Source organism: Cyanistes caeruleus, chromosome 1 (assembly GCF_971803275.1).
Source record: "Cyanistes caeruleus chromosome 1, bCyaCae1.hap1.1, whole genome shotgun sequence".
Lineage (NCBI taxonomy): Eukaryota > Metazoa > Chordata > Aves > Passeriformes > Paridae > Cyanistes > Cyanistes caeruleus.
The window spans coordinates 23,279,617-23,422,591 of NC_141701.1; the positions used below are offsets into that span (position 1 = coordinate 23,279,617).

General features: G+C 43.4%; 4 protein-coding genes and 2 long non-coding RNA genes across 9 annotated transcripts; 3 read left to right on the plus strand and 3 right to left on the minus strand.

Moving 5' to 3' along the window:
• Positions 1-16,695: 16,695 nt before the first annotated feature.
• Positions 16,696-22,052, minus strand: LOC147655375 (uncharacterized). Its single transcript, XR_015284827.1, has 3 exons — positions 21,659-22,052; positions 20,685-21,496; positions 16,696-20,601 (listed from the first exon to the last, which is right to left on the minus strand). It is a non-coding gene; the product is annotated as an uncharacterized LOC147655375 (long non-coding RNA).
• Positions 22,053-29,104: 7,052 nt separating this feature from the next.
• Positions 29,105-58,736, minus strand: PTDSS1 (phosphatidylserine synthase 1). 2 transcript variants are annotated; one of them, XM_086882047.1, is made up of 13 exons: positions 58,388-58,736; positions 53,139-53,230; positions 52,151-52,195; positions 49,914-50,038; positions 46,718-46,876; positions 43,401-43,552; positions 41,302-41,443; positions 40,222-40,334; positions 38,681-38,746; positions 35,755-35,854; positions 34,538-34,606; positions 33,923-33,992; positions 29,105-32,621 (listed from the first exon to the last, which is right to left on the minus strand). In XM_086882047.1, the coding sequence occupies exons 1-13, from the start codon at positions 58,564-58,566 to the stop codon at positions 32,512-32,514; spliced, it is 1,422 nt and encodes a 473-aa protein (XP_086738173.1). In that variant the 5' UTR covers positions 58,567-58,736; the 3' UTR covers positions 29,105-32,511. The 2 variants fall into 2 exon arrangements, with proteins under 2 accessions (XP_086738173.1, XP_086738163.1); XM_086882037.1 differs by having other exon boundaries at positions 29,105-32,624; positions 58,388-58,726.
• Positions 58,737-58,738: 2 nt separating this feature from the next.
• On the plus strand, positions 58,739-73,299 carry MTERF3 (mitochondrial transcription termination factor 3). Of its 2 annotated transcripts, none has more exons than XM_023918105.2 (8): positions 58,739-58,923; positions 59,344-59,680; positions 62,027-62,179; positions 63,169-63,358; positions 66,394-66,541; positions 67,742-67,813; positions 70,543-70,704; positions 73,043-73,299. In XM_023918105.2, the coding sequence occupies exons 2-8, from the start codon at positions 59,362-59,364 to the stop codon at positions 73,235-73,237; spliced, it is 1,239 nt and encodes a 412-aa protein (XP_023773873.2). In that variant the 5' UTR covers positions 58,739-58,923; positions 59,344-59,361; the 3' UTR covers positions 73,238-73,299. The 2 variants fall into 2 exon arrangements, with proteins under 2 accessions (XP_023773873.2, XP_023773874.2); XM_023918106.2 differs by having other exon boundaries at positions 58,903-59,067.
• Positions 73,300-75,477: 2,178 nt separating this feature from the next.
• Positions 75,478-80,154, plus strand: UQCRB (ubiquinol-cytochrome c reductase binding protein). The gene is made up of 4 exons (XM_086882078.1): positions 75,478-75,559; positions 76,869-76,940; positions 78,595-78,761; positions 79,916-80,154. The coding sequence occupies exons 1-4, from the start codon at positions 75,541-75,543 to the stop codon at positions 79,991-79,993; spliced, it is 336 nt and encodes a 111-aa protein (XP_086738204.1). The 5' UTR covers positions 75,478-75,540; the 3' UTR covers positions 79,994-80,154.
• Positions 80,155-107,314: 27,160 nt separating this feature from the next.
• Positions 107,315-112,554, minus strand: LOC147655377 (uncharacterized). Its single transcript, XR_015284828.1, has 3 exons — positions 112,427-112,554; positions 111,846-111,930; positions 107,315-107,587 (listed from the first exon to the last, which is right to left on the minus strand). It is a non-coding gene; the product is annotated as an uncharacterized LOC147655377 (long non-coding RNA).
• A 272-nt stretch (positions 112,555-112,826) lies between these two features.
• Positions 112,827-123,808, plus strand: GDF6 (growth differentiation factor 6). 2 transcript variants are annotated; one of them, XM_086882105.1, is made up of 2 exons: positions 112,827-113,163; positions 122,895-123,808. In XM_086882105.1, the coding sequence occupies exons 1-2, from the start codon at positions 112,827-112,829 to the stop codon at positions 123,761-123,763; spliced, it is 1,206 nt and encodes a 401-aa protein (XP_086738231.1). In that variant the 3' UTR covers positions 123,764-123,808. The 2 variants fall into 2 exon arrangements, 1 of the variants encoding a protein (XP_086738231.1); XR_015284829.1 differs by lacking the exon at positions 122,895-123,808 and adding an exon at positions 113,587-113,716 and having other exon boundaries at positions 113,126-113,163.
• The last annotated feature ends 19,167 nt before the right edge of the window (positions 123,809-142,975 follow it).

A 142,975-nucleotide genomic window follows, 5' to 3' on the forward strand; every position in this document is an offset into this window, starting at 1 on the left:
CTATAAGCTGTGAGCCCCACATGGAGAAGAAAAGCCTGTAATTCACATCATGCCCAGGCTTTTAGGACTTAAGAGACGATAGCAATTGTATGGCAGAGTGCAGCTTGCAGGGCAACATCCATTTACATGCCACTCGAGCACCTCAGGCTACACAAAGCACTGCAGAGTGCATCATTAAAAAAATAGGATAAAAAGAAGCTGGTTTAGTTACAAGTGAGCTGACATGAAGGCAAATTAATTCATACGGTAAGAGGAAGAAAGAAAGTCCTGGTTCTGTCAGTGTGGCCACATACCCACTGACTCAGGCACATCTGTGACTTCACTTTGTGTTGTTGATTCATCACAACAGATTCATCAGATTTTCTGTCCTTCCCTTGCTATAAAACTGCAGGAAGGGGGTAAAGCATCAGATCATTGTTTCCCAGGCAAATAGAAAGCCAAGCAGAGCCCCATGGTTTGTGTGTACTAGGAAATCAAGGTTATTTGTTAACATTTGTTTTTTCCTCATCCAGCCTGAAGTTAATAATTATTAAGCCTGTTTTGAGAAAGTCGGGGCCAGGGCTTGACCCCTGCTAAGCACGGATGTCACCAGTAATTAGCCAGGGCTGCCCCTGATGTGCTCCCTGGGAACTTGGTGTGGGTGACCAGCTGTGGAAGTGCTGCTGCAGCACCTGAGTGGCTGATCTGCCCCTGCTTTGCGTTGCTGAAGCTCTTTTCCACTTGGAGGAATCTGTCAGTGGTTCCCTGAAAGACCCTCAAATGCCCATGGGTGATTGTGCTCTGAAGTTTGAAGGTGAAGCACTGCTCCTGCTGTCCACGCTCAGGTGCAAGGAGTCAGGCACTCAGGGCTGAGGACACTGAGGCTAGACAGAGTTATAGAATAAAGTAAGTATTTATTAAAGGCCTTCCATAGGTACACCTTGGGCAGTGCAAAAGCCCTGCAGAGACTACACCCAAGATGGACGATGGTCATGAGTTTTTCAGACAGATAGAAGTTTGGTCATTTGCATATCAGGGGTTAATTGTCCAGTTGCAGCTTCAGGTAATGAAGTCATATTCCCCCAGTTTGGTCCCCCAAAGTTCACTTTTGTTTATACTTTTCGGGGCCTTAGGCTGTGAGGGTGACCTTGGTTCTCAGGCCTGGAAGGATTGTTTTGTCTGACCAAAATGTGAAGAGAGCTTCCTAACACTCTATATGGAGCTCAGAGTTACATGCTAATGTAGGACAGGATCTGAAAAATATAAAAGCTAAAAATCTTAAGGCATCACTGATGCTGCTGCTGTGCTAGGGCATGTCCAAGGGTGGCTGGCAGGGTGGCTTCCTCTTGTTTAGTCCTCTCAGGAGCCAGTGGCCTCTGAGGAGTTGAGTGGGAGTCCCATCCCTTTGCTTTTCATGGTATGTCCTGTTTGTCTCTAGTTTTATGGCTACATGATTTGGCCTTGAATTTGTATGCATAAAAATAAGTGTTTATATTCCCACTCTAAGAAAGGGTGGCTTTACTCAGGGCTTGCAAGCAAGGGAGAGAAAGTATAAAAGATGAAGACAGAATGTCACACTTAAATGCAAAGTCAGCACATCTGTCTGAATGCTGCAGTACATTTCCAACCTACTCCTCAACTAAACTGCCAGTGGTGGCTCATGGTGGCCTGTTGCTCTGGGTCTTGACACTCTGGGAGAGACCTCAGACATTGTTCCTCTCCTCCTCCCAGAGCTTACTGGGGAGCTGAGCAAGGCTCTGGTTCACTGCTAAGCTCTCCTTGGCCAAGCCCTGGAACCTGGGCTGCAGATCACCACCACTGGCCAGCACTTACCACTCCTCATCCTCTTTTATGGGTAATGAGCTCTCAAGCGGGCTGTTTGCTTTATGTCAGCTTTGCAATAACTGGTTCAGTCAACACCTTCATCCACTGTGGCTGGCTACAGGTGGAGGGAAGTAACAGGCAAGATTATTAGCCCTCTGTGTGATCTCCAGGCCTGCCTACCTAGTGCTTTCCAGACCAGCATAGGTGTCCTGAACCTGGCTGAGACCTGGCTCTTCCTTCTGTTGGTGGAGCCTTTCTTAGGAAAACAGCCCTCTAGAAGGTGCTTTGTGGTCTCACAGCTTTACCAAATCACTAACTGAGATGGTGTTTATCTCCATAGGTAAAAGAGGTGGTGGCACACTAAAGAGGTGTTGGCCTCAGTGTCCATGCTAATGGTGGGGGGAATTTGGGACGGTCTTGGTGGATTAGTCTGGGAGAAGGATGGGCACCCATGCTTTCTGCTGAGGCTGTTGGAGAACACCCTTACCCTGAAGATAAACTTGAGATTTCCACAGGATTGTATTACTTGGGTCAACCTACACCTTGTTTAAGGATCATTCAGGCAGTCAGCCCGAGGGTGTGCTGTTAAGACATGATGTGATCATAGGGCTGCCTCCCTCAGCTCCTGCTGCCAGCAGGTAACATGGATGTCTCCTGAAGGACTCACCCTCCCAGATGGAACACTGCTACAGAGACAGTGGCTGATGACTCTTTGTGGTGTTAATGCAAAGTGTGGTGGTGTAACTTCATGAGCCTCAACACGCCACTGCGTTAGTGTGTAAAAATGACTATGAGAAAAAGTCACTTCAGGTCTGACAATTCTAATTTCTTTTTTCACTCCTTGCTATAAAGATAAACCCTTCCTCTCCCATCTTTTTTCAATAATCTTTACTGAGAGGACTTGTGTCTTGAAGACATTTGTAATAGGGAGCTGAAAGCCTCCTGTTTAATGTGTGACAGGCAAAGGAAATCACTCAATGCAGAATTAACTTGACAGAGAACAGGCTGACCTGGTCCTGCCACTGGAGCAGGCACCATTAAGGCTCTGCCAGAAAAGAGGCATCAGGCAGAAAATCTGGGGGGCCTGAACTGGGGCTCCACACAGATGCAGCACCAAATAGTACAAGCTGGGAAAAGGCACATTGCCCTACACGGAGCCATGGGAAACAAAAGTGACACTACAGGTTCTCCACCTATAAAGGGTATTGTGAAGAGCATGATGTAAGCCTGGAGGGTGTCTGCCATGTGCCCTTCCAGAGGGCTGCTGCTTTGGAGTAACAGAGAATGATGAAACAGGGTGAACAAACCATCACCTGGAAAGAAGACTAACATCTGTACAGAAAGTGGAGAAAGTGTTTTCAGGCTGTATGAGGATGTCACCTTGGGTGTGCAAAGTTTCAACTTCTCCAGACTGCAGGAGGGGGAAGAAATGCTCCTGAGACGGCTACTCTGCTTGAGAAGGCTCCAGAGGTAGCTGGTGATCTTATGCCTGAGCACATGATGTGATGTGACCTTACAGAACTGAGCTAATGAACTCCTTCCTCGACGACAGCAGGTAAACCTCACAGGTCGTAAGACAGCAGCTGCTGCCTGCTCTTGGACCATGAGCCTAAATCCCATCAGAAATACTGATACTGGGAAGGAGGAGGTGGGAAAGGAGAGGAAGAAACTCTTGAGCCTTCACTGTCATCATGGGCAAATATGGCAAATTACAAGATTTTTTTAATATATGGCTAATTATAACAGCTTCTGTTGTGCTAATAATATACGGGAAGGGCAAGGAAGGGCAAGGAAGAGCTTGGTGACAAGAGGCCCACCAGAGCCAGTCGCTGTCTTGTGCAGCAGCTCATGTTAGCCCTTGTTAAGTGGTTTTCACTCAGACTCAGCAGAAGCACATCTGTGATGATTCTGTTGCTAAAAGAGGTTTATAAGCAGCACATCTATAACCTGCTTATATTTTTATGTGTGTAAAGACATAAGTGCATCACTCCAATTCTGAATAAGCTATGCAAAAGCCACAGGTAGAGTAGCTGTTAGCCCAAGCACTTCAGCAGAGCTGGAAAAGGGATGACAAGAGATGCTGGGGACTCCACTCATTTTGCCTGGGCTCTTAGGAAGCTGGTTGTTGGTGCTGTATGTGAAGTTTATGTCAGTGCCATATTCTCAATACAAGGTAGTCCATTAAATATCAGACCACAAATCAATGCTGTGCAAATGCTGTGTGCCACAGAGAAACTTCTGCTCATTTCCTGTGTAAAACTGTTTATTTATTTCCTTCTAAACCTGTAGATTGAAAATTCAGGTTTCTAAATTGAATGTAATTCATCCATCACAGCAGGATAGGCATCATATTCCCCACAAAACCATCTGTAGTAATAAAAATACAACAGAAAACCCAGGCCTCACAATGAAAAGTCCACTTCATTTTTAAACCTTCTTTGCAATAGTGATACTCTTCATTTCCCTTCATTTTTAAACCTTCTTTGCAATAGTGATACTCTTCATTTCCCTCTTGCTTGCTGGTACTGAGAGCCCAGATGTGTCTGCCACACTGATTTAATATTCTCTTTGGAATATGAAAAATATCTGCTACCAGTGGTACGTTATTATTAACCTGCCAAAGAAGGACTCCTTCCATGCTACCATAGCTGCTGCTTGCTTCTGTCAATCTGAGAAGTTTTTAACTTCTCTGTTTATGATGGACTGGGCACCAGAGGAATAGAATTATTTTGGGGTGCTGCAGAGTAAGATGTTTCAAGGATGTTTGGCTGTAAGAGTGTTGATCTGCTGGAGGGTAGGAAGGCCAAGGCTGGGCTGTGTGAGGCTCCACAGGATGAAGTGATGAGTCCTGCACTTGTGTCACCACCACCCCAGGCAGTGCTACAGCCTTGGGGCAGAGTGGCTGGAAAGTGGGCTGTTGGAAAGGACCTGGGGGCGCTGGTTGACAGTGGCTGGATGTGAGCCACCATGTGCCCAAGCGGCCAAGAATGCCAATGGCATCCTGGCTTGTATCAGAAACAGTGTGGCCAGCAGGAGCAGGCCAGGGATTGTCCCTCTGTATTGACACTGGTGAGGCCACAACTTGAATTCAGTTCAGTGCTCAATTTTGGGCCCCTCACTACACAAAAGACTGCTGTCCAGAAAAGGGTAAGGGAGCTGGTGAGGGTCTGGAGCACAAGTCCTGTGAGGAGCGGCTGAGGGAGCTGGGGGTGCTTAGCCTGGAGAAAAGGAGGCTCAGGGGTGACCTTTTCACTCTCTACAAGTACCTGAAAGGAGTTTGTAGTGAGGAGAGGGTGTCTCCTCTTCCAAGTAATAATCTATATGACGAGAGGAAATGGCTTCAAATTGTGCCAGGGGATGTTTAGATTGGCTATTGGAAAAAACTTCTTCACTAAAAAGGTTGCCATGTGTTGGAACAGGGTGCTCAGTCACCACCCCTAGAGGTATTTAAAAGACATGTAGATGTGGCATTTAGTTTAATGGTGCATTTGGCTGTGCCAGGTTAACAGTTGGACTTTATGATCTTAGAGGTCTTTTCCAACATAAACAATAATTATATAACTAATTGTTTTAAACATTTCTTTCCTTGATCACTCCTCAGCTGCCAGACCACAGGGCAGCATGGAGCAAGGAAGCCCCATATGAGTCCTGTTCCCACTGTGGTCTGCAGAGTAGCACAAATAACCAGTGAGAGCCCTTGCTGTTCATACGCCTGAAACTTCACTCCCTCCTAAGGTCCTGAAGTCAGCTGAGCCATCCTCACACTACAAACTTGAAGCTTCACTGTGTCAATGGAAATTGAGTCTTTCTAGGGGAAGGAAAAGCTTTTGTTTGGGTCCATGAACATCCTCCGAGTCCAGTTCATTAGGTTTCCAGTCGGCAGCTGTGCCTTGGATTTCATCAGGGATTTATCTTGATGCTCTCTGGGTCATTTCCTTGGCTTTACCTGCTGGCGTCAGGACTGTGGCTAGAGGCAAATTGATTCTCTGATGTCCTTGCAAATGAATTAAAAAATCATTTCAAATACAGTTGAGAAAGGTTTTTCAGGTTCCTGTGAACAGTGACCTTTCAATGCTAAATGATTCTGGCTCCAAGTCTTTTCCTTGAAAATACCTTGAAAATTAACACAGTCTCATAAAATCATTTAACTTGAGTAAGACTGAATGCGTAATTGCTGTTAATAATAAATGATTCATCCAATAAAGGAAATTTTAGCATTAGCTCTGTTTTAATTTTCAAAATAGAAATCTATATTAAATAAGAAAATGGAATTTCTTTTCTAACACAGAAATTACAGGGATGGATTTCCTCCTCCTTTACACGGACCTGGAGTCCCTCTAGGTGAGTGTAGTATCTGTAAGGGGAGAGCCTAACTTTCAGGTTCAGGTGTAACCAAACCCAGGCCTGCTGCAGTCAGTAGGATGTTGCCCTTCCCTTTGGGATGTGCAGACTCTGAGTTTTAGATGCACATTCTCCTTTAAAGCATTGCACACCAGTTAATTGTTTGTGTGTGTATGTGTATGTATGTGTGCCAGATGCACAGATTTGCGGACCCCAGAGAATTTCAATGCTTTCAAAGGATGTGATGTAAAATTCTGTACACTAAATTTATTTCTTCCCATGCAACTGTGTACAATCAGTTCTAATAGGAACTAGACACTTCCTGCACGTCTGTTTTTTAATGGAATCTGCTAAGTTTTACAAGGGCCATATTTAGCTGTACATCCTCTCAACTGTTAACTGTATTATCCTTTTAAGGAAGTCATTAGCTGCTCACTAAACACTCTTCTTATAGTGGTTTTACAATGCATGCACACTGAAATGTGGTTCTCTGCAGGCTAAATAGCTCTCTGTAGTAAAAGAGTGCATATGTATGTGACTAGAATAAATGAGGAGAACCTCTGAAATGTATGGCACAATTAACAAATGATTCCTTCCTCTCTGACCTCCAACAGCTCCTAAGACAAACTTTATATACTTAAACAATTCCCTTTTTTTTTTTAACATCTGATCCCAGGACTTCTGCTCATGCCACCCAGACATTATATTTTCTGGTACACTTTTGTTTCGACTTGAAGGAGAGAAGTGATTTTCATATCCGGATTGGTTCAGCATTTGCAGCTGAAACTGTTTTCTTCCATGTGTCATTCTGGACTAGCTTCTACTTTTCATCTCACACCATTCTATTGTGCTTTGCATGTACAAAGGAGAATCATCAACTTTCAGCCTAAAAGGTCTATTTTAATATGAAGGGGTTATAAAATGAGGAAGATCATAAATATAGTCTCCATGAAGAAGTTCACTGCACTTCCTCTTTATGAAAACAAACTGGAGGCTGCCTCTGGCAAATACAAGGTTAGTTTTAATGTAAGTGTACAGGAAAGACCTTACTCCTTGAACCTGCCACAGTCCTGCTCTGTGAAGTCTGCATAAAGTTTACATGAGAGTTACAAATCAGGAAGAGAGAGCACTGAAATAAATTGTCTCTACTTCCTATGGGATAATGATATTGTACTCTGCCAAACTGCAGGTTGGGTTTTTGCTGTACCTCTTATTCCCTTGAATAATCAAATACCAAGACATTAGAATCCACATTTCTTTCATTACTTACCTGCATCCACTTCCTTTACAAAAGCAAAATATAAAGAAAAGACTCCACAAATTCTTACTTTCCAATGTATATGACATAAAGTCTTGGTGGCAGCATGTGCACAGATGGTGTGGGAACAAAAGGGGAAAGAAGAGAAGATATGGGATATTCAGAGCTTTAGAGACAGTCTTTCCAAGCAAGGATGGGGAGATTGTTTCACTCCAAAGCCCCAAGGCTCAGTGAAGAGCCTTGGCCAAAAATTCAAACTCCAGCTTGGTTTCAGAGTCACTGTGCATACCCTGGGCAGTGCAAATACTTTCAGTTACTGTGGATACAGGAAGAATTGTTAATTAGTCAGTTTTCTGAGTAAGCAATGACTACAAGTATTATGATGAAATCTGGGCACAAATTTGCTGGTTTGAATTTCTGTGTCTTAAATAATATTTTAATCCTAAATTCTGTTTTTTTTCCTCAATCTGAGACTTGTGGAAGTATGTGAGAAGGTGTCTAAACAATTTCAAGCATTCCCATATCAGGAAAACTTCCTTTTGGGACTCTGTGGGACTCTGTAGCCCCTGGAGACAGGTCAGTGGTAACAGGAACTGCCCGTGGCCTTGCATAATCCGCCTACTCTGCTGTTCACTTTTGGGGACTTCTCCCACAGCAGTGGTTGATAGCAGACAAAAATAAATGGCATAAAAATGATTCTACCTTATGTTTTTGAGAATTTTGATGTTTGAACTCTTTCCTCCTGTCTGAGCCTGTCATGGGCAGGTCAAGGATGGATGGGGTCACAGTCCCAGTGCAGAAACAAAATGCTGAGGCATGGACACAAAAATAAGGCCTGCTATCCCAGTTGGCTGGAAAGATGTATTTGGAGAAACAATGAGATGGTTGGGGAGGATGAAACCATGACAATATGTGTGCTCAGAACAGGCAAGTAACGAGCCTTGGGCACATCCTAGGATGCTGGTGGCACTGTGATCTCAGCATGACTTCTGTTCTGATGTGCTCTAACCAGCACAGGGGCCGGGGAAGTGGGAAGGGGCTGGTAAGTCTTGTCTTCAGTCTGAAGTGGCAAAAGGACACCTCACTCTCAGCCTGTGTGAAGCCAATAGGCCACACCACGTCATTCTTCCCAAAAAATGAAAATCCCTGGAGTCTGGTAACTGGGTAAATCCAGAGTAAAACATGAAAAAACTTTTTAGAACATTTTTCCTTCATCTGCATTTTCAGGAGGTGTGATCAAACTCTCAAGGTTGTTAGCCTAACATTTGGCATCCATTAAAAGAAATATTTATTTTCATCATCCACATGAACAGGATCTTTCTTTATTTCTCTCCCTTCTGAAAGAAAAAAATACTGGCTGATATGTTCCTAGGAAGCTAACAAGAGCAAGAGTGCATACAAAGCTGGATATGTCCACTTCCCACAAAGCTCTGCTGTATTCTGGTGTTTGTATGACTTGGTCCTTTATGAATGAAGAGAAATGAATTTAATTCAACATGACTTAAAAAAAAGATTCCTGGAGAAACAATGTAAGAACAATGAAACTATTTCAATTTTTACAGAAATTATGGAAAAAAAATACTTTTCAAAAAATCCCCAAGCTTCAAAAAAGGTACTTTTCAAAAAAATCCCCAAGCCTCTTTCCAAAAAATAGTCAGAACCTATTTTTTCAAAAATTCTCCTACATTTTGTTTTGCTAGCTGGAGACTACATCCGTTGATGGAGCAAAGAAAATATCAGGATGGCCATGTGTGTAGCAGACATGATTCCAGTTGCACAGAGGGCTGTCATCTCCATGTTCATCTTCCAGGGAGAACCCAGGGGCCTCATTCACAGCTTGGACCCCCTTCTGCCCCCCAAACTAGGCCCTGCATAAATTCCCTGAGACACACACAGCCAGTTTACTTTTAAGAGCAGAAACAAGTCTTTACTATTATTATTATTATTATTATTATTATTATTATTATTATTATTATTCAACAGGAAATGGATGTGGAGGGTATGGCTTTGATTAAGGAGCAGTTTAACTCTACTACATGAAGGAATAAATGGCTACACAGAGTGGAGCAATGGGGAAAACAGTCTTTCTGATGGAGATCTTCAGCCTAAAAGCCAAAGTTTGTGTTTAGGGTAAAGGCAGAGCCCTGCATCGCAGAGCTGGTGAAGAAACCACTCTACACTGACTCTTGGCAGATGCAAAGAACGAGACCACCTTGCTTCTCCACCAATGACTTCTGACAATACTCCTCACCAGAGCCCTCAGGCAACTGCAGGCTCAGTTACAAAAAAGGAAACAAACCACAAATTTTTTACAATGGAAGAAGGTCACAGACAGACTTCTGCAATTTGTGCTGGGACCTGCTCATCAACAGACTCATCAATGACCTGGACAGAGAGATGGGCAGCAAGATAGGGCATTTTCTGATGATAGTAAGTATAAAGGATAGCAAGGCAGCCTGCATTTTCCAGGGTAGAGTTATAAAGTTTAACCTGATGCATAAAACACATGAGATATAAACTGAATATGCATCGCCTAGTGGCAGTGCTGGTAGGTCTAGACTGCCAGTGGTGTGTCGTATGCATAACTACACTGTAAACAGATTTATTTCAGTTTATCTTTTAATTAAGTTTATGTCTTTAAGCTTCAAAACCCAAATACTTCCTGCAGACTCAGAAGGGCTGTGCCGGACGGGATGACGTTCTTCAGCTTTGAATCAGATCTCGTGGCCAGTGAAAGAGTATGATTAAGGAAGGCTAAAACATCTGGAAAACAGCTGATGATGATGTCCCCCCAGGGGACATCATCAAAATATCCTGAAAGAATATTTTTGTTGCAGAAGCAAGGCCAGTGTTGCACACACAGAAGTAATTTTTCTTGGGAAAATAAAAAACTGTCCTCATCCAGAAGTTTTTTCCCTTCTCTCTATTAAAATTCAGGGAAAAAAATTGAAATAGCAATTCCTCCTTTTTCAGATAATGAAAACAAATGCTTACTAATATCTCCATATTTAGACAGGACAGCATACTTGGGGGATGTAGTCACTCATCTGGTATCAAGGGTTCCTTTGTTTGCAGAAGCAAAAATAGCATTTGAACAACCCTCATGGACACTTGGGCCTTCAAGCATAATGTATCTGTAATACAAATTACAAGTAGTTCAAACCCCCTTTGAAATTTATGTTGAGATTCAGCTCTTTAAAAAGTTGCTGGAGAGGCTGTCTCAGGAGCGGTTTGCAGGGTTTTTGGGTGTCTGTCAGCCAGGTTCCCCCGAGTTCATCCCCAGAGCCGTGCCTCTGGGCCGTGCAGTGCCTCAGGTGATGGCCAGCAGCCTTCCGCAGGACAGCCCTCACTAGCCTTGCTTCTTAATTGGACAGAGATAGCTGGACATCATAACTGCACATCAAAGCTCCTTCCACAAGGGAAGAGTGACCTGCTGCTCTTGTCCTTAAGGCCTGAACTCATTCCCTCCCTGGCAGAGTCAGACTCTTGTTCTGTGACAGAGAGCTCAGCTCTTCTCTCCTTGGCCATGTGCTCAAGGGACAGCACAGAGCCAGCACGTCACCAGCATGTCAGGACAGAAGAAGCACAGCTAGACAGCTCCTTGACCTTGGTCATGAAGAGAATAACACCTCAAAATCCTCCTGAAGAGCATTTCCATCTCTCTGGCTGTCTGGCTGTCCCAGTCTCCTCTTAAAAGACAGGAATCCATGGGGCTGGCTCCTTCAGCTTAACAAAGCGAGACTTTGGCAGCTGCTCTCTGTAAATTCTTACCTGACCATCCAAGGACATGGATCAGCTTCCTAGTCCAGCAGTAGGGACAAAATAAGCTAGTGAGTTTTAAGATAGAGCTTGATCCTTTCAGTAAAGGACTTCAATGAATTGTTGGGCCACTTCTTAGCAAGCAGGGAGACCCAAGTTCCTAGGAAGCTATAGCTCTGTGTTTTTCTATCTGTAAGGTACCAGCTGTGTTCCCAGAGGACGATGGGCAGCATCAAACAGCTGAATCATGGAGTGTTGTACAGTCACAGAAATGCTGGCCAGTACTGTTTTCAGATATTAACCTTTGATGATGGCATTTAGTCAATCATTGCCCACATGGCAGCAAAAGGCTCCTCCTTATTACTCATTATGGGAATTGTCGGTTTCTTTTCTATTTCTAAGGTAGTTTTCTCCACTTCTTCTACATTTCCAAAGAGGAAACCAATGAATCAAATGGTCTTAAACCAACTTTTTTTCAGCATATTTTTCCATTATGTCTTGTGGTCAGCAGCCTCTTGTGCCTGCCTCCACGGGATTCATTTTCCCCTCATGGCAGTATTAAGTTTATACAATCCTGCCATTACCTGCCGTGTTTCCAAGGTGAGTCAGGTAATTTTGGTGGGATCTCAGGGGCAGGCATGATTGACTGCAGCAATTTTTGGCACATGGCAAGTACTACATTCCAACTTGCCAGAAGCAGTTATCTCTTTAATGCAAAGTTAGTCTACATTCAAGGTAAGGGAACTGAGAACATGGCAAGGAAACTGAAGAGCTACAATCCAAAATTTTGTCAGTAGTCAGAGCCATCTGAGATCCCATGCTGCGAAAATTGGACAAGATATCTAAGGCTGCATTACTGCATGCTTCAGTCCCTATTCACATCCTCATGCAGTTCTACAAAAGCCAGGGACAGTGCATGTGGCTTCTACTATTTGGAGTTTCAGGATTTTTGCCTGAGTTTCAAACAGTTACCAGTTGTATGTAATGGGAAATGTGATCACAAGGGGTCCGGACTTGGTAGCTTCCCTATTTAGTTAATAAACCCATTTATTTAAACTTAGCAATTTCCTGTGGTCTGCAGCATATTTCCAGAAAGGAAACTCAAGTGCTGCTGTACAACTGCTGTCTATAAGCAGCACCACAGAAAGACAATACACAAGCCACTTTCATTTATTTCACAATTCGGAAGTAATCACACTCCTTTGTAGTCATGTGTTTTTTGCTCAAAGCTCTCTGTGTACTTCCCCTCAACACAAAGTCACGTTCTGTTGCTAAAATTAATGCTTCCTGAATTGTGATCTCATGCCAGAAGAGCTGGTGACACCACTGACTCAGAGCCACCCGCATACATCACTCCAGCCAGCCAGCACCTTGCCAGAAGAAGTCAACCCACCCTAAGCTACAAGCTGACCCATGCAGAGTCCATTCCCCAGCACCCTACCCAAGGTTCCTAATGATCTGCTTTGTTTCCAGCTCCATTGCACAGCACTTACACTATCTTTCTCCATAAAGAGGTACCCAAAAGATTTGACTCAGCCTGTCCAAGCTGGGTGTAGGACTAATGGCCTCTTGATTTCCAATCATTAAATTCCCACCTGGTACTTCAGTGGTGTTTATTTAAAACAATAGCAAACTCTCAAAACAATGAAGCATCCTGTTGCCCAAAACCAATCCATTTATGAAGAAGAGCATCAACCCTCAAGACCACAAAAATAAATAGAAAAGGATAGCTACTTGGGGTATGTTACAGCTGGTTGCCAGCTCCAGGCAGCTCGTGCTGTGCCGCCGGACCTTCTCAGAGTTCATCCCTATAACACCGATTAGATCAGTTGTCAGTAATCTGGCTAAAGACAGCCTGTGGGAATGAGTTAAAACAGAGGAAAGAAAACTACAGCAATAAAGTGAATATGAGAAATTATGCATAACAGTAAACACCAAGAAACCTGTCTCCTCTTTTCAACACCATAAACGGTTGTGAAAGTTCCGTGTGATCATTATGGGGGGTGGGGAAGGGGAGGGGGCGCACAGGAAGCATCAAATATTTACAATCCAAATTCTTGCAGAAGATTTCAGCTGTTAATGCAGGCACTGATGTGCTGACTTTTCATGTTGCTGGCCCTGGGCAAGCCTACACTCTAAATTACTGGGTAGTTTAGCATGGGGAAGTCTGGGATCAAGAAAACATGTTTGCAAAGATGTTATTTAAGACACAGAAATTCAAACCAGCAAATTTGTGCCCAGATTTCATCATAATACTTGTAGTTATTGCTTAGCCAGAAAACTGACTAATTAACAATTCTTCCTGTATCCACAGTAACTGAAAGTATTTGCACTGCCCAGGCTATGCACAGTGACTCTGAAACCAAGCTGGAGTTTGAATTTCTGGCCAAGGCTCTTCACTGAGACCTTTGCCAGTGGGGGCTTTGGAGTGAAACAATCTCCCCATCCTTGCTTGGAAAGACTGTCTCTAAAGCTCTGAATATCCCATATCTTCTCTTCTTTCCCCTTTTGTTCCCACACCATCTGTGCACGTGCTGCCACCCAGATTTATGGTTGCTTGCCAGTGGCAGCTACTCCTGATGGAGAACTGATGGGAATAAGCAGAGCAGGTCCCAGCTGAAGGGAAAAATATTGCCCAGGGTCATGCACCTGAGGCCAGCCCCAGTCATACCCACACCGTTGGATACAAACAAGACGCCTCCTTCAGGCTGGCTAGCAGTGGGGCAGGAGCAGGTTGGGTACCTGGAGACTTCCACAGGCTGATGTGGAGGGCCCCCAGCCAAGCAGGTCCTGCCTGCACCCATCCCAGCAGCCACAGACAGGGTGTGCTCACCCACAGCAGCTGGAGTTGCTCAGAGCTGTGGGAAAGCAAGCACGCCAGTGGCCTAGAAATTAGAGAAATATTGACACACAGGTGGACTTTAATTTGTGCAGGCAAACTCTAAATATCACTGCATTGAGGGCAATTGCATAGTGTTCCTGCTTTTCCGATTAGTCTGAGGTAATTTCACTGGAAAGCACTTAGATTCTCAGATGGAGGTTTTTGGGGTTTTCTCTGAAGCATGGACTGGGAGGGACTTTTAACTGGGTTAAAACTGGGTTCTCCCAGTGAGCTCCATGGGTAGAGAGTCTGAAAGCTGCAGAGCATCGCTGTGTGGATGCTGTTTTATATACATGTGGTGTTAGCAATGCTATCCCTCCACACACAGCAGAGCAGGCTGTCTTTCATCTGCCTTTCCAAGACATCACAGCATTCTTTTTCTGCTTTTAGCCTTAGAAAAGATTGGAATAATTTATCCAAGAGCAGCTGGGTTATGGATCTAAACCTTAGCTTCATTTCATGTAGAAGTCCAACCAAAAGGAAAGTGGCATTACAGAAAACTTCTTTTCATACAATCATTGCTGTCTCCTTTTCTTCTCAGGCTTAGGATTTGTACTTAGGTTAACTCTACATTTCTAACTGTCTTCTTGATTTAACAGGGTTGGCAGGGAAGGGAAGAACTGTCATAAATTGTTTCACCATCCTTTACTTTTTTATTCTAAATTGAACAAACTTTGGAGGAAACTGTTTTACAAACAAAAAAATAATCTTGAATGAAGCTTGGAGAGCTCTCTTGTCTGAGTTTCAGATTGATTTCTGGAGTAGTCACTCACAAATAAAAATATGAGTGTAAAAGGCTGAAGAAGATCTGGTTCTGGAAAACTCCATCTAATCTATGTCATGAAAAGTATGTTTACATTATGAATGATAAATATATATATATAAGATTTTCAGGCCAATATTAATACCCAGAGTTTTAAAAGGCGGCCCACTGTGTCCATTTCACACAACAGAAAAATTGACAAGTTATTGTTACCACTCTCCTCATGCTTGGGTCTGAAATCAAAAGACCTCCTCTGTTTGCAAATGCTTTGGGAGAGGTTGCTTAAGAAGAGAAGGTGTGAAGTAAAACCCAGCTCGCAAGACATTAACACTTATTGGTTCCAGAAGAGAAACTACAATGACAATTAGATTTGGCCACTGACAATGGAGCAGCTAATCACCAAAGCTAAAATCAGATTACCCAAAATGAAAATCTTGCCTGGCTACAGCTGAGTTTCAGATGTTCTTATTGTAAGTGTACCAAGAGGAATTGCAATCCTGTTATCCAGACAAGGACCAAAAGCCCAAATCAAATGCCAGACAGATTAAACTGTGGCTTCCCAAGTCCCTTCCCTCCTGCTGATCCCAGAGCCAGGCACTGCCCCTCCTTGGACACCTCCTGCCAGGCATTTCCTTCTGCTCTCCACCAGCAGCCTCTGAGCCAGCTCACAACACCCAGCCTGTGGATCCATTAAAAGATGATGTACATGCAAACCGAAAACTTTTTGTCTCGTTGGTCTCTTGAGCTTTTCCACTCCTTGTGTTCACACATTGGCTGCAAGATTGCCCATAAATTCAACAACAAATTTTATCCTCTGCTGGACAGGCATGCTGTGGTCAGAGATGGTGCAATATCATGTTGGCAAACACTTGGGCTCCTTGGTATTTTTGTAAATTTATTAATATTCATCCAAAGTTTGCAGAAGGGTTTAGCTAAAAGGTCAATGAAAGAATATCTGCATATTGTAAATCTAATAATCAGAGAGATGTAATTTGTGTAAATTTGTAAAAAAGCCAAAGTAAACACGTTAAAGAAATTGCTCATATATCTGAGGCTAGAAGTGGGGTAATAAAAATAGAAATTATGTACATAAGGACCTATTGTGGTATAGAAACTTAACCTCAACATATTGATTGAGGCAGTTCTTTTCCCTGAATTAATATATGCCTACAAGTGAGTATTTGTTTAAGGAAAGTTAAATAGAAAGACCATGAATAAATATAAAGGCTGAGATGAAATAGCCATCTGGACTACATTAGCCCAAAATGTGTAATTGAAGCAAAGAGAGCATACATCCTTTGATCCAGTCACGCACAACTGAAATGAAAGTCACTGGGCACTTCCTCTTATCTAATCATCGGAGAAGAGTTTGCAGCACATGTGAGTGAGAAGGACCACTGGAGAGATCCAGCTGGGGCCACCTCTGCAGCAGGAGGACGCCAGGCACACTGCCACAGGTGTCTGGTGCTGCATCAGGGCCAGGACTTTGGTGCAAGCCCTAGCTAGGCTTATGTTTAAACTGCTAAATCCATGTGTCCAGCCTTAGCATCTCTGCAGTTTCCACACAATTAGCAACAGAACCATACGGCAGGGCAAGCTTGAGCTTGGCTCTGTGCAGCTGGAAGAGGTGGGGTGGCTTTGCAGTGCCCATTCAGCCATGGTGGGGACACCCAGTGTCACACAGTGAGCGAGGATGGGCAGCCAAGCAGGGAAACACCTGCCCCTTTTAATCCAGATTGGTTTTGCAAGCACTGGAATGGAGAAGGGGCATGCAGTGTTCTACTGCTGCCTTGGAGTATCCTCCATTTGGTTAAAGTGAGGACATGGGAATGGGATTGCCAAAAAATAAAAATGAGAATGACAGCCTGTACTTTCAGAGCTTGAATTCTGCCTCAGCCTTTGAATCCAGGGCAGGCTGTGGTCTTTGAGGTGCACACATGCATTTAACACTAAGGTGAAGGAGCAGACAGAATGGATGTCTTTGAATAGGATTTGTAACCTGCCCTTGAAATCCCAGCTAACTCCTGAATGAGCTATAAACTAACCAGAAACTGCCTTCAGTAAGCTCTGCTTACCTGAGCACCTCCTTGCCCAGGCCATAAACAGCCCATTATTGAACCAAAGCCTGGAGCAGGTGGTTCTGCCTCCTGCCCCAGTGGTCTCTTGGTCAGAGATGTCCTGTTAGTCAGGGCTGCAAGTACCCCTGGCCCTAGATCAACAGTGTTGTGCTAGCAGAAGTGTAGTGTCTAAGCCATCAGAGCATGAGAAGCTTCTCACTGCTGTAGATGGCTTGAGGGGACCAAACTGGGGGCAGGGAGTGTCAGGGGGCTGGCAGTCAGGGCATAGCAGGGGGCCAGGAGGCAGAGGTGCCTGCTCAAGAGCCAAGCAGGAATGAGATGCCTGTTGTTTTGGTGATGGGCAGCACATTGCCTGAGTGAGGAGACGGCGGTGCTCGGGAAAGCAAAGCTTGCTGAAGGCAGCTTCTGATTAGTTTTTCGCTTACTCAGGAGCTGGCTGGGATTTCAACAGCTGGTTCTACCACATTGAACCAAACTGTCTCCTAGCAGAGCCCTGTCTGGAAAGGGGGAAGAAGAAATTTAGTTGAATCCAAGGAAATAATTTTTCAAGATCCTGTTGTCAACTGCCAGCTTCTTTTTCATTTCTCCTGTGCTCCTCAGTTCTGTGCCTGTGGTTAATGTGATGGGTTTGTAAACAGGCAGAATGTAAAGTCAGCCCTTCTGTGCTGAGAACAACAACTCTGTGGCCCACAGCATAGTATTATCTAATAATCTTTCTTCATTATTTTCTCAGCTCACAGAGCAAGGGAAATGATGTGCAATTGTTCATATATATACACACACCCCTATATATATGCATTTTCTGACATTACAACATGAAATATTCATGTGGAGAATTTTTCCATTATTTCCCAAGCTCAAGCAGAAATTTCTTAGATGGGTTTGTCTGACTGTCATTATGTAGATAAGGTTATAGTTTTTAAAGGATTGAGATGATAATTCCAGAAAAAAAAAAAAAAGCCTGCTGATTTTGAGAGTGGGAAACTTCTAAGAGTTAAATTTTCAAATCCTTGAAAAACACTTCATTGAGTAACTTCCAGACTGAGACAGACCCATTCCAGCTAGCTCTGTTATGCAATGGCAAGATTGCCTGAGTAACTGAGAGATGTGTTTGATATGGTTCTCTTAATGATATCAAAAATTATACAATGAGTCCTGTGACATACTGGTCATGATGGATGTTCTTTGGTAACAACCACCAGTCATGTGAATGTGTGTGCTCTCTTCCAGTTAGTTAGGAAAGTCTGTGTGCCAGGCCATTAGAGCCAGGATACAGACCGAGCAGTACAGAAAGGGCAGCTGAAAAAATACACTACACCTTTGAATAACAGCTCTGAGTCCAGACAGCTCCCTTATTTAAATCCAATCTCCAAGCTGGAAAATAAGAAGAAACAAGTTTTCTGTCAGGGACTGTATCACCCACTATTCTGTCCATCCTCTCACTGGAGAATGTCTTCCCTTTGTCCTCAACAGTGCGGAAGAACACTTTTTTTTGCCATCTGCATTTCACCATATTAAATGAGTAAAACTTGCACAAGAGCTCAGAAGAAAAGAGGATGCCCCATATCCCAGGCAGTCACTCTTTCCCACGCAGCATGGCCACCCTCCTGCACTGTCCATCTGCCAAGTAAAATTCAGCATCTTGGAGACAAATGGCAAGGGGGAAAGATTTTTCATGAGAAATGGTGAATTTTAAGAGCGAACACTATATTCATATTTGTCAGGAACAAAAAGTACCATTTATAGCCACGTGCAGCTGAATATAAATGAGTTTGCACAGCTGAGTTAACTTTAACCCTGCTGGGGAGGAAGAGATTTAGCTTAACTGGAAAACCCCACATCAGATTTCTCCAGCCACAGCCCCATGCACTCCTGTACTGGCCCTTTTGGTCACACAACTGCAACCTGCCAGCAGCAAGAAAGATTTGTAAATTAAATACCATACTCCAGGGGAAAGAAATACAGTTGAAGACTTTTTCCACCCTATTGAATCCAAGCCCAAATGCATTTGCAAACCTACCAGGAAAGCCCTCAGTGCTCTTACTTATCCAGACTATATCGTGGTTCCATGAAATCTGAAAATGTTGTCTGAAAATTAAGTCAGGGTGACCCATCTGAAACAGGAAGGGTGAAGTCAGAGGGCGAGACACACAAACACAATTGCTACCTTTTGTCCCATTTCCAAGTCAGTCTCTCGGGGTCTGTAGTTCCTCATCCAGAGATGGGGCTTCAAGTCCCTGCTCTGACCCAGCTGTTCCCACAGGCATTTCTGATGGAGCTGGCTGTTTTCTTGGCCTGCTTTGGCACTCACAGCACCTCTGCCCTCGCTGAGGTAGCTGGCTCTGTTGCTTGGTCAACAAGACCCTGTTTCATTCCTGCAGCCTCTCACTCAAGCCTGGTTTGGGGCTCTCTGGTAGGACTCCCCATTGCTGATGTGGAGCTGTGTGTGCCAGGCTGGAGAGAGGATGTCTGCATGTGACAGTGGCCGAGTGTGCCACCTGCTGCCTCCGTGCCCTCGTGGGGAAGCCCAGGGGAGATCAGGGGTCTCTCTGATGAGGGTCAAGCTCTGCCACTTTCTTCATCATTTGTCGAGGATCATCTGGAGATACTCAGGACACACTGTGATTAGCACTATCTGTCAAACACGGGCTGCCAGAAGAAAGACTAAGGGATAGAAAGAAAGGGAAAACAATATATCTGGGATTTGTCCTCTTTCCAACCCATGCATGTTGCCTGAGTTGAGTTTCAAGGTTTTGTACATGTGCCTGGCTGCCAGCTGAGAGCAGGAGCAGCAGCTGGGCTGTGACATCCTGCAGTGCTGGGGGTGTGCAAGCTCCAAAGCAGTGCAGGACAGGAAGTCCCAGGCTTTCCAGGCATGGCTCTGGCTGGTCCCACTCAGGAAGACAGCAGCTGCTGGTAGGTCTGATATGCTGGAGCTACTGAGCTGCGATTTCAGCCAAGTGTCACAGGTGCCAGATGACAACCTTGCATTAAGCAACTTCCACACCCCTACCCCTCAGTGAGAAACAGGTTTAAAGGAGAACATCTTCAGGATAGTACACCTTCTAGTTCATCCTTTGAATCAAAGCTAGTCAATTGTGGGTGTAAATAACCTGAGTAACTTGGCCTTAGAATTCACTTGGATGGATGGATGGATGGATGGATGGATGGATGGATGGATGGATGGATGGATCCACCTTTGGTAAAACTCCCCTGGCTTTGGTGGCCTTGTCCTAGATCAGCAGCTGTCCACATCTGTTCCTGCTTGCTGACAGCTGGAAAGGCTGAAACAGGCTGTGATTCACCTAAGAGCTGGAGTGGATGATCCTCGTGGGTCACTTCCAACTCAGAATATTCTATGATTCTGTGATGGAGGAGCTTCTCCAGATTTTTAGTCTGTCCAAGGCCACTTCAACATCAACCAATTTCTTACAGCACATGCAGTCCCTGGAGGGAAGGTGGAGCCCTGGACTCGGCAGGGGAGCTGGCAGGCACATATTTAGTCCTTGATCCCTAAGCAAGAGAGTAAATACAGGAAAGCAAAGCAAAGTTTTCCACAGTAAGAAGAAAAAGGGAGGGGGAAGAGTCAACTTGCACATTTTTATATCGAGATGCACTTGTCAGGAGTCATGAAACCAACACATCACTAAGAAAGCAGAAGCCCTGAAGGGCTCATTTGCTGACAGGCTCAGTCTCCTGTGGCCGTTGAACTCAAGACCTACAGGGAGGTGAAGAACAATCATTTATGTTGTTCAAAAAACCACTGGGCTTTATCATTGCCTGCCACAGGAGTACACACACCTACAGATCTGGGAGTGTAGCTCAGATCAATGGCAAGACTAGAAATGAGGGAAAACTTCCCTGGGGGTATTGAAAGCAAAACAGTCCCCCAATCTTCAAAGGCAGCTTAGCAAGAGAAACAGATCTCACAAGCTGATTTCTGCAGGCACTGCTTATCTTTTCCAGTGCTGGAGGTTTCACACTTTAAAGACTCACTTCCTCTACAGTGCTCGCACAACATCAGTATAATAATATTTCCCCCTCCTCCCTGGTGTCAGTCATTATATTCCAGTCTCCCATATGTCTTACTCAGATCACAAACACTGCTTGTGGGCTCTTCTGCACAGTCACCCCTTCTCACTGACAAACAACAAATAACTGCAAATCATTCCCAAGGTTTGTTTTCACAGTGCTGCCAGATTTTTTCCAGACATTTTATAAAAACCATGCAGAATGACTCATTCCGACCCATGGGCAGCAATGCCTGCAGCTCATGGCAAGAGATTTGTTAACTGCAGCCTACCATTCTCTCCTCTCCCATTCCATCCACCTAGGTCACTGTCTGTCTGTCTGTCCAGCACACAGCCCCTGGCTTTTGGGCAGTCAGGAGTCTGGCAGAGATGGCATGGGAAACCAGACAAAAATCCTGCTCTTCACCCCTTCACATGCATCCACGAAAATGGTACAGATAGCAGTCCCTTGTTTTCAGAATGCTGTCATGGTCTGGGAATGCACAGCTCTGCATCTTTCTAAGTCATCCTTCCTTTAAAGAAAGTGGAAAGCCCGCTGCTTTTCATGTCATGTGCAGAGACTGGCAGAATAGACTGGGTCCTCTGCAGAAGAAAGACAACACAAGAAAATTAGTAACATTTGGGGAGATTTTAGCCAATTTCTATTAAGTTCTACTAAGAATACAGTTCCCAATTTCTATTAAGAACTGTAGTTGTGGCAAAAGATAAACTGCCAGTAACTGAAGATGGCATAAAGCAGAGAACCTGAAATATCCTACACTGGCATGAATGTTGGCTCAGAAAATCATCTAATTTCTGTTTTTCTATCTTTTGTCCCTGCCTATCCACGACACTACTTCATGCAATAGTAAAATGTTTTCTAAATAAAGCTCCAAGCCCAAAGACCTCACTCTGGGTAAATTAACGGAAGTAAACAAGCAAGCAGCTAACTGGAGCTAATTATATATCTGCCAGCAGCCTTGCTTTTAAGCACCTTACAGGTGAACATTTTAATTACTTAATGTGCTCTATTGTTCTTGAATTAGATATAAGAAAAATAACATTGATCCAATCCTTTTTTTATTTTTACACACTGGAGTTGTAAGGCAAGTGGCTTTGTAAGGGGATTATGCATGCGTTAATCCTCTTTAGCTATGATAAAGTTCTCTGCTTCCTAGTGAGGTTGTTTAACCCTCTTCTAACAGCTGAAGGAAGTTGGAGAAGATGAGTTACAGCTTGGGAGAGTTGACAGAAGAAAGAAAAAGAACTTCGTTTCTTATCTTTTGCCATGCTGAATATTGCTTATCACACTAGTAGGAATACAGCCTCAAATTTAGCAGGTCCTGTAAGAAAGCAGGTGAATGTCATTCCAGCAAGGAGCCCTTAGTTTCCTTTTTTATGCTGTAATGGGCTCAGAGTATCAGCAGCATCCCGAAAGCACCACATCGGGAAGGGGGTGATGTGTAATTCCCATCAGGTGGAATTATCTTCATTGCTGAAGTACGGTATTCCTGCATCTGGAAAACAGCATCATGCTGTGAGGACCAATGGGGAAAAGAGATGGATGCCTCAAATCAATGGAGCACCGGGAGCATGTACCTGGACTCATCCCTCCTAATTTGGGTGCTTGCAGGAGATGATGAAATGTGAAGGCTGGTGTAGCTACACGCCTGCTGTCAGCACTGAAGGCTCCTTTGGAGGTCACCTGCAACTCCAGAGAATGATTAAACCATCTACAACCTCCCTTGCTCTTTGAAGGTGCCTATAGAATATTCTTGACTGGCAAGGTCAATGGGGACTCTGCACCTAATTAAGGCTCTTCTGTTAATTGTCTTAAGTGGAGATGAATCCAAGCATCCTATCCTGCTGCTGGGAGTGACTGACTACTGCATGACAGAAAATGACATGGCTGCTGAAGGAGTGAAAAGTCATTGTTAGGTGTGGAGTGCCCCTGCTCAAAGAGGTGGGGATTTGATTTTAGACAGGCAGTGTTAAGGTGAGGGGCATGGCTTTAAGTCCCAGGAAGAGTGGACTCTGCCCCTCTGCCTTGGGGGATGTGTCCTATAAGCCTGGGAAGAGTTACTCCACCCCCAAATCCTTTATAAAGTATTGGCCCAGAATGTTCTACCCTTCTTGTGTTGCTATTTCTTATATTCTGCTGTATTTATTTTAATAGCCCCTCCTATTGTAACCCTATTGGTTTGTGCCCCTGAGACTTCTTTGCTGTGTCCCTGTTGGACCCAGACCCAAAACTCCACCCTTGCTCCACCCCATAAAACCCACCACCCTGCCCTTGTTCTTGGTTGTCTCTGGTTTATGGTGGGTTAAACCCTGTGTTGTTGACACCCCAATAAATGGATTCCCGAGTTTAACCAAACGGAGACTTGTCTCGCTGATTTCCCACGTTGGTCACTGGTGGCTGCACCTCCCTGGATGAAACTCTGTTGCAACATGACACAACAGCTAGGGGAGCAGAACAGGCTGATCCAGACTGTCACCAGGACACATCTGTCACCTGCTCAAAGCTGAAGCCTTGTGGGACTATATTAGGTGGAAGGATAGAGATGAGCCAGGAACCCAGCTCAGAAACAAAGGCTTTATTTCAGTTCCTTTTTCTTTTCACTTTAAAATGGCTGCTATCAAGTTCAAAAATTAATTAGCCCTTAATGAAAGATCTCTGATGTGTCAAGGCAGAAGAGCATGGCTGATGGAAACGAACACCAGGGTCTGACAGGTTGAAGAACAGTATTTAAAAGCAGAAATTGAAACTTTTTAACCTGGTACAAAGACACTTGGGTCATCTTCTCTATAATGCTATAACAAAACAGGGAAAACATCCTGATGAAAAGATCAGCTCACTTAGCAATTACAATAAATACAAAACCAAGATGGCCTTAAGGTCCTGGTGTTAGTGGCAGGCCTTCACCAAATCATCCACTTTTACAAACTAGTTTCTTCATGCAGAAAGGCATTGCATGCCTGGGCAAAAAACCCACAGCAAACAGGTTTCTCCGGAGGTGTCCATCCAAGAGCTGCACACAGCACTGCAGGTGTAGAGGCAGGGCAGAGCAGAGGGGCAGAATCCTCTCCCTGGCCCTGCTGCCCAGACTGCTTTGGATGCAGCCCAGGTCACATTTGGCTTGCTGGGCTGCGAGCACACACTGTTGGGTCACGGCCAGTTTTTCATCCACCAGAATCCCCAAGTCTTCCTCCACAGGGCTGCTGTCAGTGTGTTCTCCCAGTTTGTGTGCAAGAACTTCTACTTTGCCCTACGTGTGTTGATCCATCTTTAGCAAACCTTAACTTTACATCAACAGCCAAGGAATTGGTTCCAGTGAGTGAAAGCTCACTGGAAAAGGTACGTAAATTGAAGTAAGCCAGTGAAACAAAATGAGTATCAGAATATAAGAATGGAGGGTGTATCACCTTGCTGCTCCTGTTCCATCTTACATTTATTTTCATTTTTAAGGACTAAGAGATGTGGATAACATTCTTGGATTTACTACACAAGCTCTTTTTTAGGAAGTCCCATGGTAATTTTCAGGTAACAGCATGGAACCCAAAGGTCTGGGATTTTACTCTTCTCTTTGTCTTCAGCTTCCTGAGGAAATGTAGACAAGTGACTTACCCTTTGTCCCCATTTCTATTCTTTAACGTTAACTTACTGGCCACTCCCCCCACCAAGTTTGCAATGACCTATGCATTGTTCCAAAGAAATTTCTTCAACATGGAAGTGGTACAAGAAAAAAAGCTACAGCATGAAAGATCATTACTGGTAATCATGTTACCATCCCTGTGAGAAGCACTGGGACTGAATGAACAGTGTGTGCTGCCGAAATCCGAAGTCACCAAGTGGAACATTTCACCCTGAGAGATATTTTGGGATGTTTAGACAACATGTCACCAGGAAATTGCAATTCAGCTCTATCTGGTTTCTCCACCCCAACCTCTGTCCTGCTATTCCAGATGCATTTTAAATGTGGGCAAATGGAATGCATAGATGTGGATTTGGGAGCCAAATATGGCAAAGTCAGCAAAAGGGCAGAAATAATAGTATTTAAAAAGTTATAAGCAGCATTTTGCATCACCTACAACCCTTACAGCACATAAATAAGAAAAAACACAACCCTAAATGTCTCAGCTAATGTAATAAAAGGTCTTGGTTTTCTTCCAGGTTATTTATTTGATTAATGGAAAAATATGACTCTTAGCAATATTTTTCACTGTATTCTTTTTCCTCTCCATTAAGTACTGAAGTCAGGCTACAACAAAAAACAATACAGGCTTACTTGTATTAGTGGCTACCCTATGCAGAACCAGATTGAGAAGAGCAAGGACACTGTTTCCTCCTGCCAGGAATGATGGCTGCAATTTCTTCTTCCAGCTGACCATATAAATGACATGATTTTTTTTCTCCAATAGCCATCTTAGCATTAATAGAAGTTGTAGTAATTGGTACAAGTTGGGTGCCTTGTTGAGGGGTTTGTGACCAGAAGGATTTTCCAAATCTTTAGAAAAAATGACATTTAAAGGAGAAATGGGAATTTTTTGCAGATGGTATGAAGTTCTGAATGCTTGCTGATAAATACTCTGAGTCATCCAAAACTCTAAGCCACATAAACACATGAAGCAATAGCATTCTGCACCCAGTGGCTTCCCTGTCCCAAGGAGATTGGCAGGGATGAGGGACAGGCTCATCTGAGCAAGGAAATGCACTCACAACTTCATGGCTACAGCTATAAATTCAAGGGAATGGGCAGCACTGAAGATCAAGTCCTGGTTCAGCTGAGCTCCTGGGAGCAAAAACCAAACCACCTTTTCAAACAGCAGTCACCCTGTCCCTCCCAGTGCCCCACACAAACGCCAGTGGGAATAGGAGGAAAGTCATAAGAACCCTGCCCAGAGCTTCATCCCAAAGATCCTCGGAAGGCAGCAGGGCTCTCTTCAAATCAGGAAGGTACTCAGACAAGAAATTGGTAGTCTGTGTATGGTGGAAACCAGAACAGAAGTCTATTGCTCTTGTTCTCCAAAGACTAGAGCAGTCATTTAATGCTTTAAATAAAAGTCTTCTCGAAGCTACTAATTTGATTTTATTTTGCTTTGGTTATTCTGCAGCAAGTTTGACAACATGGGCACTTTGCAGGACTGTGCACATGGCACTTGTAATTAAAGTCAACTGGAGTTATGAAATCTTTAAAACCGAGCCCAAGTGGCTAAGGCCAGTAGCCCAAAATTAGAAGCAACATTTGAAAATCCAGGTCACATTTTTTGTGTGTGTTACAGCATCACCTAGGGGCTGCAACTGAGATTAAGGCCTACTCCTCCTGGACCTTCCAGGGGTACAGACAGACTTGGATTCTTCCAAATGTTCAGTTGTGCTGTAGTCATTGTCACAGAGACTATACTGAACCAGGCTCTGAGCATTTTGATGAGAAAGTTCATCTGGTAGATTTATATGTACATATACAAATGCACACAACTATTTTATGCATTGTCTTCTGAGCAAGAACCAGTAAAATACTGAACTGGAGGGTACAGCTGTTGTAGAACAGACTTTGGATCACAGCCACAGGAATGCTGCTGCTGTGAATTCCCCTACTCTAAAAACATTAAATAAGCCATCCAGTTATTTCATGATCATCTGAAAACTGAGACCCTCAAAAACGATGAAAATTGAACCCATGTGTATCCTCAGTATACTCTGGCACTCACACTGTTGCTGATTATAGGAATTCAGTGTTTATAATTTACATTCTTTCCCACACTTGCTTTTTTTTTTCAGCATTGAAGTAAAAACTCACTTGGTCTTACCATAATATAATTTATACTGTTGAGGGTAAGACTGCTCCTTTGTAAGAAAAACAATATCCAAGCATGAGAGACCAATTCTTGTCTTTCACTGAGAAATGATGAAAACAGAAGTCCAAATTAAAGACACAGGAAGGAGCTGGAAATAAAAATTATCACCCCAAATTTCCAAAGTCCTTTGAGATAATAATGACTTGGACTCAGAGTACAAAGGAATTTGGTAAGTTTTGCTGAGCAGTTGTCCAAAGTGAAGAGAGAGGTCACAAACATAAGACTTATGCAGGATCTACTCTCTGTGAGGTTCTTCAGATGGATAGCGTAAGTGCAAAAAGCAACAGCAGATCTAGAATCATCCACAACCAAACCAAACCAAAGTACTTTCTCCAGACCCAAACTGGGTTCCTAGAGCCACCCTCATGGTTTATGAATACAGCTCTCACGTACAGGCAGGTTAGTGGTGTCATTGGCACAATATAAAACGTGAGCAAGCCTGAAAGCCTACTTACTATCTTCAGACTGCCAATGGTATGCCCTCTGGCCCCAGCTGTGCTGACGTGACTGAAAGGTGTATCACTTAGTCCAAAAAGAGCTGGAAGTAGCAGAGCCTGACTATCAGCAGGCTAATACAAACAGAAGCAGCACAGGGGAAGGCACCTGAGGTGTACCTGCAGCCACAGCACTGACAGATGACTGAGCAGGCACAGAGATAACAGACCATGTACCCTGCTGGGCATAAGCCAGGAGTCTGGTTGTCCTTGTATTTTTCTGCCCACTGTATGAAGAGCTTATGGTTTTCTAGTCCTACTTTCTTTGAGTAATATGTAAGTGCCCAATTCCTGACCAGCCACGCTAAAGCAAAAGTGAGTAACGTGGGCAGGGTGCTTGTCCAAACCACATTTCCACTCAACTGGGAAACTGCACCTTTAGGGAACTACCTTAATTTGCTGAATTAGGACCAGGGTCTGCCATGGCTCCACAGAACAAAACTGCAGTGTGGATAAGAAGGCAGATCACACCTGCAGACAAAGGGAGCCAGAGTACTGCAGGAGGTATTTTGAGCACACAGTAAGTAAAATCAGCTCAGAAACCTCTGGTTAAACCTAACTGTGTGTTCCTTAGAGTGCTCCAGCCTATACCAGAAAGAACAGGTGGCTCAGGAGAGTAGTGCTTAGGCCCATGCATACAGTAACAGGATGTAGCTAAATGTGAGCACTCAGACACTAAAGTAGGCACACCAACACCTATTTCAATCAAGATGCCAGCTTTTGGCTCCAGCTTCTAGTCTGGGCCAAATCATATGATCTTAATAGTGTACAAGTTGTGCCACAGTTGTGACTGAGCACAAACAAAGGCACTAGGCCCATCTGACACTGCTAATAAAGCTCCACCCTCAACAAGACATAAACCAAGGATTGATCCTTCAAATGTAGCAGAGCTCCCTGCTTATAAAGGAGCACATTTTTGAAGTGTTGCTTCTTACACGAAGTTTCTTCCCTGTTCCAATTTTTCCCCAGCATTTTTAATGCTTCCAAGAATGCATGAAGCATTGAATGAAGAATGAAAATATAAGCACCCTCCCCTTCTCCAATCTAGTAAGCAGTGTCTGAGAGAGGTGGCTCCTATAAATTTTTTAATCAATTATTTTGCCACCCTGCAAAAGAGGTTTTCAAACTGAACACCTGACTTTCAGGAGTTCTTCCCAGACTATGAACAAGCTGAAGTCCTTAAGTTAGGCTATCCTTAACTTTACTACAACCTCAGAATGTATGGCCTCTGTAAAACAGAATTCAAAAAGATAAGTCATGTTGAAGGAAAGCCCTTCCCAGCAAATCAGAAAGTCCCAGTATTCAATGTCTGTATAGAGAAGGAACTGAAGAAGAAATGGAAATCTGTGCTGCTTTACAAACTACACACCTGGCTCTGAAGAGCAATGAACAGCTCACAATAGGGTTTAGGTATAACAGAACCAGGAACTGCTGTTGAGGGAGGTGTCAGCAGTGGAAGCCAAAGCAAAGTGTTGTAGACACTCAGTGGCACCTTTATGCTGGCTGTTTACTTGCTGACAGCCTGTCCTACAGTCCTTGTACAGGAGGCCTCCTTTCTTTGAAGGTCTGTCATGAGACCATCTTGCAACTCAGCTCTCCCATCCAGTAATAAATAAAACCCAAAAAGAACAAGCAAGACAACAACTTATCTGGTACACTAGAAAAACTTCAGAAGGGGTAATGTAACTGTTCTTGTTATCAGATCTGCTGCTCCAAAATAATAAATTACAGCAAAACCTTAGAGTGCACTGTAGGCTGCTTAGGGACCACTGCATTTGTCAAAATTCATTTACAACATAATAGCTTTAAAGGCAGTACATCATCATTTCCTATGCCTTACAGGTACAGACAAACACACTTATGGTGACATAGGTTGATTTACTCAATTATTGCAAAATACAATACTTTGCAATCAATACAGAGCAATTCTATTCAAAAATTATTAAATATGTGGTAACATCTGCGTCTTCTTGTGATAACAAAGTAAAAAAATTAAAGTTTTATCACTTGGAATATCAAGTGATGATCTTCACAGAAGAGTAACAAAAGAACTGGTCGAAACCATGCTCAAAATATTTAATTAGATGTGGTGTATGATCTATGCAGCAACCTTAATACTGGAATTCAGTACTCAACACAAGCTTTGATTCATTGTAAACTTCTATTTTAAAATTCTCCATTTTTATTTAATCTACTACTTAAAGTTCTTGCTACTACCTCCTGCTTACACCATGCTGCCTCAAATTAGCCTCCCTTCAATGACTGACATTGATGGACAGCCTCTGGAGGGCCAATTCCAATCTCTCCACAGCAGCATGAGAGATCACTGGAGGACAGAGAAAGGAAAGAACATCAGAAGCAGGAAAGTAGGAATGAGAGGCTGTGACAGAGCAAGTAGTTAAAAACAGGACAGCGCATCCATGACTGTTACAAAACACTCTTCAAGCAGCAGAATTCACACATGGATGCTTGTTGTTAAACAGCTCAGTGATTTGTCATTATAGGTGTTACACACATACAGAAATTCAGCAACAGCACGGTAATTGATAAAACTGAGATCACTAATTATACAGCAGTGATCAAAAGCACCTTTCCAATGCCTTCCAGTGCAAAGCTCACATCCAAAGTGATGGGCTGAAAATACAGTTGTCAGTCAGTGGAGGACTCATGAGAACACATGCAAATTCCAGCCAGAGCTACTGCTAGAGACAAAGTGCCATTTACCAAACAGCACTCCATCAGTTTACTTAAGTTTCCCTTCTCCCTAGCTATCTCTCTTTTGAAGAAAGGAAAAAACCCAACAAACCCAAGCAAAAAAAACAAACCCAAAACATAAAACCAAACCCTCAAAACAAATAAACAAACAAAAAAACCCCCAAACCAACACCCTCCCAAGCCCCCCAAACCAAACACCACATGACAACAAAAAAAAACCAAAACAACCAAACACAAAAATTTAAAGTAAAAAGACTTAATTGGAAATAATTTAAATGTGTTGTCAAACAACATTTCTACAAGGCCAAGCTGTTGTAATAGTTTACAGAAGTCAGCTTCCAACAAGATGACACTTCAATATTTCTCTTTCCAATATTTTTAGGGTGCAGTTCAGCAATGTGAGCACCAGGTCTGCATTCACAAAATGTGTGCTTGTCCCCACAGGCAGGTAGATGTTGTACTTCAGCATCTGTTTACATATGTAAGCTTTGTATACATAGTTGGTGTGTATACCCCTTCCAAGTACAAAATAGGCTCTCACATTGGAAAACCACAGTACTTAAAATACCTAAACCATTAGATTTCAAATCTCTTGCTTTGGTATTGAATCAATAGAAAATTTACAATGCCATTCTTCAGTCTTAAACAGACTGAGGTTTTTAACCAAGGAAATAAAAGAAGTAACAAGTCTCAGTATCCAACAAAATCTACAAATACATTCATCAATATGTAGTACATTACAAATACAAAGGCAATATATGGAATTGCTATAGTATGAATGAAAACCAAGTAGTTGTAGGAGAGCCTGAAAGTCTTCCTAACATTATTTTTTCATGTCACATTAAATGTCACTGCAGCAATGATGATATAGCAGCTTCTACTACATTACTTTCCAAGTTGTACACTCCATGTCTGATTGAAAAGCAGGGTTGGAAATTAAAGGCCTCTGAGGAGCTCAGCAGCAACACTTAAGTGCATTGAAAACATTGATAATCTGTGGCACATAGGAATTGATGGATTACACAGGATACTTTCTTCTATTTACAGTATCATACACTTGCATAAAGCCTCTGCTGCATTTTTGATTTAGTACCTAGCCTGTGGCAAATCACAGTAACATTAGTCAAAGAAAAAGGAAATCCCATTTTATTATAAAGGCTATGTAACTAATGGGTATTACTTATCCTTGCTTAAGCTAGCTACTCCTCTGAATGCCTTGAATCCCACAATTTAATTGGCACTGAAACATTTTGATAACTTAATACAGAAACTGATTGCTCATGATTGCTTATCTCTTGACTTAATAATTACATTCACTGCTGGAGAATTATCCACTTTGCTAGATGTCACAATGAATACATTAAAAAAATCCAAAAGAACACCCAGACAAAAAATCACACCTGTCAAAAAAACCCCAAAGCTGCAAGGAAGAGTGACTTTGCTGTTGAGTATCTGATGCATGATAGGAAACACCACAGCAATGGGGTCTATCACAGTGACATCATGCTGCCTCTCAGACACCACAGACTACAGCAAGTCTTCAGAAATAATTATGTTCATGGAGATAGTAAGCAACTCGGCTTCAGCAAAAAAACTGCCTTATCACCAAGCTCAGTAGGGCATCTGAGCTTTCAAAGCAGTTTCTGGTATCAGTCTGAAGACAAAAGGATTTCTGGGTCCAGCTAGGATGGAGGCAAACAGAAGGAAGTAGGAAGAAACATTGTACACAATGTGGCACAGATGAAAAAAAGACAAATTTGCACTTGAAAATGCAAAACATACTACAATAGAGGAAGAAAAACAATTACATGACATGACCTCTGTCACTAAGGACAGGAGGCACAGCCTTCTACTATGAAGCAGATTTTTATATATGTATTTTAAAAACTTTGAATGTGTAGGGCTCAAGCAGGAGGACAATGTGGAACTAAAAAAACTCTGCGTTTGAAGATCAATTTCACATCCTTTACAAGAAACCTGGACCCATTTCCTTACTGGTAAAACCCTGACATAAGGCATAAAGAGCGTTTAAACAAAAGTAAGCAATATGAAATTTTTAAATACTTATTAACACTTGCATGGGAAAGATTTGTTGTGAGACTGAGAAAGAAGGGAAGAGTTCCTTTTAGTCAAAGGGTTGCAACACAATAAACCAAACCACAAAATAGTCCAATCAGCTATGCCAACTGACCATCCATTTACTAACCTTTGGGTTTAAGTCCTCGTCTAAGATATTAAAAATGACCTTGCAACACCTGAACACAAAACAGGGAGTACCTGCTATGACAAAACTACATTTTTTTCCAGTATACCCTTTGTGAACTTTTGGTGCCAAATGCTGAAGAAACTAGATTAACATCAGTGAATGGCAAGTGTCATCAGGCAACGATCTGCACTACACTGGTGGTTCCATCTTCATCATCCTTCTCTTCAACACCTCCTTTTCTAAACTTTAATTTAAAAATCAATCTTCCATTTGGTAATTCAGAGCCAGGTCTGATTTTTTTTGTCACTTCTGGTCACACTGTAGGATGTCTTTAGATACCATTCTTATTTCTTGCCAATTCCATTCGATACTTTTGATTTGGAGTGTCGATTCCTCCTCCTAGATGAATGGCTTTCACTATTAACTGAATGTTTTGGTGGACTATTGTCAGGACCTGCTGAGAAATAAATATTTATTTAATACATACACATATAGTTGATGTCAAGCTCCTATCTGATAGGCAGTAAGACTTTTTAGAGCTACAGTTTTTACAGTACAGATTATTGCATACCAATACAAACTGATTGATACTTGTACCCCATCTAGTGGCCTAATTTTTTTCTAAAGCAATTTTTAAGACTTGTAAAATTATTCCCCACTCCCCAAAAAATCAGAAGTTTGTTAGAGCAGAGTACAGTGGTGAAACGTCTTCCATTTTAAATCATATCAATAATTAAACATCCATTTTTCTTAGTGGCAGGTACAACTATCAGAAATTAAGAATTAGGTAAGCAAAGTCTTTTAAGGATCTTTTAAGAGTACTTCTAGATTTCAGTCTGTCAAATGACAGAACATGTTTTATTCTGAGAAAAAACGGGAGGCAGTGGGCACCAAAACAAGAAATCAAGAACAAAATGTGAAAGAAGCTGAAGCCTGTAATTAGTGAAGTAACAAGAAGCTATAGAGAAATGGGTGTTTTTTGTCAGATTTCTCCAGCATGCATAAATGGGAAAAACATTCTGAGTGCAAATAATTTTTCTCCAAAATATCAAAGTCCACAAATTTACTAAACTGAGATTTAACATCCGGAAAAGTAATGTATGAAATATAAAAAAGATCAGCTGTAGGTGCTTTTCAAGCTTATGATATGTAAGAAGCATTTTTAATTTTACAAACACCTGGAACATAAACTCTGACAGATAACTTCCAAGTGTGAATTTTTGATATTTGTTCAGTAAGCAAGACCACACCAAAAAGCCAATGGAGGAGACAGATAACTGACCTCTAGTGTAGGGAAAAGAAGTCAGAAAGAAGCTGCCTTTGCTTAGTGCAGAGAAAGCTGCTTGTGACCATCAGTACTGCACTGACAAGGAAAGTGTCAGTAAGAACACGAGCTCCAGGGCACATTGCTGACTATTTCTTAACCATCAAAAATAAAAGTACAGCAAATGCAATGTTCAGAGAGAAAACCTGTCCACAACAGTTATGAAATGCATAATGCCCTACACCTACAACAATGGCCTGGAGTAACAGCAGAAAAAATCAGTTGACACATTAAAAGAGAAATACATTTCCAAGAATCAGAATCTAAAAAGGAGTAAAGAAAAATAACTTTGCAGGTGATTTATCTGCATTGGTCCTGCAGGGATGTTAAAACAAATCCAGCTGAAACTAGGTAAGTTTCTCAAGCCTCATTTTCTAGTGCTGAGCCTTAATGACATCATTTCAGGAATACAGCTACAGAAGTACCAATACCTCTGCTGAATTTAGAATGAAGCCAGGAAGCATCTGGACTGTATGGACTGTCTTCACTTTCTGATAAGGTCTGCAAAAACAAGGACACACGTCATTGGGATGTTGGCGGTTCTTGTTATCAGTACTCCTCCCATTTTCAACTGGACTTATAAACTGTGGCAGAAGTCCTCATAAAACACTCAGACATTACTTTGGACTTTTCCCTTCCTAGTTAGAAGGCACCACAGAGATGATACAGTAAGAACTCACCACTTGCCACATGATCTGTTGTGTAACCAAGTATTCTTAATATTCCCCTAGCATTCCACCTGTACAATGGGAACATTAGCTAACCATTCATCCTTGAATGCTTTGCTAAAATTACGGCCTCATTTTGAGTAACTAAGAGGACAGCATTCTTTAGAAACCACAGTGTAATTTGGGATCTGTCCAAGGCCTGCTGAATTCAGAGTTCTTTCTATTGACTTCAGTTACACTCCAGACCATCCCCCCTTATCCCCATTTATGCTAACTCTGGTAAAGAATTCCAATATCTAGGAGCTTTGGAGTCTTAACTCTGGTATTAAAAAAAAACCAAAAAAAACAAACAAAACAAGGCTTCTTTTATATAAGTACCTTTTCTCGGTGGCCATAGTACTCTGCGTACCAAACCATACCATATAAACACAGGAAAGTTGTAAAGGCCTAAACAAGGGAGGAGAAAAAGAACAACAACAAAAAAAATAATCTGTAAAACTTTTCCTAAATTCCTTGCTGCTTCAAGGTTTCCAGAGATGTGCATTTAGACTTTAATGCTGTTTTTTCTGCATCTTTTGTCAGGATGAGTAAGACTCATGCATCAATTTCAAGCTACACACAGAGCCTGCCACCATGGGCTATGCAGAACAATTCTCAATAGGAGCAGGAAGATACATCCAGATCACCCACAGGAAACACTGCCAGTAGGATTTCTGTCCACACTCTGTTCAGCCATCACACAAAGGCAGTTGGTAGGCACTTGTAGGTATTTATCAGGAACCATCAGTATTTTTTGGAAGAAAACCAAATTCTTCTCCCTGCCCCATGCTTCAAGCTAAGTTATATGTTTAGTTTTGTGGTACTCTGATCTGAGAAGCAATTCAATACTTTTCTCCTCTGAAGTAATAGGAATAAAATCACCATGCTAAATAAGAGAAAAATTAATTCTGACTCTCCTTCACCTGTTCAAACTGTGTTCCAAATTAGAAGGGAGAAGTATTTATCTGTCAGCCCATTATAAATGCCTTATTTTTCACTGACCATGAAAAATGTGTTTGGCATCAGAGTTACAAGTCTGGCAAGACAAACGTCCATTTACTGTTATAAAACGGGCATTTCATGCTGCATTTGCAGTAATCACACTGAAGTACAGAAAGTTACAGCCTTAGTGAGAATGATTTGCTTGATAAATGAGGGTTGTTTATGCAGTTGTAAGACTTCAGTGTGGCACAACACGCATTGCTTATTAACACTATCCATTAACTCCTGTTCGTTTCCAGCAGGCACTACAGCAAGCTCCACCAAAGCTAAGCTCAATGAAATTGACATCATCTCTCATAAAGATAAAGCATCCTATAACTACTGTTTGTTTCATTGTTAAGCACCAGTAATCTGCCATGTCAAGAAATGAGAAAATAAGTTATTCTAGTCCCTTCAAAGCAAGTTCCAAGCAGTCTACCATTTGTTTCAACTGGGACGTGCATAAAGCTCTTTACCAGAATTGCCCCACAATGATCCCCTGCTGCCAGTGTTCCAGAGAGGAAGCTATTTAGATGCTTTCAATGCTTTTGTCATGCTTTATGTTTCTCACTTACCACACAGAGAAGCCAAAACACAACATACAGTATTTGTGTTTTGGAAAAAAGATCTTGTCCGAACTTTATGCACACAATAGCTTCGAGGAAGGCAATCACCCTGTGGGTAAATGAAAGCAGGGAGGAGAGTGATTAAAAACACTAAGGACTTAACTCACAACTCAGACCCCAGACTGTCAACCCTAAACAAGCATTACCCTCTAGTGAGCACACACCTCCCTGACACCACCATTAACTGAAATTCTTTGACAAATGTCTTTTTCTTTCTATACTTTTCTCAACATAAACAGCACACAAAAAGTGATTGACTGGGAGTTCACTGTTCCATGGGGCTCCAGGGAACAAGGACTATATGCCAACAGCAGAGAATTTTCAGTTGTGCCTATGACTGTGCTTCACCACATATAAATTTCTTTTCAGTGCTGAACACCCAACAGACTCCCTTGATGGATGAACTAGAACTGTGTTTTGTTTATTCCTATACTAGATGTAAATTTACTACAATTCTAAATTGTCTAGTTTGTTTGCTTCACATGTATTTCCCACATTGTCACACATGAGAAAATTCATATGAAACAACATTTCAAATTCTCTAAGAATCCGTGCATTTGCTGTTGGTTTATCTGTAAACTCAGGTCCACATGACAACCTCAGAGGATTTGGGCAGAAACATGAGAGGAAAAAATGCATTTTACTTTCTTCTCTGACATTAAAAGAATCAAAAAAAGTATCTCCATCTCTCTCCTTGTTACCAGATGTTTAGATCTTTTCAGGTTCAAAGCTATGAAGGCTTGTCCAGCACTTGTTTATGAATCCAAAGTTTCTATTGTCTGCCATGAAAAATAAATTTAGTTTGTATAGGTTCTGAAGAGAAAATTACGTATGTTTAACAATACAAGTGTAGAAAAGTGACACTAAAAACCTGCATTAAAAGTGTAGAAAACTGACTCATCTCAATCTGAAGCAAATCATGAAAAACACTATTAAAGTGTAATATTTAGCTTGTTTAATACAGAGACTTTAATGTTGAACATCTGAGCAATGCATGAAAATTCCCCCTCACCTATGTGCAGACACACTCAACATCAGTCAAGTGTTCCAGTCTCTCAAGCTTGACACTGCAGGACACGCTCCCTGCGAGCACTCTCCATAACCAGTTCACAAAAATGGCACTACTGCCTTTCAGAGGAGACTCAGTTTCCCACATGAAAGTGGAAGGAAAGATGTGTGCTTGACTAAACCACTGGTATTGCAGAAATGGTCCTGGTGCAAGCAGTAAATCACAGTTTTCCCTGTACTATTCAATGTGACCTCCAGCATGATGAGTGAGGCCAAAAACCTAAAACTGTGGCAGCAACACCCAACTGACCAATACACAAATCAATGAGATGCATATTAGCAAAAAATGAGAGCAGTATTAGTCTCTTGAGTCACTGTTTTTTTCTTGGTTTAATATTATTCTTACTGATCCAGCTTCAGAGTAAAAAATCTTGAAACCAAACTACAGGAGTGGGAAGAGAAAGACCACCATAAGAAAAAAGCACAGGGTTATGATATACTCAAAGGGATAAACAAAACAATAGACTATTGTCAATAAGGACTCCAAAAAAAATACAGTTGCTTGCCCTGAATTTATACATTCTTTCTGTTATTCCAGTCAAGAATACTTGGGTTAAGAACATTTTACAATAGGTCAGCTATTACAGTTGATGAAGTGGTAAATCAAGAGAAAGAAGGATGCTAACAGTGCAAGTTGTTAGTGTCCTACTGAAGGGTGATGAGAGTACTCCACAGAACTAAATATGGTAAGTCTTCTTTCAAGCAAAATGATCTTGTAACATCCTAACAGATATTGCTTTTTGAAAGGCTTCATCTTAATGGAAATAGTGCAATTTCAGCAGGGCTGCTGCATTGGCCTTGTTCATGTATTACATCTCTTAGTGTATATTTATCAAGTGATGCAATAGTTATGTCAAGTTGAAAAGAAACAGTTTCATACTAATGAAAGACACTACTTTAATTATACCCATAGTTAGGTTGCTTAAAATTCCATTTGTGCCTTGAGAAGTGTCTTGGTTACCACAGGTATGAATTTTCTATATACTTCTTCTAATTACTTCAGAAATTATATTCTAGATAGTTAAATTACTGGAAGATTCCCCCTTTTCTGCAATCAACAAGAACTCCTAGTGATACTCTGTTTTTTCTAGCAGATTACAGAAGTAAGCAGTAGGAAGAATACTTATTCCATACACATTTCCCACAATTAAATCAGACTGTGGGTGAATGTTCTATTGTAGTTCTTGTTAAGCAATCCTACAGACATATTTGGGTATCTATTTATTGACACACAGGATATGAATGTGTTCAGTGAGAGCTTTGGACCAAGGATGATGGGTTCTGTAATCCTTATCAATTTTGCAGAAGCAACCATGCAAACTCTTCATTTAAAGGTACCCTCTAAGAGAAAAAGAGATTGCAACCAAGGTCTCCATGGCTCATAGTACACTCATAAAAATAGTGGATAACCATGGCTTGTTTCACTGCCCTCTGCTGTGATGCTGCTGACAGCAGCAATGCCCACCTTGGCAGCCAGGGAAGCATTACTCTCACAACTTTCAAGCAAAGGCAAGCTGTAGAGGAAAAAGCTTTGTCCTTCTCACCTGACTGAGAACATGGGCAGAAAGGCCAATGGTACTTTGAAGGAGCCTAGCTTTATTCAGCAGCTTTCTAGTTCTTCCTTCTGTTGTCCTTACTCATTCCATCACTTCCCATGTTCTACCTCCAAATTCAGAATTTCCCTTTCCTCTGAACTTGCAAAACCAAAACAAGAGAAGGACTGGCTTCATGGGAACTGCCTGCTTCTGTGCTGGACCTATCCTTAACACTTGTCCAAGTGCTTCAGGAATGCAGAAAGAACACTTACCCGAACACCCAGCACTGAGTTCCCACCCTCTTGCACTGTGTGTCTGTGAGGTAAGCATAGTATTGCCTGAGAAGGGAAGCAAGAAAATTCTTCAGTGAAGCTGAAAGTCCCCAAAATGTTTACATTTAGAAAAAAACTTCGTGTTACAGATGTATCTATAGTGAAAATGAAGTGCTGATGGTTAAATTGACATGCAATCATTCTGGATGTCTACCAGATGGCTTCAATTCTAGTAGGACAGATTATCACATATATCAAATAGCTCGAGACAACACAGAACACAATCGTGAGAGCAAGGACTGGGAAAGTACCCAAACTAGTAGGCTAGCAACATTTGTCTCCTGCCTCTCCACTGAGTTTCCAATTGCCAATATAGGCAAACTGCAACACTTTCAAGAGAATTAGATAATCCCACATTTTTTTTTCCTCACAGTTTGTCTTTTATTTATCAACAACTGCATTTTCTTGAGAAATGCAGGTTTGAATCTTGAAAGAATATGGCTATTCCATATCCTGTTTGAATGCTTTAACCACTGGTGTATTTTCCTCTCAAGAACAGTAGAATTTTTCACTGTTTTTAAAACAGTATGGAGACCATTCTGCTCTGCTCTCTATGCTCCAGAAATTTAAGAGTTTAGAGAGGGGAATTTCAAATAAGTGGAATCAAAGTTTCTGATATCCACTGACAGATGGGGAAGACAAGTGCTACTACTCCAACAATACAAGGACTGCTAAAGAATAAAGACTTCTACAGGTTTGCAAGTGCTACAAAGGAAAAAAAAAAACTTACAAATTCACCTATACAAGAGCTCCCAGGGTGTTTAGAATGATTTAATTAATAGTGTGAATATCACTGCACATAGTTTAAGACAGTATTTGAGGAATAAACCAATTCATGGCTGCCATTTAACTGTCCAAGGTAACATCACTTTGCACAGAGAACAGGAAATTCTCTGTTTCTAACTTCAGATCTGTGTGCATTCTGTCTACCTCCAACTGTGTAATGGGAAAAAAAGAAAATTAGGGGATTTTGCTAACAAGGTGAAATCACACACACAACCAAAAGCAGATTCATGTTCCTATACAGCTGTTAATGCTGCATATATGCTGCTCTGTTCTCACAATGAGCTACTGCTCAATCACAAAAAGGAGCTGTTAGAAAAACCAACAGCTCTGTTTTTCCTCATCTACACTTTTGGGAGCACCTGACTCATTAACTTGAATACTTTCACATGCAGTCCTCAAGGATAACATATGCAGCTAACTCACAAAATAGGGAGATGCTACACAAACATGAGAAGGAAAAGACTGCCTTTGCATCCCTTTGGCAACACAGATGTTTATGTACTTTTTACCTCAGAAGTTTATTTATCAGGAAACACATTTTATTGACAGGAGATGATTGCTTTGCATTTCATAGTGGCAAAAGCATACCTTCTGTGAAATATACCACACTCATTCACAAACTATATGTAGTTCTTAGATGCCTAGAAATTAAGCTACTTTAAACTGGAAAAAAAAACACCAAAGCAAAAAATTACCTTACAGTGGGTGCTGTAATGATTCCTATGAAGAGAATTCTCCCCCAGCTTAAAGGGTGGCTTGCTTGGAACACAAAGATATGTTTCAAAAAGAATGTGTTCAACTCAGTTAGCTAGATTAAAAAAAAAGCTAGTTAATAGTGTTCAACTTATATAACTCCTAGTGAGTTAGTACAGAAAAATGTGCAAAGATTAATATGGAAATTAAAACATATAAAGAAATCTATGTTCTACTATAGCTCTGTTGGTAAGATTGACCATTGAAAGAGGAATTCCTGCTCTGTCTTTTCGTAGGACAGGCAAGTAATATACTACTAAAACAAAGAATTCTCCTCTAGAAAACTCCATGAAAATATTTGCTCTCTTTCCCAAAACTCATTAAGGGACCAGAAACTAATTCACATTATAGAGGTCTTCTGATACCTTCATATCCTAAATCAGGTACAAATGACTGAGGCAATTTTGGGAGAGAAGCAATAGAGATCATATATTTTTTAAAAAAACAAACAAACCTCAAACAAATATATCAAAAATTTATGGTTTTCCTGTAAAACACTGAATTAAGAAATTAAAAAAAAATACACAAAAGTTTTAGTTTTATGTTTTTAAAGCATTTGTGACACATTAAAGAGTCTTGCTGGATCACTGCCAGCATTCTGAGTATCATTGATCCATTCAACGGCCAATGGGAAAGGAAAAAATTCCAAAAAAAGCAAAGCAAAACAAACACCATCCCCCACAAACCAAACAAACCCCCTGCCACATCAACACAACAAAACCAAAATAAATTAGAATTCCACCACCCAAACCCCACTGTCTAGCAGCTTCTAAATATGTGTCAACTGCAAAAAAAACAATATAGCAATCTGTAACATTTAGTTTTTCCCAGATTCTGTAATTACACTCCTGAACAACCACCTAGCTCATGTAAAAATGCCCTGTCCAATTCTGCATTATCAATTCATTTAACTGTGCATTTCAATAACAGACATACATTCCATGAGAATATGTTTTAGTCCAACATAGCCAACAAGTAACTGAGCTGATGGCAGCCTTGATTTCACAGAATTTATTTCTTACCTGCCAAATAATCATGAAAAGGTAGACTCCAGCCACTCTCTGAAATGAAGACTTTGGGTCAAACCAGCGGACATAGGTCCAGCTGGCTGGGGTGAACTGTAATACAGCTCTTTTGATTTTCCCTGTTGTTGTGTGAATGTCCCTGGAAAAAAATAACAGCTGGAGTAAATACAAGGAATATGCCAGAATGAAAAAACAAAAAAGCAACAGCCCAGTTACTGATGTTTCTGAGGAACAATCACGTTTTTTTGAACAACAGCAGCGATCTTCTCACACAACTATGTACCAGGGAAGGGGGAATTAAAAAAAAAAATGACCTATCAAGCATTTCAGTCAAGGTACGTGTTCTGCTATAAAAGTCCACCCTTCTCTATCCTCAGCCAATAACTCAGTAACTAACTACAAAACACATTTATCATTCTCTTCACAAAGAAACAAGGACAGCTATTCTGCAACTTCTTTGGAAAATTTAGAGGTTATTTCTTCCTAGTCTATGTTGCCACTGCTCTTACCCCAAACACTCCTTGTTCTAGAGCTCAGTGACATCAATCCTTAAAGATTCTGTCAGATTCATTATTCATTATTTGTATAAGGGGCTGGCTCCACACGTTTAATAACACTACATGTCCAGCACACAAAAGCCCTGCTGTTCTGATATCAGATGCATGTGGACCTCCTGGAGGGGTGTGATAGCACTGTTAAAAGCTAGAAAGCATTTAAATTCTATTTTGAAAGTGGATTTTAATGAAGGCTCATCTGACTGCATCTGACGTATTACTGATTCTTGCTTTTGATAATAATTCAGATGAGCAACAGCATCCAAAGGACACAGAATCTAAGAAAAAACTCAGAACTTCCTCTTCTAAAGGAAGAATAGCAGGACTAGAAGCTAGTTTTCACCCTATTATTTCTCTGGCCCTTCTGGACAAAAAAACCCCAAACAAACAAATCAAACAAAAAAACCCAAACCACCTCAGATTTGATATTATCAATATTTGTATTTTTCTAGGCTGAAGAGAGCTTAGGTTAGGGAGAATCTTCTAAACTTCAAGATCTGCATTTATTAAATAAAAAAAGAAGAAAAAGAAATGAAAAGGGCAGAAGCAAAAGTTTCTCATTTTTGCAGTATCTCAAGTTAAAGGTCAGAAAAAACTATTCACGCATTTAAAAGAACATGAGGAAAAATCATTCCACAAAGACAGTAAAGAGTAGCTGTGCCATAGATAGTCTGCTGTTTAAACTTTCAGTGAACTCTCTAAAAACAGAAGGACCATCAACTCTGATAGAAATGCAGGAAAACTCAATTCAGACTGAAGGCTGGATGGCTCTTAGAGTAATTAATAAATCTGTGAGTAAAAAAAGAAAGCAGTACAGAAATGCACACAAGGTACAAATTTGGAAGTCAAGATCCGAGTTCCTTTTCCATCTCTCAAGGCAATTCACTGCACTTGACCCTGTTTCATCTACACCATTGGTAATGTGCAGATAACCAGGCTTGCTACCAGCTAGGCAGGGAAGAAGGCAGGAGAGAGGCAAAAAGCTATGGAAGAAACCACACATGGACAGCTAGGAACTGACACTTACTAGGCCATAAGCTGTTGCCCTTTTACACAACAAATGCCTCTTTATTTTACAATTACTCCATTTATTTTAGAAGGTCAGTAATGAGGTAAGGCAATTCACAGCACAGGTACAATCAGCCCCATGTCCCTACTGCAATTACAACTAGTGCTGACAGATTGCCACATTAATGCATCACCAAGGTGAGCTCAAATCTAGTTTAAAAATGTATGATGAGAAAGCCATTGCAATTTGTATTGCTCCCTGACTTCCTCAAAGTTTAATGTATACAACATAAACTGAAAATGCAAATAGCTTTACTATCTAATATTGTCCATTGGCATCAATGCTTGTAACTTAAAATTGCAAAAGGAAATAATATATACAGTCACATTTACAAATAAATGCTGTACAGGAACAGTACTATGACATTGATAGTTAACATTTAAAATAAAATTACAGCACTGTTAGCACAGGCAGATTCCATGCTATTTTTATACATGCAAAACAATGTTTATCAAGCTTTAATTTAGACCTACTTGAAGCTTGCCCAGTGATAGGTCCTCATCTCCAAGAAACGACAAACTACCATGCCCAACCAGATGCCACCCCCGTTACAAAGCAGGATGTCCAAAATGACTTGATCCCACCAGCATTCAGCAAAATTAGGCAGGAGGTGCATGAAGAAGAGCTATAGAATACAGCAAAAAGATTCTGGGTGAGGAACAGCACAGAATTAATACAAATTCACTTTTAAAGTACACATTCAAAAATCAGCTTTTCAATACATGGCATACTTCAAGGGCACAAGCCACAGCCACTGAAATTTGATGGACATCCTTCCATTAACTTCAGAAGGCCTTGAACAGAACCACACAAGACATCAGAAGTTTCCTTCTCACTGTTTCCTGCTGAGGCTATGCTGAATATAAGGATATCATGCAGCTGTTGGCCTCTTAAAGATGATTCAAGACACATTAATAGAAATGTATGAAACAAGCAAAACTATTGTGTTTCTTGGAGGAAATAACATGGTTTGTGCTTTAAAAAAATAAATTTTAGAGAATCTTTGTTTAATTTTTGCTGAACAGTTTTAAGTAGTATGTTTTCTAAACCAGGAACAAGATGCAGCACGTAAAATGGATGCATTTGTAACAGCTGTCAGTAATAAAGCATGGTGGTGTACAAGACATAAGACTTCTCTATTTCAAAACTCTATTTCCAGGAAATTTAGCAACTGTAAAAAAATTAAGAGTTCAACAACATTTTAGACAACATTTCAGCAAGCTTTGTTACTATACTTGATACAGAATGGCTCAAGAAGTAAAGAGGACATTCCACTCTACTGATGCAGTAAGGGGAACATGTGACCAGAGTTAAGGCAAGATTTAAAGATATTTTACTAAAACCTAAAAACAGATTCACTGCCTCACTTTCTCCTTTAAGGAAAAAAAAAATTATTCTCTTATTCTGTGAGAAAAATCACTGCAATGCGAAAAAATAGACTGGAAAAGTAACCTATGGACAGGAAATCAAGAGAGCCATGTGTTAAGCAGTTCCTCTGCAATACTTGAGGAGATAATTTACAAAGCACATAGCAAACTAAAGAATGCACCTCCACAAAAACAGTAGAATTCTTGTCAGTTAATGTACATACACTGTGGCTGTGGAAGATTATTCGTATAATTTTATAACAAAGTATAATTTGTAATAAAGTAATATTTTTGTTAAGAGATATAAGCATAAAGTACTAAAAAAATCAGATTTGAGGAAAGGAACATGAAGAACGTTTTCTGTATATAACAAAAATGAATGCTGGCCCATTTATAGTACATTACAGTGACTAATACTGGTAATGACAATTCCTGTGAAAACTCTTGCAAAAGTGTATCAAAACCACTTGTTTTTCTTTGACAAAGCTATGTGAACTTCAACCTTTTCAAAAAAGAAAATTTGAGTTTCTCTTCAGAACCCAAGTGATACAGAATTGTCCTGCTAAAGTCTCCCTTTCATCCTTTTAATTAATTTAGCCTGAGAGGGGTGATAGCTTACAAATGTCAGTCAGATCCAGGCAAAGATACAAGAAGTTACAGATAAGGAGGCAGCAAAACCCAGAGCACAGGTGTTTGCCAGACAGTCTCTAAGGTTCTCTAGCTGCTTCCTCAGAATGGGAGACCAAGGTCTGCCTGCTTCCCAACTTTAATCCAACAGCATGGAGCATGAGCCAAGTTTCCTATTTCAGAACAAGGAGTTGGCTGAAATCCATTAATGCTAATAGGAGATGCTCAGCTAAATCCCTATGTAACTGCCCTGATAACTTCTGGTTTCTAATTACTCTCCTGAATTATCTAATTCATCAAAAATCCATTTGAGTGGTGATAACATATCTGCGTTTTGAACCTCGTCCAACACATTGTCTGTTCCAATAATCTGCCTTCCAACAAGGGGAATACTAGACACCTGATGCTGTGTCAAATTGAAGACAAGGGTTGTGTAATGAACAATAAGAGTACGAGTGAAACAAAGCCAAATACATTCTTTCCCAGAGGAAAAAAATGAGTACAATAACAAGCTAAGGTGTTTTCTTTGAATGGGTACTTGTGAAATGCCAATCTTAAGCAATTTCAAAATCACTTAGAAAACACAGAACACCACATGAACAAAAACACATTTTGAAGGGGCACTGACGGCACCAGGATTTGCAAACTCAGAAGTTTAATTTCAGATGAACAAATCCTTATCTCTGTTTCTAAACTATAAATGCTCTGTCAGATAAGCCAAGCATTCTCAAGACAGTAAGCTTTACAGAAAACTGATTTTAAAGACCAAGTCCAGGTGTTTACATCAAGAAGTTCCTTCAACTCCATTTCACCTGTACATTACATGTGGCTATACAAAATGTGCAATATTGTATGTGAGGTAAAGGGACCATGAGAGTAGATCACAGATATTGCACGGTGAAAAAGAGGAACAGTTGCTCTGAATCAGAAAATATGTGAAGTAGAAAAGTAGAAATGATCCCCATAACAGCAGAAAATAAATTATGAATGGCACAAATAGACTTAGACTTCCTTTCTATTCAAGCAGTAATACATCACCTACCTAAAACCCAGCTTGCTGTTGGTCTTCTCATTCAGCTGCACAATTACTTAACATATCGTTTATAAGACTTAAAATGTAAGTCTGTACTGAGAACTAGAGAGCCATCCTTCTAGTAACATTCACTCTTCCCCCAAGAACAATTCACATCTCATGTCTATGGAGTGCCCCTGCTCAAAGAGGCGGGGATTTGATTTTAGACAGGCAGTGTTAAGGTGAGAGGCATGGCTTTAAGTCCCAGGAAGAGTGGACTCTGCCTCTCTACCTTGGGGGATGTGCCCTATAAGCCTGGGAAGAGTTACTCCACCCCCAGATCCCTTATAAAGGGATCTAGGTATCAGCCCAGAATGTTCTACCCCTCTTGTGTTGCTGTTCCTTATGTTCTGCTGCATTTATTTTAATATTGTATTAAATATTAAAATTAAATATCCCTCCTATTGTACTCTATTGGTTTATACCCCTGAGACTTCTCCCTTGCTGTATATCCCTGTTGGACCCAGACCCAAAACTCCACCCTTGCTCCACCCCATAAAACCCACCACCCTGCCCTTGTTCTTGGTTCTTTGTCTCTGGTTTATGGTGGGTTAAATCCTGTGTTGTTGACACCCCAATAAATGGATTCCCAAGTTTAACCAGAGACTTGTCTCGCTGATTTCCCACATTGATCACCAGTGGCTGCACCTCCCTGGACATGACTTGGCTGAGGTGTGACACAACACACACCTTTGCTGATAATTAAGATAAAAGAGTGGCCTACCTCAGTGAGCTCCCAGGTGATGCTAATAGTCCAGCACAGCCCATAGCTGCGGATCAGCAAAGCCTTCATAGCCCAGCCCCAGAAATGCCCAAAAGCAAATATATCAAAGTGGCTGAGAATTCTCTCCCAGGTGATAACATGACAGTTCACTGCATACTCCTATTATGAAAAGGAAAAAACCCACAACAAAATTACTCCATCAACACACAATTTCATAATTTCAGAAAAAAGAAACATTTTTCCATCCACTGCAATAAGCCTGGAATTATAAGGGTATTAAAATTAGCATTATTTCATTTTCTTATCCTTATAAACTGTGGCAGAAAATTCCCAGTATTAAGACTTGGTGCCATCACAGTACAGCTCTAATTTAAAGGGAAATAGAACAGACCTTGGTGCCTGAAGAAACATGCATTTCCTAAGTGACAGAGATGCAACAAAATCAATAAAATCAGTAACAATAAAACTAGCAAACAATACCCCAAAAATTTATTTGCCTTTCTTTGGAGTCTTGATTTGAAATAACCACCTTTTCCCATATTCATGCTGTCTGGTATTCAGATGTGGCTCATTAGTGGCTAATCCTCCCCAGTTTCTGATGTAATATTACTCATGTCAATGTTTGCTTGAGTATCTTTTGTGTCTTATTTTCCTCATGAAAGCTATTTCCCAGAACCCATTCATACTGAAGATGTTTAGTCACAGGCTCCGATTGAATAAAAATTTAGGAGAAGATCAAAGGGAACTTGCAAATGTGTTTTTCAAAGATGAGCAGCAGATTCCTTAAGAATACTAATTAATACTCTGGTCACCAATGACAAAGGAACCGGGTTCTCATCACATGTTGTACAGCAAGTGCTAGAAATCACTGTCCAGCAAGAAAAAAAAATTGTTAGCCATCAGGAGGCTGCAACTGTGGGTTCTATCTCATCACTGGGCGCAAAATTAACTATTCCTAACAGAAACACACATTTAAAAAAATCCCAGGCCTTCAATCCTCCTAAAACACACATTGCCACCTGCAGGTGACAACACAGCACTGCTCAGTGCTGTTGAATCAAGAATTCTCTTTCAGGCCAGAACTATTGCTAATCCTGCACAAAAGAACACTGATCAAATTTAAAAGGAGATAGCAGAGAAAGATTTAAATCCTGGCCACCACAAAGAGAAGAATGCACAATTTCATATAAATCCTTTTATCAGCAGGCAGCTAAGTCCCATTATGGGATGACAGGAGTTGTGTAGGCTACTATAAGTAACCTTACTGCTGGTGCTTTCTCATGCATGCCTGTGCTGCTGGTCAGAGAAGGGTGCACCACCTGCAGTAGGGATGGTAAACCTGCAGCTTTAGTGCACCAAGAGAACTGAAACTGGCTCCTCTGCAAGCATGAGAAGCATGGAATACATCACAAAGTGCAGGCTCCTTGCTATACCACAATACCTATGATGAGTGAACACAATGAGGCTACTCCAAAAGTAAGGGTTTTTCCAGAGCTCTTGCTTTTTTGCTTTTATTTTTACTGGGGCTTTCTCCTCTCTAATTTTTCCAGCTGCAGTTCTGCCAGCCATACAGTGAAATGTGTTGAACTTTTTTTTTATACCCAAGCAACTTTGCTAGTCCTGTGCAAGCGACCAAGCTGCAGCCTTCATTACAGCTACATTAATTTACATTTTAATTTATTTAAAAATTTTCTCCCACTTTAAATGACAATATCTGGATTGCAAAGAAGACCTGAGAAAGTTTCCACTGACTGCTACAGACAGGGAATCTGCTGTACTGTGGATCTGTGCCAGTAGTAATAATAGTTCTCCCCTAGTTAGGATCTATTTCTAATTTAAACGACAGGAGAGCCAGGTGAATCTGACAAACCAACAGACTCCTTGTCTCAACACCCTTTTGTTGCTCAGCAACACCACTGCTGCCCGTGCTGGGGCTCCATTTAGCCACGTGTCCTTCCCCCATCCTAAGGACAAGATGCCCTCACCTCTCCACCAGCACAGGTGGTTCCTGCAGAACCCAAAGTCACAGCCCTAGAGTTGCACAGCACGTTCTGCTGACAGGCTGAGTGAGGTGCAATACCTGAAGCATCCAGTTTTCCAGGCAAGGAGCCTGCACGCAGCCCTTGCTATCAATCAACTAACATGAGCTTACTGCAGTGTAAAGATTTCCATTCCCCCATGTGCTACAGGGCAAGAGTTTGCAGCCACTGCTGATGAGGTGGTTTGCATAAGCAGTAAATTGCCACATGTGAAAAGACAACCAGTCAACTTCCCTACTCATGAGGCATGACCCTATAGAAGTGCCTAGTATACAACAGGTGACCATGGCAGAAAGATGCACAAACCCAAGGTCAAGGGAGTATGTTGGTCAGGTAGTGAGGAGTAATTTGAAGTGATAGTGAGGAGAAGATTGGCAACTCTTGCCTCCTCATGCAGCCTCCTCTTCTGCTTGGTACCCACTTCTCATGCTGTGCTCTGCGTGCCACCCTGCGTAACTCACACCCTTCTCCCAGGCCTCCTTTCACAACCTCAGCTCTCTGTGTTCATGTCCCCACCTGAAGGGGAATGGAAAACTCTTTGCAAGCTGTTCAGTAAACAGAAGAAGAAGCCTGGCTTTCTATGCCACTCCAGATTATGGTCTATGGAAATAATTTCCCAATGGTAACAGCATCAGTGCTCAGTTGCTGACTGACTGGAAGGGAGCCGAGTCCTGCAGTTGCCATACAAACATGCACTCCACAAGCTCCGTAGAGTCACAATAATGTACTAAGCTCATGAGCAACAAGATGAGACAAAAGTTCTTTGAGTGCAGCACTGTGGCATGAAAAACCTTGATCTGGCACACATACCACACAGGCTTCATTCAGATACTACCTTGCTAAGTTTATTTTCGGTATCCATGCTCATATCTATTACCAAAATAAATCCAAAGCCACCCCACTGCAAACATGTATCATATTCCAATTTGCACACTCATCCAAACATCCACATTAGAAAAAATAAAATACTGAGAAGACTGTTTTTCACACCAGCTGATTTCAACATAAATAAATTGTTGTTGACACAAAGGACTTGTTGACTCTGTCAAGTATAAGCACAAACATGCACTGCTCATGCCAGCAAATTCAGATTTATCCATTCCCACTCATATAAAACATGCCTGAAGTATGTACAATGAAGTGCCATGGATACATACCATAATATCTGCTTCCCTTGTGGCATATCGAAGATTAGGGTCCAGCCAATACATCACTGCTTTTACCTGCTCAAAGTTAAGGAAGAGCACGAACACCAGGAACAGAAAATAGAGCACACTGAGACCTGCAAAAAGATTCAGTTTTAAAGTCATGTTCACTCACAAAACTGCTAGGAACACAGAGTCCAAAAAACTACTTTCAAACAGCTGTTCTACAAAAGAATTTCTATATGCATGCAGAAAAGCTGAAGAGACACCAGTCAGATGGCAGTGTCTGAGCACTCAGCCCTTCACATCCCCTCCTGTGATAAATAAATGCTCACCTGTGTGAACACAATCAAAGCAAAATCAGTCTAATCAATTTAGGCATGTGTAGTACAAGGCTGTGATCAGGAAGCTCCTTAGCAAGAGATACATTAGGATCCAGGATTGCATTAGCTCTGTCCCTTTGCTTTAAGTATTCTTGGTCTCATTAATGCAAGTCCCTAAGCCTTTACACAGGTTTCAACATAAAAATCCATTTAATAATACCACCTGGCAATTCTGAGCTGTGCTGGCAATAAAGAGTAATTATAAATATGAACTAATGCATGTCTGAGTTACTTTTGAGAGCTGGAAAATTTGTTGCTTGAACCTTTTAAAGATAAAAATAATTATTATTTATTTTCACACCACTATAAATTAAGAAACACAATTGTGTTTGGAGTACCATTTCTCTCCTTCAGTCTGAATAAGATTTTTTTTTAATAAAAGAAAAACTTACTAGAAGCTGAGTCCTAGGTATAGTTCTGTGGGTAGCTGAGGCTTTTATTGGGACTGTATCTTTACATTATTTACAAGCTCACAGATATCTAAGACCACATTTAGAGGAGGCATATAAACCCTATTTCCACAGCCTCAAATGTACTTGTATCCTACAGCAGTGTCATGGAAAGAAGAAAGATTAATGTGAATAAACTTAGGATCTGCCATTCAAAATAAACAATTCTAAAAAAGCCTTTTAAACTATAACCAGGACTCACATGTTGATAGCCCCCTGTGTAGACCAGAAAGCAACTTTTATTCAGAGACACACACATGCACAGGAAGTATCTATATGGTCCTGTGCAGTCCCTTGCAGAAACACGAGGGGAACAGATGTCACCCTGCCAAAGGAAGCACAGCCTGCAGGCCAGGGTGCATCTGGAAATGTTGAGGATTCACCAGTCCTGCCCTTCATCTGCCAAAGGGGTGTGAGAGCTGAAGCACAGCTAAATGAACCATGCCAGAAGAAGCAGAATCACACAGGGAAAAATGTTGCTCTTGATTTTGCATGTATGTACTTTTCCCAAAAGTACAGGGGTCAAGCTCTGGCAGTATCAGCACTGAGAATGACCTTTTAGTCTATATGTGGTGAAACTGGAAGTGAGCAGTAGGACCTGTGTTTCCCAAACTTCCAAGAAGCAGGTTTGTGTAACAAATACTGTCTAATCAGCAGTATTCTCTCAATGTCAACAGATGAGAGCTACTCATCTGCTACTTTGGGAAGCTACCTATTTTTAGATATAAGGCGGCAGGAGAGAGGAACATTCAGTTTGCCTAAAAATAATCAAATATGTTGTCTAGCATATGTTCTGCAAACCCTGAATTATTTGAAAATAAAATTCCTCATGATTTTGCTGTGTAATTCAGATGTTTAAGGAGCAGGATTTCACTTGTTAGTTTTGAAGCCAACAGAATAATTTTTCAAACTATGAATGTAACTGATATTTACAGGTATTTTTAATGAAATAAGTACATGAATATGTACATGACAAGACTATTAAAAATATTAACCTATGCAATGATACAATTTAATAAACATATAAAGTAATAGGGTATTTTGCAATAATGAAAAGAAACCACCTGCTCAACTGGATTTAGAAGTCAGTATATGCAGTAGCTGGGGTTGGAAGAGCTGAGAGTAGGAAAGGTGTGGGGGAAGGAGATTGGGAAGCACAAAACAGAATTAAAACAGAGTATCAGAATGAATGATCCCTTTTTGGTGATTTCATTTACACCATCCTGACACAGAATAACTACAGCAATATTGCCAAACATAACTAAGAATAGATTATAAGCAACTGCTCAGCAGTGGGAGGAAAGTAACATCCACACAAGTTTGATGCACAATTATGTTTCATGACAATTCCATTCATCAGAAAGTTAAAAAGGCAGGTCCTGGTAAATCAGTGCAAAAGTCAGAAACACAAACTTACCAAAAACCATCCTCCACAGAGCAGGGTGAGGACGTGTAAAGGGTCCTATAGACAGTAAACAAAAAGCTTATTTGGAGACAGTAAGAACTACAAAATTTATTTTTGAGTATATCACATATGATAAATAGTAAGAAGTGGCTCAGCAAATATTTTCAGCACATACTGCAGAAAACTCACCACTGTACGCATAAATCTCATTTTTCTCTGGCACTCAGTTTTTCAGAACTTTGTGAAAAGCATGCATATAGGATTTTGAACACATGGGAAAAACACATCCCAACTCTGCAGTACAAAGCTGCCTTGAACAAAATCACTGTTTTTTCCTGAACACTTCCAATTGTGAGACAGTTTAGACTTGACCCAAGAATCAGGATTTTGCTGACAGCAGTAAGTAAAAATTAAAAAACCAAAACAGACAGACCAGGTAGAAGTATTTCTTCCACAGAATTAAGTGACACACACAAATTTTCTTACATTTTTATACTTTCTGCTCCTCACACAACTACCAAAACTTTTGTCCAACTTTAACTTTTACCAAGCAACTGTGGTTTTACATTGTAAATGCAACTTAAGCCATTTTTATCACTATCTTCTAGTAAGGTGTTGTGTCTGAGCATTTTTAGAATTACACTTCTGTTGAAACACACTGAGGCAAAGTCCTCCTAAACATTATTTAAGGGTCTGTTGGCATCATTACTTAACGATCTGAACTACAACTGCACATCTGCAAATAGGACACTGATTTTGAGAACTTGACTTCCTTGTTAAATACAGACTATAAATAACAAGCTATAAATAACACTTATCTCTGCTCAGTATGACTACAACCTATTTTTAGACTGTTCCTTAATTTAAAATAATTCAAATGAGTGAAGAAAAAATACACTGAGAATTGGTATGTAAATAAAAGTCAAAGTAAATATAGTGGCAATAAAGAGAAATTCACATTTAAAAAACATGAAGTATAAGCAGTATAAACCTTACTCACCATTAGGAAAAGCTAGAACACTGATGATTAGAAAGAAGAAAATCACAGAGAGGATACCCCTCCAAATATTATCCTCTGGTACAGAATCATCCCTAAAGAGACAGACAACACAGTATTAAAGTACATTACAAGGATGAAGTCAAAAGGCTCTCAAGATACATTATTTAAATAAAGAATACATGGAAATTAAATATAAGAAATATGCATGCTCATTATGTAACAAGTTAAGATAGTAATTGCACTGATTGATTTTCACACTATACTTCTGGGCATCCCTTTCTTACAAGAAGGTTAAATATTTAGTAAACACGTGCAAGCCATTAGTATTGTTAGAAGTGAGTGTAGAAGCAATGACCAAACATAAGGTGAAAAAAAAATCTTCCTGCTTTAATGTTTACAGAAACATCATCAAATTACTTTTACACAGCAACTTTTATGCCTAAACTAAAACCTCTGGAAACCTGGATGAAATTCCTAGGTTTCCTTCTGCTGTTTTGGTGCTACTTTCAATACCCTTCACTTCCCTTTGCCTGCAACAAGGGCAGAAATAATGACTACAATCAGCCTTTAAAAATAATGAATATGCAGCTTGAATCTGTAACAGAGACACAGCACAACTTAAAAGACCCAAGGAAAAATATCAGTTTGCTTTTAGATCTATTAAGCCAAAGCTCTGATTATGGTATCATGCATTATTTGTGCTACCGTTACATTATAGACAGAAGAGAGACCTAAGAATTCAGGTTGGAATGCCAAGGCAAACTTGACAGAGCTCTTTCTTTTCAGGCAGGTAGAATATGGTAGCAAGATTAACAAAATAACTGTCACCAAACTTTTCTATCCAGCAGACAGCTTCTGGGATACTTCAGTAATACAAACAAATAAACTTCAGACTATCATAGTATAAGCAGCAAATATTTTATAATGTATCACTCAATACAACTGAAGTCAAAATTCTGCTATCTGGGTAGTTTTCTTGTACTTAGGATCAGTTTATTCATTTAAGTACATTTCTTTATTTATTCACAACATGGTAACAAAAGAATTGCCGGCAAACTTTAAATGTATAAAGCTCTTTCTGGCAGAGCATCTGTCACATTTCTGGATGGTTCAGTAAAGAATCTATGAGCGCATAAATGCTCTCCACAACTTGCTGCAGTTACAAAATATTTCTCACTTAGCCAAATTATTATCCTTTTCCTCAAAACTGAACCTTAACAGCTCCACAGCAGGCTTTCATCACTTTGGGGCATTTAAGCACTGTGTTAGTTTAAATGTATGGAAGAAGAAAGTGCATTAAACACTAATGGTTTCTCTGCAGGCCTCAGGGATTCCCCACAGCATTTTTTTAAAACCAGCTGAGTTCAGCTTTACCAATCATTTTCCAGCAGCCATGCTGCACAGGCTGACACTTTATACCAGCTGTAAACCCCAAGTCCCAGAGCTTAACGCTGGCTCCCTTCTTGGCTCTCACTTCCTAGCCAGAGCCTCCGGCTCTGATGGCTCTGACAGCAAAACCATATCTCTCTTTTAACACATGCAATTAACGAGGATGAACTTTTTTTTTTTTTTTTTTTTTTAGATAGAACAAATAACTACAGTTGCATCACATCAATTCATCACAGCCAACAAAGAAGTGAAAGACATTGTGATCAATGAAATCACTTAATTGCTGTGCCAGGTGGGATGAAAGTCCTCACCTTTGCATATCAGGATTCTGAGTACTACTCAGCTTCAGGAAAGCTGTCTTAGTCATGTTGGCACCACTTCCCCCCAAAATCAACAAAGATGTATACAGTGTTAAACTGTATCTCATCCCATGTGAGTGGCAAGGCATTTTATTTTGGCTTGCAGATACCTTTCACAAGGGATAGACACCAAATCTTCTTGCCAGAAGCAGTTAAGAACAGGTGGGGGTAAGAAACTTGCTGCCACACACTAGCTGGCATAAGAATTATAGTGTTTACCTGGAAAAACTATTTTGGGGAATGCCAAAGGGAAAGATGCAATCACAACAAGCTGCAGTTGGGAAAATGTGCTGAATCATCTCCTCATTTAGCCCCAGAAACGTTGACTCTGATTTTGAAATACAAGCATTCATGCAGCAAAACCAAGGTTTTTAATGCTTATGTGGGAGGACAGATGAAAATTCTCTAAATTTTAACCCACTTTATAAGGGCATTTTTCACTACTGTGGCTTTTTAGAGAAGAAATAAAAAAAAAAACAACAAAGTGCATAATAACTGCATAATCTTTATCCCTCTTCTGGTTCTTCTCCAGAGCACTAGATTACAAAAATGTCAACTAGTGAGTTATTACATCATAAAAAGAAAGGATACTCAATTGAGGAAAAAATAGCTAGGACACTAAATTTGGAATGTGGGAGAGGGAGAAAAAAAAATCTTCCATAAACTCAACCAAACCTAAATACACAATAATCCAATTTAATCAAGCCCATTAATCAAGGGACATGGAAAACAAAAGCCCTACATTCTCACAAGTCTTAGTCCTGCTTCCACAAACCCCTGCAGTTTCATACCAGAAGCCAATAGTCTGTCACCTTCCTCAGTCCTATTGTTGTAACACAAAATATCCCCTCCAGGATTCATTCCTGCTAGCTACCTCTGGGCTCAGAGAGGGCCACACACCTCTGTCTAGGGTGGAAGAGGACAGGGAAAGCTAGAGCCACTCCACACCTCCGCCCCAAGGTGCAGGATGGAGGCAGAGGAGCTTGTGTCTGGCTCATTCAGCAAGAAACAACCAAGGAAGCTGCAGCCATTGTCAGAAGCACTAGAACGATGTGCTTTAAAGAACAGAATATCCTCTATTCCCCACTTTAACATAAAAAAGTTAACCACGCATTTATTTTTCTGGATTATTATTATTATAAACATACCTGAAGATTACTGCTATCTGAAGTTCAGTTCCACCCTTATCTGTCAGCTCAGAGACAGTAGCAACTGCTCTCAGTGATTCTAAGGACTTCATTCTATGTATGGCTTGCTACACACAAGGGAAAGGCATTTTCTAAGTTTCTCAGAACCCTCCACATAGTTCTGACACAAAACAATTATAGAAGAGACAAGAAAGACTTTAAGGAACACAGAATTTCCTCTGTTGACGGTGAAGTTCCTGAAAAAATAAATTTTACTTCACAACACTAACATGAATTATCACAGAAAATCCCCCACTCAACAAACTGACCAGGACAGCAACGGAACAACTGACAGCACAGGGGAAGCAAAGAATCACTTGTGACACCTTACAGGGAAGTCTACAGCACCTTGTGCCCAGGAAGTGGGAAAATGAACTTAAATGAACTTTAACATCACCTTATTGCATGAGTCATTGTAGACTCAATGCAATAAGCTGATGGAACGGAGCACAGACTGTAAAAGCATGTGGGAAAGTATCATCTCTTCCCCAGTTTCCCAAAGAGTGTATATGGCTTGAAGAGTGTTCCAAATGAGGCCCAGAGGCAGCGCTCTGATATCACTCTGGAGATCTGTGAAACTCCTACAATAGTTGAAAATAGCAGAAAGAGAGGGGAGAAAGTAAAATCAGAGTATCTTCCACAACCTGAGGAGAAATACAGAAGAGTTAAAGAGAAGTCAGCTGGTGTTTAAATACAGGAAGTGAGGCAGAGAAAGACAGAGGGAAGAAAATATAACTGAAGTCAGTTAGAAAGACAGCAAAACAAATGGAAAGACAAAGCAGCAATCCTCTTGGAAAAAATGCAAACAAACATCCCAGAAGCAAAGCAATTTTATTTGGGCCTAGAAGACTCCAAAGTGCTGAAATTGCTTCATCCTCTGCTTGAAAGAATTAATGGCAAAAATCCTTCCCCAAAGGTGAGCAGTCAGTTCTATTAATCTTTCAGAATGACATTATTAAAGTCTCTTAGTGACTCAGAAGTTTGACCTAAATTAGCCCTTCAGGGAGAAAAGTGATCAGGCAAAGGAATGAGGAGCACTTGTAGCAAAGACCTGTAATTAAACGTTGTAGCAGAGCACAGAATTATGTCTCTCCAAGATTTCGGAGTTAAGAAGGGATCCAAGTAGAACAAGGGATGTGTTCACCAAAAGTATCTTCCTTGGGGCCACACACATGTTGAAACAAGAAAAGGCACAAGTCAGACCATTTGCAGTTACACTATTTTACTTTTCCTTATGCTCCTGTCTCAACTCAAGCCAGGTTTGGCCATTATTTCACAGCTGATAAAACATAGACTTTTGGATTCTTAAAATAAAACGTAAGATTACACATTGAACTGTGTATCAGAATAAGTGATAAATAATGAGTTTCTTACATCAAATGGAGAGCTGTCAGGAATGAATGTTTCATGGCCACTTAAGAGGGAGATTCACCAGCATAAGAGTTTAAGACCACAGAAATCTGTGACAGTGTACACAAAATGCCACTAAAGTTTAAATGAGCCTAAAACCACACTGCACTACCTAGCCAAAACCTCTCAGATCATAGTGATCACAGTGCCTACAGACTACGCAATTTCGTCTAAAGGATTATGCAATCACCTTCACATCCAGTAGGAGGCAATAAAAAGTATGCACAACTTCAAAAAACATGAAAGATAACCATCAGACTGCACTGCTATACCCTTTGTTTTCAAGTAAGGCTCCCGAAAGCCTGTCTATTCCTAGCAGTATCGCCGTGAATGACTGCAGGGGTGATGCCCACAGAGCCCTTCCTGTGGTGCGCAAAGGATGTGGCCAAGCCCATCCGTGCCAGGGCCCGAGCCAAGCTGAGGCTGCCGCAGGCAGTGCGGGGTACAGCAGCGATGCCACCGAACGCTCACTCCCGTCCACTGCCCGCTTGGGAAACCAGCTACATGGCTGGTGTCACTGCGGGGCTGCTCCATAGCCTAATAAAGCCCATTTTTGGCAACTCCTTGAACCACGTTTTACTAGAGACTGTAGCAGAGATCCGCAAAAGGATTACCAAGTTCCCAGGAAAGGCAGTGGGGATGATAAGCGCTCTGGAAGGGAGGGGAGGATGCCCGCTCTCCAGCACGGGCCTGCCGAGCAGGGACGCGGGCACCCGGCGGTGCAGCACCCGCCCGGGGAGGGCACCGCAGCCCCGGCCCGGCCCGGCCCGGCGGGAGCCGCGCTGCCCCTGCCCGTCCCGGGGCCGGGCACCGACCCTCCCCATTCCCCGCCCGGGAAGCCCCTGCGCCCGGGGGCTGCCGGCACCCAGGGGCGGGGCTGCGGCTCCCCGCGGCGGCCGCGCACCTGGTGAAGGCGAAGGCCATGAGGCTGAGGATGGTGAAGCTGAGGAGGGTGATGGTGTGCGGGCGGTAGAAGAACTCCAGCGTGATGTCCTCCACCTGCTGCTCGTTGATCATGCGGAAGTGCAAGCGGTAGTTTACGTCGTCCTTGCTCAGGGTCCGGCTCCCCACGCACGACACCATCTCGCCCTTTCTCTCCTCTCGTCGCAGGACAGCTGTGGTTGCGCGGGGCGGCGCGGCCCGAAGCGGCGCGGCCCGAACCAGCCCGGCCGCCCGCCCGCCGAGCGCAGCCGAGCGGGCCGAGCGGGGCAGCGCCGCGCCCGCCGCGCCGAGGGGCGGAGCTCGCCCTGCCGCGCCCACGAGGCCAGGGAGGGAGCAACGGAGCGAGGGAAGGGGGGGAGGCGGGGCCACATCGCCGCTTTAGAGCACCGGAGAGAAGGGTGCTGCTGCCTGTTTCCCCCCTCTGTTTCTTCCCGGGTGGTCTCGCCCGGGGCGGGCCGGGGAGCGGGGCGCACACGTGGGTCGGGCCGTGCGGCGCAGGTGAGGGGCTGGTGGGTGCTGGTCCTGGGCCGGGCGGCCCTGCCCCTTCTCCCGCAGGCCGCATCCAGCGGCTGCCGGCGTGGGGAGCCCTGTGAGGGGAGGGCGGCGAGCGCGGCCCAACCCAGCCTCACCGCCCTGTAGCCGGTGTGTGGTGGTAGCTATACACGGAGGCCCCCGTCCCCCTGAGAGGGCTTAGGTCCTGGCTGGGCTTCCCCCGTGCTCCCCAGGGAATGGCTGTCGTACAGGGCGGCGGGCGGAGGCTTTCAGACCCGGCTCCCCCGTTTGTTGTACGTTTAAAGCCTTAAGGCAGCTACGTGGTGCTTCGTAGTGAGGGATCGCTGTAACGCCCGGTGGATTCACGCTCCCGACTCTACAGCGAGGCAGGCAGCGCCTGTGTCACTCCGCACTGTATTTCTCTAGGATGCTGTGCTGAGGTGGATGATGGCTGTGTGGGTTCGGCACGTCTCCCGCTGGTGTTGCCTGCTGAGCACGGCCCGTGCTGTTGAGTTTCCCGGGAGGCTGAGGAGGAGTCGCGGTTGCCGTGAGTTTGCCCCTGTGGCTGTGCTGCCTGCTGGAAGGGAGCTCGTTCCGTGCAGACTGCAGGCGTGCAGGCAGCTGTCTGTAGGAAGCTCTTCCCCGCCCGACAGCGCCAAGGATGTATCCTTCTCTTCTCCCGAAAGTAACTTACCTTCAGTACAACAGGAACAAACAAAACCAGAAATATTACCTGATCTGAATGCAGAAATACTGGACGAAGGTAAGAGGCTTTAAGGGACACCATTTCTCCCGAATCTTCAAATTATGTTTTCAGTACGCTGTGATTTAACCCCAGCTGGGTTCTCCTTTTTTTGTCCTGTTTGCCTAAAATATGTATCTGGAGTTTCTGACTTTCACTTCTGATTAGCTCTGTAGTTAATTCCAATATTTATGGTCAACGTAGAATGCAAAGAATACTTTTAAAGTGAGATAAAGGTATAATGTTTTGGGTAGAAATGTAGGTCTGGAGCTGCTGTGTGAAGGAGTTTTCATAACCTTACCTGCGTCTGCTGAGCATTTGCTTTTCCCTCACAAATGAAAGGGTTTTGGTTTGGGGTTTTTTTGGGTGTTTAGTTTTGGTGGTTTTGTTTTGGTTTTTGTGTGTGGATTTTTGGTTGTCTGTTGGTTTTGTTTATTTTTTTTTTTTTTGGTTGGTTGGTTTTTTGTTGTTTTGTTGGTGGTGGTTGGTTGGGGGGGGGTGTTGGTGTTTGTTATTTATTTTTTTAATTTTGAGCGAGGCTAGGAGATTCCACGCATGAAGCAGCTCACAGTGCACAGCCGTTTGAGGGAACAAGGATGACCAACGGGAGGCACTAGTGTGAAGCCTCCTTAAGCACTGCCCTGATGAGAAATGCTCTCCCGACTGTCTTCTGAGGAAAAGAGATGAGAGAAAGACAACTGTGCCTTAGTATTGTTGCCCTGAGGAAATTTACTCACTTTTTTCCCACATACTTTTATATCCAAGCAAGGATTATAGCATTTCCATCCTTTCAAATTACTTGGGGTATGCTGTGGAAACTTACTCTGAATTACTAAATAGCCTTGTATGTTCAGATTTTTCTTTGAGCCCCGTCAGCCTGGATTGTATAGAGTTTATTATTTGGGGTTTTGGATTACTTGGATTGTTGTAGCTCAGAGCCACAACAGAGATCTGTGTGTGTAGTTGGTTGCTGCACCAAAATGATGGGTCAGCCAGCTGGTATGTGGCTGCACCTGTGATGCAGTTTATCCACATGCTAGATTTTTATCTGCCAGCAGACTGACTGGAGACTGTGTGTGTGTGTAGCATTTTTCCCAGCTGACAGTCTATAAATGGAATATAAACATAATTGATAATTTTGGGGGGGGGGGGGGGTTTGGTAACTTGAAGTATGATTCCAAATAGGAAGTATAAAGACCTTAAAGTGGCAGTACAAGACATGCATGCATCTGGAATGGACTTTATTGTATATCGGTTTGGTCCTCAACAAGTTGAAAAAAACCACTTGATATTCTTATAGATTCCTAGAGAGTTCCTGTTCAGTGTGTAAATGTTGCTGAAAACATTTTACTGTGCTTTTGTTTCTGAGTCTGTGAGAAAAAGACAAGACCTTCAACAGCTATCAAGCTAGTCTGTGCAACTCTTCCTGGAACATTAGGCACATCCTAATTACTTTGCAATCTGCCCTAGTAGAGTTCTGGTGTGCCTTTGTATCTTGACATGGAAGAGTCTGGTCATGGTCTCTAGGAAGCAATTATACAAAGGTATAGGGCACAGAAAGTCCCCTTCCTGCAGAGTTTATAATTGGGGCATCTGATCAGTAATCAAACTGATGATTGTTGTGGATGCTAGCAGCTAGCCTGCAAACAGTGATCTTAATCTTGCTGCTGTGAGCTCCTGTCAATGGAATAATAGATCTGTCAAGAGATTTTTTTTATTTTTTTTTTAAAGGCACTGAATTCTGTGACTTGGAACACTTAAGGGAAAAAAAGTATAATGATGTTCCATTTAAACCTTAGTGAGTAGGAAATTATTCCTTTTGCTCTTAGAGATAGTGGCAGTCAGCTGCCTTTCTGTAATGGATAAGACATAATAACTTGTCTGGAGCTGGCTGTGAAATATGTTAAAAGTTAAAACAGCTGCATTTCAGGCATCACATTCAGGAGAGCCACAAAGTAGTGGGCTTGTCAGGTTATGAAAAATAATTTTTGCAGTAGCCTTTTATCTAGCTGTGATCAGGCAGGAATGCATTTGTGAAGACATGAAAGACGATCCTTTTCCAGAGGGTGATGTGATCTGTTGTCTGCAGCGGTCTAGGCAGCAGACTGAGGGCAGGCTTGCTGGGTACTACTCTCATATTTGGCCATACAAGTAAAAGTTGATGGGCAGTGACCAGGAGATGGAACAGAGGCAAAAACTGGGAGCAATGTCTATGTTTTTATGTTTTCAAATAATGGGTTGGCTGTTTACCACATGGCACAGTGTTCCTGCATTTTGAAAAGGATTTTAAGAGCTCTGTATAACATTTGGTGAGAGCAGCTTTATCTTTCACAAAATGTATTTGGGTCTTCTATATTTGTTTCTTAGACTGGGATGACATCCCACCTTCATCTGCTTTGCAAGTGATTTCTGAGGAAGAAGCTGTACAGATCATTGCAGAACCTCTTCTCCCCATTCAGTCTTCCACACTCCGAGATTACGTTGATCACTCAGAAACCCTTGCAAAACTTGTCCACCTAGGTATGTGTGATTTTGTTTGTGTGGTCTGCCTATGGCAGGAGCTTTAAAGATCCTGTAATTTGTTTTTTGCTCTTACTGGTTATCTTGTAAACTTGAAAATGGGAACAGTGACCAATGGTAAAAAGCTGCAGAATGTTATCCAGGGTAAATGGACAAAAAGAGGGGACTGTGTCACTAGCAATGCCATACTACTGGGGAGCAAAACTGGCTGATGTTAGTACCTTAGTGCTGTGGGTGTTAGAAGGAGGCATTTCCCACAGCTTCAGGAGGTGGGGAATCGCTGTGTTACTTAACTGGTCTTTCTTCTTTTGGGCTGGTTAAGGATACTTTCATTTGCGGCAAAATACTTTGTAGCTCTCCATCCTTGGAAGGAGGGAAAAAGATTGGTTGCTATGCATAATCTTAGGAGTGAGGTGCAGCACACTGGAGAGGCAAGAGGGAAGGGATTGATGAGAATCTTCCTTCTCATCAAAAAACACTTGGGCTACAGAGATACCCGAGTTCAAACTTCCTGACCATCTTGTTGCCCAAACGTGCAAGGAAGATTAGAAAGAGGTTAGAGAAATGAATATTTGAGAGGGGGAATCTGTCCCCATGTAGTAAGAAATTGCCATGTGTAAGTCAGTATACAAAGTCACTTCACTGCAAAATTGTCCTCTTCCCTTTTATAACAGATTTGGAAATTCCACGCACGTGTACCTCTGTGCATCAAGAGCAGGTCTCTAAATGTGGCACATGCAGGATTCACTGCACATGTCTTCCATCAAAAAATAAACTCAGCAAAAGCTTCTAAAATGACTGCTTATTTTATCTGGATTCTTTCCACAATATACAAGGTGTTGCAGCCTTGCTGTGTTGAGTAATTAAAGTATGCAAAATCAGTGCAAAAAATTGAGTAGTCCTATAAATTCCAACATGCCTTTGTGAAACATTTACAGAAAGCAGGGTCTGTGTTTAATTAAAACACTTTCTAATTTTGTTTGTTGTAGGAGTTGACTTATCCCAAGTGGAGAAACGTCAAAAGGCAGGTCAGCTCTTACTGACCTTGGACTTTGAAAAAGATGTAAAAAAAATACTTCTATTTCTTAAGGATGTGGGTGTAGAAGACAATCAACTGGGACCATTCCTGACCAAAAATCCATACATCCTTGGTGAAGATCTGGAAGCTTTAGAAACCAGGTAAGCCTTTCAAGCAGTAGCAGGGTGTTAAGCCCCCTGGTTTTTGGTTTCCCAGTTGGTTTAATCTTGCCTGAAGGAACCTGTGCTGCCTTCTTTCTTACTCAGTCCCTGGCTCCATGTTCTTGTGTCTCCCCATCTGTTGACACTAACCTGTGATGGTATCATAAGTCAACACGTTCGTCCATATTAAAACTGTTAACAAATTTTACTGCCCATTCCTGTCTCTCTGCCACAGAGGAAGCAGCTTGCCATCCTAGGCCACTTGCTTTACTCATGTCAGCTTTCTTTCCAAAATGACATCTCTGAGGCTTTACATAACTTTGTAAGACTATATTAAACTCTTCAGGCACAATTTGAAACCTCATGAATTCTGCAATCAAAGAAGCAGACCCGATCTCTTCTGTGTTGACATCTAATACCAGCAGGAGATTTTGGTGACATTTTTTTCCTGTTGTCCAGCTGAAACTCAACACAACACTACAATGAGCTAACGTGTGTCTTTGTTCACACTTATATGGCCCTAAACTGTTCTTCAGTCCTTAAAATTAATTTTATTTATAATATTATTCCTAATTGAATAGGTTTTTTTTCAGAACAACTCATGTGTATGTATATGCATGTTTAATGAACTCAAAACTTCCCAGTACTCCAGAGAAGAAAGTGTTGTTCTGGCTCTTGCATGTAGTAGCATTTCTCTCCGAAACACACATATGAAAATACAGATATATAGAAACAGGTGCATGAGTAGATTATTGTATAAAATAGACCTAACTTCTTTCCCCTCTGTTTTTCTAATCTTGTATTCAATAAGGGGCCTTTCAGAAACAATATCCAAAAAAAATGGATATTGTTTCTGAAAAAAACAAAAAAATACCCTGTGTCATTTTCCAGCACTAGTTTTGAGCCTAGATATCAGAACATTTTGCTTAAGCTCTTCTGAAGAGAGGTTTGATGGTTTTTTTTGTGATAAATATCCTAACTCTTCCAGGAAGTCAGATTTTATTTTTAGTGACACTCTTGTGGCACTGGCTGGTGAGTGAAGTAGGGGCTAAACAGAGCAATCCAATTTCTTCTTAATTTTCTCCAGTGTGATTCTTCTGTAAGTTTAACACTTGTGAATGATTTCCTGCAGGCTTTAAAGTAAGTAAGTGTGCTGTAAAGGCTGTGAAGTGAGTGTGTCTCATATAGCTGTCTTTTGAGAGCTGAGTATCACCTTTGCATAAACAGTTCGGTGCAGATGGACGTGGTATTGATTACATCACTCTGGAATGTTTTATTGCTATGGATTCCATGTTGCCAGGAAACAAAACACAAATTTCAATAGGTTTGGCATTTGACTTCAGATAAACACTGTAAAAGTCAAAACATTCCATAATTCCTAACGATTTTGACAGTTGCAAATCAGTGTCTGTACTGCAGCTGCACCAGATGCTTTGTTTTATGCTGGTGTTAATGATGACTTAAAACTGTTAACATGCTACATAGAACTGCTGAGCCCTGTAGCAGAACGAGGGCTAACCTTGGTGCCAGCACTCACAGATGTATCTCAAACTTTGGCCAGGTTGCATAGTTGTATTCCTTTGATATACTAGTTTCTAGAGTCAGGTTACTACAATCTTGCCATCCCTCTTTTAAATCTCTTGCCTTTCCAGGAAGAAATGTTTCAGGTGTGAATCTTAATGACTTGTTAACAGAAAACAAGTGGAGTCAGGACAGCCAAAAGATTTTTAATCTGCTGTCCTGGGGTGACTTTGCCCTAAACCAGGACTTAGCTGTTTCTGGGATGCTTGGAAGCTGTGCCAGCTCCACTGACATTGTCTAGAGCCTAGGGTGCTACCTTCTGTGTTGGGGTGCCTGCTCAGTTAGGAATTGGTCCTCTATAGAGCTCGTTCTTATATCTTCCATCTGGAAGTTTTTGGCTTGTGATAACTTAATTTCTGAGGATTTGTGGAAAGAGGGAAGTTGTAGTGACTAGGAGGAAATTTTATTTTTTTTCTCTACACAAGATATGGTTTAACAGAGCCCATTTTTTGCTGAATATCTGCTTCTGCAGAATATTCATTTAATACATAAATACTCATTTAGTATCTTAATTACTACCAGATAAACCAATTCTTGAATGCTCTAAGTTGATCTGACTGCAAATACTTCTCATATTGCAATTGCTCTCATTATAACCAGAGGAAGCCTCTCCAAATTGTCTTTTAGTACACGGTAGTACGTGGATTGTATCTCTTTGTGTGCTGTATTTCCCCTCTTACGCCTTTTTTTCTGTGAGCTATGGTAATCGTCTACTGCAAGTGGTATTCAAAATAAGATTTCACTTTCACTGAAATCAACGAAGTTTGGAAAAAGTTTTGACTTGGAAAGAAAGCAAGCAAGCTCTGTTAAATATCAAAACTTTAGTCAACTCCTCTTGCTTTCTGAGGACCAGATGTTTGTTACTCACTTGTTAGACCACTTGTTAGTGACTGAAAGTAAGGACCTATTTGTGGCAAATGTAACTTCAGCTGATGTAGAAATGTCTTTTTCAACACTATCTCTACACACAACATCATTGTATGATATTCCTACTCCAATGATATCGGCAAAGCAGGAATGTATGAGGTATAGTACTCTGCTCTTTCAGCAGTAGAAATGGAATTCATTAAAATAGCAAAAGGCTGTATATGTTTTCTTGTCCATACCCTATGATGATCTATTACTGTGTTTGCAATCTAGGAGACAGGCTGGTAGTTAAATGTAAGTTAACACAGTTATCTGCTTAAGTACAGCTGGAAGGAATTAAAATCTGTCTTTAGTATTGGCATTCTGCTCTGAAGTTTATTTTACTTCTAATTAATTGGAAGGGAGGGTATTTTGCTTTTACAATAAATGCAGATTTCACCCTAATTATTTTTGGCAGGGTTGCATGTTAATGCTAGAACATCTGTCCATTTATAAGATATCACTGAGGAATTTAAGTGATCACTGAATAAATGGGGGCAGTAAAATTTTCATCACTGGATTTTATTTTGTTTTTGTTCTCTTTCTAGAGTGGCTTACCTAAAATCAAAAAAATTTGGTAAGTCAGAAATTGCTCAGATGGTCTCAAGAGCTCCATATTTGCTGTTGTTTTCAGTGGAAAGACTGGATAACAGACTGGGTTTCTTCAAAAATGAACTTGGTCTCAGTGTAAAAAAGGTAAAGACTGAAGTCTTCAGGTATTTTGTTAGTGACAGTTGTAAGGTCTTGCGATATGAATACTCCTGAGTGTTTGGAGGTTATCAACAAACATTGTGTTATCATCAGTCATATCACTAGAGGGTTACAGGAGGGTAACACGGTTTTAACTGTCTGTGGAAGTGATACCTAACATTCAGAGGACATGAAGTACAGGTTCTGAAGATGACCTGCTACACGTTATTATCAAATAAGCATGTGTATGTCCAGTTTTATTATTTGAGGTGGGTCTGATTCAGAGTACTGAATTAATTTCTGAAACAGCAAGCAGTTCTTTTAACTTCTGCAAAATTATTTGTTGCTCTTCATCTCTTTAAGATACTGTAACATACTTAAGTAATCATTTAAAAAGTAATCTAATCTGTATCATATCAAGATAAATGCCAAATCATATGCTCAGGTCACCAAGAGTGACCTCTGGGTTTGCTCATGAGTGCATACCACATTACCTGCTTAGTGGGTATTCAGCCCTGTGCTTCAGGGATCTTCAGTAGCTGGACTTGCCTGGAATAAGTTAGTTGTGTCCTGCAGTAGGTGGGGATCGCAATGAATGCCAAATTCCAAGTACAATCTAGGGTTCTTCTATTAGCTGAACAGTCATAGCTGCTGCAGTGCCCTGTTGCTGGCCTTTTCATGTTTGAGATGAGAGATCTCCTCAGAAAAGGGTTTAGTCTCTACCTTGTACTCAGGGGTGGATTACAAATAATCAGAAACCTTAGGGAATGTGGAGTAATTTCTTGTAGTGCTGTTACACTGGACTAACCAGATTCTGAAGTTAGCACCACTGCTGCTGAAAAATCCTTTTATAGCCTCCATTGGGTAGTGTGTTATTTTTTTTTAAAAAGATGGGAAAAAACAACTTGAGGGCTGAGAGAAATTGGGCACTTGAGCATACTTTCTCCTTTTGATGCATGCTTTTACCCTCTTCCTGTTTGCTTTACAATTGTATTATTTTTTTTGTTTTCCAAAAGAACGTATTTGAGTAATGTTTTGCATCTTAATATACTGCTGCTTCATGCAAATTCACCTTTGGTGTAGAGAGAAAATGAACTACAAAATTAAATACAAAAAAAAGTATATATAGGATCTTTCTTTCACAGTTAAATTTACCAAGAAGCCTTCAGTAAAACTCTTTAATTTATGTGTTTTTCCTGATTGTAGACAAAGGATCTGGTAATTCGTCTTCCAAGGCTACTGACTGGCAAATTAGAGCCTGTAAAAGAAAATCTTCAGGTGAGCTTATGAATAGATATTAAGAATATATTGTATATCCATATAGTTTGAGTTATCAGAATATAAAATTCCTGTAGGGGATTGTGTACAGAAAGAATTCAATGAAATAATTTTAGTGATGATCTAAAATAACTATTAAACAATGTATTTTCCTCTATAGCGTGCAAGCTTACCCAATACATAGAGTGTTACATTAATCTGCCTTCTACTCTGATGTAGTGCCTTCCTGCCAAAAGTTGCTATGTGATGACATAAATGGTTAAAATAGTTTTTAATGAGTAGAAAAAATACTCAGTCTTTTTCCCCTCCTCTTTAATTATTATGTTTTTTTGCTAACTTAGATTGTCCGTAAGTATTTAGGAGCAAGAAATGTGCAGCTGATTATTTTTCTCCTGGCAGGTAACTAGCCTGCCAAAATGTGCATTTGACACCTATTGTCTGATAGCAGATGGTCGTTATTAACAACTGTTGGGTAAATAACTTCAAACCCACAGGGATTCCTTTCCCTTTTGAAAATGTAACTGTGTATTGGTTTAATTACTGTGCTGTAAAGCCATCGAGGCCAAACAGCATGATGTAGTGTAACAATTTGTGGAATTCCATTATCCTATAACAAGTAACTGTGAATCAAAATATATAATTTTCAGATAGACTCACTTCTCTGAAACTATTAAAGACTAGAAATCTTGCAATCTGAAATGTGTGTGTGGTAAGGGAGGAGACTGGAAAGTAGCAGACTGTTCTAATTAATAGTGCTTTCTTTTTAACACACATTGTTTCCACAGGCTAGGGAGCCATTATTATAATGAATGTGTTTTTAAGTTCTTCAGTTCCATGTGACTATCTTGTTTATCTACCAAGAAATACAGCCTAGCACCTCTATTTTTAAAATGTGTGAGAGAGGGAAAGAAAGGAAGGATTTTTAGGTCCTTGTTGCTGGAATCTACTAATTCTTAAAAGCTCAAGCTTTTCAGGAGGTTGGATTCAGAATCTGTGTTCAGATCTGTATGTCCTAAACTGGTGGTGGGAGGACAGTACTTGGAAAGTGAAATCATGTACCAATGGTTCAGAAGTGATCAGGCTGTATCCCTCATTCTGAATTGACTGTTATTTAGAAACAAGTACAGTAGCTGATAATTGGTTGTCATAAGATACCAGTCATGGACTAAATGTGCTGAAGGATGGCTTAGTCCATCCTCTGAGGGTTTCATCAAGCACAATTAGAGATGGTAAAACCTGAAAGCTTGCATTACTACTGCCTATTGTGGGAAAAATACATACTTTGTTGAGTATTGCTGAGGTTTATCCTAATAAGGATATTAGCATGTGTGGCCTAGAGAGTTCTTGAATATTAAATATGTTTACTGTCAAACTGAGTGCAGTCAAAGCAACTTACACTTCAGCTCACAGATCATGTCAAGGGAGCTGTTCCACAGTAGAAGAGCTCAAGATTCTTGCCACAATTACCTCTACAGTGGGCCTAGGTTTATATCTGCAGTGATTTAACACAGTGTCTTAATTCTGGTTGTGCATCTTGATGCAGGAAGTTACCCCTGTCAGCTCAGGTCCATGGAGGATACCACTCATGTACAAACACTTATTTTCATACTTGAATGCTGTCTTAGTTGATTAGTATTTTGTGTGGTGCACAAATATTTCTAAAGCAGAAAGTTAAAATGAGGATTTGAAAGACCTGATTATAGTTGCCTCTAGAAACAGTTCCCTGTAAGGATTTGGAAGTCCTAAGGTAAATTCAAAACCCAGATCCTAAGCCCTTCCCTTCATTTGACAAGAAGTTCTGGAAAAGAGCTGTATTCTTGGTACATCAAACTGAGCAAACAAAAACACCACCACCTTCTTGCCAATTGAAGTACCTTAGTTTGATATGAAAGTCTGGTTATATTAACTGGCAAGCACACCTACTTCACAACTGAAAACAAGCTGCTTCTAAGTGTCACTGGAGATAGAAGAAATTACTGAGTTAACAGACACTCTTGTATGCTGAATTCTTTCTCAACAACTCAATTAATTGGTTGCCATTCTGTACTTTGGGAGGAGTGCTCATGATTTTATTGAAAAAATGTGTTCTGTTTTCCTTTGGGGAAATCATAATTGAAGTCAAGGCAGTCTCTGAAAAAGATGTCTTACTTTAGACATTATTGAACTGTAGAATAAATTAAATAGACCGCATATTCCACACATCTCTTTTAGATTTAACAATCTGAAGACTATAGAAATTATACTCCCTATTATACAAATATAACTTGGATACATGAGAGGTAACACATTAGCAAAAGTAGGTGCTAGCTATTTGAGTGCTGTGCTTTATGGAGCTCATCAGCTCCATGAGAAGAAAGTCTCTTGACAGCTTGGTGTTGAAAATGATAAAGGACTCTTAGGGGAGAATTTTTATGCTTGTAACTACCATACATATGGAGACATGGGGTTTTTGTTCATATCTCAGATAAGCTGAAAAATACATAACATTCACAGAAGTCATCTTTATTTTGGGGGTATTTTATAAACAAATTACACTTTCATCCAGAACGATAAAAAATTTGCATCGTCTGACTTGAGAAGAACTGAAGTGGCAGATATTTTTGTGGTTTGCATGCGTGTTGCTGTATAAAGGATAAAAGAATTTTGCATAAATTTATTTTAGTGGCACATTAAAATAAGCTAAGTTTGCTGTAGCTGACTTGTGAAGATAAAATTATGCTCTTTTTCAGGTTTGTCAAATTGAACTTGGTTTTCAACGTAATGAAATTCAACAGATAGTGTATAAAACTCCCAAGATTTTAACTGCAAGTAAAAAGAGACTCAAACAGACATTTGACTACTTACACAACATAATGGGCATTCCCCACCACATGCTTACTCGCTTTCCTCAGGTGAGTTGTTAATCTGGGAATAAATTGTAGGTGCTCTTGTCACAGGCACTTCACTAATGTGCTGAAGGTGGAGCCTTGCTCTATGCAGAACAGAAGTGAATTCTTCAGCTAGCCTGTGGCTATCACTCTAATTGGGATAACTTTTATTAGCAATCCAAAAACTATTGAGGATTTTAGTGTGGAACTGCTGCTTTTTTTCCCCTTAGCATGTGTGACATCACTACCCACAGTCTTGAGAATTTTCTACAGAGGTAGTCATGCTCATATCTTCTGTATTCATGCAAGTGAGATTAGTGCCTGCTTAGGGATTTGCTTGTCCTGAAATCTTGCCTAAGAGACACAAGAGAAGACAGATTATGCAGAAGATCTGTTCATTAGATAACACTATATGTATATATATATACACACAGATATATATATATATGTATAGATATTATATAAACATTCCTTTCAGGTTTGTCTGCTTAAAAAATAAGCTTTAGAAAATTTAGGATCTGAAAATAGTGTCAAGGTGTAAGATAAGCTCTGCCAATTAGGCAATCATTCTCATTGGTCTTATTCCTGCAGCAATTGCTAAAATACCATGAGATTAAAAATAGATTAGCTTCCTGATTACTATTTTGGGGGTTTCTTCTACCTTCTCATTACTGCTATTTCCTCACAAATTAAAAGCTGAAAGTGTTAGTCACTTCATTCAATGCTGACATGCAGTTGCACTGCACTGTCTTCTTACAACGTGAAAATGAAAACACAAGTTACAGCTTTGAATGGCAGTCATTTTCTTTCTAAAGCAAGTCTAGTAGAGAATCTAAGTGGCTAGAAAGCTAAAATTATATGAGGGAATAAAACTGCTCCCCAGAGTTTTGATTATCTTGCTATTTAATATATCTTTACTTAACAAGGATGCTTGCTCTAACACTCATCTGTGTCACTTTGGCCTCCTTGATCAGTAAGCGACCACAAGTTTTGCTTACTTCTCAGTTGTCTTATTGTTTGCTTTCTGGTGCTTCACCTCATCATTTTCTTCTTTTTGTTTGGAAGGGTAAGTGGAGAGTTTCCTCTGTTTCTTGTTCTTGGCCCAGACTCTCCTTTTCTTTCCTGTTCTTCCCTTTCACCCTCCAAAACTCTTGAGTTCCAGGATACAGGTAGTGCACAACAATCTACATATGGTTGGGTCTTTAACTTGTGCATTCACAAATGTGTATTTATCTCCATCTGTACTCACTTCTATCCTGAGTGACAGTAATGTTGAAAATAGGGAGTATACAGGAATTTTTTAGGGGTCAAATTCTCTGATGTTACAGCTCCTCTTGTAGCCATTCTTTCTGTCAGCTATCTCCATAAATAGTAGTTAAGTGTTTTGGTTTTTTTTATCCTGTATTCTGACTTTCTCTTAAAATTCAAGAAATGTAGAGGAGGAGCAGTCGTTTTGGTTTTCCCTCTTTGTTCAAATTAGTTTGCATCCTCATGGAATTCTTCTTCCATCAATGCAGTAGTCTCTGACCTCTTTTTTAGTAAAATCTCTGCTTCCTGTAGCATTCACATTTTCATTATTGTCTCCTCCATAGCATCTCTCTCTGTTCAGTGGTACTGCTCAGGAATGAACATAAAGCTTTGCTTTTATGACTTCACTGTGCATCTCATCTTCCCCACTTCACTCTCTTTTTAAATGTCCTGCTGATTTCTTTTGTGTTTCCCCTACCACTGTTCTCATCTTTGACAAAGTTTTTTTTTTTTTTTGGATCAGGTATCTTCAAAGTAGGCATTGCTGTGCAGCAGAAGACAAATGGTTGTTTTGAACCACCATACGGTGCCTTTTGGCCATATTATGATGGCAGAAGTTACATCCACTCACCTTTGCCCTTGATACTGTGCCACTTTATTGTTTGCATTATGCCACCTAATGTGATCACCTCTTCATTTCTTCCTTGTAACAGTGGTCATTTGGATCTGTCTGATCCAAATGACAGGGAAACTACAAATCCAAACTACACGGAAAGTGCTCCTTGCTACTGGATATCTCCACTCTCTTGGCTGCGATTACACAAAAATAATATAGTCGTTATATAGAAACAACTCCCAAGCACATCAGGTTTTTTGTTTCCCTGTTTTCTGTTGTGTGTCTCTCAGCATATTGTATTGAAGTATTTATTTAGAGTTTAGATAATTTATATATAAATGTAACCTACCTGGTGTTTGACATAAATTATAGGAAAATAAGTGTATTATTTGTTTGCTTCCTAGATACTCAGTTTGTCTAAAAAAGGCTCTTATTTTCAATGCCTCAGGGTCTGAAATTTAGAGAACCTAAAACAATCTTCCCTTTTTTCTTTTTTAGGTTTTCAACTCAAAACTATTACGAATCAGAGAAAGGCATATGTTTCTTGCATTCTTGGGAAGAGCCCAGTATGACCCAGCACAACCCAGCTACATCTCTCTGGATCAGCTGGTTTCCTTGCCCGATGAGGTGTTTTGTACAGAGATTGCCAAAGCGTCCATGCAGGACTTTGAAAATTTCTTAAAAACACTTTAATTAGTAACACATGTAAAAATTTATAGAATTAAGTTACAAAATAAACATACTTTATAAAACTACTTCCCTTTAAGGCGTCTTAACTTTTTAATTACTGGTTAAAAAGTCACTGTGCGAAGCATGTAGGATTTAAAGGCTCACAGTAATAGTAATTTAAAAATGTATTTCAGAGGGATTGAGCCAATGTGTTGATTGCTACTAATGCAAGCCTTGCAATTAATTCAGAGTGGATGATGCAGCACATTAACAGAAAGGTAAATTCAAATTCTTTTTTCTTTTGATAACAGCAGAATTTTTGGAGATTGGAAAACTGGCTAGTGACTTATTCCCTGTCTTGCCCTCTGTTGTCTTCTCCTTTCACCCTCTCCTCCAAAAGCTAGAATAGCAAGATAGTGTGGTAATGAAGTAGTGTTGTGTTTACCTGCTTGAAATAATAATGTTATTATTTTCCTGGTAAGGTAGAAAGAATCACACCATTAATATGTGAAGCTCCTCATACAGAAAGGCATTTTTTCAATAGGTTACAATGGTGTTTCCTAGTGAGGTGGGCTGCTGAAATTAGTATCCTAAAAGCTGGTTATAAATGTCAAAAAAACCCAAAAAACCAGCAAACTTAATTTAGGCAAATTATAAAAAGAAAATAAAGCTGGTTTTGTCCCTGAAATCTAAAAGGACTTTTAGTTACTTTTCTCTTCCCCTTGTTCAGTTCTGCCCCCTCATACCAATGAGATTTGTGTGGTTTTATTATAGAAGTAACTATATTAAAAGAGGCTATAGTATATATTAAGGTGATAGAATTAGTCAGTTGTAAAAGCTGAAGTAAATGCTGACATTGTGCATCATGGGAGTATTGGAAATACTTAATCTTATCATTAAACAAAGCACATTAATATGGAATTACCAAATGCGTCACAGTGTATTTGGGAAAAATGAAAAAGCTGCCTAAATCCACATGCAAACTTCCTGATACTGTTTAGAAGTTTCCATTCAATCATTAAAAACAGTTCAGGAAATCTGAAATCACAATGTTTTAATTTGGATTTGAGCTTATTTATTGAAAAAGCCCCAGTGTTTTAAAACATCATTGTTGAAGCTAAAAATAGCAATTTTTATGAACACAGCAGAATAAAATTCAAAAGGTTAAATTCTGATAATAGGTGGGAAATAAAGTAAGGCTGAAGAGATTTAAAGAATGAGAATAGTAGTGATCTTGGGGTTATGACTTTGGACAAATTCTTATTTATCCAAGTTAAGAATTTGAAAAATAATTTCTTTGAAACACATTGAAAAACCCCAGTCATTGTCTGCAATATAGCTGAGATGATCTATTTTGTCCTTTTTCTCATGTTTCCTGTTCCATTGGCCTGGAATGATTGCTTGAAATACTCTATTAAATAGATTGTTCTTGGTGGAGATGCATAACAAATTTCATGGTGACTGAAATGTGATGAATAAGCACTTTCCCTCATTTCCTCCTGTTAAATAAAAGTATTCAAGTCCAATATGCTTACTTGGATTCTGACTGTATTAAATGCTAATAACAAACGGCAGTCTTCAGTCTCGTAAAAAAATGTTTATAGTAAAAATGTTAATAGAAAGTTTGTGGGTTCATATTGTTTGAGTTAACTTTCGCAGATTTGCTGCACTAGCCTTATTACTATGTCTTACATTGTAACAGAAGTTATATTATACACTGTGTATATTTTGAATTTCTCAAACTTTGAGCTTTAACTTTCCTTAGTATTTTTAAATGTCGAAATGATTGCTGCCAGAGCTAAACCAGTTTCTTTGAAATGTTAAATACACAAGCTTCTGCCGAAATAGCTTCCCCAAACTACGATGAAGAATGGTAGCAAAACATTTAATGGGAGTCCTAAAATGGAAGGGGAGAGAGGCTCGAAGACCTTTTTGAGGATCATGACAAGAACGTTGTGGCTTTACGATTAAAAAACACACCGCAAACTTCTGACTGAAGTATTTCTGGTCTCCCCTTTCTCCGCACTTTGTTTCTTTCGGACGCTGTGGTCCCTTCCTGAGGGAATGGCCGGGCAGATGCAGCGATCTGTGCCTCAGAACGCAGAGCCGCTCACCTGACGCTACCTGAGCAGAGAAAGGTTTCTGCTTCTTGGCGTGACCGATCGATGCTTTGTTTATCCTGCTTTACGAAGCTCATTTCTGTTTTTATCATTTTCAGCCCTCACCTATGCCAGCCCTCCCGCCGGGGCGCATGCGCCTGGCGGCACTGCCGGCCCCGCCCCGCCCCGCGCGTCACCCAGGAGGCCGCGCGCCGCTCCGAGGTCAAGATGGCGGCGAAGGCGTCTGGTGAGGCGCTGGGGGCCTTGGGGGGGCGGCGGGGCCGGGACCGTCCCTGTCCCCCACCCGCCTGCGGCGCTGGGCTCACCCCGGCCCGTGCTGGGCAGCGAGGCGGGCCCTGGCGGGGAGAGGGGGAGCCGGGGAGCCGCTGTGCACCGTGTGCCCTTGACGGGGACAGCGAGTGCCGGTTCCACAGTGGCGGGCGAGTCTCCTCGGCGGCCCTCCCGTGGCAGCGCAGGGAGCCTGGCTGTCATGCCTGAGCTTTCTGGGCGTAGAGAGTGCTCGGGAGCACTAGAGGAAGCCTTGGGCTTCTCATGAGGGGCCTCGGGGATTGCTGTCCTGCGCCGATACCGACTCGAGGCACAGTTGGTCTAAGGTTATTCCTTGTCTGGCCCTAAAGGACGAAGGAGTAACTAAGTAACCTGCTGAGGTTGTGCTCTAATGACCGCTAATGTTTGGGGGGGACACGTGGTAACACCGGTGTCTTAAAAGTCACATCAAACAGCTCGCCCGCACTGCATTGCCCGTGTTGTGCCGTTCGTGGCCTTCTCGATCCCTTGTTGAGATACCTAATTATGTGTAAAGGCACCTCTGCCGTCCCAAACCACATCTGAAGGAAGGTGAACGTGCTATATGTGGTGTGGAGGTTTATTTTTTTGTCTTATTGATTTTTTTGCTTGGTTGGTTTTTTTTGAGGTTTTAGTGTGGATTTCGTGGTTGTCTTTGGCAGCTCTTTGAAAAAGGAATAGCAGTCAAGTATCTGGAGAGGAGACTAGAAGTATAATATGTATATTATCTATATATATAAAATATGTATATTGTATGTTATATAATATATATAATATAATATGTATATAATGCGTATAATATGTATGTATTATAGTATAATAATATGTTGGGCTTGAAGTCACATAGCAAAAGCCAAGGAACTTAGATGAATTGTTGGAAAAGCCTGGTGGTTTTGCTGTGTGTAGACATTATGGGTTTTGGTTCATGTGCGTGTTACAGAGTCTTAAGAGTTTTGTTGCTGTCTTTGATTAGGAATTGGTAGAATTTTTCCAAATCTAAAAGCAGCCCAATATTCAAATTTAGTGAAACAGTTTAAACTCTTGTATGTAATGAGCAGTCTTTCTGTCTATTCAGTGTCAGTTACAGGATACTGAGACGTAGAAGGCAAGTCACACATGGTTAAATTCAAACTTGATGAAATGTTACATTACTGCATATGTTGGAGGCCAGCAAACACTTGTGTACTGTCACAGCAATGTTTAAATGTTGAATTTTACCTTGCTGTGCAACTGATGATGGTCACATTCAGTTGCAGGAGGTGGTCGCCTGTTAGACAGGATTCGCAAGTGGTATTACAATGCAGCTGGGTTCAACAAACTTGGTAAGTGTTTCATTGAGTTTTAAAAACTGCAAATGTAACAGTTCTCAAACTAGTTATGATTCATAGCTGGTATATGAACATGCATGTTGGCATAAGTCTTTTTGATCAAAATTAGCTACTACTTCTGTGGTGAGAAAAGTCAGTAACAGCTTCAACTATTTCTGTTATTTTTGTGTTTGTTTATGTTCCAGTAAATTAACTTATAACAGCTAAGGCCAGTCTGGGGCAGTTGAAAACACTTTGACAAAGCAGTCCTGCAAACTCAATTATTTATATTTCCCCACCAAGTCACTTTCATTGGCCAGTGTATTCTAACCCAGAGACTGCCCTTGAAGCTGGAGAAGTTCCCACAGATAGTAGTCAGCCTATCTGCAGTACTTACGCAAAGTATCCAAAGTGCAAAAAAGGTTATAGTTATTCTGCCCTTTGTGTCAGCATAACTTCAGCTGGTATCACTCTGGCTTGCACAGTGGTGGAATAGGTGTCAAAACAGGGCTTCCTTAGGGAGAAGAGGGTCCCTTAATGGTATTGTCTTCATTTTATTCAGAGTTGGTACCAAATTTGTTTCAAACATTTAGATGGCAGAACGGCTCTTGGATGACAAGAATCTCAATATTTAGATGCAATTTATTGCTCACCACAATACAAGCAAATCTCTTAAAGGAAGTTAACATACCTGCCCAGGAAAAGTTAGAAAAAAATTACAAAATCACCTGTAAACAAGCCTTCCTCCAAAGATGCAGTACTTAATTCCTCTTTGATAATGCCTGTCTGCTGAAATTCTTACTTCTGCTGCTTCTCTGGAAATGCAAGTAGAAAATTAGAGAAGCACCAAACTTAATATAGTGATTAAACTACCAGCAGTGCTCCCGGTGCCTTTGAAATAAATTGCAAAACCAAAAGCCTCAAAAGAAATTTTTATTTTATTGATACACAATTGCCAAGTCAGTCACATGAGATTAAAACCTTTAACCACAAGTCAGTAGGTTTGTTGTAGTAATCATCTTTCATGATAATATTTCATCTCTGAATGCTACAGAAGTAATATTTTGTTAATACTGAATCTTACAGAAGGGTTGGTTGAGCTTCAAGAATCCTTTGTGTCACAGAAGTTGTGGAAATGTTTTTAGTTTTGAGAAGACTGGGTGTTTCTCCCTGATTTAACTTGTAATTTGGAACTCATGCACCAACATTGAGCTGCAGGTTTCTATAGCTTCATGTAGTCAGCAGAGATCTGGTCATGGCAGTTTAGAGAAAAAGTCTTCAGTACTGAAGGAGTCTCATCTGTGGCTGATTCTAAGCTCTCAAAAACCCTTTGCCTGGACAGTCATCTTAAAGAGAGATATAAAATTAGATGCACATAAGTTCACTCCTTAGATCCAGAGTTGTTTTTGTTCTGTATATGTATATTCTCATGAAACACATTGAGCTAAATACCTATTTTCCTTATTCCTCTTTAAGAAAAGGAGCAGAAAAAGTAAATAGTCTTTGAAAGTCAATGTTTAGGATTGTCTGTGAGCAATTAGTGTCTCTCCTGGATTGGTTTTTCTTCATAATTTTATACTGGAAGTGTTTTGCCCATGGTACATGTGCCAATCCTAAATCTTACTGAAGAACATTTATTCAGTGATACTGTATATTCTTCTTGGTACAGGGCTATTGCGAGATGATACATTGCATGAAGATGATGATGTAAAAGAAGCATTAAAGAGACTTCCAGAACATCTGTACAATGAAAGAGTATTTCGCATAAAGCGAGCGCTGGACTTAAGCTTGAAACATCAGATCCTTCCAAAAGACCAGTGGGTGAAGTATGAAGAGGTACGTGCATGGAGTGTTTCCAAGGTGCACGTCTTAAATGGCTCTGCTAGGGCTGCTGGTTGGGAGTTTCATTTTCTGAGGGGACACATGTTTACATGTTCTTTACAGTGAGTAAATGAGCCGGGATCTCATGGGATACCTCTGGAAAACACTTGATTGCAGTTCTAAAATGTTTTTCAGTACAAATTACTAAATTTTTCTCAAAATGACAGGAGCTTAAGCTGCAGCTCAGAATCACAACACACTGTGTTTAGACAAAATATTTCTTCTAATAAGCTGACAGATAGAGATACTGTGTAAATAGCTTTAGAATTCTTAAAGAAGGTCCCCTGCTTTTCTGATTAATTTCTTAATCTTGCAAAAAATCTCGAGCCAAAGCTTTTATTGATGAAGGTGCCAAGGAAGAATAATTTGAAGGGAAATCATTCATTAAAATAAGTGTCGTCTTGTAATTTAAAAAACAAGCTGCACTTTCCTCATAAGATGTAACTAAATTTTATTTTTTGGTAGTGAATTGATTCACAGACTTTGCGTCACTGTCCACCACAGTTTTCTCCAGATTACCTGACAGAGAGGGATTTTATTGTTAAACTTTTGACCATAGGAGAGTATGCAGGTATTAATGCATCTCTGAGTAAGCAGAGGCTGTTTCATGTGGTCTCATACTTAGGTAACTGCTGCATTGAATAATGCATGGTCACTTATTTCCTCAAGCAGCAGTTTGGTTTGTAAGTGTTAAATGTGGTCAGGGTGTTCTATCAAATACAAGTTTACTGTGTTGGTTAGAAGTTAAGCTCAAAAAGAGATTTTCTGGAGTATTATTGTTGGACTTCAAACTAATTAAAGTGGATCTTGTACATTTGGGTATCTGCCAAAAAACCCACTGTTTCTAAAGGCATAGCTGGAAGAATCATTTTGCCTGATGAGGCATTAGGCATTATAATGAGGCATTAGGAATTAGTGCTTGCTTCAGGAAAGAACTTGTCATTGCAGACCTGTCAAAAGTTTACCTTTTCAGGGTAAGTAAGGCTGGATTTTATTTTTTTTTTGTTTTTTTCTTTATAGGTTGGTGTTTAGTCAAACCTGAGGAGGAATGAGAAACAAATAGTTTGTAGGAATTGCTGTAAATTTGAATATATTCTCTTCTCTTTCAGGATCACCCTTATCTTGAACCATACCTAAAAGAAGTAATCCGTGAAAGACACGAAAGGGAGGCATGGAACAAGAAGTAACTGTTGAGCTACTTCATGCAAATATCCAGATATTTCTGATATTTTTAAACATTTGGTTGTAGAAGTCCACAGGGAGGCAATTGAGAGGCTGAGGAGTACTGTTTCAGCTTGTTCATTGAGTCTGATCATCCAACTAAAATAAACATGTCAAACTATAAAAATCTTGGAAGAGTTCTTTCTAAATGTTAAACCTAAAGCTAATGTTCAGATCTTTCCTGTGAGCATATATTTTACACATTAGCTTAGTGGTATGCAGTCTTCATTCCAGCTTTTGATTCTTACTCTTTTCATCATACAGCTGTTTTCAGCAGTAGTAGAATTAGGTAAGAAGTGTTCAAGGCTTTTGGTGCTAGTTGCTCTCTAAGTTGAAAACGATTTGGTATTTATTCATCACTTGTCACTGTAGACAACAATACTGAACCAGTGTTACAATGGTATTGTGAGATAGCAGAATGTAATGTTCTGTGTACCCAAGCAGATACATACTTTAAAAATAGAAAATATAGATGATTCCTTAATCATAAAAATAGGAAGTGTTTCACTAACTTTATACCATATACATTGTTGAGCCTTAAAAACTATTTCCATGTAAACCATAATGACTGTCTCCATATTTTTAAGACTTTTTATTTCAAAGAGTAAAAGTGGTATTCTGATGTGCTTTAAAGAACACAGCACTTAACATAGTTAACTTGTCGTGTTTTTTTCATCACCTAAAGCATGCTCCAGTTTTTAGTGATCGCTATCCAGAAAATACTGGCCCTTACTGGCTGAAGAACTGGAGTTTAGTCTTCTATAGTTTAATGGTAGTGTGAATTTGAGACACATACTGGTATAAAGCATGAAGTTCAGAGCCTGTTGTATAACCTGGCTGAAGTACAGAATCTTGCATGATGGCCTCAAGGTTTACTTTTTTCCCTTTTGTTGTGCATGCTTGTCTGCCAGCTGCAACATTCGCTTTACCAAAAGAAAAAGGAGCAAACCACATCTGCAGTTTTGAATAGGTACCACCAAATAAATAAAATACTGGATTAGAAGCTTTTAGCTTTGCTCATCACTCTGTTACTAACCTTCACCTGCTTGCTTATGTCCCTTGCATCTGTAGGATGGATACAGTGATCCCTCAAAACTTGACAGCCTGATGTTGCAAAACAAAATTCTGCAAAAGCATCTGCATTGCCAATATTCCTTTAAAGTCTTTTAAAGTGGAGATTATATTGAAACTTTGAGGTTTAGTTTTTCTTCCGTAGCAAAAATCTAATGATTGAATCATTAGATTCAATAATTTGAATACATAATTTGATGTATTTTTGGGAACTTTATGATTTTTTTCCAAGAGACAAATAAGGCATGAAGTATCATGCTTCTCTTTATAGAATTATTAGTGTATAGTTTTCAAATGAAATTAGAACTATTTCATTATCTCGCAGAATTATATTAGAAGGCCTAATTGCATAGTGAAAGTAGTACTTTAAAAGCATAGCTGGTCACATTTCTGCAAAAGCTAGAATTCTGTGGACAGACTGTCTGCTTATTTTACCACAAGTTTGGATCAAGAAAAAAGTCACTTGAAAATTACTTGGTTTGGACAAAAGGGTTTTGTTGGCGTAAGGCACTTAAAAATAGGCTGATCTTTGAGTGAAGTGCAAAGCAGCCATGCCCCAGTTGGCCTAAAGCATCTGAAATCACTGACCCCTTTACTCTCAAATGTAACATCTTAGAGTCATAGGTGAGTAGTAGAAGTTAATAAAAGAGTCTTCCCAAGTGATCTTTTGGGCAGCTCAAGGGAGAGAGGAAAAAGGAAACCATGTTAAGAGCTTGCCTGTTTGCTGAGGCTTCATTTAAATGAGTTTTCAGGTGCTTCAGACTTGGATTGATAATCTTTAAATTTCCATAATGTGCAGTGTTTTGAAGTATTTTGAAATATTTACTATTGTCTACTTTTATCTTGGAAGGCTATTAGTAAGGAAAATGTTATTTGCCATTTTTTGGCAGAGATGGAAATGTATGTAAAAATGGTGAGGAATAGGGAGGAAGGAGGGTGGTGTAAGAGTGGCATGTGTTGCCTGGGAACCAGGAGCTATAGCAGCTTTGTGTTAGAGACCAAATTCTTTAGGATATGTAATGTGAGATTTGTACACTTCTGCTACTGGCTAGTGAGTGAGTAGCTTGGGAGACATTTCATATTTCACCCTCTGGTGTTCCCCTCTGTGCACACGGAGTTGACGAGCATTAATCTTCGCCAAGAGACATGGGAGTTGTCTTGTATGTAAGTTTTGAATCCTGCTGGTGACAAGTTGGAGGGTCAGCATGATTCCCAATTTTGAAGGGTTGCAGTTACATTTAAAAATATCTGGGATGGGAAGGAATGCAGTTGCAAAAATGGGGTTTCAGACCTGCAATTTCATGATTCCATCCCACCTGTCTTTCTGTGGGATCCTGCCCTCTGAATCATCCTGGCCTATGCAGCCTTTAGTTTGCTACCTGCAAAGTTGCCTCATTTTAAAGTTTAAACAGTAAAGGGGATTAAATGGTTAGAGGTGAAAATAAGTCTGGTGAGGAAGGAAAGAGCATTCACCTTGGAGAACTGGGATTTCTTCTGCTGTCACAAGGTTCTTCTGTAATACTAAGCCACTTGGTTCACAGAAGCTCCATAAGAATTTTGCTAAGTGCTTGATATCCCCCTGCTTGGAGCTACATCTGCAGAAGTGCAGAGTAATCACATTTATGTCTAGGTTCAGTTCGTAATATATTATGAAAATGCTAGGTGCAATTGTTGGTATTTATCCATACACACAATGGTTACTACAGGTGGTGGTAGCAGGAGCAAATTTCACAGGGATTCTCACAATTCATATCCCTCTGGTGGTAAATGCAAAAATACTTACATAGAAGATGATATATATTTGGCCTGTACCTGGTACTTTCAGAAAGGATGAGTTGTGCACTGAAGAGGATTGAAAAGACTTTCTGAATGAGAAGTGTTGCCTACTGGGTGAAATATGAACCTCAATTAAGGTCATACCATCATGTACAATGCAACAGCGAATCTGGCATCTCCTTATTCCTGATTTTAAAACTTTCATCTTGGTTAATGTAGTTTTTTGGATATGAATTTTATAGGGATTCCATAAATTACTGAGGTATTTTTGTAGTTTTTAGTTCACTACATCTGAATGATATGTGTAAAATTAAGAGTCTGAGCTGACATTGCTAGTCCTGCAGTTTGATGATGGCTTTGGCTTACATTATTCATCATTTTGAGGAAACATGTGCTTCACTTGAAGTTCTCTTTATTAAATACATAATGAAATATAAGAATACATTTTGATTGCTGAAGATCATGTTTGCTATGTCAGTCTGATTTCTTTCAATTTTGAATTGGTCAACCCCAAAACAATGGATTTTTTTCAGCACGGTAACAAGAAACATATGCTTGTTTTACATCCAATTTCCATCTGAAGGAGAGCTACAGCAGATACAAATCCCATAAGAATTTTTATGAAACATCGTGCTTGTCATTTTGATGGAAGCATTTTAGCGTTAGTATGATAAATGCTTTCTGACTTGAGGCATTTTCTCTCTAGATAGCAAAGGTCAAAGATGACCTTCAGGATTTCTCCACAGTGTTGGCGGTCAGTTTTCATGGACTGAAATTGTGGCCAGGACAAGGGCTGCTTCTGGGCAGCAGAACAGGCAGAGGCAACCCCTCCAGGGTGATACCATGGTGACTTCACTTCTCATAGCCTCTCTTAGTTGGTCTACAACCCAAAGGGGTAACATCTTGAAAAATTGTAGGCCATGAACTTTGTTAATAGTTTGTGTTACCATCTAAATATCACTGAATGGGGCCTGATCCTGAAAAAAAACCTATTTCCTCAAACTCCCCTGCAGACCATGTGGAGCTGTTAGCTTCCTTAAGTGTCAAGGAGTTCCTGACTCACCCAGAACCTCTGCTGGTGTTGCTGGGATGAGGTGACAGGCAAGTGTGCTGTCCCAAGGTGACACAAAGCATCTGCACCTCTGCCTTCTGGGCAAGGTGCTTGTTAAGATATGTCTGGAGAAGGAGCCCTCAAAGCCTTCTGCTCACTGGTGATTTAATGCTAGCTTATGATGGCAGCCCGCCAGCTCAATTCCTTTTCCTTCACAAAAGGTGTGGATTCACAGTTCCCTTCTCTGTGAATGCTTACATACTTTTTACATAATATTTACATATTTACTGGAGTGCAAGTGGGATTATTAGTCCTTTTGGCTATCTCGCTTCTGCTATGAAAGATCTGATAAACTGTACCAGGAGACATGAGGATTGGTTAGAATTTTTTTCTAGGATGGTTTATGATGTGCTTCAAAATAAGGGCAGAGCCTGACTCCACCTACCTAGAGGCACTTGCCTGCTGGGGCAATTAACTTCTGCCCTGCTCTCTCCTGAGCCCTGGCGCTGGATTGGGGAGATAGGCCAAGGGCCAAGTGAGGAATGCAGAGTGGGTGAGGGGTTGAGGTGGATGCAGGATAAGAAAATATGAAGGAAGTCTAAGGAAAATAAATTTACCTCAATCCCTTTTGCGTGCTTTGGAGGTGCACAGTGAGGATAAGGTGGAGTTGATGCATTTATGTGCAATTGTGGTTTAATGCATTTTGGGAAATGGGACCACTGAGTATGAGTATGTGGAGAGAGATATGAGGTGGTTTGACAAAGGCAAGGGTGCTTTTCAGACCGCTGCAGAGGTGACACCAGTGTGTCTTAACTTTGGGAATACCAAGTTCATGGTATTCACTGAGGCTTAAGTCTTCCCTAAAGAATATTTAAAGATCGTCCACTGAACCTTATTGTGAGTGGAATCCAAGCTGTCCTTGCCCTGCCTCCAGGGTGCCCCAATATGGCGTAAGCATCCATCTCCTGTGGCCCAGCCTCATCTGTTTCTTTCACAAAAACCAGAATATCTTCAAGAAGATGGCCCCACAGTTACAAGGTAGGTCAGAGTTTTGAGCGCTCACATCTCTCTACTGCATAAGAGAAGCACTGGATCTTTCTTTTCCAAAGCCTAAGCAAGTGCTGGAATTGCTGTTTTATGAGTGCGCTGTTTTGGTTCCTGTGCTGGGAAAGGATCTGGAGCCTGAAACCCGATCAGAAGGAGGTAACTCAGCACAGCTGGGCTGTGCTCTCCTCAGCCCTTCCTAAAGCGGTTCCCCACTGGCCTGCATGGATCTGGTTCTTTGTGTCTAAATCTTCTGGATTGCAAGGGGAGGTTGCATAGTGAGACATGGAGTTAAGCACTGCTGCACTCAGTATTCCAACACCTAAGCCCTTTTATGAAGCCTCATACTCCCACTGTGGCCTAGCAGATTGAAATGATTGTTTATAAGCAGCAAAGTTCAGAGTCCAAAGCTCAGATCTCTTCAAGGCACTTCAGAGGGTTTTCTGTCTGCAAGTTGCGTTCCCCAGTGGAGTATTAGTTTAAAAAGATACTATTATGAAACAGTCATAAAAGCAGCTTGATCTGTTTGGTTTGTTTCAATTAACTAAAAATTCTCCAAGTTCTCTGTGTGTCTCGGCTGCAGTGTCTCGTCCTGAAGAAGGTGGATGAAAACTCCATCGATGTGCAAGCGGGCCTCCAGCAATGCTCGGCACTCAGCCGGCCTGCTGGAGCGCACCACACTGTCGTGGCAGTGTAGAGGTGGCTCTGATAAAAAGCAAGATGCATCCTGCTGCCAGGTGAGGCTTGGCTCAGCTCTGTTCTGTGCACTGCAAAAGCCAAGGTACCAGAGGAGGGGTGAGATCATCATTTTGGAGCTCTATGGAGGCAGTTATCCCTGCTTAGGAGCGCTTAGGCTCCTAGGGCAGGGCAAAGTCAGGACATGGGGCTGCACTGACAGCAACTAGACATGCCTTATTTATATGTTTTACAAAGTGACAACACCAAAAAAAAAATCTTGAGAAAAATAATGAAAGTAACAGACCATGTTTCCTTTCAGAAGTGCAGCTTTGTTTTTATCTGGTCACAGACTTTTGCTCTTTCTTGTGGAAAGGAAGGGTGTAGTCACCTTCACCTCTGGAGTTCTGGGGGATCTCTTTCATGAATTTCCATCCTTAGCTTTTCATAAGTATATCAAACCCAGTGGTGTGTCTGAATGTGTCCAAAACAGCCATTAAAGCCTTATTCAACAAGCTACTTCAAAAAGAACAAGAGGAGGTATGATTTGAAAGGAGACTTCTCCTCCAGCTGCTTCCACCCAGCATTTTAAAAACACGTAAGACACAATAAAGCACGTGTTGACATAAGTGAGCCTCGAAAAATCCATTGGATTATTTTGAAGGAGCATAATCATAAGCGGGTAGAGTTATCATCCTTCACCCAGCAAAACAATTACATCAGTGCAGCTTGGACTGGGATCTGCCTTAAGATCTCCCAGATGTTGCAAATGGTGTAGTTGCTGATCAGTTGCTCTGGGTAATTATAAACTGTGAGATGGAGGAGAGGAGGTTGGCTCTCATAATGAAGCAACATAAAAGCTTTTTGGGGAATTAGAGAGAGGAAATCCACTGTTCACAAATAACACCAAGAGCCATAACAGTCTCTGCTTATGCCTGACTTTGTCAGACCAATATTATGGACATGTCTCAGAGCCTGTCTTGGACCTGAGCTATGGCATGCTTCATAGAGATGAGCCCTGCAGCAAGGGGTTTGCTGTGGACTGATCCTAGCTCGTTCTGATTCCTGCTCAGAAATTCTTTTAGCAGAATCTCCTAGCCTGGAATGAGGGGCCTGCTTCCCACCTCACTAGCAGAAGCCCATCTGATCCTGAGGCAGCAGATACCAGCCCTGACATTCAAATGGAAAGAAGCAATCTGGGTAAAAACTGCCACCTTGCAGGCCCTGGGGGAAAACAACTTTCCCAGCCACAGGGCTGGTCCCCTGTTCAGACCTGACCTGAGCAGCTGGAGGACAGAGCCCCTGAGGAGGTGTTGGTGCTGTGCTGCAGCACAAGAGTTCAAGACTCTGGGAGCTGCAAGAAGATGGGGAGCAGGTCCCTGATACTGTAGCTGGGTGGCTCAAACACTTACCAGAGCCTGTCTCCAGCTCAAAAGTTAATTTTTGTGCAGTTTCTCTGAAACATTTGTTGTTTGTAGCACAAAGAAGCTGTGGGCATGGTGAGCTTATGCCAGAAATAAGCCTTGGTTCCTGTCCTCATTATGTATGACTGCTACCTCCCTTGAGCACACCAACAGGTCACTGGGCTCGTGGAGCATGCTCAGGTCATCAGTGAACCTCTGATCAGCTCTTTGAAGGATTTGGGAAGGCACCAGCATCCTGAATAGCCTTTGGGAATCAGCTGGGAGATGCTTCAGCCTTAGAAAGAGAGGGGATTTTGGAACTCCCCCATGCTGGTGTTTCCATGGGTGAACTGCCACTCCAAGGTCCCTTCTGAAAGCCCCAGATCACAGTCCCACTGGGCTCCAGCCATGCCATCTGTCCAAGTGGCAAGTACCTGGGGTGTCCATCCAGCTCCCTGCAGCCCAGGGAGCCACATTTGCCAGGTTGCAGAAGTGCATCAGGCTGTGAGCAATGGCATGTGAAAGCATGGTTCACGTGCTCCCAGCCCATGGCTGTGGCCCTTACTACCAGCATGTTTCTGCTTCACCACCACCTGCTCAGTGGGGCTCCTGAACCCCGGCGCAGACTGGGGCGCACTCAGGGAGGGTGTGCTCAGCCACCACCCTTGCCAGGGATGCAGATGAGCACACAAGGGTGACAAGCTCAGCAGCAGGTCAGCTGCACAAAAACAAACCCCTGGCAATGCCAGTGCCCCAGGTGGAGGGGTGACTTTGTCCTGGACATGATAACAGTGGGGAAAAACGCATCACCCATCTCCAGCATCACCCATCAAGGCCACCTCACCCTGACACAAGGTGGGGCTGTGCTGTAACTACAAGCACCACCACAATGTCCTGGCATTGTCTTCTTCGCTTTTTTAATTTCATTTTTCAGGATGACAACACTTTAGAGGTTTATGACCAACAGGAGAATTTACTACTAAGTCATATACTGATGTAATGAAATCTAATATATGCTGTGTAATGAGTTATGAGATGTTATTTAGTTTCAGGGTTTTATTACTTCAATCAGTTATGACTATATTTCCTTTTATATGATTGCTCACCCTTTAAACATACCAGATGACTGTACAAAGAACACCTAATAAAGTCTGGAGATGTTAAAATATAAATGTTTTAATTTTTGCCATAAATTTGTTTCAATTCTACCAATGGTGGCCTTTGCACTGGAAGTGGTGCACTGTTAGCAGTGCAGACCCTGGTAGTGTTGACTTGTTCCTTTGTAGGAAGAAGCTGGACAACTGTGCTTCATTACAAAGCACAGTTAGTCACCAACGCTCACCCTTGGCGATTATACACAGAAATGGAAAGGTTTTTAGAACATAAGCAAATGAAAGGCAACACTGATCTGTGATAGAAGTCATTATCTTAATTAACCTCTCATATCTACCCCTGCAATAGCAACATACATGTGCCCTGGTTTCTACCAGTCTTCAAGAAGGAAGAATCAGGCTTATGATTTCAGCATCAAGATTAAATCCAGGGATGTTTTTCCCATGCACCATTTGACAATCCTCCTAATTTTTACACATTTATGCATTGTATTCTAAAATCTTTCAGGATAACGTCAAAACAGTGGAATTGTATAGCTGTGAAACAAGATTAGGATAAAGTCTTCAATAAATCAATGTTTTTGCAAGCAAAGGACAATTGCAGGAGTAGAGTCTCAGTTGTGATGTGTTCACAGTGAGTGTGGAGTTCTCAGAAATTATTGTAGAATGTATTTTATGATGATGACAGTCTGCAGTAAGGGTTTGTGTCCAAGTGGATACCGACTGCTGTAAGACTGTAGCATACAGCCACCACTCGTGGGAATGCAGAGATCTCCAGCGCTGCTGGCTGGGGTCCTGCACGGGTGTCACCTGCCTGGAGATGACACCTACATATTACAGATGTAATTACAACCTTCTAATTTCCTCCCCACCTCTGTCACAGGCAGCACTCGTGTGGTTTGCTGAACCTGGTGGAAGTCCCCTCTGCAGGGGTCCAGGGCAGGGGAAACGGGGCAGTGCTGTGCTGGCCCTGAGGCTGTGCTGCTGCTGAGCTGGGAGGAAAGAGCCTGGTAAACCTGGGCCACTGTACAGGTTTTCTTGGCCATCTTCAAGGGAGAGAAAACTGCCTCTTAGTTACATCTTAATTCAGAGTTTGCAGCAACCAGAAATATTTTCTTCATGTTTAAACTGCTGTAACTGTGACTGCCACATATATCATGGCCCAAGGATATCTTTGTAGGGATGATCCCTGCTGTTCTATTGCCTGCAGCAGAAAGGTACCAGAGGCCAAATTTGACAGAAGTTCCATGCTCATCTCCATCCCAGCCTCCAAGTCCTATCTGTGACCAGCCTGTGCCTTGGTTTAGCTGTGGGTATTGCTGCCATATATATTCCCTTCTTTCCAATTCTGCAAGGCAGGGTGTCATCTCAGAAGAGTCTTTCTGGACAGCTATCAATTCAATGTTTTTTAGTTGTATGTACATCAATATGTTTTACTTCTCCCAGTATTTATTCAATTATTGATAGAGATACTAACTGAAGGGAAAAACTTCTAAATGATCCATCTTACTTCGCCATTCTATTAATATCTCTATCGCTAATTGCATAAATTTTATGAGAACTACAGCAAGAAATTAAATAAAGACTTTACTATTCACAGTTCCAGGCTAATAATTCAGCCAAAGAGAATCATACATCAAATAAGTGGCCAAGTGTACTTAAAATGTGTCTTTGTACAGTAACAAGGAACAATTTAATCCCATTAAGAAAATGTTGGCAGTGGCTCAGTGTTTGGGAATATGCCACTGAACTGTCCTGCTGTAACCTTGGATGCAGGGAAAGTTGAGACAAAGCAGCATACTCAGTTTGACACATCTTTGCCCTTTAGGTCCTTAATGATGCAGTGATTTACTGAAACATTTAATATTGTTTAGCTGCAGAAATTGTCTCATACATGGAAACTAACCAATAACATGCTTGCTGAATGTGCCCTATCTGCTCCTTCCTAAGCAGAGTTTACTTGCAACTCCATAAAACACAGATTTCTGAGCTATCTCAAAACCGCAAGTCCACATATTAATTTATAAGAAACAAAATATTTGTTCCATATATTTTATTTAAGGTATAAAAAGACAGGTAGGTTAGTTTCTCACTAACCAAGGATTTAAGAAAAACACTTTTTTTCCCCCTCAGGTTTTAGTTTTCCTCTGGGTTACTCTGCTTTTTCTTTGCCCCCATTATTCTCAGAAGGATCCGGAGTACTTCTCTTTCTCAAGGTACTTTGTGTGTGGGACTCTGCTGCCAAAACAACTGACTTCTTTCTAATTAAGAAGGATTTAATATTTACCATTTACCAAAAAACACTACAGCTAGATGCATTTCTCATGACCACATATTGGATCCTTGCAGTTTTAGATATGGATCCTGGGAAAAATACTGTGTAAATTAGTGAAAGCATTAGATTTTCAAGATGAATTCACTCATTCAGTATACCTTACCTCCAGCAGCCTGCTGGGGGCTCAGCACGATGAGGACCTGCTGTTTTGGAGTGTTCCCCACACTGCTTCTGCTCCTCCCCATGCACACAGCTTTCTTCCCTTCTGCTGGTGTGGCACTTCCCTGATTCTCTAAGCATGGGAGGAAAATGGGTGCTTTGAGTGGTGTTAAAATGCACAAATGCTGTGAGTAGGAAGTAGCAATATTCAGTGCCTTCCAGTGGTCCTCTATGAAAGTCTTGCTCCTAAAGTATCATCTGTGTGGTTTTCCTCCACTGTTACTTGCAATATCACGTTGTGGTGTGGAATGAATCACTTGACAGAGCTTTGTGACTCTTTGTACTGTAACAGCTTCTAGAAAAATTGAAACTGGCAGTTTCTGTAATAAGGCTTGAGGAAATATATTTGAATAGTGCGTGTGTTTTATAGTGTAAGGTCAGGGAGTACACATACATTACAGGCTACAATGGGGAATAAGAGGGTAACTACAGATATATGTATAACACACAAATATGAGTGATTTTTTTTAGTTCTCATCCTCTGGCATTTGTTGTCAAACCAAAGGGGAAAAAAATGCTTTCTGTGTGACTGCAGGAATGACTTCACAGAATACAGCTTGGAAACCACAGGAAGCAAATAGTGTGGCCCGTAGAGATGGGGTGGCCCCATTTTTCTTGCACCAGTGCTAAGGATCTGGCACAGATGCTCAAAGAGGTTGTGCTCCTGTGCTGGCAGCCCATGGTCATGGCCAGAATGGGGTAACCATGCTGCTTCCAGCAGATTTACTTCAAGGAGCGGAGGGGCACAGCATGGTGGGGTGCTGTACCCTATCAGAGCTCAGCACCAGCACTGGCTCCTAAGTGGCTCTTTGCTGCTGACAACCTGGTGTTGATGTTTCAAGGGCAGCTTGCTGTCAGTGGAAGTAATATGACAAAAATTAGGTAGGCAAGAGGGATTAAAACATGTACAATATTGCAGAACTTGTTAGGCTCAATTACACGAGTCAGGAACTAGTGGAGTGTTTGAAGACCTGGAAATAATTCCAATTTGTCATACCAGGAGACTCCTTCCCAGAAACCGGCTGTGTAAGCAGAGGCAAGTCCACCATATGGAGAACAGATGTCTCAAGGGAGCTGAAAAGAAGATACTTTGCTAGTACTAAAAACATTCAGTATGAGGAGGTGATAACAAGTGCTTCTAAAGAAGAAGCAATTATTTATCATTGAGTAGGCAATTTTTACTGTTTCCTAGAACATAAACCTATATGCTTAAATAATCTCAGACTGCCAGAGTGAGGAGGCACTGATTCACAGCTTGGGGTATAAGCTGTAATAATAAGCAGATTGCTCATCTTGTTTAACCATCTGATTTTTGAATCATATTTTATCACGGTTTGTATCACTGGGGAAAAAAGAAAAAAGGAAGTCAGAAGACAATGAGTTATTGCTGTACAGTTGTTTTAATGTACAAAGCAGCATGATTGCAGTTTAGATGTTTTACTCTTTTCCCTTTAATTAGGAATGCTCATAGAGGTTGACACAGTTTATACTCAGCCTTGTTAGAATGGTGTCTGTGAGATCTGCCTCCAAGGACCAAATCTGCTAAAACGTCAGGAATGAGACTTGAGAGAAGCACTTCATCGCTGCCTTTGTGTGCCTCAGGAGATGTGCTAAGGGAAGATCCAGCTGAGCAAAGAAGCCCAAGGGCTGCTTGAATTCAAGTGGGGCTCTGCAATGACTAGCTCTATAAGCAAAAGCATGCAGCTGTGGCTGCTGCCTGTGTAAGTACCAGCCATGGTGCCCAGACATGACCCAGGCAGACGGCTGGGTTTTCCTCCTGACAGAGCTGTTCTGCTTCCTGAGCAGCGAAACAAGAACTATTGGCACAGCTCCTTCAGCTCCTGCAGAACTCCAGCAAATTACTGCAGAGAAAGGTAAAGCAGTACCAGCAAGGTAGGGCCCTGGGGCTTATTCTCTGGTGCTGAAGTGAGAAGAACTGTAATAGGCTGTCTGCAACAGCCATTCATCTAATCTGTTATTAAAAACCTCTAATGACTGCACTCCCCCAGCCCACAAAGGCAGCCTGCTCCTGAGCTTATATTTGATTATAGCTGGGTAGTTTGTCCTACTATCTAAGCTAAATCTCCCTTGCATCCTGTTAAATCTATTACTCCTTATGTCCACTCTCAGTGGATATAAAGATAGCAGATTTTCATCCTCTTTACAGAAAAAAATTTGAAGACTGTTATCACACTCCCTTTGGACCTATCTATCTTCTCTTCACTAGACTAAACAACTCCAAAACCTTTCAATCTCTCCTCACAGGTCAGATTTTACAAACCTTGTAATACCCTTGATGGTCTCTCAGGACTTTCTTATTTCCTTTATGTCTTTTCTAAAAGGTGATGTCCAGTTGCTAGATGCAAAACTTGAGGAGAGAGGTTTCTAACGCCATGAAGTTTCCACCCAGCCCTTATCCTCACATCCTCACGTGTCCCCTTGTGGGTGTCACTGTGCTCAGGTGGGGTGTGTTTACCTCCAGGTCTCTTCTGCTGCCTGGCTGGTCACACCTTGTTTCAATATGAGCCCTTCTGACCTCCTAGTACCTCTCTTTGTATTTGTATCTCTCTTTGGTTCCATTTGTTGATTCTGGAAAACCTCTCCAATTTTTCATAGCTATTTTGAATTTTAATCCTGGGCCCCACTATGTTCACAATCCTCCTGGCTTAGTGTGATGGGCCGATTTTATAAGCATACTTTATTCCATTATCCGAGTTACTAATGAAAATATCAAACTGAAACAGGCCCCAAACAGACCCTGGGTGACCCTATTAAAAATGGATTTTCAGTTTGATAACAAACCATGATAAGTTCAGCATGTTTTCTAACCACTTGTGCACCCACTGATTAATGATTTCATCTACCTTAGCTGTCTGCATGAGAAAGTCATGCGGGACACATTCATATGCCACACTCAGCTGGGCAATTGCTACTTTAAAACTCTAAAAAACAATTATTAAATACATTGTCTTTTTCTGCTGATCAGTGCTGGAGTCTGCAGTGATCATGAGTCTGTAATGCACCAAGCACCCAAGGAAAGAGCTAAGAAGGGAAGGACGAGAGCAAGGCAGCATCCTCTGCAGAGAACAGCCTGTACTGAGGCTCCTTCCTTCTCATCCTGCATCTGCACATGGGTGCTCCAAACCAAAACCCAACATCTCTGGTAGCCAACAGTGAGAGCAGCAGCATCCACAGCCCCAGAAATGTGAAGGGATTATTGCCAATTCAAGGTGAGAAACACTCTCCTTATTTTGAGAAAGGATTAGCATTTCAACGCAGCCCTCACATACATGGAGAAATCCTCCAGTGGAGGATCTGTCAGAGGGAAAAGAAATATCCTCCTGGGAGAGCACAGGAGAAGGTTGTGCTTTTCAGACTCAGGTTTGAAGAGGACACTGCAGGAGTGACAGAACTTTACTGCTAGGGAAGAGACAAATAGTTTTTAGTACACATTTTGGTTGCATGGGGCTGAGTGTATACTGGGTGCCACGGTGGCTTCTGCAGCCACAGGATTCAGGACAGAGCCTTTTCTGCTGGTAGCTCTGGGCTATGTATATTACACCTTTACATTCAGTTTGATACTGCCTTTAGCCTGCTGGCCCCCTGCCAGTGCAGCTGCAGAGAAGTTGGGGAAATTTGCCATAATTTGCTTGGGAATTCTTGTGGAAAGAGAGTTTCACCTACTGCAGTGGAAGGGATAGGTTTAAGGGGTTTGGGTTTCTTTTCGTCCTGAAATGCTCATCCTCACTTAGAAGTAAGGTGGAGTTTAACATTAAAATATTCCATCTTAAGCATACAGGAGAACTAGAAATCAGTAATGAAGACTGTTCAGAAAATACACTGAACTCATGCCCCAGATTCAAACAAGGCAAAAGTTACTTTAATCAAGATCCTATAGATGTTGCTAATACTAGTGAAGAAGAAGATACTCTCAACCCAGATTTTGGTGAGCGCCTTTAAAAAGCACCGTGATGGGTGTCCTTGGCTGCTTGAGCCAGCAGCACAAGCTCAGCCCGAGTCAGGCTTAAGGCAGCCTTGCCCACATGCTGCCTGGCCAGCAGCCAGTCTTCCCCTGCCTTCAAGGAGTGAAATCCTGGCACTAAAACCTCTGCCAAGAGCCCCAACAGCTACACCTTTCAACTGCAATAGGAGTCTACCAAGCCTAGAGGAAGAGGACCACAAGGGTATGGACAATTAGAGACACAGCGGACTTTTATGTGTTTCCTATCAGGAAAAGTGTAAGTGATGTTTTAGGTTTTCAAGAATACCCTAACTCAGCGTTTTTCTGCAGCAGGGTGGTCACTGGGCTTTGGACTGCAGCCCAGCCAAACAGAAAGGAGCTTTTCGTCAGTTAAAGTCCAAGAAGGGAATAATGATCTCAGAGTTTTGTATTTATCATTAGACTTGGCCTCCTGACCCTCCTAAAGAAAGGCAATGACTTGAAAAAGTTTTCACAAAGCCAAGACATAAATGGTTGCAGTAAAAATTAATTTTATCCTGATCTCTTCTATTTTTTTTTTCCCCAGATACACAACTTTTATTATGTTTGGATAAATCTTGCCCCCCTGGTTCCCTCAGAATGGTCAATGAAGTTCTCCACATTGGAAAGCTATGCTGGCCCAAAGATGTCACTGTCTTGGCAATGGCTCACACAGCCCCAAACAGGGCTGTGTGGAGTTATGTGGAGTTTTGTATGATTCAGCAGCAACAAGTGTGAAAAGGCTGAGACTCCTAGTGCTTGCCCTTCTCAACCTTTTCATATTCCTGGCACTCCCTGTGAGCATTGCTGGCTGCAGATATTTAAAGAGCAGAAAGAGTGAGTACTGAAGTTAGCTTTTTTTTTTTCCTACACTTAACATTTTTCCTTCCTCTTTTTTAATTTAAGCAGATATTTATGCTTTAATGGACATGAAAATCTTCCCTTGGTTTATCAGCACCGGCATGGAACATCTTTCTCTCCCAGCAAGCACTGTGCAGTGATGAGCAATACCCCTTGTCCCAGCAGCCTTTCTCCTCATGGCAGGCACTTTTTCCCCTCACCCAAGAAAACATGCAGGGTTTGTGTGGTGAAAGCACAGGGGTTTTTCTGTCACACAGTGGGTGCACGTTCAGCATGGTGAAAAGCACAAGCACTGGCTAAAGCGATGAGGTACCTTGTATGTTCCCACTGACAGGCTGCACCATACCAAGAGGTCTTTGCATTTTTGTCAGAGGGCTGGACATTACTGCTCTTTGAAAAACTAAAGACCTCAACATAAAAAAAAAAACCAAAACCACAACATAAAAAATCTCTGAAAAAAGGCTAAGGGATTTCTATGCACCTATGGAAAAATGGAGACAAAATCTTTCCATGCTACACCTACATGAAAAGCCATGCTACAAGATTCCTTTATGCCTGCCACAGCTCAAAGCACCATGTTTCATCCTTCTAATATAATTCTTCTGGTATGAAATAGGGGCAAGGTCTACACAACTAAATTGGGACTTCAGACTCAAAAATCCACCTGATCCTAGGCTGTGATTTAGTCTCCGTGGTTGTATTCTCCAAAGAGGTACTTAGATTAACTGGGTACTTCCCAGGCCACTGGCACCTAACTTCTGACATCCATGTATCCCTCAGGTATAATGGGAATTGTTTATCAATGTTAAATTAATTTGGTGGTGGCTGGAGGTTTTGAGGAGGGGAGTTCAGAGAGCCAAAACCACTTGACAGGCAGGATTTCTCTCCACCTGCACTGGCTGCCTCGGCAAGAGGTGCCAGTGATTAAACGGACAGAGCCTCATCTCTCAGCCAAAGATGCCTTTGCAGGTGCCCAGTGAGCAGCACTGCTTGCTGCTGGATGCAGAGCTGAATTCACTTTCAGATGAAAGCAAATTCACCTACAGTCCTGACATTGAAAGCAATCACATGCTTAGAGACCAGACATGTATATTTGGTTTTATTCCCCTTTTCCACAACATACATGATTGCTGGAAATTCTTTCCTGTGCACAATCTTTCCATTTTCTATTTATTTGTCCTTATGCAAAGCTAACAGCTGGTTTTACCTATGAGAACCAGCTCACAGATGCACTTCAGGATATAAAGCACATTTATGATAAGACACCTGATAAATCCCTGCATGTTCCATATCTTTCCTGTAAAGCTGGCAGGGGCGAGTGGAGAAGGAGAAAAGACCTACTTTAGGATGATGTCATGGCTGTCGGGCACATCTGCCCCAAATTAAATTACCATCTAAAAGGCTTATTTCTCAAACATATTTCTTTTCAGCTTGGAAGGAGACATAAAGCAGTGTATCCCTTCAGTTTGCATTTGGGGAGTCTGAAAATTTGGGATCACCCTCCACAGCATGCCAGCAAGATTTACTAGTGCTGAGCCTCTCAGGTGATGATGCTGTACAAGTTGCACGAAAATGAATCTTTCTTGGTTCCTTGATTAAGTTGTGACTCCTAATAAATCTTCCAGAGACATCAAGCCTGTCTTGCTAAAAGCATGAGGGACTTTTGCAAAGACCTCTAAGAAGGTGTGAGAAAGAGGTCTCATCTGTGAGAAGAAAGCTTTAAAAAGTGAACCAGTTTCAATTTAAAAATATTCATTCTTAGTCTTTCACAGTAAACTCTATTTTCATGTCAGAATTAGAAGACAAAAATGCAGAATGCATATGAATAAACAACAGTGTTTAAACACACCAAGAATGAAATATTTGCAAATAGGCTGCTTTGTCTGCTGCTGTACCATCCCTACCCACCCCCCACCTCCAGAAAAAAAAAAGACAACAGGAAAAAGGAAGAGGGGAAATCAAGGGCAACTATTATTTTTAATACTTTCTGTGTGATCTTTTCCTATGAAGGCAATCAGCCTCTATGGTTTGTGGGTGAACAATAGGAGGCAAATGCTGGACCAGACAAAATCCTCATGCTCTTGCTGCCAGCAGCAGCTGTCCCCAAAATATTCATGGTGGCAAAGCCTTGTGTAACAAGGGAACCATTTTTTTTCTCCTGAGCAGACCCCCAGACAGAGCTGTGCATGTGTGTGGCATCTGCTGCATTGGAGGAAAAGATGCAGCACATGCCACACACATGCACAGCCTTGTAACTGCCTGGGCAACCTGTGCTGCCTCTTTCAAAGCCCCAGACAAACAGCATCAAAACACAGCAGCCCATCTAGAAACCGTGGCCCTGGTTTTCCAGCACTACAGTTGGTGGAGTTACACTCATTTACACCAGCTGAGGAACTGTTCCTACATTTTCACCTGGTTCCTGAAGATTTATATACTAATTCTCTGCAAAGTGTTACAATGGGGGAAAAAAAATTCTCTGACTGGGTCCACAAGCCCTATTTCATCAGTGAGTTATCTCAGCCTTGCTGGGTCAGATCTTACTGAGAGGACGATACATCCAGGGCTGTCATGTAAATCATTTCCTTTTGAATACTTATGTCTAATCAACTTCAGACCTTGTTTTGGACACATTTTATGTTTCATAAGCTGAAGAACTCTCTCTGATGAAATCCTTGCCTCCTGACCCCAAAATACATCTGAACAAAATTGTCCCATCAGGAGTTCAGATAATTGCTTGGCCTTTCCTGTCAGTCATAAACCAGACAGATGCAACTTTTTTGGACACTTCCCCACACTTGACTGCACTTTTCAAACATATTCCAAACAGCGTAAGAGAATAGGAATGGTTGCTTTTATAAATGTGTGGTAGTTCATATGCTTAAGCAAGGAAAACAGACACTCTCTTTGCTGGTGCCATATGTATTATTGTGTGATAAAAATTTACCAGCATGTAGTTCTGCAATTACTGTTCTTACAGCTCCATTAGTCTTAAATCTTATTTATTACCGTGGACTTTTTTCTTTCACTGGGAATCCCAGGCTCCCTTTTCTTGCACCAAAGCTTACCAAGTAGTCCAGGCACAATTTGAAGAGTCCATCTTTCTCACACCCAAAGAGATTGTGTTTAGGAGTGTTTTTTCTGTTCCCACACACCAGCCCCCTCTGGACCTGCAGCCGTGCAGTTCTGTGGATGCAGTGGAGATGGCCAGTGCTGACCCAGCAGGACACGGGCACTGAGTGAGGTTCACACAGCCCACCTGGCCACGGCAGCATCCACCTCACAGGGCTGCAGCTCCCAACAGGGACAGCCCAAAGCCCTGCCTGAGGGCTGAGCTGGGACACTGCCCAAGCACTGCTGGCGTCAGCAGGGAAGGCACAGCATGGACTCTGAAAAAGCAGGTGAAAAGTTTTCTGTTGACTTCTGAGGGGACCACAGTTTTCTTCTCCTCGTTGTCCTTGACAGCCTGCTGGTGTACACAGGAGAGCTTGGAGAGGTGAGGAGAAAATTGCCGGAGGAAACCTGGAACATATCTGCTGGTGAATGGCAAGTCACCCCATGCACTTGGATGGAGCTAAATCCTGAACAATGAGAAGTATTACAAATATTCAGACATCACAGACAAGGGTTTACAGAGATCACAGTCTTGAGTTGAAAGCCTGGGAATTCCTCAAGGAGAAGGTGTGGTCTGGGGCAGTGCATATGAGCCAAGAACTTTCCAAGTGCCTCTGCAGCTCTCAAAATCTGATGAGAAAATTAAGTTCATGGGCAAAACACATTGTGAAAATGGAAAGCAGGCTGCTACACTCATCAGTAAGTTGAAAGAACAGAATGTATGTGAATGTTAGAAAAGAAAAATCATTAAAAGTTCATTCTACACCAAGAAGAAAGCTTTCCAAGGAGCAGACAACAAGGACTTGCAGGGCTCGGGTGCCATGGAAGAACCTAATTCCTGCACCTGAGTCCTGGCTGCACAAGCAGAGCTGCAGAGCCATATGCATCATCCCACAGACCGTTTGGAAGCTAAGCATCTGTATGTGGTTCCTGCAGACAGACAGGCTCTGTTAGACATTACTGTGCCTGTTTGTGTTGCCAGCCTCTTGGTGGTTTGACAAAAGTCATTGCTGTCCAGCAGAGGTGACAAAACTGCACATGACTCTTCCCACTGTTGTGGTCTAGCGCTTTACACCTGCAGCAAAGAGAAATCTGGAAACAAAACTGGTGTTTCTGACACTGCTGAGTGACACATGGGGCAGGGTTTGGCTCCAGGACAGCCTCATATATGTGCCCAGGTCTGTATGAGTTACAGAACCGCTCCTGAAGCTGATGCTGGCTTCATCATTTTGCAGGGTACCTTTGTGAGCCTGTAGTCTCGGGCAGAGCTTACACAAGGTTTACAAAGCTGTCCTGTGAGGACATGGGAAAAATGCACGAATCTTTGGAAAAATTGTATTCTCTGCAGGAACACCTGCAGCAAGGGCCACAGGAGTCCCCTGGGTAGCTGCTGCACAATTCAGGTTGCCAGAACCCATGGACCAGCACATACTGAGCTGCTTCTCTCCAAACTGTCCACCCTTTCCAGACTTAAGCTAAGTGTAGGAAAATAACTTTCAATTTTTCATATCTCTGCATTTCTCCTCTTCACTATTGTGAGAAAAGCCCTTATCTCACAATCCTGCTGTGCTGTGTGATTTAGGTTGGATGCCCACTGTTTCAGCCTCTACCTTGTTTTCTCGGCTCAGATGTTCTCTGTAGCTGATCCATGCCTGTGCTGTCGTTCCTGCTGGATCCTCGCAGCGTGCCAGGCAAGTGTCATATGGGAAAATCCGTCTGTGGGCTCCTGCTTCGAACGAGCACGTGGAACAAACGAACACAAAAGGGAGGGCAGAAATTTATGGCACTCCAGCAGAACAATCCCATGGGCAGCGCCGCCGCAGGGAATGGAGACAAAATTAAGGGAACCGTCCTCGAAAAGGCCGGTGTGACCGCCACAGCGGCGCTCAGGGACACTCCGAGCGGGGGATCCCAAGCGGAGCAGAGGCCGGACCGGGAGAGCCCAGCGGAGCGGGTGGGGGAGGGGCTCCCCGGGGCCGGCCGCGCCCTCGCTCCGGCCGCCAGGGGGCGCTGTCGGCCCGGGCACGGCCGCGGTACCGGGAACGGGAGAGGGAGAGGGGAGAGGGAGAGGGAGAGGGAAGGGGAGAGGGAACGGGAGAGGGAGAGGGAAGGGGAGAGGGAACGGGAGAGGGAGAGGGAGAGGGAAGGGGAGAGGGAACGGGAGAGGGAAGGGGAGAGGGAGAGGGAAGGGGAGAGGGAACGGGAGAGGGAGAGGGAGAGGGAAGGGGAGAGGGAACGGGAGAGGGAACGGGAGAGGGAAGGGGAGAGGGAAGGGGAGAGGGAACGGGAGAGGGAGAGGGAACGGGAGAGGGAGAGGGAGAGGGAAGGGGAGAGGGAGAGGGAGAGGGAACGGGAGAGGGAAGGGGAGAGGGAGAGGGAACGGGAGAGGGAACGGGAGAGGGAGAGGGAACGGGAGAGGGAGAGGGAAGGGGAGAGGGAACGGGAGAGGGAGAGGGAGAGGGAGAGGGAACGGGAGAGGGAACGGGAGAGGGAAGGGGAGAGGGAGAGGGAAGGGGAGAGGGAACGGGAGAGGGAGAGGGAAGGGGAGAGGGAAGGGGAGAGGGAACGGGAGAGGGAACGGGAGAGGGAGAGGGAAGGGGAGAGGGAACGGGAGAGGGAACGGGAGAGGGAACGGGAGAGGGAACGGGAGAGGGAACGATACCGGGAGAGGGAACGGTACCGGGAGAGGGAATGGGAGAGGGAACGGGAACGGTAACGGGAGAGGGAACGGAGCGGCACCGGGAGAGGTACCGGGAGCGATACTGGGAGCGGAAATGGAGCGGCACCGGGAGAGGGGAGGGAGCGGAGCGGCACCGGGGCCCCATCGTGGCGGCACCGGAGCGGGGATGCTGTCCCGGGAACTGCGGGGAAGGGGCCGCCCTTGCTCTCCTCCCGCCGCTTTCCCGGGCGGGGGTCGGAGCACGCCGGGCTCTCGGGGCCGTCTGCAGCTGGAGGTGCGAGGAGGAGCTCAGGGAACGGGAGCAGAGCCCTTACGCCGTGTGCCCCAGCAAAGCCCGTGCCCTCCTCAGATGTGCCCGCCAGGGGGAAAAGTCTGCTCGGAGCCCAAGTGCCAGTCCCGCAGAGCGCAGTTCGTGTCACCCCATGGTGACACCCATCAGCTGCCAGTACGATGCCGATTGTCACTCAAACATCTCCCCCCGAGGCTGTTCATTCACGGACTGCCCGGGTTTTCACGTGGATGCCGCTAGTTCATTTGGAGCGGTACATGAAGATGACTCAGTGATCCTCCCTAGGACCCCCTGAGCAGCAATTTCTCTTGGAAAAAAAAGCCTTATCCCCACACAGTGCCTTGTACCAGCCTATGAAATACATCATGTAGTGCAAGCACGGTGGTATGGTCGCACTTTTAACTGGCTCTCCATAGAAAAGCATGTTATTGTCTCTTTGCTCTGATCATTTAACCTGTGCTGGTGGCTCTGAGTTCACATCTCTGCTCAAAGCACATGCAGCAGCTTTGTTTGGTGAGGGTTCACTTCAGTTAGAGACATTTGGGACTGAAGCAAGCCCACCACTCAGAAGTCCTTCACAGTCCAGACACGGTCCCCCAAAATTGGAGACCAGGTCCGTGTCCCAGGTCTTTGCAGTCACCAAGCCCAGGCAGCATTTCATTGCCCACCAGTTTTCTCCACAGTTCACTGGTATGGGCACTGCCAGGCGATGTACCCCGCTCCCTTCCCAGGCACCTCATCAAAGGGCAGCCCCAGCCATTTCCAAACACCAGCTGCTAGTGTTTATTTTGGCCCTTCTACAGGTGTTTCCAAATTATTCTGTGGGAGAACATGGAAAGCGTAATTTAGGGCAACCCACTGCAGGAGCTGGGAGACTGAAGGTGAAAACTCCCCAGATGATATCTGCTCTTTGTGCAGCCTCACTGCTCCATCCTGCCTTGCTCTGACCCTCAGTACGAATGTGTAGTGCCGAGTCCCTCGGGAGAGGCAAAGCCCATCCACAGCCCTCAAAACAAGGGCTTAGGAGTTTATGCAGAATGCAACCTCTGCTCTGGAAAACCTGTGACTTTGGAGACAAGTGGGATTTGGGGAGGCTGAAAATGCAAAATGAGAAGCAATTTTCTTCAGATGTGTGGATGCTGTTACAGGCTTCATGAGCCATCAGTAAATGAAAAGCGAAGTTATTTTAGTAAACAAAAATGCACATGTAATCATTGAAAGGTGAAGTCAGAAGTTTGGAGTCAGTTTGCATTTTAACAGACACAGAAATAACAATGAACTGAGGAAACATGCTTGTTTATAAGGCTGCCTAAACAAAGCCATACAAGTCAGACAGAGAGCCATCAAACTCAGTTATGCTGAATAATATCCAATTACTCCCTGGACAAATAAGCCAATCCTCACTGGAGCTATCAAGGAATACCATTCCATAAATTATATACAATTCTGAACTTGTTTTTTAAACATATGCTTTTTCTGGGGGTGGGAAATCTGTTCCATTATTTTCGGTAACGTCCTCTGTTTCTGTAGGTCTGATAAAATCTGTGAGATGTTTCTTCAGCTACCTCAAGGCAAGTGCTGACACTACCAGGAAGCAAGCAGTGCTAAAGAAAGAAATGTATATAAGTGAAAGCCTGGGCTGAGACTCTATGTGATGAAATGGAAGATGCCCAGACAAACATTAAAGTGTTTCTGCTGACTTACTGTGGAACTTTGTCCTTTTGCAGAAGAACTACTGTGGGATTTCAGGCACAGTTGAGTCTTGATGAATTGTGAGGTAAAATTTGATTTTGATTAATTATTTGTTAAGTTCTGAAAATTGCATACACTCAGAGGAAGTCTCCCTATAACATTCCTTGTCGTGCTGCTGTTGGGGATATTGAACACCTCCAGCTGTGGAATCCCTGCCCCGGGAAAAGGACGATGTCAACTAAGCACAGGCAGCGCTGAGATTTATAGAGAAGTAAAGACAGCTTCTGATATTAAGCAAAGAAAGCTGAGCTGGATAAAAAGCTTGCTTGAGTAAAATGAAGCTTTTATTTTTCTTTTTTTTCTTCTTCCTCTTCTTCATTCTTAAGCTTAACAAAAAAAAGAAAAATAGAAAATCCCCACTGATTGCATCCAGCTGTTAAAATTTTATGATGCTGAGATTCCCAGTTGTCATGACCACTTCATGTAGTTTAATATGCAGTCGTATTCTTTTCAGTTTCATTTTCTTCCCCAACTCTAGTTAATAAAACACCTTTCAGACAGCCTGTTCTTAGCAGTTATAGAGTGCCTGGTCTTCTTTTATAAAGAGGAGAACTGTGTGCGGCTATACCTTGGCACATGAGAAAGTTAAACTGCAACCATAATTCCCATTACTGTCAGTGAGAGCAACGCTGATGAAAAGGCGCTGCAGGCTGAACAGCAGCAGGTTTCTTCTGATGACCATAGACCAGCCCTGCAATAAAAAGGTCAGCTCTCTGCCCCAGCCAGCTCCCCTTGCTGCGGATGGCTTTGGGTCCATGCCCAAAGTGAGCAAATCTCTCCAAACTTCAGACATTCAGAGGCAAACCAGCACCTCCCAAACTATTGCACATTTTATTCTGTTTGATCCACAGCGAGCATGAGGATTGTTATCTACACTCTTTGCACTGTTTCATCTTGCCTTTTATAAAGGACTTTTTTTGCTGCTTGACTGGCACAGATAAAATACCCAGGATAAAGGCCATGCTCATAATTCTATTTGTAAATACACTAATATTCTGCCATCACTCCCAGGTTCCTCCTGACTCACTGCTGTCTGCTCACACCAGTAGCCAGGCACGAATAGGAGGTGTGGAAGTGATTTCCCCATGCCAGGGCAGCGTTGGCATCAAGGGGGAAGAAGAATACTCCAACAAACACTTCTGCTTTAGAGCTCTTTGTTTGGCACAGCACACTGGCATTGCTCTGGCTTGCTGCCACTGCTCCTGTATATTGAAAAAACCCCACCATACATTAGGAAAGAATAAATGTACACATCAGAAGCTCAAGGATCAGACCAGCTGATTTAATTAATCCAAAAACAAGCATTTTAAATAAGGGAATTTGGAATTACGATTAAGCTGCAAAGGAAACAAAATATGCTACAGGCAATAGGGTTTTGCTGTGTTCTAGCTGGTGAATTTTCTTTTTGAGCCTTGGTATTCTTTTGTGTAAATCTTTTTCCTTTGTGGTGTTGAAATGGTTTGAGGAATCTATTTAATGATGCAATTTTATATAATAGGTAGCCACATTACTGCATTAAATATAAAGCAGTCAGAGGAACTGAAAATGAACTTGTTGACTTCCTAAGAGGTAGTACTGATAAATACTTTGGTCAACCAATACATTTTATGGACAATGTTAAAGGAAATATTATCTTCTGACATGCTTAGCTTAAAGAAGCTTTATTCTTCCTACGCCAGTATTTATAGTCATAGTTTAATAGGAAGCCTCTAATGATAACATCTTGCAGCTTCTTTAATCATCTTTTACTGAACAAAAGTTAATCCAGAGTTAATCCAGGACCTATAAAGGATGGGCACCCTATGGCTGGTATAGGATATGGATATGGTATAGGATATAGGATATGGTATATGGATAGGAGCATGGAGGCTCCTGGTGGCTGCTGGCAGGATTGGGACTGTGCCCCTTGGAGAAATACTTCAGCTGTCTCTCAGGGGCAAGTAATCAGCTTCCATTTGCTGTGCCTGGATCTCTTGTGACAGGGATAAGTGACTTCTCACAATTGCAGAGATTTAAAATAGAAATAAAAAAAATAATAAAAAATAATAATAAAAAAGAAACGTAAAGGGAAAAGAACACTTGAAGCATGTGGGTATGTTTTCTGAGATGGAGTAGAATTCACATCAAGTCCCTTTATTTATTGGGGAAGATCCAGCTGATAGCTAATGTTTTGACATAAAAACACTATCACCCCTCCCCTCTATGCCTTTCACTCCCTCCTCAGTAAACCAATCAGAAAGGAAAGGGAAAACAGTGGAATTACCATGACATGTGTCATCATCAGTTCAGCCTGTGCCTCTCCTTCCCCTGCCACCATCCTCAGGTACACCTTCTCTGGACAAGGGAATATCCCCAGCCTGAGGAGTACTACAGCCCATATCCTTCCAATATCAAAGCATTGCCAAGGATTAAAATGAATTTTATACTTGCCAGGAGTTTGTTCTGTTTGCCAGAGCCTATTCCATTGGCACCTCCCTGGTTTGGATCCGTATGCAGTGACCCTCCTGGATTGCACCTGAGGGGTTTCTCTAGGGCAAATGGCTCTAGGTTGTGGTCTGGGAAGGCAGTAAGCAACACCAAGCGGGCTCAGCACTGGTGGATTGCTTTGAACTACTGTAAGGAAAAATTAAACTTTCCCTACCAAGAAAATAATTAAATAACAGGGGCATGGTGGGGAGCAAATTCTGTCCTGGAGAGTTTGTAGCTGAAACAAGGAATGAGGCAGAAACAACAGTAAGGAGAGAGATGGTGGCACTCCTGGGGTGGCATGAGTAGGGATGAGATTGGTACCCACATCTTTGAGGTGTCAGATAAGTGCTCATTTTCTCCCCAGAACTGGTAACAGAGTGGCAACCAAGACATCTTGAAGTCATCTCAGGTTCTGTGAGAAAACCCAGCTGCCATGCTCCAAGTGGCCACCCAGTGCTGAAGTGACAAGAGGGAAGTGAAGGAAAAAGAGATGGGTGAGAAAGGAATCATAAAATAAAAGGATGCAAATAAATTTCTTTGTGCTATTAGGCCAGACTGCAGTGATGCAACACTTTGTACAGACTCCCTCATCTTCTTTTGAAAGGAATTTGCTCTGTGTCCCTATCCCTCTCCAGTCAAAATGTGTGGTTGTGATCATTCATAACATCAAGCATCATTTAATAGCATCAGCCTGGGTGAAGCCAAAGATGGAAGTCTGAGCTGAGGTATTCACCCCCCAAAAACCCCAAATGCACAGTTAAATCTAGCTTATCAGAACTGCAAGTATTCTTACATAGAAGGAAAAGTGCAAAAAAATCTGCAAATTATTTCACCTTCTTTTCTAAAATGTAAAGTTACTCTGCATATATGAGCTCCCACACCTCCCGAAGCAAAGAACAGCCCTAGACATAAGGCCACTCATTATTAAGGACAAAAAATAGTGTTATTCAGACTACAAATTGAGGGCTGAATCCTGCTGGATCTGAGTTCCTTTTATGTCCTATAAAATTAAGAATTGTGGATATCAAAGAAAAAATGTTGAGTATCCTCCAGGGCTGGTTCATAGCCTTGCAGAAAGTCAGACTAAAAAGAAAACAACAAATTAAAATCCCACAAAATTCCTCAGAACAAAGAAACTGCATCGAAGCAACAGCTTTCACTTTTATCCCCTCAAGAGCTGAAATAAGCAGGCACTGAGGTGGTAAGCAGTTCTCATCCTGCCACCAGCAGCAGGATATACATTCTTTAGTAATGACAGAAATTGTCTGATTTAGCAGAATAGCTGAAAAAATTAGAAATGATGGTGTGAGTGGGGGTTTGGTTTATATAGCTGGAGTGCCAAGACAGAAATACAGATTATGACAGGTTAATGGAGACTGTGACATTCCATATACATGTAAATAAACACTGAATTTGAGAACCTCTGTTTTCCCCAAGCACTAGTAAATAAAAGTATAACAGAGCCTTCGTGTAAAGTAACCATATGCTTATAATTATACAAACATTGTGGATCCCCTGTGTGAAATTTCACATCTTTATTGCGTCTATTTTAATGTTTACAAAGTTAGCAGTAATTTTTCAAAATCAAATCTATCATAAACAGGAAAAACTATTTCCTACATAGTTTTAATTTTCTACACCAGAGCAAATGAAAGCAGAATCACTGTTGCAAACTTCTTCCCTTCCTCCTGATCTACACGCTGCAATTTGTTTTTCTGATGTCAGGATGTGTTTTGATGCACCAAGAATGCAGGAGTGGATTCACTCTTCACGTCCATATATTAAGTTTTTAACTGTGAGTGAGAGACAATGTGGTTCTAATCTGAGACAGTGACAAAAATGCAGAGAGCTTGCAGAGAAGCAAAGTTGCCACTGGTTTGTGGCAAAATAAAACACTGCAAAAAGCAACAGTGATGCGTAGGGTTAGCCCTGCTCCTTCTCCCGACTTTTCTTGTGAAAAGACTAACTGCCAAAAGCAGGAGCAAAAGGAAGAGAAATGGGAAAGCCTGTCCCTGTGCTGTGGGGCTGCACAAGCCTCCACTGAGCTGGATCACGGGGGACTCATATGGAAGAGCTCTGTGGGCTGTGGGGTGCGGGGAGAGGTGCAGATCCTTGTGGGATGCTTGGAAAGTGAAACAGAACTTTCCTTAGAGGACCACAATGCAGGAGGTACTTCAGACTCTCCTAAAGCAACCCCATTTATTTGGGTATGCTCCTTTTTCTTCTCTTAATTCATACACCATGGTTTTGGAAGTTAAAAATCTTGATCTGCTTAGACTTTTGAGGTTTATGTTGACAGTTTGGAGATGGGGCATGCTGAAATAAATACATTTAGGAAAAAAAAGATGGTTTTCTGTGTTAAGGAAAAAAAAAAATTGGCTAATTTTGTGGTCCAGAATGCAGGCAGCAGAGAAGGAGCTTGGTGCTTCATCTCAGAAGATACTCTCAGACAAAAGCAGAGCAGACCGGGCAGGAGGGAGGCAGGGAGAGGAGCTGGCCCATTACCCATAAGGAAGGATCCTTTGGGGGAAGGGGAAACCACTCCTGGGCCAAAACATAGCTGCTGAAAAATAAATATTCCTACCAGTGTGAAACACTGAAAACCAACATTTTCAGGAGCACTGCAGAAAAAAATCAGAGGTGCTAAAAATGCTGACACTAAAAGGATAAGAATGTAATGCCTCAGAACCAGGGCCTTTGAGAAAAAAAAAAATAAAAAAAATTCCCATTTTTCAAAGCCACAGCTCGTGGAGACTGGTGTTTTGCTGGAAACCAGCACATATGGACCAGACAGGCATTTTGGAAAATGTACTAACTGCTGTGCTGGTAGGAGTCCCTGCCCCCTGATTATGTGGTGCAACCACGGCTTTTTTGGAGCCTATTGTGCTAAAGTGGGGAAAAGCCCATAGTTTGAGGGGGTACATTTTCTAGTCATCCTAATAAAGAATTATTTTGGTTCACAGAAATAAAAATCCTACAACAGATCGTTCATGTTAAGACAAGCATCAACCTAGATTCAAAAGGAAGAAAGTACTAAGGAGGAATATCTACAAACTGATCAACTCTGTATTCAAATCCCTTAGGCACCACAGTAACTCTTACAAATGACCACAAACCAGAGGTGAAACGAGTGATGCTTACATCTTGGCTTGACCACTTTGCAGGAATGAATTTTAACCTCCGACATTCCTCCTCAATATGACTGCTTGTGTTATGATTATAGAAATAGAAATTTCCATTAACCTTCTAGATGAAAGAAATCACATTTGATTTGGACTTCTTCCTGACTTTCAAATTTTCCTCCATTCATTTATACTTTTCCCCAGAATAGTAAATTCACAGAAAGAAAAAATGTGGAAGATGTGAAAAGTATGTGCACTAGTGCAAGGAAATTAATAAAACTAGTTTTAAAACTGCATTTTTGCAGTCTCCAAATTGTTTTAGTTCTGAGAAACATCCTTGAAATTAAAAAAAATGTTACAAAATATGTATAATGCAATTATAAACTGAAATCTGGCCAACTTTTATTGTTGAGAAAACCGGAAAGGAAACAAGTTTTTAAAACACTATTCTTCTTTTCTGGTGGCTGCTATTATTTTACTCTTTTTATTGTTGCTGCCATTATTTCACTCTTTGCCATGCACTGAAGCAGGGATCCCAAGTGTCTCACAGGCGCTGATTCATTCTCATGCTGCCCCACAAAGTGCCCACTCCTGCCTGCAGTTCCCAGGTCCAGCTCCACAGAGTTTTCTCTGGGACAATCAAAACCAAAACTTGTTAAGATGGGTCAATGTATTCAGCTTTGCTAGTTATGGCCAGATCCCTCTCAGTGACCTGACTGTGTTGCTCCATGAGGTGCCACAAGTGTTACATCCCCACAGTTCCTTACTCTGTCATTCCCTTAAACGATTGTCTTGGCAATTAGCTGTATTGAACAATGGCATTGTCTTCCAAATTGGCACAGGGACAACCCTGAGCAACCTAAAACTTTGAGAAACAGGCTGGAAAGCAACACTGACTATTTATTTATGGCTGTTACTGCTACCTGTGTGCACTCTCACCTGCTAAGCAACAGTCTTGGGGTGCAACCGGGGGGCATCTGCCTACACCCTGCCTGAAAGGTCACAAGAGCCAGAGGAAAGGCCCTGTAGCTGCAGAGGGCTTCAAGTCAGGCCCCTGATAAAGACGTGACAGTGCAAAGCAGCCATCCAAGTCAATTTTAGAGAATGCGTTAAAACATGCAAAAGCAGCAGGTAGAAATTAAATCAGGCTGATGGAAGTTGCTCTTGAGACCTTGCGGCTTTGCATTAGTACAAAACCACCTCCCCTTGGGAAAGGAGGAGGCCAAGGGAGGAAAAAGCAGAGAACAAAGAGGGAAGAAGAGAGACAGACCAAGAGACAAAGGCAGGAAGGGAACAGACACTCTGTGAGCACCAGAGGGGACCCTGGAAACCAGCGGAGTGAGAGTGGGAAAGGGCAGCCGCGCAGCAGCAGCATTTGGGACCACAAGGAGGGGATGTGGGAAATGGGAACAATATCAGAAAAGAAAAACAGGACAATGAAATACAGCAGGAAAGAAAAGAAAGAGCCTGGGGGGGTTAGGGTTGGGCAGAAGTTGACGGAGAAGAAACTGGAACTGGGCAGCTGATTGGAGATAGCCGGCAGGAGCATGGAATAAGTGAATAGGACACAAAAGGGGCAGAAGGAAACAAAAAAGTGATGATAAGGCTCCGGAAGGAACTGGGTCATGGCAAGAAAAAAATAGCCAAAAATGCTAAGTACAGAGCAGAAAGAATGGGAGCGGCAAAGGGGAGCAGAAGCAACAAAAGTGAGGCATCAGAAAAGAGAAGCCAAAGGGACAGGAGGAGGGGGGACCCTCCCAGTGCAGAAAGCAGCTGATGAAAAGGGTGGGTAGTGGTCAGGAGGGTGTCTGAAGCCAGAGGATAGACAGGAGAAGTGAAAGCACAATAAATAAAAGGGGGTGAAGAAATGGGACGGAATGAAGTGGGAATTGGTTTTGCAGAACACTTGCCTCATTTCTGCACTGTCACTGATACTTTTTGCAGCCCTGTCTCTTCACAGTTCATCTGCCAGCACCTCGCAGTACATCTATCCTGCTAAAAAGAAGCCAAGGCAATGACGGGCCCCATTCTCTAATCCCAGCTGTATGATGTGTCCCACATCCACATGGGCACATCCAAATGGCCATCTTGGGACAGCCCCTGGCACAAGACATAACTTCTAACAGGCCTGGGTATTGGCTGAGAAAGTGCTAGTTGGCATGGGCCAAAACCACACCAGGGAGCTCTCTAAGCCATGTACAGAGGGCTGCAGGATAGTGTGAGCTCCTGTCTTGGAATTATCTTTTTTTCTAGTAGAGATGCAGCCTGGTTCACTTGGAACTTGAGTCCGTCCCTTGCTTTGAATGTTCCCCTTGTGTTCCTCATAGTCTCTAGCATCTCTCCGTGGGAGATGGGGAACACAGTGGGACTAAGCACCCTACAGGCAAACTGGGATGTGCCAGGCTAGAAGCCTGCATCATATGCCTTGTCAGGGTCTGCCTCATCTCACTGGTCCTGTGCTGCGCTGGGAGTGGTGCCAAAAGCCCAGGCAGGAGCTACTCTCTCTTGGTGGAAAATTAGAACAGGGAAGAAAAAGACAAGTCCCCGAGTCTAGTGTATGACTGCATGAGGAATGGCAGCTGATGGAGGAGCATGTTCAGAGATCTCAGGTCCAATGTGGGATGGATTCCCTTTATTTACTGTGGACCTGGATTTCACAGCTAAACAGACATGACCTCTTACTGGAATGAAAGGAAAATCCACCAGAGCAGAGCTGGGGCAGATAGGAGAGGTAGGAAGAAGTGGACAATGGGACAGGAAAGGAGGAACGCTCAGCACAGGGCAGAGAAAAGCCACATGGAGAAGTGGAAGAGGGTGGTTTGTGGCTGCCTGCAGCAGAAGGGCCATGGTTCAGGCAGGAGGATGAGAAGGTGAAGGAGAAGCAAGTAGTGATCAGGACAGGTAGAATAGCACAAGCATGTTACCATACTTTGTCCGTGGCTGTGAACCCTAGACAGGTGGTCGGGTGAAACCATTGGAGGACTGACACCAGTTCTATGCTGAAGGATGCACCTCTGAAAAGCCAAATGAAAAGGGGTGGGTGAATTTCTTAATCCTTGTGCTTCTGCTCCACTGCTGTCTCTTGCATGACCTGGGCAAGGCGAATGGGCACCCTGCTTTGAGGAATCTTTCCTGCCTGCCCCAGGATACCCTGATTATCTTGACAGTGCTGCCTGCCCAGTGGTGCTCAGTGGTGCCTTCTGCCAGGCCCCAGCCTGGTGCTGTGCTAGGTCCCCTCTTGATGCCTGATTTGCAGATTTTGAGATGAGGAGAATGGTCTCTGGCTCGTCCTGTGCTTTCCCTTCCTTCTCTAATGGGTGCCAGGGTGTGCCTCAAGGCTGCTAGCTAGATGGGCCCCGGCACATCCGAAGGTCACACCCTCACTTGCCACCAAATTCTCCTTCTTGTGAGAACCCTGCTTTGTGCCAAGTTTTCGGGCACACGGCCACCGGAATACAGAGACTCTCAAGTAAAATCATTAGCATCGCACGAGTCTGCCCACACTCAAACCTGGAGAACCTGCGAGGCGCCTGAGCAGAGGACAGCACCGGTGGCCCGACGAGAAGCGGTACCCGAGAGGTGGCAGCAAGACGCGCGGCATCTCCCTCGGGCCCTCGTGTCCGCTCCCCGCGTGGAGTAAGCAGCGAGGAGGGAGCGCAGGGTCCCCCAAGCGGCGGGGTGTCCCGCCCCATGGCGGACCGCCCCGCGGGGCGGGCTGGGTGCCCCCACGGGGCGGTGCGCGGCGGGGCGGTACCCACGGGGCGGGGCGGGCGGCTGCGGGCCGAGCCCGCCCGGGTGCAGTCGCCGCTCCGCTCCGCGCCGCCGCGCAGTCCCCGCGCCGCTCCGTGGGCCGCCGGAGCCGCACGTCGGGCCGCCCTCCTCTTCCTCCCCACCGCCGCCGCCTCTCGCTATGAATGCGCGCCGGGCCCTGCTCTCCGCCGCCTTGCTCGCCAGCCTCCTCTGGGATTTACCTTGCTGCCTCCCGGCTTCCCTCCCTGCCTCCTCGGAGCTCGCCGCCTCTTCCAAAGGTGGTCGCAGCCGCAGAGCGCCGCGGTCCCCGCGGGAGAGCCGCCCGCGGCAAGGGGGACACGCCATGGACCGGGCGCTGCCACGGGCGGAACCCCACGAGTACATGCTGTCTCTGTTCAGGACTTACTCCATCGCGGAGAAACTGGGCATCAACGCCAGCTTTTTTCAGTCGTCCAAATCCGCCAATACCATCACTAGTTTTGTAGACAGGGGACGAGGTAAGTTCTGCCCCCCTCCGCCCCTCACGGTCCCCCCGGGGCTGCGGGTGCCCCTTCCCGCTGCGCTCCGCGGTTCGAGGCTGCCGTCCTGCGGAGCCTGGTGCCGGGGCGCTGGGGAGAGCGCTGCAGTGGTCACCGCTGCTGTTCCCCACCCCGCTCTTGCAGAAAGCGCAAATCTCTCCGTAAAGTGGGAGTCGCGCTGTTTTATTTTCAAGCAAACGGCCTCGCGGCACTGAACCCGAGCCGAGGCAGCCCTAAGTGTTCCTCCCCGAAACACGAGTGTTCCTCCCCGAATCGTCATGGGGTGGTGGAAAACACGCCCCAGCTTTGCAGGCGGAATTTGGGTGTAAATTCAACCTTGCAAAAAAAAGAAAATTAAATTAAATATCGCTCTTCTGGTTTCTTTCCACCCGCCGGAGAAAGGGTGGCTCTTACAGACGCGGCTGCACGGCAGAAAGAAAGTTTAAACTGACCGGGGGCAAACATCGTCTGCCTGAGGCTGCTCTCGCTTCGGGTCGCGTTATCGGGGTTACCTGGAAGAGCCCCGGCCCCGTCCGAGCGCGCTGGGACCCTCCGGCTCCGCTTGCGGGGCGCAGCGCAGCCCAGGTACCGCCCGGTACCAGGACTCAGCGAGGGGTGGCCGGACTTGACGTCTGCTCCGGGCTCGCATCCTTTGGACTGTATGCGGGGTTAGTCCTCGCTCACCCCCGGGCCGGGATTGGCAGCGGGGCCCGCTACCCCGGGCCGCAGAGCTTCCCGGGCAGCATCGGTGCCGCGGGGCTCCCGGGCCCCCTCCGTGAGCTGCAGCCCCGGCCAGGGCCCTCCTGTGCTTTTCTCTCATCGTGGTATCGCTCTTCACCGGATCCGCGGGTGCACATTTCTCGTAGACCCAGAGTAAATTTTGTCTTCCGTAAAAATGCCTCCCTGCCCCTTTTATCCCACCCACCCCCCTTTTTTTCGTTATCCTGGTTGTAAGCCATTAAGAACAGACTAATTAACAGGTTCTTAATGAAGGTCGCGCTTTCGTTCCTCCCCCTCTCCCCCATCTGAGGACCCTCCCCTCCGTCCGCGCCTCCTCGGGCACGGCAGGACCTGGCGGGGGCTGGCAGCGCCCGGAGCTGCAGAAGCCGGTAGCCCCAAACCAAATGGAACCGGACCCAAAGCGACCCCCTTCACCGCCTCCCCGAGCAGGAAGCCTCTCCCCGCCCACGGCACCCAAGGCTCAGCCCCTTGCCCCATCGCTACCCCTGGCTCGGGGTTTTTTTTCCTGGGAGGGAGCTCGGCGGGGCTCTTCGCCTCCCTCCTCGGTGCCCGGCGCGCCTCTCTGGGCTGGGGAGGATGCGTGGAAGCGCCCACAGAATGTGCCCCTCGCTGTCGGAAGCCCGCAGATGTTTTCGAGGGGAAAGGGGACAAGGGGTTTTTCTCGCCGCCTTCGCCTTATGGGGGTTGTTTTCTTCGTCGCTGTTAAAAGCGGGGTGGGGAGAAGAGGACTCGCTTTCTAGAAACACGGTTTTGAAAATTCAGCCGTCAGAAAGGAGCTGGACCGCTCCCCCTGACGGAGAGGAAACGGGGTGCTAATTCTGCGAGCCACGGGAAATGGAGCGCTCGATATCATCTTATTCTTGATAAGCAGAAGAAAGACAGTTAATTTGACAAATTTAGCTCATCTCGCTGCATGTGAGATTCTACTCCGGGGGAAGTGATTTGCTAACGGGAGTCCTGGTTTGATTAAGGAAAAGCCTCACTTTTCCCCATTGATTTTGATTTGATGTGTCACAGGCTGTGACCTTCTGCTGGACCTTCTGAGGGTTGCTTAGCATCAAGCCACTGATTGGAGTATTTCAACTCAGTGATCTAATTGAGTGTTCATGTCATAACATATCAAATATTGTCTAGTCTCCCATAATGAAGTGGACCAGCCGATGGCACATCACCAAAAAACTTCAAGAGAGCTTCCGTTCCTCTGAAGTGGTAGCTATTTTACTGCCCACCTCCCCGTGGGCTCCTAGCCCAGTTAATTGGCGAGCTGGAGTTGTGCTGATGATGAACAGTCTTTGCTCAGGGAAAGCGGGGAAGGAAGGGGGGGGCGGTTTTCTGTCAATTCATTTGCAGACAATATAGCCGCCCAAATTGACCCAATTAGATGGGCTGCTCTTTACCTAAGCGGCAGCTCCGGGGGGGGATATGACGGTGGCCGTCCCACCTGCCGCACGCCATCCTGCATGGCAGCATTTCGGGGGAACAGCAACCCGCAGAGGAGCGCGAAGCAGCTTTTAGTTCTGCAGTGAAATACCTTTCCTGCTGTGCCTGCGTGTCCGCGGGAGCGCCCGGCGGGGCTGCTCGGTGCCCGGCTCGGACGGCAGCAGCTCCCGGCTCCCAAGCCTGCCCGTCCCAGCCCTCCGAGGCTGCGGGGCAGACACCGACAGCCGCTTCCCTTTGCTTCTCTTCGTCCGTTCCCGCTTGAAGCTAATAAGATCGTTTTCAGGGTAGCTCGAGAGGAAGTGAAGCCACGCTACTGCTTAATACATATATAATTTTTTCCCCGTTGGTAGAAAAAGAGAGGAGAAAGGGGGAAAGGGTTTGCGATTTCCCCTTCTCCACCCCCTCCCGCCCCCCACTCGCTCCCCCTTGTTACGGTCGCAAGATCAGACAGGACCTAGCTGAATGCAGGAAAATTACTGTTGGCACATGAAGTAACTCATTAAAACGCAGATGGTGCTCTCACTGGCCTCAGGACCCCCAGCATTGGAGCTCCACAGCAAGGCAGGACAATTAGGAGCTGCAAGGACTCCACCAGGCAGGGGGAAAAAAAAAGAAAAAAAAAAAAAAAAAAAAGAGAGAGCGGGAGGGAGCTGGAGAAGGGAGTTATAAACAAGCAATCCCACAGCTAGCAAGAACCGCGGCATGACTGGGAGCAAATCGAAAAGAAAAAAGAAATAGCCGGAGTGCGAGGGAGCAGGGTTTTCGGAAGGATCTCCGTGGGAAGGGATTGCCACGAGAGCCGGCTGCTGCGAGTGCCCCTCGCCTCACCCTTTTGTGTCCGCGGAGCTGCCCGCAGCACCGGCACCACGGCGCGGCTCCCGCATACGAAATGCTGCGGGCCGCGCCTCAGGGACGGGGAAATCGAAATAGATCCAAATGGTCTCCTTTTTCCCTCCCCGTTTTCTTTGTGCAGTTTCGCGTTCCAGTTGGGAGGCAGCTGATTCGGATGGGCAGGGATCCGAACATCGTTGTTTTACTCTTGCCGTGAGGGTGGTGATTAGAGGGCTAGGACGAAAGGGGGATCCCGTGTGCAGAAACGGAAAATGGCCCGGCTGTGCATGCGGCAGAAGAAAGAGTGTAAATCCCACTTGAAGTTCATCTAGTACCATATATTTATGCAAAACCACCGGGTTTCTGGGTGGACCGAAAGCTGCAGTGTAGTGTAATCTGTGCAGCGCCTTTGCCCAAGCAGTGTTGTCGTTGGCAGAAGGAAAATGAAATATAAACAGGGAAGTATTTTAATGGGAAAGGAGGGAATTCACAACTGTTAATTATTTGGTGACCTTGTATTCGATTTGTTTGAGCCCCTTATAAAAACACTAATGCAGACCAGACGGCCGGAGAGCGGCAGCGAGCTGCGCTCCTCATCCCCGCCGTGCGCCCGGGAAGGAGCGAGCGGCGCGGCCCGGCCCGGCACGGCCCGGCCCGGCACGGCCCGGCACGGCCCGGCACGGCACGGCACGGCACGGCACGGCACGGCCCGGCGGGGGCTCCGCGCTGCCTGTGCCGGGAGCTGTCTCGGGCTTTGCTGTCTCACCCCGGAGCTGCGGGAGCGCAGTGTCCGCTCGGCAGCTGCGGCCGCACCTCTCTCCTCTTCCCAGTGAAAATGGGGCTGGCGGCGGGGGTTATTTTTCAGTTTATCTTTCGTTTGTTTGTTGTCCCTGGAGAAGGCGCGGGCGCTCAGAGCCGCGGGACGGGAGGGCGCTCGGGGGAAGCGGCGCCGGGAGCTCCGTACATCAGGCAGCTCTGAGCTTCTGCGGAGCAGCACTGCTAACAGGACGAGTAATTAACGCCTAGCAAACCATTCCGGAGGCTCATTTCGGACCTTCTCCTGATTTTTTTTTTGTTGTTGTTGTTTGTTTTTTTGTTTTCTGCTTGTTTGGTTTTTTTGGTTCATGTGGGTTTTTTTTTGGTGGCGGTGGTTTTGTGTGTGTTTTTTGTATTTTTTTGTAGGTTGTTTTGTTGTTGGGTTTTTTGTTTGTTTGGTGTTTTTTGTTTTTTTTTGTTTTTTTGTTTGTTTGGTTTTTTTTTTAATCTAGAAACCCTCCTGCGGGGCTTGCTAAGAGGCTACATCTGATTTTTTTTCTTTTGGGGGGCGGCGGGGGAGACGCGAGGGGGACGGAGGTCCGAGCTCTCCGCCTCGGAGCGATGGAGTTTCCGCCGCCCGCGGGGAGATGCTGTGCCGCAGCTGGGCTGGCCACAACCGGCAGCCGAATGGCCCGCGGGCTCCAGAAAACCTGCCGCAGGCCGGGGCCACTCGGTGCTGGGCACGGCAGCCTCACCCTCCACATCTACCTCCTCCCTTCATAGAAGGAAAAAAAATCCGAAACGCTCGATCGGAGAAAACCTTCCTTTCCTTGCGATTTCAGGGCAGGCTAAAATTGAGGGTAGGAGTCCTCTCGTGCCTGAAGTCTGATTTATGAGCGAAAGGGGATGTTTTAACCTTTGCTAGTTATGGCCAGGTCTGCATGCTCTGTTGCTGTATCCTAACGCTTCCACATTTATCGCTTAGAAATATATTCGCTTCATTTCTTAGCTCCAAGCGCTGGGAATATTCAGGCCGATTTTCTCAACACGAATAACTTCGGAGGAATTACTTCTTCTCCGTCCAAGTACTTAGGGTAGCATAAGCACCGCAAATGGGGAAAGGGAAAGATACCGGGTTAAGTTCTGTTACAGCAGGTAGAAACCCCACAGGGAAGCTCCTGGGAGGATGCCGACAGCCGAGGGCCCGGAGCCTTGCGGGACCTCCCGCGGATGATGCGGGGATCCCTCTCGGGGAGTCACTCGTGGGAAGGGGGAGGTGGCGGCGGGCGGGGAATGGGGCAAGGGCAGGCAGCCTTCCCGGAGCAGGTACGGTACAGCGGTGATCAAAGGTGCATCACAGCCAGGTGCCTCCCCGCTCGGAGGAGGGAAAGAGGAAAAAAATTAAAAGGAAACAGCCCTCCAACAACTCGTTAGTGTTTTTGGCAGGGTTGGGAATTCGTCCGAGGAAGGTGTGGTCTTTCTCGGTTACTCGATAGCGAAGCGAACGATACATTTAAATCTAATCACTCGGTGTAATAAAAAACCGCGGCGAGGCAGGCGCTGGGAGATGTGGAATTGAAACCCGGAGAAATACCACACATGGAGAGTCAGCCCCTTGTTTCCACAGCTTGGGCAATGCTCCGAAAGAAATACCTGTCAGCCTTGCGAGTCTGCAGACAACGTGTGGGCAGACCTTCGCAATTAGGGACAATATATGTTTTAATTTCCAGATTATTGTTGTGCGAGTGTCTGCAAAGTGTCTTTAAACTGAAAATGTGCTTTTGGTTTGCGAGTTTAAATACGGCTTGAAAGAGAATTTGGAAATGGGAAAATTCTTCTTGAATGTGGTTTGGGTATAATTTGCAGTGATGTAAAGTTAAGATCTGAGCCCTGATGAATTGGCTGGAAGCCCAGTACCTGATCTGCCATGAAAAGGGAAACTTTGTGTAGCCTTCTTTAACCCCCGTCTCTCCTCAAAGCCCAGGCTGCGGCTAGAAAGCAACCCGGGAAACGGGAGAGGCTTCCCACGGGGAATTCAGGGAAACATCCCAAGTCATTCATTCATATAGCTTGGGAGATGCTGGAACCGCAGCCACCGCAGCGCGGAGGGAAGCGTGGGGGGCCCGGCGCAGCCCCCGGCCCGGCCCTGCCCGGGAGCACCGGGCTCGCAGCGCCTCGCGAGGGACAGAACGGAGGAGGGCTGCTCTCTCCCATCCGCCGCTGACACATCCATAAACTTCTGATAGACCTACTCCCTCCTTCTGTCCCTCCTTCCCGCTCCTAATATTTTACTTTAGTCCGAAAAAAAGAATAAACTACGGAGAGTCGAAATAGAACTAATACTAACTGCGGAACTAACATTCATCTACATTAACGCTACAATTAAAAACGCACCTCCCCGGTGCATTTTCTGCCATGTGGCTTTGCCCAGCCCAGCTGGGATGACTTTGCTTGGATGACCAAGTATTTCGGTAACGGGAATATCAGTAAGGACAGCTTCATCTGGCCTGAGAAAAAGGCAGATCTCGAGCTGGCTGCTAGAACCCCCGGGTTTCACCCCAGTCGCTTCTTGGGTGTAAGGGAAAACTAAAGAGGACGAGCCCCTATGCGTTGTGCACTGCTCACAGGGAGAAAAAGGGACAATCAGGGTGTCTCCACGCCGTCTCTGCTGCTGCTCTTTGTGTGCTGGGAAGGCAGCAGCTTCCCTGGAACAAAGGGTCCCCAACTTAGACCCGTCTCTCCCCATTTTGTGGAGGTTCCAGAGGTCGCGCTTTCCCTCCCGCCCTCCGCTGCTTTTCCCACCTTCTCGACTGCGCTGGGAGCGAGCCAGTACTGCTTGAGGATTATGTATTCATCTGGAATTATTAGGTTACAAGAGTGAATAAATAGCGTTTATCTGATCGGATTCAAAGCTGCTTATTTGAAACAACCGGCAGCCCTGCCCCTTTCCCTGCCCTCCCGAGAGAGGCACGGGAGCCGGCAGCTGCGTGAGCCAGTGGGACTCTTCCAGCACGGTTTCGGTGCTGCTGAAACCCGTCTCAGAGATCCGCTTGACCGGGGGCACATTTCTCTGCAAATCGGCCGTGTTCCCAGCGTGCCATGCCACCGAGCAACGCGGAGCAGCCGTGCAACGCCCCAAGCCCTCGCCAAACAGGAGTCTCAAAAGATGCTGCTGGGGGAGCATCCCTGAGCAAGCCTTCTGGCACCCGCAGTGCTGGTTTTCCCCCGCACCGCCGGGTGACAAGGCTCTGCAGACCCTGTGAAGCCCATTTTCAGCAGCGGGGACATGCGGGGAATTCAGCCTCTCGCTGTTTCCCTCCCGTCTAAGCTGCATGCCTGGATGTTACCCCCAAATGGGATTGTTTCCTGCGCCGCGACAGGCCACCTGCGTGACTGTTCCTCGGGAAGGGGAGAGGCGCTGTCACCTTCGTGTCCCCTCATCCCTCGGGAAAGGGCTGCCCTTTCCCTGAATTCTAAATTGCCGGGCAGTGCTGCCTTATTCCTGCACCCCGGCAGAGATATGGGGGACCCCAGGACCGTGGCGCTGGCCGAGAACAGGACAAGGAGGAGTGTGTGTGGAGGTTGTCTGCTCCGGAGGGACAGCGACCTGGAGGCAGCACTCTCCTCACCCCCACCCCATGGCGACTGGGAGTATAAAAGAGAACGAGCATCTCTCTCTGAAACCAAGCGTGACGCCCGTCTCTCCATCCCCTAAGCAACGAGAGCGATTAAAAGCGAATCCGTGCCCAGCCCCGGCTCTGCCCACATCCCGCAGCTGGGGATAGCGGCAGGGGAAGATGCTGGTCTAATTTCCTCGACGGTCGCTGGAGCCCTTGAACGGAGGTCTGAGGCATCTCGGCAGGGCCAGGAGATCCGTCTGCGCCCTGCTGGATGCCCGAGTATCTGACAGATGCTGGATGCAGAAGAAAACCGCAAGACGAGAGGAATAGGAGAAGGAGGAGGAGGACCTGCGTTTTCTTACCTGAGGGATGCTCAACCCCTTTTGTCTGAAGTTCCCAGGACCCCCTTGAAGGAGGAGGCAATGACACCAGAGATCTCCTAAGCTTTTGGACCCTCCTCCCGTGCACCTCAGCCCCTGGCCCCCACGGCCCGCGCCTGTGAAGGGCAGAACTATCCCCAAGCGCTCCCAAAACCCACAGGAGACTCATGGACCGAATCCTGGACTGTTCTTACAGTGCTGATGAAACTGTCCAGCACTCTAGGCAGCTCCCGATGGGTTTCACTTTTATTTTCACAGCTCGATAAAGCAGCTGTTGTCGTCACCTGGACTGTGACGACATTTTTCGGGCTCTGCTCGTGTTTTTTTCAGTCTCCTCCCGCACTCCCCGAGCAGGGTGCACGACCAGGCTGCCTCTCGCCCTTCGCTGGGAAGGAGCAGCCCCACCGCGAAGAAACAGACAAGCCTCAAGTCGGGGGCGGAGGCAGGGATGCGAAAGGCCTGGGTTCAAATTCTCTGTGATGCCTGAAGGGCCTGACCGATTCCGCATCGCTCCCGCCGGCGCGCAGCCCCGGGGTGGCGGGGAGGCTCCGGCTCGGGAACTCCCTCTCCTTGCTGACTCCTTGTGCCGGGCCGGGCGAGGCGGGGATCTCGGCCGTGCTCCTGCCGCCGGGCTCCGGGGGCAGGGCGGTGTGCGGGGGGCTCCGGGGGCAGGGCAGTGTGCGGGGGGCTCCGGGGGCAGGGCAGTGTGCGGGGGGCTCCGGGGGCAGTGTGCGGGGGGCTCCGGGGGCAGTGTGCGGGGCTCCGGGGGCAGGGCAGTGTGCGGGGGCTCCGGGGGCAGGGCAGTGTGCGGGGGGCTCCGGGGGCAGGGCAGTGTGCGGGGGCTCCGGGGGCAGGGCAGTGTGCGGGGGCTCCGGGGGCAGGGCAGTGTGCGGGACCGGGGCCGTGCCGTGCTCCGCAGCCTGGGATGCCGCGTGGGTGCGCGGTGCGGGCGGCGGGGCCTCCCACGGCCGGTCCCTGCGGGGCGAGGGGGACGCGCTCGGCAGGCAGCCAGGCTCCGCCGTAGGATCCCGTGGCCTGGCTGCGGGGCAGGTCTTTTTCCCAGCAATTCCCGCTGTCCCCGCTGCACTCCACGCTCCATCTCCCCGCTGACGTCTCGGGGAACACGCGGCGACGCAGGGCGACTGTCGAGCGTGCTAATCCGCACTGATTAACTGCACGTTAATCCGCATTGATTTTTACATCGCCGTAGCTCGTCTGAAGGTTTTGGTTTGCATAAATCATCCCCTTGTCTCTCCCGCCCGCAGGAGGTTCCCAGAGACCTGTCAGGTAGAGGCGAGGTTGTGAAACACACTGATTAGGAATCGCAATGACCTTTGATATCGGTAAATAACGGGCGGCTGTGTATTTCTTTAGTCTCTGTTTCTACCCCTGGGGCGAGCTGATTTTGGAAAAGCGGCGAGGAGCTGCTGAACAGAGGCTCCAGTGACACTTTTACTATAGAAATCTCTACAAGCTTTACTAGCTTCTGGGGAAACGCAGGGCCTTTGGGAATTTTTGTATTTGCTGGGTTGTAAACATTTTATTGGAAAGCAGCTCAGGGGAATCTGGTTTGCTCTCTGCGCTGCACTTTGTACACCGATGTGTCAAAAAAGAAGTGCAGGTTTTCCTCAGAGGAGGACAGATACATCTGTATGGGGCTGATGGGCAGAGGATGTGCGTGGAGCAAGGTCTGCCTCTAAGCGCTAAGAGCTGTCTCCGGCCTGGTGCGGGTTCTTCCATAGTTCCTTTCCTTTCCATATTCTTCCCTTCTCCTTCTTTCTCCTCTCCCTACCCTCCCCTGGCCCCGATCCGGCTGGGGGTGGGGGGTAAGGCAGGCGGGAGCGGCCCCGGCCGGGCCGTGCTTCCCTCCCTTTCCCGTCTCAGAGACCTCTCGGCAGATCCCCCCGAGCGCCAACTGACTGTAATTATTTTTATCTCGCAGACGATCTCTCGCCCGCTCCCTTGAGGCGGCAGCAGTATGTGTTTGATGTGTCGACCCTCTCGGAGACGGAGGAGCTCGTGGGGGCCGAGCTGCGGCTGTTCCGCCGGGTTCCCCGCGGCCGCCCGCCGCCCGCCGCCCCTGCGCACCTTCAGCTCTCCGCCTGCCTCTCGCCGCGGCCGCTGCACTCCCGCACCCTGGACCCGCCAGCGGCCCCGTCCGCCCGATGGGAGGTGTTCGACGTGCGCCAGGGCCTGCGGGAGCAGCGGCCCTGGAAGCGGCTGTGCCTGGAGCTGCGGGCCTCGGCGGACCGCGGGTCGCGGCGCTGGCTCGACCTGCGGGGCCTGGGCTTCGCTCGCCGGCCGCGGCCGCCGCAGGAGCGGGCGCTGCTGGTGGTCTTCACCCGCGCCCGGCGGCGGAGCCTCCTCGGGGAGCTGCGAGCCGAGCTGGGCGCTCCCCCGCCGCCGCCGCCCGCTGCCCGCCGCCCGCCGGCCCGGCGCCAGCGCCGCACCGCCTTCGCCAGCCGGCACGGCAAGCGGCACGGCAAGAAGTCCCGGCTGCGCTGCAGCAAGAAGCCGCTGCACGTCAACTTCAAGGAGCTGGGCTGGGACGACTGGATCATCGCCCCGCTGGAATACGAGGCCCACCACTGCGAGGGGGTCTGCGACTTCCCGCTGCGCTCCCACCTGGAGCCCACAAACCACGCCATCATCCAGACCCTCATGAACTCCATGGACCCCGGCTCTACGCCGCCCAGCTGCTGCGTCCCCACCAAACTGACCCCCATCAGCATCCTCTACATCGACGCGGGCAACAACGTGGTGTACAAGCAGTACGAGGACATGGTGGTGGAGTCCTGCGGCTGCAGGTAGCGGGCGGCAGCCGGGTGTGCGTCTGGCGGAGCTGCGGCGGCAGCGGCGAGCGGGGCCCCCGTGCCGTGGCCGGCGGAGGGGAGCGGCCGCCCGGCGCCGGCGCTGCCCGCGGTGGCGGCGGGGCTGCGGCAGCCTCGGCCCGCGGCTGCCGGCGGGGAAGGGCGAGCGGGACGGGCAGGCGGCGAGGCCCCCTCCCGGTCCCTTCCCCGCTCCCCTCTCCTCCCTCGGGTTTATCTGGCGATCTGTCCTCCTCCCTCCAAAGGTGAAGGCAATTTACCAAGTACAGAAAGAGTCGGGGGAGGGAGAGGGAGCAGACTGATCCCTCTCTCTGAAGTTGCTCTGAAGAGGGCTGTTTCATTTCTGCCCTCTCTCTTTCACATTCCTGCAAGCTTACCAGCCAGAAATAGCCTATGCCCCCCTCCCCTTTCCCCCCCAAGGGGAAAAAAAAGAGAAAAGGAGGAAAAAAAAAAACAAACCAGCCGAGAGTTGCTTAAGTGTAATTATCAGCTAGATTTTATTTTAAGACAGCAGAGAAGAACTGTGAAGAGCGAAGTGTTACTGAAAGCACAACGGGGGTGGATTGGAAAGGAAACTCCTTCGGGTCTCACCAAGAGCGCAAGGATGCCAATGCCAGGTCTCTGGGTAGCTGTGTCTCGGCAGCCCTCGCAACTTGCAGCAGTATTATATGCAAATGTTGTGCTGGAAAAGGCGTTTTATCTAAGATTTCTGTTTCTTTCCCACCTTTGGTCTCAGCTGTGGCTTCACCTGAGGAAAGTGCACTTCGAAGCTATGCCTAGCCATTTCTTAATGTAATTAATATGCTCGTAGTTTCAGGCTTTTCCCCACCGATTTCTAGAATTGTTGGCTTATCTGGTATTGCAGAGCTACAAACTTGTGGAAAAAAAATAAAAAAGAGAAGAGAATAATAATATAAAATGCTAATAAAAAGACTCGAACAGGAGCATTAATTTAAAATGCACATTTTGCTTCGGATGCACTGTTGTTCATATAAAAGTTGTAAATATTTGTTTATTTAAACAGACTGAAAAGTGCAAAATGGAGATGAACAACATGCATTTCTTTTTTTAATGTACAAAACATGATATGCACTCGAAATGTTATAATTTCTAATATTTTTAAAAGTTTATATTTGAGTTGTACAGAATTAAGCATTAATCAAATATTTCATCCTTACTTAACATTATCATTTTCTTAAGATATTATTACAAGATTTAAATTCTGTGCTAATAATGGAGAAAAGATTTTTTTTTTTTTTTACTGTCTACCTCAATATAATGCAAGTATTTACAACTCTAAAGTTATCTGAGGTAAATTAATATTCAGAACATTTTTACAATACACCTTTACTGGACGATACTACAACTATTATTGTATTATTAAACATTTTTTTTTCCAAAAAAGTCAGCTTGCTTTTATATGTTCTATTATTTGATTAAGTAATTCTGAGTTCTCAAGTAAATATTGGCTCTGATTCTAAAATGCTGCAGAGTTGAGTTGGATCAAGTGCCACTTGAAGGCGCACCTAAAGCCATTCCTCCTGTCTGAAGATTTTTTTGTACTCTCACAAGATCTTTAGTTTCATCTTTGGTATATGCCAGTGGCATAAAGCTGCATTGTGTTTTTATGCATTTTATGCAATGATTATTGTAAGTGGGAGAATGCATTAAGGGGAAAAATTCAGGCAAACGTTTGTAAATCTCATCTGTACTGGGGTCATTAATATACACTGTATGATGATGATGAGCAAAAGACAATGAATGTTTTATAAATGATATTTATTTTGATGCAATGGGTAATATATTTATTAAATATTTCCTGGCTATCTCTTAGATAATGAAGAACTATTCAATGAGTAGCTGTTTCAGTAAGAGAAGGATCCTCTCTCAGTGATGCGTGCAGAGGTGGTACAGGCAGCTTGGGGGCTGTGAGCCCCGCTCTCAGGGAAAAAAATAAAAGCCTCATCTTATATGCAGAAGGGCTGAAAGAGCTGCTCACCTTGTGGAATGTGTTTGAAAACAAGGTTCCTTTCATGGAAAGTGGATTTTTTTTTTTTGCCATATCACAAGATCTGATCCTACACGTTTTTCTCTGACCAGCTTTCACTCCCTTGGACTGGTGCTTGAACAAAGGAGTGCAGAATCGGGCCCGAGTGTTTGAATAGCAGCAGCTAAGAGACCTGTAGAAGACTCCAGCCTTAGAGCTGGTACAACTGCCAGAGGAATATTGCTTCCTCGTACTTAGTATTGTTTCAAGTTTGTTACTAATAGTGGATTTAGAAATTATAGCTTAAAAGGGGCTTTGGTTTTAAAGCCAGGTTCACCATGTGCAGTTCTGACTGGTGTGAACTTTGGTTGCTGTTCTGATCACACCAGTTCAGTCTTCTGCTATGGATCAAGACTCTGCTCTCCTTATGAGGGAAAGAATAGGAAAATGATGTCCAACAAGCTGCAATATACTCTCTGAGGAAAGGTAATTGAGATATGTAAGACATTGTCAACTGGAAATGAACATGATGTAAAATCTGAAATTTTACAAAATTGTCAGCTAGAGAAGGCTGAATGAATCATCTCTTTATTTTGCTGTCTATTGAGCAAATGAATTATTGTGTGTACAGACAATGCTTTGGCTAAAACCATACACTGGGAGTTTCAATGCAATTTCCTTTCCATGTAAAAACCAATATCGCTTCTGTTGCAAGCCCATTCATCACACGCGTGGTGGCAAGCTGTGCTGTCACTGAGTTGTCCTTTCTGCTCCGCCTCAGACATGGCTTTGGGGAGCTTCATCAGACAAAGTCCAACTGTGGGAGGCCTCAGGAAACTTCCATCAAAGGAAATTGTTAAAGAGGCAATGCTTTTCTGTCCTGAGTTCACAGTGTAATGCAGTTCATACCTTCTTCTACATTAGCTGAGTTTTTGGTGACGTCTTTAATGGCCAAAAAATGTTTGAAAGCCCTTTGTCCCAAATGTCTGTGGTTGGTAACCTTCAAGGGGAGTGGAGAACCAGACAAAAGGCAAAACTAGTTAGAAACTGCAGTATCTGCTTTGGAGGCACACCTTTTGGATATTGCTTAATGAAGCAGAGAAAATACTGGCCTTTTTGAGCATGTGCTCTGCATGCTGTAGCTAATATAACATTATCTGAAGCCATTTTGGCAAGTCTGATATTCCTAAAGATGGGATCTCTGCTCACTTCCTTTTTTAGGTCTGCAGTATTCTTTCGCACAAATCTGAAAAGGAGCAATATTGTGCTGAGAGGGAGAAGTGAATAGATACAGCAAAGCTGATTGATGGTCTTTCTTTCCTTGCACTTCCCATCTTCTCTCCTACCCTCCCCCCAAGAGATACCAAATTAATTGAAAATGTAACAAAAAATACCTGTAATTATTTTTTTAACCTTCTTTTTTACTGCGAATACCTCAAGTCTTTGTTACAGAGAAATCCAAATATGGAAATGCAGTGGATACACAGCTCAGATCTCTATGTCCTGCCAAAGTAATATGAAGTTTCTTTTCCATTTCTCAACTCCCCATGCTCAAAATCAAATTTTAAAAGGGGGAATTATTTCTTTTATTATGTTGCTGGCCAGAAGAGGGAGCAGAATCTATGGAATAGTGGGAATAGACAACGAGGGACAGAAGACAGCTGAAGTTGGTCTGGCTGATGGTGTGATACTTATCAGCAGACGTTACACAATTCATCCATCATACTGGCTGTGCTCCTCAAGCACAAGAAAATCACTGGCTCATCTTTGAAGTGTAGATGTGCATTGGAACAAATTCTGAGTACATGAGTGAAAAAACCAGCATGGGACTTAAGCCCTTACTTTTATAAGTAAGCTCCTTTTTGGACCACAGACTCCCTCTTACATTTATTTGTCAGAGGAGTGTGTTTTTGTAAATGTCTTTTTGTGGGGAAAAAAATCTGGAAATTCACCATGAAGAGCAGATCCAGTCCTCCTCCTTGTTATCTCCATGTAGATGAGAGGCTGGTCTGTTTACTGCATTTATAAAAAAAGCATGTTGTTTTTCAACACCTCAGTGTTTAACCTCAAATATGATTTGAGCGGATCACATTGTATGAAACACCTTCCTTCATAAACTCTTATCTTTGCTTCAAGAAGCACATCTGAAGCTTTGAGGAAGTCGAGTGACTGAGCTTGACTCTTGTCAATCATTCAGAGGCTGGGCAGCAGGACAGGAGATATCAATAGCATGTAATTTGTTCTCTCACATAGCAGCCATGTGCTATAAAGTAGTATATTCCCCTAGAGCAGGGTTCTCTTGTCAGCATTCAGCTATATTATGTGATTAGATTTCCAAATATTTGTTCTTGTTTCTTTGCAGTGTCAGACCCATTGTAAACTGAGGATGTTCCAGCTGTTCATAATTGTGAGGGAGGAGAATCAACATATTGTCCCAGCTACACTCATCATATGCCTATTGCTTGATGACTGCAGCCTTGAAAATACCACTGTCTTAGTTAATATACATTACTGTTGAGTGTATTATGCTGTTGGGAATTAGAAATGATTCTCCCAAGGTTTTACCCAGACCTAATTTTGCACAACATCAGCCTGATGCAGAGTATGGGACTTTATATTTGCTCATGTGCTAGCATTTTGACAAAACTAGCATTTGTTTAAACTATGAATGCCATTAACCCCCCCTCTGGAACTGAGAAATCTGAAACTGGACTGTGGACCTTTATCTGATAAGACTGCTTTCCTACTGGCAACTTTCTGCACCACTTTTTAGGAAGACCTTAGGGAGAATCTCCATCCTATGGAGCATGCTTAGATCAGTGAAAAGAAACCACTGCTTTCCAGAATGTGAGAGTTTTATTGCTAGAGAAAAATGAGTGAAAATGCTCCTAGGACAGCCAGGTTTGAGTGAGTGGGCAGGAGAGACCTCAGGTGAGTAAGAAAAGTGGAGGTCTGGTTGACGAGTCATTGCTTTGGTGGAAGTGGGAAATTGCAGGAGGGCCATAGAAGAACGAAAGGGATAATGTAAGGGCAACCTGCCAAACATCTGAGATGTTTTCACTCTAATGGTAAGAGTATGGAGAATAAACAGGAAGAACAAGAAGTCTTGGGACACAACAAAGGCTACAGTTTAATCAGCATCACACAGGCTCAGTGAAATAAATTGTGGCACTTCAATATTAGCAGAGAGAGTGTAATAATAATCTGTGTAAGAAGTAGAGGCAGTAAAAAAGGGAAGAGTATTATGTGGTATATTAGGAATGTATAGAAGGCCAGAGAGAGGGGAAAGACAGAGTGGTTGGAGATGAAACAGAGGAACAGTAAAACACTGCTAAGGATTACCGAATAAGGAGGAGGTTTTGAGCAACTTCTGGGAGTGTCCTGAGGATATGAGGTAGTAGTAATCAAGGACTTTATCTAACCAGGTTATCTGCTGTCAGAAATTTTAAAAACCAAAAAACCAAAACCCAACAGCACAACATAGCACAGCACAGCACAAAAAGTTCCTCAGGCTTTTGGAATGTGCTTGGACAATTCTTTGTTTCAAAGTATTAAGGCTGTTATGGGAGACATGGCCAGATAAGAAAGGATAGATATGATTAATAAAGATAAATTTGCTAGAAAGCAATTTGAGCTCATCTGTCTGTGGAGGATGAGAGCAAGACCAAATGACTCCTGTATGGCAGATTTTCTCGCTTTGGGCAATTGATAGGGAAAGTTCAGAAGGGAGGAGCCAAAAGGAGAAAGAATCCTAGGAAAACAAGCAGTTTGGAAGAAATCCTTAGTTAAAGGTCTCATGGGAACCTATCCTGCTGGCAGGGAGGACAGCATTGGAGAAAATCAGGGGGTCTGTGTCAGAAGTTGTGTGGTTATCTATTGACAAAAACCCATCATACAGAAAGTGAGCAAAGACACTACTAGGATAAGTAAAAGAGAAGGACTGAAGTATAAAGAATGCAAAAGGGATCAGAAAAAGACATTAGGGAAAAGGTAAAATGATTATCTATTCATGGGGATGTTAAACAAAGGACAAATGACAGAGTGGACTGAAGTGTGAAACGCCACCTCTGCAAGTAGGAGACACTTGATATGAGAGGCTGAACACACTTAGAACTAGCAAGGGAATTGAAATGCAGCCCACAGAAGAGAAGTGGAGGAACCTTTGAATAAAGGGCATATACTCAGAGCAGGAAGTCCTGGGGAAATATAGTCTGGTATAATTAAAGAACTAACCACAGGAATTTCTGAAATATTAACAAGTGTATTTAGGAACACAGAGAAGATTTAAAAGGTACCAAGAATTACAGACCAGACAACCTGTCTCAGATACCTCCAATACTTTGAGAATTACTGCAAAAAATTCAAGTGCTTCATAAAATAGCAACTGCAGAATTATAATGTGATAAAAATATCCAGTGTGAATTTATCCAGAACAAATCATATCTAATTAGTCTCTCAGAGTGACATGCAATTCAAGCACAAAAGCTTCCAAAATTATTTGGCTAAATGAAAGGGATAGTTTGATATACGTACAGTGAAATGTAGTAACAACAATATGCACTTAAGTGCTTTATGCAAAATATTACACTTAAGAAAGGACAACATCAAGCAAAATATAAAAAACCCTAGCTATTAGTGCTTATATAAGAGAATCTGAACTATATAAATAAATTAATTCTGAATACAAGGTAGTGAATGAATCATTCAGTTTCCCAGGCTATTTCAGAGAATAATAGCTGGGATATTAGGTGTCAGAAATATTCCGACATCTAGACTAATGAAGGCTCAGGTAAAGCACTGTGCCCAGTTTTAGGGATCATGATCTAAGAGATCAGTTTCTGGCATCTTCTGGATCATTGGTCATCTGCTGACCACAGACTAACCTGGGACATCAGTATATCTGGGCACAACAGATACCCATGCAAGATTCATTCAGGGCCAGCCCTTTCTCTCTGTTGTTCTGAAAAATATTTTCAGGTATGTCTGCCAGGATGGGCCTTGCTCAGACCTTTGCCATCAAAAGAGGAGGGAGTAGAGCCCTCAGGGTGCTGTTGCATGGAGAACTCTGCAGTGCCACAGTGCCTGAGATCTTTTCATCATAAACTGCCTGAGGCTGAGGAGAACTAAAAACTGTTACGTGCTCATCTGCAATTATCTCCCTTGAGACATACAGATCTGAATTTTCCTCTTGAAATGGGAAAAAGGGGATTTATTGTGATGCCTATTGTGGCACCTAAACTGTACTGTACATCTTCTGGGATGTCATTAGTACTGAGCAGATTGGAATAAATATCTCTTATAACTTTACATAAGGCATTCTGTGTAATGCAGCCAGATGAATGCTTCACAGTGAGGGAGTCCCTTTGTTCACTTCCACTCAGATGGGGTTCAGCACTGGATGAGAGTTTCTTGTTGCCATCATAAACAAGACAATGGGTCATAGCATGACAAAAATGTGCTTCTGTGAATTCACCAGGCACAATTTGCTGTTGATGCCAGCTCTGGTCAAAAACCTCCCAAACCTCAATCAGCCTAAAACCAGTTATCTGCACTTACCAGCAGATGTTCAGCAGCCAGCTGTGTCCTACAGCTGACTCTGAAATACTTTTCAGAAACTAGGTTGTGTTCTCAAGAGTTTTAATCTAACATTGCTGTTCCGTTTGTCATTTCATTTTGGTTCAGATGTGGAGCACTAGACTATTGGATATTACTGCGACCAAACAAATAAAAGCAATGAAAAATCTGGTCCATCTTGAACCAGAAACCCTGCAGACACGAGGGGAATCAGTTCTGGGCTATGTGTCTGCAGGCCCATGGAACACCTGTGAACTGAGTACCTGCTAATCAACCCTCTCACATACCTCTTTGATTAGTGAAGAACATCCAGTATGTATATTTTTGCCAATACCCTACAAGCAGAATATTTTCATTAACAGCACTGAAGTTGTACTGACTCTATCATTTCATTGCTCTTTTTTTTGTTCTTTTAGAGTAGAGTCTAAAAACCTATTTAAATTGGGATGTATCTCTGCCAAAGGCCGTTTTGCTGGGAGACAATGCAAACAAATTCATGACTGACAAAAGAGGCAGCAGAGCTGTGGAACATTAGGCATCTACTGTAGGTAGTAGAAAAGTTGTAGGTGGCTGAAAAGTTTTGAGAGAGAAAGAGGAAATACAGAAAAAGTGTTTCTCATTTAAGGACTTCTCAAGTATTTCTGACTTCACATTTTATCTCAGGAAGAAGGTTACTCATTACATTAAGATGGCAAGGAAGATGGGGTTGACCTGGGGCCATTAGAAGTGTGGCAAAAAATTGGAAAGCAGTCAAATTTGCTGAAAAACAACAAAACCTCATCTTTTCTTTAGTTATGAGAGCTATAGTACTAAAAATTGCTGCAGCATCTACTCTCTAGCTGCCCCTTAAGTACCACACTGTTACAGATGTGAGAAGTTTAGAGCAGCTTAGAGAAAGCCAGAATGATGTACTCCTGGGCACTGTGTTTTGTGCAGCTTGGTACTCCTAGTGGGCTTGCAAATATTTCTTGCTCTGGTTTCTGCTCTGTTCTCTATCAGCAACCACCAGGACAAATTCCTTGATGTGAAGGTAGAATTTGTTTCAGATGGAACAGCCCAGAGATAATGCCTTCTCCTCCCTACAGCCTTGGCTCTGGCCTTTTCTGTTTGTGGCACAAGCTTTGCCAGAAGCTCTGAGACATTTAGACTCATAGCCTAGCTAGAGGGTTTTGTTTTGTGTGAGGAAGTATATGCATTCGAATTCAAAGCAGATTGTTTTATGCAGTGTCAAATTCTGTGCAGAAGGAACATGATATGATATGTTGAAGTGGGATACATAGCATATGGCTATAATTCAGGGAAACACATTTCTCCAGCTGGATACCTACTCTTGAGCTGGAAAACATGTGTCCTGCATTCTGGTAGGCTTCCACCAGAACAGTGAGAGGACATAAAAGACAGGTCATTCCTGGTATTGAGTATCAGCTAATACTTACATCTATTTCACTGGTTTAATAGTGCTGTTCACAATTAAGCCTCCTGTTGTCACAATGAGCATAGTGCAACCAAAAAAAAAAAGCTATTGCTGAGCTCTACACCCACAGGTACTTGTGGACAAGCCAACATATCCACACAGGCTGGACTGCTTTTGGGATGGCCATGCCTTCTGCCCTTTCCTGCATGGTCTGGCAAGGTGCAGGCATAATTTTACAGCATCCCTAAGCAGGCAGGAGCTGAGTTGTACATGATAGAGCTATTCCTCAAGGAAAACAGGCTCATTTTGGCCAATGGCCAATGGGAGAAGTGAGATGTAAGCTCAAGCTTACAGACTTAAGCTGTATTAATCATCAACTTATACCTTCTGCCAGGCAGAAGTAGGCTGTGCATGCAGCTTCTTCTGTGGTTCAACTGTTAAATACCTCGTGCTCAGACTCATGAGTAATTACCTGCCTCAGCCTACTTAAAATAATGAAACAAGTATAAACCATTGCTCTGGAGTGATCCATCCTTTTCAACGTGGCTATTCCCTGCCTGCTGATCACCTGCTCTGCTCCCTTGCACCCATCCAGGCTCCAACATCTCTCTGCTCCATCCCAGCCAAGCACAGTCAGTAAATACCCATTTCTCTCCTGTGATTAGGCTAACAATGGTTCCCTCTCACACCCTTACCTCTGCTTTTTCTTTTGCAGATTCTACTCTTCTTGAGTTTTATTTTCAAAACCTTGCACAGCTAATAACCACTCTGAATGTTGTCCTTTCTCTGGCCTCTTGGATATAGATGATGGCATCTGCTATTTCCTCCTTCCTCTTCCACTTGTGGCTTTTTCCATGTTAGTCACCCCTTCCCACTCCCAGATTTAAAGCCTAACATCACTGTCACAGCTACACAGATTTCATTATCTTCAGGTGCACTGTGCCCTTGCAATTCTGCTAGTTCAATTCACACTATACCACCCCCTCAAAATCCCAATAGCAAAAGTGGAGGCTGACTGGTATGCAAAAAGAAATGCTTTCCCCAGTGGCTTTTTTTTTTTTTCTTTCTTATTTTTACGTAAAAAATGGCTACAATATTTTATGATGCAAAGCTCTGCCCCCTCACTGGAACAGACATATACCTAAGAAGAATAAAAGATATTTTTATGTAGAAAAAATATCAGTGAAAGAAATTTCACTGCTGATAATAAAGAAGGTTCTACAGGGACTGAGGTGAAATATAACTTTCTGTGGTTTTTCATCTCTGCCTTCTCTATTTTTTCAATACCATATACCAAGCAAAGTAGGAAAACACAAAATCCTAAAGACCTAAATTTTTCATTAAAAAAGTGAACATTTTCATTCCATTCCAAGCTTAGTTCCTCAGCAACCCTTCTCACCCCAGCATTCTGTTTTTCGTTTTCTTTTTCGAAATCAGCAGCTGTTCCCCTCTACAGCAGGGGTGGCTGGGGCAGCTGGGATGCTCTGGAACCCTGCAGGAGCCAGGTGCAGTGAATGTCCTGGGTCCTGGTGCACCATGGGGCTCCCTGGGAGGTGACAGTGACACCAAGAGCAGGGGCAGTGCCTTCCTCTGCCAAGCACACCTCCCTGGCATGCCTGAGCAATAAACACAGACACCACCCTCAGCTGCACTGGCTTTTCACCAGCGTGCTGATGGCCCCTAATTCACCTAAAGTGACATAACTGGCATGGGACAACCCATCCCTTGTTTCCACAAATTCAAAGAGATTCCTCCTAGAAGGCTGTGGGAGGCAGAGAAGTATGTATGTGACCTGAGGGCAGGCATAGGTAGCTCCCATGGTGGAGACTCCAGAGCAGCTCAGCATTTCCCTTTTGCAGACAGCCTGTGATGTATGTTGATGAAGAAAATACTATAATTATGCTGGCTATTTCTAAAAGGTTTTTCATATTGCAATAAGGACTGAAAACAGCAAGAAAGGACAGACATTGATCTGCGTGGAGGGTGTGGAAATTGCAACACATTTTTTGCCTTTATACATTGCAATTTTCAACATATTCCATACATATTCCCATCCCCTTTGTGCATGAGCACAGCCAAGTGTGAGTTCCATGGGCAAAAAAACATATTATGTTTTAAAATGTTACTTCCATTAATAATATAAAGATTAAAAAGAAAAAAGTAAAGAGGTAGAAAACAAGTTGCAGGGTTCTTAATTCCTCTTATTTGTGCTGGAAGGGGACAGCATGAATAGCAGAATGAGCATGTTCATGTCATGAACAGCAACAGCTCAACAGCTCAACAGCTCAACAGCACAGCCCCAGTTCTGGATATTTGTGATCAAGCCAAAATCAAAACAGTGATGATGTCCAGAAGTGTGTGAGGGCTGGAGGTGCTCATAAATGTCAAGTGAGAAAAACAGGGACAGCAGATGTTATTAAGCGTAGTGAGCACTTTGCTCTGGGTTTTTCACCCCTGAGGCATTCATGGGGACCCTAGGGTAGCTGATGGAGGTGCTCATGGCTTTCCAATGTGTCTAGTTGCAGTGAGAGGCTCTTACTTCAGAAGAGTGAGTTCAAAGAGCTCATTGCCGTCTCCATTTCCTGCCCTTCTCAGTTCCTGGACCTTACAGAGGATACCTCTGCTTCCCATTTAGCAAGGGGAGAAGCTGAAGGAGGTATGCATGTCCCTTCTCTGAGGCAGCAGATGCTCCATGAGAAGGTGCCAGAGCAACACAGCAGGCTGGAGCTCTGCAAACAGTGCCTGTTCAAAAGTGAGGAAAGCAATCCCAGCTGGAAAGTGTGGTGTGTGCCTCATGTGGCAGTGAAGGCACCCTGGCAGTAAAGTGGCTGCTGGATGCTGTCCAAAGGCTACCACTCAGTAGCTGGTGCCAGGTCTTGTTGTGGCCCACTGTGGGTGGTGGTGGAGGGTCCCACCACCTGTGCTGGTGGGGAAGTGAGTGTGGTGCACGTGTTGTTACTGACCTAGGAAGGAAACACAAACTTTGATTTCCATGACCTCTATGGAGGAATCCTCTCAGCATTGTTGTGAGAGGAGAAGAGCTGCTTTTATAGGGAGAGGACCGTGTGTAATTAGGGCACATAGATGCTGTAGGAATCATAGATGCTGATCAATACCTTGGGATGATAGAGCCAGATATCTATTCCCATCAAACTCAGGCTCTGATTAAGCTCTTGGAGAAATATAACATTTCTGTTTAATAATAGAGAAAGTGCATTAATGTGAAGAGTTTACATGCTATTCAAATTTTGGACAGCTCTGTCTCTCCTGAGTTTTGTGTTTGTGATAAGTAAGTAACGTCCCACACTAATTCTGTAGATCTAAATATTTGGCTGCCTGTGTATTTCATGAAAAGTTCCCCTGATTTTGAAAGGTCACACAAATGTTAGAGTTTGGCCAGATGTGAAAACCAAAGAGCCTCCCCTGAGTGCTGCAGACCAGCAAGTCACTGGCCACCTTTGGATGCCACAATCATTGTTCATCAGTTTATTAGACAGGCTGTAAACAGGAATGATCTCTATGGAGTTAGGAAGTCCAGGCCAGTAAATACTTCTGTGCTATTTGCAATCTGTTGGAGGGGAAAAAAAACAGCATCTTTTTTATCTACAACCTTTTCCTCACTGAAATGTGGTTCCAAAGGAATCTTAGCGAAGGAGCCTGATGCTGGCTTTATGCCTTATGTAGAGCTGCTGGTTTTCATGCAACACACCTGAGTTCTCAAAAGGGCATAAAAGCCAATTTAACCAGTCTCAGAGGAATGGGCTTGGGTGTGGGGTGCCCTTCTGGGCACTGCAGATGGTGGCAGTGCCCATGATCTGTCCCAGGGCACGGTGTGCTAGAACACTCGTGGCTCCTCTTGGATTTCCAGTTACAAGACCCACAGTGCTGCAAAGGCTACTTGAAGCTTTTGTCTGCTTATGAAAGCACCTTTCTGTTTGGCTTGCCTGACCAGTGGAGGGCCCACGGAACTGAGGGATTCTTTTGTATTTCTGAAACGAGCTGTATAATGTCCCTTTCACACTAGTGTGCTAATGGAAAAGGCAGTGGCAAAGTATCTCCTACCAACACCTCACAGAGCCCCCCCAAGCTGTGCAAATATTAACAGACAAGTGACAGCAGCCTTCAGATGTCGCAATGTGACATGGAAAGTGACATGGTGGCAGCCTGCCAAAGGCCCAGGAAGGAGGAACTGCTGGGTCTTTGCTTTCTCATTTCAGCATCAGGTGGTCTCATGTGGGCAGTGCCCTGTGGGGCAGCAGCATCTCTTCACCACTGAGCTTCAAGAGATGTGGCTCCTGGGCAGGGCTGCCCAGACCCTCTGGTACCTGCAGGGCTGGCTCTTAGATCCTGTGCACTAGGGTGTAGTTATAAAGACCTTTCAGGTCTGACATCTATGCAGGATCTCATGGATTATTCTTCTGCTTTCCTAAAACAGTGAGGGGTGGCAACTATCCTCATATTTCCTTACAAGTGTATGGGAGGGTGAGTCATTGGCAATTTGGATACAATTTTCATGTGATCACCTTCCTTGTATTTACCCTGGCATGAGAAGCTGGAGAAAACATCAGTATGCAAAAACTAGGCAAAGATAGGGAGCTACTGTATCTTTTGTTTAGTTTAATATAACTGGGAGATATCATGCATGGTCTCAATTGGCCTGAGTCCAGGTCTGCTTGATTTACTCCAGCTGAGGATCTGGCTCTATTTTCTTCCTCATAGATGTTGCTTCAGTCAAGCCAATTGGTACATCTGTGCAGATGGGCATCCTGTATGAAAATCAACAGAGAGCAAATGGGGAGTAAAATTCCAAGCACAGAGAGGCAGCATTCAGCGAACCCCTGCCACTAGCCCAAAGTGCACCCAAATGTTCTGCACCCCATAGCTTGGGATTTCAATCACCACAGGGCTTGATCTTGGCTGTGCTCTGCTCTCCCTCTGAGCCTTCTCCCTCCTACCGCCTGCAGATACCCCCCAAGCCCTACAAGCCCCTGCCCCTCAACTTCTGTTCCAGCAGTAGCTCCTGCCCTTGCCCTGGCAGAGGCACACTGCCTTTGGGGATGGCAAGCTGTATTCTCTCTGGCAGACTTGCTCTTTCTGCCCTCTTATGTCTCAAGTACTCTCCTCAGACTCTTATGTTGTCCTTGGAAGATGTGTACCACGGGTGCCTTTCATACACAGCCTGCAGTTGTTTCCAGCAGCCTGCACATCCACCTGTTTCAGTCTCAGACTGGTTTTTTTCTACAGAGGATAGGAACAACAGACATGAGAAGATTTTTCAAGGCTGCAGGAACATTTTCAGATCTGGATTGATAATCTAAAATTTTCTGTGCTCTGAACTCACTATAGAGGTCCCTTCCCTGGGGAAGACCTGGATGGAAGAATCTGTGTGTATTTGGGGCACCAGTTGCCAAACAGACAGGCTGACTTCTGGACTGCAGGGCAAGAGAAGCTCCATGGGCTCTCTGCAGATGAAACTGTGCAGAGTATGAAACACCTGGTGGGATTCCGGGGCTGGGTGCACCACTGAGGCTGCACCCAGTGCTGTCACTGCAGATTTCAGATTCATATCCCACCTCTCTCCCAGAAGGGTGGCACTAACTTACACTGACCCTCACTGCATTTTTTGTCTCTCTTATCTCTGTGCAATGCTCCATCTGGGAGCATATGCATTTTAGCTGCTCCTCTGCAATGACTTTGACTGTGCATGAGTTTAGAGAAGCCACAGGATTTCTTACAGAAGTCTTGCCCCCGGAAGCCTTCAAAATTTCCTGTCAAGTGTTTCTGTCTTTAGCTGCCCATTATTTAAGTTGCCCCTTAGCCTTCTTAATATCTATTCTGCATCCCACCTTTGGTACACCATAATCCTTTCAGTGGCATGACCTGCAGGTAGCCGTGTAACAATGCTTTCTCTTTTCCTCATGAGTTCCAAGAGATGAATTCCTTCTGTGTCAGCTATCATAGAATTATAGAACATGTGGAGCTGGAAGGGACCCATCCAGATCATCAAGTCCAGCTCCTGCACATGGCACCCCAAGAGTCACTGCATGTGCCTGAGAACACTGTCAAATGTTTCTTGAATGCTGTCAGGCTCTGTCAGGCTGCTTCCCTGGCCTCCTGTGAATTGCTGTATTTCCAGTTTGCTGGTCTCTTTCACTGGAAAACAGTAAATAACAGCACAGCGACGCCACACAGGAAAAGGTACAAAAGTCAGTGAGCTGATTTCTGAGTATCATCCTCCATGAGGGAACCTTCTACCTGCACACACCACTGCCTTCTTTCCTTTCCATCTGGCCAGCGTGTTGGTCCCATGAATGCACTGATCTTCATTCATCATGCTTTGTAGGCCACTGTAAAAACACAGCCCACCAGCTCCTCTTTGAACAAAATAGTTTTTTATCAGTGTAACAAAGTTTCCTTGCCTACCTCCCGGCTATCCCTCCTTCCAATAGAAGCACAATGAAGTTTTACCTAGTGACAGAAGTTGAAAGTTTCCTGATTTTAATGTTTATTTAGTAAAACATTTCACATTCCTGGAGAGATACCAGCTTGTCATTAATGGATTCTTGGCTTGATGCCAGCAGCTAATAGTTTTATTGGTCTTCACACAGCACAATTATGCAATTGGGTAACTGCATTGAGCTGTGCCTTCTTTGTCTTTAATTCTGACCCAAAAAAGTCAGTGCTGGAGGATGGACAGCCATCAGAGTCTGGAGAGGGGCCAGGGCTGTAGGCAGAGCTCCCCGGCTGCACGAGTGGGGTCTGGACCCAGAGCACAGCTTTATCCTTAAATTACCTGTCTCATTCAAACTCATTTTCCACTGGCAGTTAAAATGAGGCCACTTCTTTCTTACAGCCTCCTCCTCTATTAATCTCAGTGACAAGAGGAAAGGTGTCAGTGTTGTTGTTTTTTGATGGAGCCTTGCATTTGTTTTTTATCTGGAGAGGTCAGGATGCTGTACACATACATAAGCATTTCAAGGGTATGATGCAGGGGGAGAAAAGTGAGTGCTTTTGTGCTACAGGTCAAGTTTATTTAACACTACAATGTTTTAAAACAGAGTGATGCCATTTCAATTAAATACCCTAGAATGTTTTGCAAGGTAATAATTTAAGAAACTTTTCAGAACTACTTTTGTAAATTAAACACATCTTGCATAAAACACCGTGGCAATAAAATTGTATGTGTGAGAAAAAATATGCTGAGGACTTTACTAGAAATGAGGGAAGTAGTAACTTTCTTTTCAGGACAGGCTGGTTTGTAATAAAATGTTATTATATTGCTTAGCCTGTTCTGTGTTTCTTTTGCAATGTTTGTGTTTTGCTTCTCTCTTGAAGCAACCTTGTGATAAAATTGTAAGGGACTATTAGAAGGGAGAATAAAGCAAAGAGCAAGAGGGTGCTTGAATCTATGGGGCACATTCAAACCTGCCTGCATCTCTTTCATCTGCAACATCTCCATTCCTGCTCCCTCTTCGTGTTTCCCACTGATCAAACTCAGTTCCACAGCTAGGATTGACAGAGACCCAAAACTGAGCTTCACAGAAGCAGATAGTTGTAGGGACCAAAGAGACAAAGGACACTTTAAAAGTTAATTCTATCTAGTTCTCTTGGTATTGTGACCCCTGGATTTGTAAAACCATGAGATTTCTTTTGATTATTGAAAATTTTGCAAGGGATTTTGTGTTTCCTTAAACCATTGGTTATTTGATACTTTTCTCTAAAGAAATATTTGACAAAGCTGTGGCACAACCGTGTCTCATTCTGTTTCTAGGAAGAATGGAAATGGGAGGAAGGAAATTTCCAAAGTGAGTGTCAGATTCTAATCTCTTTTACAGAAGGATAAATCCAGGGTAATTCTGTGCAGTTACTTTAGATTTATGCTAGCATAAATAAGATAACAATTTGGCTCTGGGAATCTCTGTAGTTCCCTGCTTGCTCATCTAACAGCTGGCAGCTTGCTTCTTGCTATTTCTCTTACTTTCTGGGCTAATTTGTCTTGCCTGGTGCTCAAATTGGGGCCAAATGAACTCGGGGCTTGGTTAAATGAACAAATGTGTTTTGCACAACACATGACTCTGAATGGCTCAAGATCCTTCACATGATCATACATATTTCAGATTTCCCAAAGGTCAGAAATTAATGGCTAGTAAATGGATAGAAATATTACTTCACACAGTATGTAGTCAACCTGTGGAATTTGGTACTGCAGGAGGTCACTGATTCAAACAATGGCTCAGGATTTGAAAAATGGCTGGATAATTTTATGTCAATTAATTACACTTGGAGCTGGACAAGCAAAGTTTGAGGTAAGTAGGCCTTTTGCACCAGCATAGACATGAACTCCCCTGCAGAGACTAGGAGGAATTTCCCCCTCAGGTTGTGCCCACCACTTGGCAATTGGTTTTGCCTGCTTTCCTCTGTCATTTCACAGTGGGAGGCAAAAGGAGGGAGCAAGTGAAGCTGAGGTTTGCAGGGCTCTGTCTGCTGCAAAGCCTCAGATCCCAACACCTCCTGACTTTGAAGCTAAGATCTAGATCTAGAGCCAAGCCAGACCTTCATTACCTCCACCCGCTTTAGGTGCTTTTTGAGTGTTATCTGTGTGCTGGAACTGGTACACACACACTCACTGACAGAGAGCAAAATACACATTCACGTCTGTAAGCTGATGTACTGCTGTTAACAAATCAAATCAGACAACAAAATCACTTCCAAACCATTTTAGAAAATAAGTAGCTCCGCCATAAACCATGAGTCTCTATTTAAGGATTTATACTTGTGTTCTAACCTCTCCTTGGGAGTTTCCTAGTGAAGGCACCAGCCAGACCAGCTGTAGGTATCTAGTGACACTTGAGAGGAGCTGACACACCAAGATGTCCTCTGATGGTTGGTGGGAAGAGGGTTTATGGGAAACTGCTCTCCAGCTGCTTGGGGCCAGGTGACACCAGCTGGGGCATCTCAACTAGCCCAGAAGTCCAGTGCTGAGGCAATTAAGTCCTACTTACTGTGTCAAAGTGTGAACACACACCCTATCCGATATATCTCCAAAAGGGAGCTGAGGTTGTTTTCCAGAACTGCAGAAGGCTTCCTGGCACAGCACTGACCATTGTCTAGGGCATGGCCCCGGGGTTTAGTGACAGATGTGTACTAGACCCAAACCTGCAGTGTGGGAAGTTCTGTCTGTAAGCCTTAGGACTCGGTCTGGGTCTAAGCAGGAGTGCAAGCATGCTCTCAGAAGTACAACTTCCTGCAAACCTGCTTTTCTAAAAAAGCTGACTAAATCACACAGGAAAGAAGAAAGGGTGGAAGGATTCCCACTAGCAGTAGTAGTAAGAAACATGGGCTCTGAGAAGGTGTTTCAGTGGAGGCAGCAGGTAGGTGTGATTTGGAGTGCCTGGAACAGCATAATCCTAAATGCTTGGTTTCCAATGTTCACTTTCTGTGGAGGTCCTTACAGAGTGAACCCTGAAGTACATGGGAGACATCTTCTCGACATCTTCAGGAAAAGACACAGGCAGTTATATTTCATAAGAGAAGCTACAGAGGTGCACAGCAGAGGAACATGACTGACAGCAGCATATGGAGGGAGCCTGAGGACTACACAGAATTGCCTATCACTGGATTTTGGTCTATGTTACATACACAGAGTCATTATTTTTTATTGCTGACTGCTCTGACTGCATTAAACACCTGAACAATAAAGACGTTGTGGTTTCCTGTCATAGCTGGGAAAGTGATGTCAGTGGAAATCTGTCCCTAGTTCCTCTCAGACCATCAGCTTTGCCTTTGAGATGGCCAGAGGAGTTGGAGTGAGTCTGCTGAGCAGTTCCATGCTCTGATTTGAATGTATTCAGACCAGGAAAAAGCCTCTTCTCTCATACAAGGACTTTGAAAAAGGTTTATGCAAATAGCAGGTCTCTCACTTGACTCAGGAAATCTGTGACTTGACAGGTTTTTAGAGAAAATCCTCCCTTTTCTGTTTGGAACCTGGTTGAGAGAGTGGATCACCACATGGTAACTGTCAGTTCTGAACAAGCTCTGCCCTTAACTTTTCTAGGTTTAGCCGAAAATGAGTTTGCAAACAGCCTCAGCATTTCGAGTCCCACTTTGAACTGTTGATCAAAGAAATAATGATATTTCTGCTTTGCACAGCACAGCTCAGGACAACTAAACACTTTGAGGTGATCTTTTTGGCAAGTAGGAAAACTCTTCCTGCTGAAGTT

Bases quoted from the DNA above. Each gene is read 5' to 3' on its own strand.
- PTDSS1 (XM_086882037.1), bottom strand. From the start codon at position 58,566: ATGGTGTCGTGCGTGGGGAGCCGGACCCTGAGCAAGGACGACGTAAAC. The intron at 43,553-46,717 runs GTAGGCCACTCT...TGTATTCTATAG, and splicing joins TCACCTGGGAGCTCACTGAG to CTCTTCTTCATGCACCTCCT. The intron at 40,335-41,301 runs GTAAGAAATAAA...TTTTTAATCTAG, and splicing joins TTTTCATGATTATTTGGCAG to CTAACTGAGTTGAACACATT.
- MTERF3 (XM_023918105.2), top strand. From the start codon at position 59,362: ATGATGGCTGTGTGGGTTCGGCACGTCTCCCGCTGGTGTTGCCTGCTG. The intron at 62,180-63,168 runs GTATGTGTGATT...TGTTTGTTGTAG, and splicing joins TGCAAAACTTGTCCACCTAG to GAGTTGACTTATCCCAAGTG. The intron at 70,705-73,042 runs GTGAGTTGTTAA...TTTCTTTTTTAG, and splicing joins TGCTTACTCGCTTTCCTCAG to GTTTTCAACTCAAAACTATT.
- UQCRB (XM_086882078.1), top strand. The intron at 76,941-78,594 runs GTAAGTGTTTCA...TTCTTGGTACAG, and splicing joins AGCTGGGTTCAACAAACTTG to GGCTATTGCGAGATGATACA. The intron at 78,762-79,915 runs GTACGTGCATGG...CTTCTCTTTCAG, and splicing joins AGTGGGTGAAGTATGAAGAG to GATCACCCTTATCTTGAACC.
- GDF6 (XM_086882105.1), top strand. From the start codon at position 112,827: ATGAATGCGCGCCGGGCCCTGCTCTCCGCCGCCTTGCTCGCCAGCCTC. The intron at 113,164-122,894 runs GTAAGTTCTGCC...TTTATCTCGCAG, and splicing joins TTTTGTAGACAGGGGACGAG to ACGATCTCTCGCCCGCTCCC.